General features: G+C 39.9%; 3 protein-coding genes and 1 long non-coding RNA gene across 5 annotated transcripts; 3 read left to right on the top strand and 1 right to left on the bottom strand.

The window, feature by feature from the left end:
- The first annotated feature begins 1318 nt into the window (after nucleotides 1–1318).
- LOC120443483 lies at nucleotides 1319–6945 on the top strand. The gene is made up of 3 exons (XR_005615448.1): nucleotides 1319–1391; nucleotides 1585–1894; nucleotides 6793–6945. It is a non-coding gene; the product is annotated as an uncharacterized LOC120443483 (long non-coding RNA).
- Nucleotides 6946–39946: 33001 nt separating this feature from the next.
- Nucleotides 39947–112452, top strand: gria4a (glutamate receptor, ionotropic, AMPA 4a). The gene is made up of 17 exons (XM_039622383.1): nucleotides 39947–40004; nucleotides 46870–47109; nucleotides 51282–51334; nucleotides 51599–51730; nucleotides 53877–53930; nucleotides 55067–55225; nucleotides 60239–60406; nucleotides 61705–61809; nucleotides 62755–62865; nucleotides 72317–72523; nucleotides 73766–73981; nucleotides 76781–76941; nucleotides 90737–90935; nucleotides 95520–95767; nucleotides 101592–101706; nucleotides 103270–103407; nucleotides 109048–112452. Exons 1-17 carry the CDS (start codon nucleotides 39947–39949, stop codon nucleotides 109210–109212), a joined length of 2529 nt encoding a protein of 842 aa, XP_039478317.1. The 3' UTR covers nucleotides 109213–112452.
- Nucleotides 112453–119014: 6562 nt separating this feature from the next.
- msantd4 (Myb/SANT-like DNA-binding domain containing 4 with coiled-coils) lies at nucleotides 119015–127327 on the bottom strand. 2 transcript variants are annotated; one of them, XM_039622471.1, is made up of 5 exons: nucleotides 127260–127327; nucleotides 125098–125828; nucleotides 124375–124470; nucleotides 124002–124283; nucleotides 119015–121993 (listed from the first exon to the last, which is right to left on the bottom strand). In XM_039622471.1, exons 2-5 carry the CDS (start codon nucleotides 125203–125205, stop codon nucleotides 121265–121267), a joined length of 1215 nt encoding a protein of 404 aa, XP_039478405.1. In that variant the 5' UTR covers nucleotides 125206–125828; nucleotides 127260–127327; the 3' UTR covers nucleotides 119015–121264. The 2 variants fall into 2 exon arrangements, with proteins under 2 accessions (XP_039478405.1, XP_039478406.1); XM_039622472.1 differs by lacking the exon at nucleotides 127260–127327 and having other exon boundaries at nucleotides 125098–126240.
- A 240-nt stretch (nucleotides 127328–127567) lies between these two features.
- On the top strand, nucleotides 127568–133864 carry aasdhppt (aminoadipate-semialdehyde dehydrogenase-phosphopantetheinyl transferase). Its single transcript, XM_031743346.2, has 7 exons — nucleotides 127568–127985; nucleotides 129141–129254; nucleotides 129505–129625; nucleotides 129978–130099; nucleotides 130817–130975; nucleotides 133041–133109; nucleotides 133269–133864. Exons 1-7 carry the CDS (start codon nucleotides 127842–127844, stop codon nucleotides 133434–133436), a joined length of 897 nt encoding a protein of 298 aa, XP_031599206.1. The 5' UTR covers nucleotides 127568–127841; the 3' UTR covers nucleotides 133437–133864.
- The last annotated feature ends 10315 nt before the right edge of the window (nucleotides 133865–144179 follow it).

The raw sequence follows: 144179 nt of genomic DNA, 5'->3' as shown, positions 1-144179 counted from the left end.
CTCAGCGGCACATGGTGTGAGAGCAGTGACGAGTCAGCCTGCCTGTAGCGCAGTTTGACTTCAGCACCATGGACAGATTTCGTCAGTGCGGTGGAGGAACTTGAGGCTTCAAACTGCTGGACACTGGTTTAGAGGACTCTGAATATACATGAACCCTCAGCGTGTAGCTTTTGAATATAAAACGCTTACACATGATACTGCCCCATGGGGGTAAACAACCAGCCAAGATCACCGATGCCACCCTGTTCATCCAAGCACTCTAATAAGGCCAGGTTATAATAAGATGCAGAGTGTTTGCTTCTATGGAAAAACTCTAGCTTTAAATCAAATGAAATTACATGCTGCTACATCGCGGAAAGAGAGTCTTAATTTTAGGTGAATTAACATTCTCGGAGGGTAGAGATGTGTAGTGGAAATGTAAGAAATGTTGAACTCGCATTTTTCCAGGCTGTTTGATTTACTCGCATGTTCTTGCAACCGACCGGGGAAACCCTTCAAAGACGGGCAGAGTACATCTTTCACTGGGACAAGCCGTGAAGCAACCCTTTCGTTTTGCCATCTGGAAAAATGAAACTGTGCTCTCCACCGTGTAACTACGCGATCCCAGACCGTCTGTCAGTTTTACCGACCTGCTACCGGCAGGCTAGATTAAACGACTCTGAATGGGATACGGCATTAACATAACGCACTCTAACACGGTGTACTCCGGGCTATGATTCCCTTTCCGCCGTTTTATTCCCTTATTCTAAGCTATTCAGACTATCTCATTATTTCAGACTTTTATGAGCCTGTGTCAAGGAATGGTCGCACTGTCTCTCTTGTATTTGCAGTTTTTCCCTCACCGGGCAGATTTTTGCGCTCACGGGGTCGTGACGTTGAAATAACGATGATTTTAGCTGGCACTCGGGGCGCGAACGGCGTCCGGCAGTCAAAGAGAGCTTGAGGTTTCCCTCTGTCAGCTGGCCTGAACGCTGCTGCACAGGTTGGACACACATATTACGCTCTGACAGCGGAGTGGAGCGCTGCGTGAGGATGGATTGAGTTCGTAATGCAATTAGTTATTCACAAGCGCGCGCTTTCTGTCACTCTTTCTCGCTTTGGACTTAAACCCCACCAACAACAACACCACCCAAAAAACCCCAACAGTATTTATGTTAAACCTCTCATTTTCAAATGAATCACTTTGATTTTCTCACTTTATGCCCCGCGCACTCGTTTTGTGAATCATTCATTCAGAGATTAAACACGAGTTCTGTTGTTATGTTTTTCTCTCCACTTTAACCCGTCCAGAATTTACCATTTGGGTTCAAGCAAACCTAACGACGTCGGAGAAGGAGGGTGGAGGGTGGAAGATGTAGAAGGAGATGGAGAAACAGTCCGTCTAACCCTGGGTGAGTGAGTGAGTGAGTGAGAGACAGAGCAGGGGCGGACGAGCTGGAGAGAGAGAGAGAGAGAGAGAGAGAGAGACTGGGCGCGCATGTCCAGTTCTTCCATGCAGGCTGTTCTCCCTGCTCGCCAATCATTCTACGAGTTTCCCCTCACTCTTTCTCTCTCCCTGTCTTCACATGTGCACCGGACCCACAGCTTTCTCCTGAGCGGACACTGCAGGGAAAGAACCGACCGAAACCACCATGGAATAGGAATACGACCCGGGAAACGGGGGAAAATAAAACCTCTCTTATCTTCTTCTCTCTTTTTTCCCCGTCTCTTTTTTTCTAGCGCCTTTTTCTGTCTTTTCGCATCTTCCCCATCTCCCTCGATGTCTCTCAACAGTTTCTGAAGGGATTGAATTAAAGAAAAATGAGGATTATAATTTTTTCTTGGCACTTTCTCGGGGTGTATTCCGCCCTTTGGGGGCTGGCGACAGGGGCTTTCCCCAGCTCAGTGCAGATAGGTGAGTTGGAGGATTACTGATTTTACGCACGGACACTCAGATCTGACACACTACGCGGAATTTTGGTGGATTTTTAGCGGACAGCAGTCACCATGAAAAAAAAGGTGCACCAGGACCCTGCAAACCATAAGATTCTGTAAAACACGGGAAATTTACTTAAGAATGAAGGAACAGAACAACATATAACTATAGGAACATTTCCTCTGTGGTGCATCTTTTCTTACTTTTATTATTATTTTTCTAATCCAAGATATTTTAGTTGTGACTCATATGGTTTATAAATGCACACAAACGCTTTCACTCTGTCTGTCCTTCTACTGTATTTGCGTGTATTTTAAAAGCTGTTCAGGGCTCATGAATGTTTCAGCGAGCTTTGTTCCCTTCTAGTCTTCTTCAGTGTTTAGACACTGCAGTATTCTCTCTCTCTCCCTCTCTCTCTCTCTCTCACACACACACACACACACTCTCTCTCTCTCTCTGTCTGCCCTTTTCCAGTTACCCCGTGTCAGTGCGGGATGAGCCTGTATTTCAATCCATCTAATAGATCTGAGAAGAAGTTAACTGAATCTGAATCATGGGTTTACTCATATGAACCACCACACATGCTCGGAATCTCTTCCTCCCCTTCTTTCCTTCACGCACAAACATACACACATCCAGCCAGGCATGTGTGTGATAATGAATGCACTGCATCACTCCTTGTGGGGGGCAGCTGGGAGGTCCTATAATGAGATTCGCCTCCTTGACTCTGTCTCTCTACAGCTGCCAATAAACTTAATGCGCTAAATATTTTCTGTTTTTTATGCACACAGGTTCACACAAACACACATACACACATTTTCACTGATGCATGGATGTGCACACATACACTGTCCACATACAGTTAGAATAATGCACACTCGGTGTATTCTGCGCATTTCAGTAGTTACAAATGTCAAGCACGCCTCTAAACATTCAACAACACATGCTCACAGTGAACATGTTTGCACACATCTACATGCTGTACAAAGCATGCACGATCATGCTAAAGCACACACATGCAGTCTTTCCTTCCCTCCCTCTGGCCAGCCTCCTTAAAACACTCCAATATACATACATGATCATCCACTTGGCTCTCGGGCTTACTTGAGAAGTCATTTGCATATCTCTGCATTGCACACAAGTGTAATGCCAGTGGATGCACAGACGATTTCTTTTCACATATGTGTGTGTGAAAAAGAGAGTGTGAGACAAAGAAGGATAAAGATGAGAATATGTAGAAAAAATTATTTGACAAACTACTGCAATGACGTCCTCATCTAGTTTCAGTACGTGTTAAATGTGTGTGTGTGTGTGTGTCTGTCCTCTCAGATGATATTTTACCCTAAAACTAAAATATATTTTAATTTTTGAACAAGACACATGGAATTTTTAATCATCATCAGTTTTTGATGAAATTGTAATGTTTGCGCAAAATAATTTCTTCTGAAATTTGCGCAGTTCCCACACATGCTCCAGCTGTGTATGTGTACAGACGTGTGTCTTGATATTTGGAGATGGTTACTGATTATTTGTCTGGGCTTTGTAGAAGAAACGCAAGAAATCAGAGTGAACCTGATGTATTAAAGGGACACATGAAGCCACATGGATAAGTGACATGTTATGTAGTGATAATTGCTTCGTTCAATATGCTCTGCCTCCCAACTCCTCCCCTGTCATCCCTCTCTCAACCCCTCTTCTCCTCTCTCTCTCGCAAAGCAATGTCAAGGCTTCACAGTCTGCTCGTGTAATCCAATTCAGTTTACTTGAGCCTGACTCAGTTCAAACTAATTCACATTGGTTTTCCTCAAGTCGTAATGTTAGGCAGAATTAATTTATGTAATTATCTTAACGTCAATGTCAATCTTTATTTCAATAGAACATTTAAAAGCAACAAGGATGACCTAGTGCTTTACGAAACAAACAAAAAAAAATCTTAGCTCAGTAAAATAAGCACAATAAAACAAAACATAAAACAAATAAATACAATTAAATGTGACTAAAACCAAACCAAAAAAGACACCACAACATAAAAAAGACACTAATGGGACTCAAGAGTAACAGGAAGTCTCGCTGAAATGGAATTAAAAGCCAAAATAGAAAAAGGGAGTTTTAACACGGGATTTAAAGGACTGTATAGACTGCAGTACAAATATCAAGTGGCAGGTTATTCCACTAGAGGCTGCAACTGCAAAAGCCCGATCCCCTCTATGCTTAAATTAAGACCTCGGCTGCACTAAGAGCATCAGGATAGATGATCTCAGTGCTCTTTTGGGGGTTATAAGTTGAGCAGCTTGGTTAAACAGCTGTGTGCTATACCATTTAAAATTTGAGGAAATTAAAAAAAAAAAATGTTCAAATCAATCCAAAAAACGGACAGGTAGCCATGTGTTAAAACTCCAATGATGCGCTCATGCCTTCTAATATCTGTTAAATTGCAAGATTTGCAAGATAAATTGCAAGATCCTGATCCTGAGCACTTATAGCTAAACAACAAGCCGTCTGGACTTATAGATGCCCTACAAGGGACAACTTGCCAGTAAGCGCTGCAGGTGTGTTTTTTGGTTATGACACTAAATAAATGATTTATCCAATTACTTGCTAAGTATTTTACAGATATAAGATATATACGTACAATTTTCATACGTATCTAATAAAAGACACGACTGTTAACAGCACTGATTGCTCGAAAGCTCTCAAAGCTCCTTTAGGTTGTGGCTTATTTTATTGTCTTCTGACTGCCGAGTACATTTGTGATTGATATTTAAAACAGTTTACAACACAACATCCCATATAGTTCAGTCAAACAAACCACTTCACTCACTGGTTTTCTCTGTTCTTTGGTGGTTGGAGGTTCATTGTTGCCATCCATCCGTTGGAGTGAATCAGGTGCAAAAATCCAGTGTAATTAAAAAAAATTAGGAGTTTTAGCTGATATAATTTCGCTATGTTATGTTATCTTAACATAGCTTAGGCTGCTGCCCCCGCGACCCGGCCATGGATGTTATCTTAAACTCGTATTAGAAAGCTCTGTTATGCAGATTTCCAGGTTCCCAAGTTCAGTTCCATTTAATGGTGAAACTGGTGTATAGTTTACAAGCGGTTATTCTTTGCATATGAGGTGATGTGAAAAAAACCCTAAACATTTTCACATCACTCTTTGCAGTCCTGTGAAAAACTAAGTACACCCTTAATGTTTCCACAGGAATTCGGAAGGTAATTAGATGCCAGATGCTGCCAGATATTTGATCACCTCGTCATTAGCAAGTTTGAGCACCTCTATAAAAGGAGACTTTTTGTTTACAATTTTGAAGCATTTGGGTATGTGTTGGCAAAATATGACAAAGAATGGACCTCCCAGTGAATTTGTACGATGGTTCGACTGCGTAATGGTCAGACCACTTGAAAAAAAGGCCTCAGTAAATATGTTAAATGTTAAAGTTCATGAAAAGATTGAATAAGTATGTCCTGGAAGGGTTTTCTGGAGAAAGCCTCTTCAAAATACATGACAGCATGGCTTAGGTTTGCAAAGCTGAACCTGAACAAATGACAAGACTTGTTGAACAATGTCCTCTGAAAGACAAGATGAAAGTGGAGCCGTTTGGTCATAATGCACAGCATCACGTTTGGAGAAAACATAATGCAGCATATCAGCGCAAACACCTCGTACCAACTGTCAAGCACGGTGGTGGAGGGGTGATGATTTGAGCTTGTTTTTTAGCCACAGTGGTCCTTAAATTCTTCTGTACACTAAAGTGTTCTAGAGTCAAATGGGAGGTCATCTGTTTGACAGCTAAACCTTAGCTAATATTGAGTCATGCAACAGGACAATGACTATGCCAAGCATAGCAATAAATCTACAACAGAACGGCTGAAAAAGAAAAGACTCAAGCTGTTACAATGACACAGACAAAGTTCAGTGCTCAAACTGACTGAAATGCTGAGATGAACCTTAACAGAACTGTGCATGAACAAACCTCAAACCTCAATGAATGACAGTGACGCAAAGAAGAGTTGGCCAAAATATCTCTACAGTGAAGTGAGACATTGATGAAGTCATATTAAAGTTATTTTTGAAGTGAAGCTTTTGCTTCTAAAGGTGCTGAATCATGGGGTGTACTTAGTTTTTCACTAGACTGCAGTGAAAGTCTTTTCATGTCTCCCTACACTCCTCTTTTTAGTGGGTGGGTCACTCTCTGAGCTTTTCAAACATCGTCTCACCCAGTTATTTAATTCATATTTTGTTCCTTTTAAGTCTCACTGAAGGCAAATACCTAGCTTTTCTGTTTCTTCCTACCTCGTCTTCATTCTCTTTCACTGAACTGCATGAGGGGAAGCTTTCATTTTTTTAAAAAACAATGACTTTTAACACTTGCTCTCTGTTACTCTGTGTTTTTTCATGGCATATCCTCCTCCTTTATTTGCCTGACCCTTTTTGATCTGTTTTCTTTTAAGTCCTCTCAGACTCATTATCTCTTTGATGGCTTTCCCGACAGCTTAGTCGTTTCTCTTTTCTTCTCCTTTCCTCTCCATCGCTCTGTCTTTCTCAGATTTCATTGCAGTGTGAGCCTCCACAAATGTGTTGGTATTCATGTTTGTGCGTGAGACAGAGAGCGAGGATGTGCTAAAAGACAAATTACCTTTTATAACAAAGCTAATGAAGATCTTGGCTATCTCCTCACTTCTCCCCTCCTCTGTTTTTCTCTGCCCTCCCCATTTATCTTTCGTTCCCCTCATTACTCTTCTACCTGTCACTCTCCGTCTTTCGCGACTTTTTCCACCCGACCCCTCTCCGCCTTACAATAACTCACTTCCTTTCTTTTGAATCATGTTTCTTACCTTCGTGGCCTCTCTTCTTCTCTCTTTGTCCCTCTTTCTAGGTGGATTGTTCATTAGGAATACTGATCAGGAGTATACAGCTTTTCGACTAGCTATCTTTCTTCACAACACCAGCCCTAATGCTACGGAAGCTCCTTTTAACCTGGTTCCACATGTGGACAACATAGAGACTGCCAACAGCTTTGCAGTCACCAATGCATGTAAGTACTTAAATATGTGGCTGGTTAAACAACAAATGCGTACAGTATGCCTCTCTCTCCATCCCTATTGCTCCCTTTAGCTAATCTGTCATTACCCTTTTAGATAAATATTTGTTTTATTTTCTACCTGGAGTTGTTCAAAGGATCAAACTGTAACCATATTTTAAAATGCACAGTATCATATTTTGCTTCGAGCGGTCTTTTTATTCAAATTGATGTTTTAAAGTGCTGATTTTAGACACTGTACAAGACAGTGAAACAGTGATAAATGCTAAAGTCGTTGCTGTGTGGCATTTTGAAGCACTGTCAAGTGGTTAATTCTGTTGGCAGTTGTTACCCAGACTGATTTATTTCATTCTCTTCTATTCACATTATCACTCCCATCTGTAAAAGGATAACATAACCCATCACAAAATATTGCAGTCTGTTACAAGTATAAAATTAGTCTGGGAACTGTTGCAGACAGTGTTTAATATGGGTCCTTTGTGTTCAGAACAGAGGAGAACAGTTGGTGCTTGTGTCCTCTCTGATCTTTTGAAAGATGACAGCTAATCTTTCACCATCCCTGTCTGTTCATGGGGGGATGACATCTAATCCTTCAAACTCTCTGTCGACCTGGAAGCCTATGAGAGAGATTTTACGATGTTTGCGCTCGCAAGTTAGTGTTAACAAGGCTATATGGGCAGCTGGTTGGCGACAGGTCAGAACTGCTGCACATGCTGCAGGTTTCTCTGGGTTTTTCATGGGAGCCCCAACTGTGGAATACCGATTTTTGCCACGTGCAGTTTTCTTTCCAAGAATTGTAAGTGACAGCATATGGACACAAAAATCAAATTCTACTCAGTGCAATATAATATTTGCATAATGAAATCATTTAGGTTACAGTATAAATAAAGTGCTCTGCTATTGGAAAGAGATACCAAAAATGAGCTTTTGAGTTTACCTGACCAATCTTACCTTACCAAACAAAATCAGATGGAACAGATTTATGTAAAAAATCACATGTCAGGTACTTACATCATTTTACAGCATGTTTAAAACTTCACTAGATTACAGGACATCCACCCTTTTCTCTTGTTCACTCAGCTCCATTATTTTTTTCATAACTGCTTTGATCCTTTGCTCATACCGAGGCTGCTGGCTTGAGGCTCTAAGCTCTGGATAGCGTTAGCTTTAACACATTTTTCTTTGTTGGCTATTTTTATTTATTTATTATTTTACATATTTGCACATCTACATGTGTAAGATCATCAAACACATTTTAATATTACACAAAATTAAACGAAATAAAAACAAAATCCAGTTTTTAGATGATGATGTCATTAGCATGGGGAAAAAGTTATTCAAACCTACCTTGCCCAATAGGAAAAAATAATGGCCCCCTAAACCTGATAACTGGTTGCGCCACCCTTGGCAACAATAACTGCAATCAAGTGTTTATGATAAATGGCACATCGCTGTGGAGGAAATCTTTACAGAGGAATTCAGCCACTGATGATAAACTCTGTATGAGGTTTGGATTTAAGAAACTGGATTTAAGTCTGGACTTTGACTAGGCTACTTCAAAACCTTCATTTTCTTTGTGAGTCATTCAGAGGAGGACTTTCCGGTCCCTTTCAGATCATCGTTGTACTGCGTAACCTAAGTCTGCTTGAGGTGGTTCCATTCATGGTTCAATCAATTACAACAAGTCGTCCACTTCCTGAAGCAGCAAAGCAGCCTCAGACCATCACACTACCACCATCATGCTTGGCTTTTGTTATGATGCTCTTTTCATAAAATGCTGTTATTTTTTTGCCAGTAGCAGGATGCAAATCTTCCAGAAAGTTCAAGTTTTGTTACATCAGGTCAAAAGTCAGTATTAAAGTGTGGTCATCTTTGAAATCGCCAAGCAAAGGATGGTAAACTGATATTTCAGTAATGGCCGTTTACCACTTTAGATTGTTTTTTCACCCATTCTTGATTGCTACGAAATGTGTTAGATTTTTCCACTTAAAACCCTTAACACATTTGAGTAGCAATCAAGAATGGGTGAAAAAATACGAATAACACTTTAGGTTGAATTTATACTAATCAGCTAATGTTGTTTCCCACAAAGTTCAGAACTGTTTGTTATAACTGTTTCTTTAGTCTGATTTGTGTCACATCGCCAGTTCAACCAACTGTTGAAAGCAGACCAGTTTAGGGAATGTTAGATCAATGTGATCCTTGTTGTTGTTTTCACCTCATATGACTGAGAGATGCCCTTGTGATGTCTTTGTGTATTTTGTATGATAGTCATTTAGTTATTTGTTTTCTAGAAGCCCCAGTTTCAGTCAGTTGTGTGCCTGCGCTTGTGTACAAGTCTTTGTGATTGCATGTTTGAGTGCTGTGTTTAAGATGGGGACAAGCTGCTCTTGTTAATTTACTCAACAGTGTCTTTTATGCCAATGTTTGAGAGGGGATAAAGCTTCATTGATACTCTCGGTGAGCTGAATCTAGACATTGGGGGAGTTTGATAAAGCAGAAAAGTGAAAGCTTTAAGTAGAAAGAATTTATTTATCATTTATCCAATTGTTCGCAAAATATGTGTTTTTCCTCTCAAGGGCATCATCATATCATGTTCCCTCGTTAACACAGTTCTAAAGTCCATCCATCCTATTTTAGGGAAATTCTCAAGAGACTGTGTTGCAGCGTTTTACCTCCTTATCTCATTAAGCTTTAACAAATCGACCACCAGGGTTATTAACTAGGTGCTGTGTACGAAATCAATACAGTATTTTACAACAATGCACCGCTTGTCTTCACAATATTATATCAATTTGTTTTCCAGGAACAAATATATGCTTCAGAATCTGAAATGTTTAGAGCATCACCTGACAATAGTTTTATGTTTGTTACACGAGTAAAATGAATTTCGAGATTCCATACCCTCCCCCCAACGATTTAACTGGAGTCAAATTCTAGTTATATTTAATCATAAATCAAAAGTGTAATTTCCAAGTTTGTTTCTACACACTGCACCACAGAGCCACATAAATGAATAGATTAGTTAATACAGCGTACAGTCACTGGAAAATTGATAGTCTACAACCTCCCACCCTTAGATTCCTTCACACACTGCATCTGTTCCAGTCCATTGTTAAGCTGAGTGAGTGAGTGGGATGGTGCACAATGAATAAACATCAGCTTGCTTTCTTATAAAGTAAGGGGAGGAGTATGAAGGTGCAATCAATCAGCCTGACTGACTTAGAAATGTGACCATCAGAAACCCTGTTGTGCCATAAAAAAGTGGAGATTTGGGACTAAATATTTCAGTGTAAGCACTACATTTTTTCCCAATGAAGAGATATAGAGATATAGGTAGTTAATGTATGTTAAATGATATTCTCAGAGAGGGTGGATAATTTTTTTCTCAGATATCTTACAGAGTGTCTAGCACTTTTGCCTTTCTGTGTTTGCATGTTCTCCCTGTGCCTACATTGGTTCTCTCTGAGTACTCGTCAAACCTCTGCTATCCAAAGGCAAAAGAAGCATTCACTCTCAATCGAAAATATCAAATTCCTTGTGATAACTGAAAATTCAGGGAATCTCCAAAATCATTCAGTTTCACTCTTTGGATTCTGTTGAGGCAGTTCAGGGGAATTCACATTCATGAACCATCATCAAGAAGCCACACTTTTGTGCTGACTGACCCGTTTCTTCCTTGCTCTTAACACAACCGCTGAAGTTTATTTTCAGTGAATCATATGTGTACCTTTCTCTTACAAGTGTGCAAACAAACACACACAAACACGCACAGGTGTTGGCAAGAGGAGGCTCTTCTATGCGAACCATCGGCTCTTCCCCTCTCTCTTCCTCTCTCCACAGGCTACGCATAACAAGCAGAGCCACTTCTTTCTCTCTGCACCTTTTTTCTCTCTCTCGCTTTCTTGCCCACTCTTTTCACTTTTGTTCCTTCCCTCCCTCTCACCTTCGCCGGTTTCCACTTCTCCCTCTCTTCCCTCCTTGTCTTTCCATCTCCTCAGACTCTTCCTCTTCATTGCGTTTTACTGTGCCTATCCTCTGCACAGGCGTGGCGAATGGATCTCTAAATTAATCCTTGACTCTTGCTCCGGGTGGTGAGCAACACTCCGAATTTGAATAGGGAATACTGCCTCTGACCTTGGCTAGTTCCTCTCTATTCTAGCATTCAGAAAGTGTGAATGGATCGTGAAAAGCCTTGGTCCCCATCGCTTCTCCTGGTCACCCAGGAGTACAAACCATTTTCTCATAGCAGTATCGCACATCCGTATATCCTCGTATATCCTCGTCTACCATCAATCTTGGTATTTCTGTCTATATCAGCACATATATCTTTGTAGGATGTGACTCTGTGTCTTACTTTGTTAAAGCTGTGAGTATTGATGTTTGTATTAATGTGTCCCACTAGAGCACCACACTACTCCACTGGGCGATGAGCTCCATCTCTTTTCAAGGGTTTGATCATGCTAATCCATGTGCTTGATTTCATTAAAGTCTGCAGTTAATGCATGTGTACGTGTGCGTCTACAAACCTGTGCATCACTAAGGTGCGCGATAGCGTGTGTGCTGTGAAAAACAAAACAATCCACTGAGAGTGCGATGAAGATAGTCAGAAAGTGATAAGGTGCATTAGAGGCAGAGACGGAAGAAATTGAGAGGAAGTGATTTGTAACAATAGGTGGTTATGCTTTGTTTGTGGTGTCAAAGCTTAAAAACATAATGATGAGTGTTTGGGTGTAAGTGAGATTCTATTGCTTTCTATTGCTTTCTATTCTATTTATTACTGCACAGCTGTAAAGATGATTAGGCGGGATGTGCGGTTCTGTGTGGCGTGGTTGGTTGATTCTCGCTGCGACGCATGACCTCATTTGCCACCTAAAGTTAATATAGACTGTCCCTATAGTCAATTATTCACAAATCAATAATTGACTGCCACAGATTGCGTTTACATGCTGGCTGCACCTGATTATCTCTGCAGCCTGCCTGAGTCAAACTGTTGGAGTCAGACTCTCCTTGATGTGTCCGTCTTGCTTTGTTCCTAAATTAATCAGCTCAGAGATGTGGTGGCAATTAGTCTTCTCAATTAAGGGTTTTCCACCTACGCAACACACAAAAAAACAGCCTTCACATTATGATTTATTACATTTGGACCTAATAACTATATGGACACAGACTCATATATACATAATGATGAAAATATCATAAAATGCTTACACTTCACATTTGTTCAATCTTAGCTCTACTGCTAGTTGTGCTTCCCACTTTTAGAATAAATGACACAGTGTAACAAAACATTGCTGATACACTGAACTAAGTGGGTGTTTGCATCACCGTGGATATGGATAACCAGCAGTGAGCAGTAAAAAGCAAAACAGTAGACCTACAGATGGGTAACAAATTAAAGTAAAAACCCAACATGAAGGGCCTCAGTCAGATGGAAGCTTCAAAGTGCCGTGACATTGGTTCACTGAGCTTCTGGACCTTTGATGGAGTGATGAAACACCAATTTTCCAAAGTATGTTGTCTTATTTTGAATTTTGATGATGTGGTGGAGTGGGCTGTCTAAAAAGTCAATAGAAAACCCTCAGCTTTTCAGATGGTTCGACATTGGCTGACTGTGAAAGCTGTAGCACATGATTTACATCATTTTTATACTCATCAAACTGTTCAGTGACCCTTTGTACCTCATCAGTTTGGGCATTCCTGGTCTAGAATAGACAACTCCCATCGAATGTGTCGAATGTGACCCATCCCCATAGGGGTGTGAGTGGATCTAGATTTGGCTGGTGTGGGCAGCATGGTCTGGATTTTTACTGCTTGTTTGGTACAAGATGTTCTTTTCTGATTGTCAAAGATTTCCCCTGGAAAAAAAAAAACAGTGTTGAAAAGAGAGTTGTCGCCTTTTCAGTACTAGATTTCTTGCAAAACCTTCTCTGTTGCAAACCTTCTGCTCGGCACAATTCCTGCTCTGTATGAATAAATAAACAGAAATACCGCAGTTGTAGATTACAGAAGTCTCCCACTAAAAAAAAACACGATGTTGCTTGCATGTAACTTTTTTGCAGGGGGAATATTTCATGTCAAAGTAAATGAAAGAATATGATGTTATGAATGCAAATCTGTCATAGAAATGTACAGGTGAACAGGCAACAGCAAGTGACGGGTAGCTTTAAAATGATTGCGAGTGTGCCAGGGTTCCAGTTAGCTCAGGTTGGTTGATATCATTTCTGTCAACAGCTCTTAGCGCTGCTGTTTTTCAGGGGCTTGTTTCCAACGTGTTTCTTTAAAGATGCCAAGTGGAAACAAGCCCGATCCTTTCTTATTGACAAGAAAATGACTGATACGCTGCACCGATTTAGGTAGTGATTGAAATGGTGTTGATGCACGGACAACAATGAGCTCTGTGTGTGCACACATGTAGCCACGCACTTCAAAAGAGTTCATTGGTGTTTAAATTTTCTCTGCATATCCAGGCTTGGAGCTTTGATTAAATAGATTCCTGGAACAGATGGCTACAACTCAACACCACCCACTCTCACACACACATAAATACAAATTTTTACACAGTCTTCTTGACACGCATTGATTTTGCCAACCTTTCCACTCATATACAGCATTGCTCTGTCCCTTTACCTCACTCACTTCCTTCATTAAAAGGCTCTGTCATCTTGTAGATGATTTGAGTGGCTCAATAATGGCACTGTACCATCATTTTTATTTGTGATGTTTTGCATGGTCATATGTCTTCATAATGACCACACTGGAGGAAGTAGACTGAAATTATATCTAAAACGCCCTGGCAAAGCAAGGAGATTGATTTTGCAGCAAATCTACATTTATTCATGTTACTTCTCTTGAATTATTCTGATTGTGCTGATATTCCATATCCCCAAAATACCAGGAAAAAGCATTTTTCCTGGTATCCAGACACATTGCCTAGTTTATTGCTAATATTGTGGTAACATTAATTTTATTTAAACATCACAGGAAGCTTCCCTAAAATATTATTTTGTTCGCTTCCAGGTAGTAATAAATGTGCACTGTTAAAAAAAAATCAAAGGAACTTTAAACATATCAGATCCCAATAGTGGGGTGGAGGTGGGTAGGGGGGTCATCCTGGATATCTTTAGTGATATAGACTAGGTAATATATTTGGGAAAAAAAGGATGCCACATTATTGATAGAAATCAAAATTATCAACCTACATGGGGCTGAATTCAAAGACAAAAATCATAGTGAAAATATTATGCGGGAAGTTCAAATTTCATTGCAGCGACTCATTTTATTACAAACAAAATCATACCAAACGGCCACCACATGCTTGTATGTATGCCTGGCAATTTAAGGACATACTCCTAACGAGAAGACAAATGGTGATCTCCCAAATCTGGACCAGGGCAGCACTGAGCTCCTGGACAGTCTGAGGTGAAACCTGGTAGCATCAGATGACACCTACAGTAATGGCAGTCAGGATGACATTGCCTAGCCTGTAGAGGTCTGTGTGTCCCTCCATTAACTGACCCACCACCAAACAAGGCATACCATTCTCCACAGTTTCCCAGACCCTTTATTGTCTCTCACATGTGCTCAGGATGAACAGGGTCACCAGTGGTGGATGTGCCAATTCTGCAAATGCCAGTTGGGCTCTATGGTGATAGACAGTGAGCACAGAGCTCACTAAAGGACTAGACCCTTAGGCCATCCTCATGAAGTCTGTTTCTGATTTTTTGTAAGACACATTCACATCAGCTGCCTATCGGAGGTAATCTTTTAGTGCTCTGGGAGTGCGCATCCTGTTCCTCCTCACACAAAGGAGCAGATAACGGTTCTGCTGATGGGTTAAGGACCTTCTACGGCCCTGGCCAGCTCTCCTAGAGTAACTGCCTGTTTCCTGGAATTTCCTCCATGTATTGATGTGCCATCCTGGAGGAGTTGGGTTAGGGTTAGTTAGGGTTAACAACCCCCTCTGTTATTTAACCAACCAGATCAATATCCCAGACGTTTAACTGGCTTGATACTACTCTCTGTTTAAAAGTGTCCCTTTTTTATGTGTTCCTATTTTGTCCTGAGTTAATATTAGTTTTTGTTCCTAGAATTGTGATGATACATTAATGAAGAGCATCACAGTACAAGTCATGCATTGCTGTAATTGGTAAAGTGCTTTAAGTCCTGAGGCTACAGCATGTGATCACACAATTTTGCAAATAAGTCTGTAATGATTTAAAAAACTCTTACCAGGTGTTTGGTTCATCTTCCAGCTTTCAAGATCATGTTCTTATGAACCGCTGTACCAGTTTCACATACCACACAGTTCAGGTTGTTTCCTTTGAATGTTCTCTCTGAGACAACAAACATTAGAATCACATTGGCTGTCTCAAACCTGGCGGAGGAATGCATAGCCTGGTGTCATTTCAAATCTAACAAAATGCCTTTAGACACTGAAATGAAGTCTTCTGCTTCCAAAAGGTTGAGTTTTAGCTGAAGATCCTAATCCTTCACACACAGTTTGAGTCCATTTGAAAGAGATACTAGTGTTTGCACACAAGTTTGATGCTGAGGTGAAATTGTAGAGTGCAAAGTGCAAACTTCTCTGAGTACACCTGACTTGGACCAACCAATGTAATTACATACAGCAGCTGATTGAAAAACACTGGTTTTCAATTATTATGCTTACACAAATCCTCTTAAATTTTGCTCAACATCGATGAGTTTACTAAAAGCTGCTGTGAATCAGAAAGAAAAAAATGAAATGAACGGATTTTTGATATAAATCACGGCTGTAACACAGTGTGTTATAATCACTATATCTATCAGTGATGATGCGATCTGAACAGACTGTTTCACTCAGTTGACCTGTGAGCAGTCAGCTGTGCACAGAGCACAGTGAGGTCAAAACATTTTGGCGCTCACTTGTGTGAGCAGCTGTGGTGTTCACTGTTGCAAGTTGATGTGCCCGATACACTGACATAAAACAGGAGGAGTTCAGTGAGCATTCAGTGTGTTTTAAGTCAAATTATAAATGAATTTCAGTAAGAAGAGATTGTTTGTAAGGGAGAAAAAAAAGTGAAAGTAAAAAAGCATTTTTGGTGGATAGACTCCAATGAATCATTAAGGTAAATCTCAGATGAAGAGAGTTTGACTGCGCCCCAGGGTGCCTAGAGACTGGACATAAGCGGGAGGCTGAGGGAGACTTTGAGTGCAACACCCTGGAAAACCGAGATGAGGTGGAGGGAGGCACGATGGACAGCTTTAATGGGAAGAGTGACAGGTCAGAACGATTTTAAAGAACAACGGCTAAGGGCTTGGAGAATGTGGATACATAGATCACTGGACAAGAGCGGTGACGCTGAAAGGTTGAATGTGATAAAATTGATGGTTTGGGAAAACCTAAGTAATGAATAAAACTACAGGGAATCCAAACTGAACATGAACATGAGAGTCAGCTCTCCCTCACTGTGCATTAAAAACAGTTTTGTAGCATGGAGACTGCATGTCATACCTGTGTATTAGTGAATCCCACTTACTTTAAAGCTATTCATTGATGTATTTTAGTGCATTTAGGCTTCACATGAGCAACAAATTAAAATTAAATTAAAATTAAAATTAAAAAACTTAAAAAATAAAAGTTACTACCCATGTTAACATTTGTGATTCAGTGCTTTCAGTCATTGAAAATCCGCCCACGGTACAGTGTGGATATATATCTCATTTATTTCATTTTGACTTCTCTTGACCGCTAGGTTCACATGCACATGACCATCTGTGGTTGGCTATCTTACCACAGTATTGACTTTCATATTTTCCCCCCATTTCATTTTTGTAAAATAACCACTGATGGTCAACTGCTGAACAGCCGCCTACGTGCAGGGTGCGGGGCTCATGTGGATCACTGTAAGTGCTCCCTGAAGAATTGCTCGGTTGCTTTGTTTTACTACAGCCTCTTCAGTGATTACCAAAATGTAAGCAATAATATTAAATTACGCAGTATGTTGCAATGATTCAGCACACTGCCTCAGATAATCTGATTTTATTTTGTGGTACAATAAAACATTCAGTCTCTCAGTGTATTTCAATTCTTTCATTAAAAAGTCCACTGTTAGGAAGACCTGGCATCTTCCTAGTGAGGGGATTTCGAATGGCAGTAGATTCTGTCTCAGCTCAGAGATAGTTAAGGCTGTGGTGGACGGGATGTTTGGAATGGTTTTTTTGTTTCAAATATTTCAAAAAAGAATCAGGAGTGGCATAGTTGTGTGGTGGTTAGCGGCATGCGTGCTTTAGGCTAAATGGATTATCCTAAACTAGCTTCAGGTTTCGGTATAAATGATTGTCAGTCTCTTTCTGTTAGCCCTGTGATAGATTGTGTACCTCACCTCTTTTAAGCTAACATTCACACACTCATACACCAGTGTATGCATCAACAACAGGGGTGCCAGGTGTCCCACCACCGTTCTGTTAATTGACGATGGATGGATGGAAATCTTAATCTTTGTACATATCACTGTTGTCTAAAAATGCCTCTCAGGAAATTCCAAAATGGTGATAATTGCTTGTGTATCTGTATAAGAAAGAGAGAGGTGGTTTGGATAATATATAGAAACAATATATTCTGACATATAAAAACATTTTGGTATAAAAGTGAAAAAGGGACAATGGATCCACATTTAAGGAGTCAGACTGACGCTAAAGCTGAACTGAAACCCATATTAATGAAATTCTTTTTTGTGGGTCTGCTGTACCTTGAGGCGAGATGAGACACTGTGCCACATTCGTGTTGCAGGTTTTGCAGACTACCAACACTGAACCGTTAAGTTAAATCCTCCCACAACATACTGCAGTGTGTTTTTTTTGTTTTGTTTTTGTCTTGTTCAGACAAGTGATGTGAAAGCAACAATGAGAAAAAATATTTCAATTAACTGTGGTTAGGCAGAGAACATCAATCAGGTGGATGGAGGTTTTTTCTTTTTTTTCTGTTTTTTTTTGGTGGATGTGATTTGCGGGTCAGCACTGTATTCTCTTGCCGTTTTGTTCAAGCCCCGGTAGTAATGAAGAGTGAATAATATTATTAGACCATGCAGTATGTCTCAGTGAATAGCAATGTTCCCTCCAGGTAATCTGACTTCTCCCGGATGAAAGGCCGACTCTGTCTCTTAAACACACACACTGACCCACACCTACACACTCGTATGCACTCACACAGTGCCTCAACTGCCTCTATCTATCTAATGTGTTTCATTAAGATCTCTATTTTCCCAGTAGGCATGATAGCTGTGCTGTAAACAGAAAAAAAAAATGTCTGTTTCCTCTGTGTTTGTTTTTCACGCTCTGGCGTTTGGAAGATGAAAAGCTGGAGAAGAGATGACAGAGGATTTTAAGTGTTACGCGTCGCCTTAGCAAAACACAGGGGTGTTTATACTGAATGGAGACGTGTTCGCAGTAATTGTCTGTGACGTCTTTCTGTTGTTCTTCACTTTCTCGGCTTTACTGCTGTTGTTTTCGTGTTCTGATCAAAGGATTTCCATTTGTCGACTTTCTGCTCTTCCTTAAATTCCCCTCGCTTTGCTTTACCTCCATCACGAGAGTCCGTGTACACACTCGGACGTAATTACAAACATAAACACAATGCGTGTCTGTTGCCTTTTTAATGTTTTTCCTCATCTTTCATTTTCCCTTTTTCCCATTTTCAGTAAGACATGGTTTCACCTCGCATTTACAATTGCTATTTTTTTCCTCTCCCACTTTCTATATCTCTCTCGCGCCATCCTCTGTCTGTCGTTACTCTCCCTCATTACTCATTAGCTGTTAAAAGGCTTTTGGTGTCGGACAAAAGCTGTGATGTGTCTGTAGTGTGTTTATCTAAACTCAAGCTGACACCTTCGCTGCTAAAGCCCACACTGAACCTACACCTACATTTTCACGTCATCTGTCACCTGCCACAAAGTGGAACCTGGGAACTCAGTAAACCTGCAATAGCTCGTCAAACGGTTTATTTTGTATAGCACTGTTTTACTGTAAATACAGTGATATGTAAAGTATTTATTTTATATATCGCGCACACGCACATACAAACAGCAAGACCTTCCTGAGGCCCACGTGTGTGTGTGTTTGTTTCCATGGATTTATGTTGTGGATGAAAGGAAGGGCATTAGTTAATATTGATGAGTGCTGCCACTCAGCTCTTCTCACTGAAGCTCACTTAGAGATGAGAGACATGACCTTTACACACGCGTGCACAGACACACACTCTCGCACATACACACCGAGGTGTTATCTGCACGCATGCACTAACATTCACAGATGCACACAAAAACACACAAAAAAGTGCATTTGCCGTTGTGTTATTTAAGCCGAACTATTTGTACTCCTAAATTATTCCCACTCTCACTGTAAATGGCGAAACCTAATGCGTGTGTGTAGCTGAGTGTGCTTGTGCATGTGCGAAAAAAAGGAAGAAAAAAAACCGTGTTGCTCTCTGTGTTAGTTAAAACCACATTTCCTCCTGTAGGATACGCCAACCTTAAGGCCAGTGTCGGCCTTGAACCAATTCATCTCTAATGGCTCTTTGGTATTCACATTCCTAGGTAACCAGCAGGTAATTCATCACACTTACAAATAGGAAGAGACAAAATAGGATGTGAAAAAAGCTATTAAACTGATCAGAGCAGTAGTTGGACTGATATGAGGAGAGAAAAAGCCTCTCATGGAAATACAGAAAAAACAATGAATTATGCGCTTTCTGCTGATTATCACAGGGGCAGGTACTCTTATGCACACATATACAGACACACACACACACACACACTTTGCAATTGGGTAAAAGCAAGTCATCTAACCTTTAGATGACTTGAAAGACAACTACTGTGTATGCTTGGACTTATTCTTGTTTGTGTGTTTACCGACATTAGAGGTCAATTTTTTTTTTCCTGACAGCATTGGTATTTATCTCCTTACCTGTGTGTGTGTGTGTGTGTGTGTGTGTGTGTGTGTGTGTGTGTGAGAGAGAGAGACCAGGCAAGATGTGTGCCTGTTTCAAAAGTCACATCACAGTTTGCCCACTCACATTCTGGCTCTTCTGTCTGAGGTAGTGGAGTGCATCAAATAACATGCAGACACACACGCGCAATCGATCTGGCCCTTCAGACAGTCACAGTGATGGATGGACACTCCCCTGCTTCTATTTTTACGCCGGAGCACTCTGTGTGTCTGCCTTCTTCTTTTCACAATTACACAAACATAAAGAAAACCCCTGTGTCATCAATACAAACTCGTCTGTATGTGTGTACTGCGCGTCTTCGATACTGGTGTTTTTTTCACCCTGGTTGGAGCCCAGCAGGATTTTCCTGGCTGAACCAAAGGCAGGCTTCTGACACTTTTACTCATAAAGCAGAAGTTAGGCACAGCACCACATGGCAAAACTCACAGCCTCATACGGTGGTTCCTTTGGAGTTTTTCTTTTCTAATCATAAAGAAACATGTCAAAGCAAAACCAAGTGAAACACAGTTGTAGGCTCTTGTGGTGCTTGTATTTGTGGATATGTCACATTGTGCATGTGTGCCAGCTTGTGAGCATATTAGAAAAAGAGTGGGACATCTAAACCACTAGAATTTAATGCCTTGGAAATGTCCAAACACATTACATCAGCATATTGACCAGCTGAGAATTGAAAAGCACCTTATCAATAAATAAGGATGGATAAGGTAGCACCAGTATAGGAAAATCAATGTAAAACTCAAGGCAAATGAATGTATTTGTAATTACTGTTTTGAAGGCTCTTCACCACACACAGCTATAGTTAGTTGTTACTTTGCAGACCGAAGTACTTTAACTTTGGTGTAATTCTTCTGGATATTTCAACATCTAGTCACCTTTGGTGGGGCTATTTGTACATGATGCGTTATGTAATATGTTAACTACAGGAGTGTGTTTTTTCCCCCAAGTTTCAATCCCATATTTATTTAAATCTTATCACTCTGGACCACAAGCCTAACTTAGCAATTTATAGGAACCCAGACAGTCCTGATAAAATGTCTAATTATATCAAAGCTTCAAAGCTTCTTTTGAGATTGTAGTTGCATTTGTTTTAATTGGTGTTGCAGTTTGTGGCACTGTGGTATTACTATCTTGTGCAATAGCAGAACATCTTTACCAGCACAGTGGTGTATAAACAATGTTCATTTGGTATTATGGTGCCTAAAGTTTGCCAAGAAAATAGTCCTCAAACCATCTTCAAGAACTGACAAGTGTACTCAGACATGCTCTTCTGCATGCATTAGTTGTAACAAGTGGTTATTTCAGTTGCTGTTGCCTTAGTGCAGTCTCGCCTAACAAGCGGTTGTTAGATAGATTGTACCTAAAAAAAAGTGACTTTAACTGTCTGTTTGAAAATGTTTATGCAGAATTAGACGTATATAAGAAGTAGTGGCCTCCACATTTCCCCCACTGAGCCTCATTAAAATACTAATAATAGAAATATGAACCATGTAGCACTGACATTTTTTTTATTTTCTCAAAAATCTACTGTGTTTATTTTCATTGTAAAGCTAATGACTAGAACAATAAAGCATGATTGGATGCTAATTCAAATGACTAGTATATGTAGAGTGGGCTCCAGCCTACTTACCTGTAGTCAAATATAATAGAATATATATTAGATTAATATATATAGAAATGAAATTTTCAAACTCTGTGTGTGACATGTTCAGTCTGTGTTATGATAGCAGTGACACATTCTCAGTCCTAACTCCATTTAGAGAGCAACTGACTTGGGAAATGAAAACTAGATGAGCGTGCACATTACCTTTTGGCAGTGCCGAAAAAGTTCAAAAAAGGTCAAAGCCTTCCCATCTGGGTCTCTTTTAGTTGGACGAGTCACCAGAGGGTACTTACTAAACACGATCACAAACTGCCTTGATGATCCGCGGCTGTTGCTCCTTTCTGAAGGGGACCTTTTGCTGTGTGTTCCACATTTATTGAGCCGTGTAAAGGCTGTGCCTGTGAATACCTAGAATATAAATAAGATGTGTTTCCCCCCTAATCCATCCGTGTTCATCCATCCATCCATCCATCCATCCATCCATCTCCAGTTATAGCAATCCGTACAAGTGCATACATATGCATTAAACATGCTTAACAGAGAGAAACATTAAATTCTGATGCCCCTGACTGGGAGAACAAAGTGCAGTTTGCAATTCTACCATTAAAACTGTATGAGAGCATGGCGTGTCAAAGCTGAGCTGGTTACTCTTCTTCAAAACAACAACAGAAAAATATATCAGAAAGTTTTAAGTTGGGAATGTGTTTATTTCTTCCTAAAGATCAAAAATATAATGCATTACTTTTAAAGGTGTTACATTAATTATAGTACTTTTTAAAAATGCAATAATGTAACTTATTACTGAACTAAATTTGGTAAATTCATTGCAGTTAGTTACTTGCTTCGCAAATTATCTCAACATAACAAAAAAAACAACAACAAAAAAACACATCAACTTGCCTTTTTCTTCCCAGCACTTGCACTAAAATCAGGCAATTCTAGATCGTGCAGGAAAGAGGAATACCAGTTGAGGCCTACAGTTTCTGAGTGGTGGAGAAATAAAGATTGGTTGTATTCCTATTGCAAGGAAAGACAAGAGCCCAAGGCTAAAGTGCATACTGCAACCTGGGAAAGAAACAACGTCATTGAACAACACAAAATTGGCTCTGTGCAAACATCTGCACAAACTTTTCTGCTAACACAAAGTTTGCATAAGCTAGCAAGAACCCAGAGTGATGTTGAAGCTGAGTGTGTGCTGACCCGAGTCCAGCAGCCAGAGCCTGATCTTTAACAAGTACAACCGGAGTGATCAGCAGTCAGGCTTGTACCTTTATTTCTACTATCCATATTTCTGCAGTATAATTTCATTAGCGACCCCTCTGAAGGATCTTATTACTGGTTTGATATGTTTACACTTAAATTGTCTTTATGTTGTCATTAGGATGGGGATTTCGGTATGTGGGATTGAGGTTAATGTAATGTAAAGAGTAGTTAAACAAATTACTTTCTACAGGGAGAACAGTGTGGTGTGTAGTACCTCACTTTTGTTGAGTTACAACCCCAACGCTGCTGATGAGTGGAGAGGAGATGATAGAGAGGCTACACAGGCTGAAAGAGGATTCCTGATCAGTCATCTTGTATGCATTAATTAACAATGATGACAGCATGTGAGAACAGTGAAAGAATCGTGACAGCATCTACACAGAAAAAGAACAACTACCATAATAATCAGCTCTATGTGGGAATTGCTATACTGTGTCATCACAATCCTGTTCAAGGAAGAAATAAACAGAGTGCAAAGAATCTTAACCCTAAAAACCCTAAAAAGTTTAAACCAATTTAAAAGAGACATTTGTTATTATTTTTAATCAGTTTGTACAGATACAAAATTGTCATGTTGTGTGTATAATTTTAATCAACTGTAAATTAATTGTATTTTATTCTTATGTGTATTTAAACAGTGTCTAAACTTTCTGAAAACAGGTTGTACACAGATGCATTATTGGCACAACCAAATGGGCACTTAAATTCCCTCTCCATCATGCTCATTCACACGACTATAAACATGCACATGCATGCTACTCTTTTTGCTCATTTTCCCACAGGCTCTAATCCTCACACAAACACACACTCAGTCACACACTCAAGGGGATGATAGGATGATAGCATAGTACAGATGGCATACTAGAGTAATATTCTCCATATGGGAAGGTAATAATCAGTGCAGTCATGTAGGGAGAAGAAGAAGAGGAAAGGGAGATTAGATTTTCAGAGGGTGAGAAAGGCTGGGCTTGTGTTGTACATGGTCGAGGGATCATGCAAGACTGCATTTTGGCAATGTGGAATAGCTTCTGTTTAGCTCAAATACTAGAAAATATAGATATTAGATTAGGCCCATAAGTATTTGGACAATGACACAGTTTTGCTTTTTCTTTTTCAATTTTCCTCCAAACATAAGAGCAGTAGATTTTAAATCGGTCAGAGGCACTATCTGAGACTTACATGCAGTGTTGCAGAGACTTGTCAACCAGGCAACCCAAACAACATGCAGAGCCTTGCTTTGAGGAACTATCCCAGGGAGCCTTGTCGACATCAGTCAGTATCCCCATGGAACGGAATCTTCAGCCAGACTTTTACAACCTTAAAGTTAAAACTAGAGATTGTATATAACACAAATGAATTGGAGAAGTGACTTAAAACTAGATTCTTTCGGTTCACCAGCAGGGTACCACCTCTAATTGCAAAATGTTAATTATTATTAGTGATACTGACTTATCACTTCATTTCTGACCTCACTAACACTTTCCTGATGAGTTTGTTTAAGGCCCATCCCACTATCTTGGGGGCAGTTCTGGGCTACTCTTGGCTGAAAAGGGAGGGTAATCACCTGGGTCTTCCATGACATGAATGTAGTCCAGATGATCTTTAATCCATGCTATTAGGTATCAGTCCGCTCTGATGAAGTAAACATCTTGTGTTGACTCACTCCGGGTCACATACAGTCATGGTAAAAAGAACGTTTATCAGAAATAACTTGAAGTAATCATTTTCTATGTGGTTATCAGTCTCTGTGATCTTTATGGAGGATTTTTGCCTCATACTCTGAGAGCAGGCAGGACTCAAACGCACACTCAGAATCCAGTTCAGCAAGTTTATTGACAGTGACTTTCAAAAAAAGGGACAACATGCCAATTCTCTATGCATTCAAGCCGATGGTCCGATAGGTTCCACTCCCTCTTTAAACTCGATAGCGACTTCTCTCTCAACTCCCATGCACAAATCCTCCTCGAGGAAAACAGGGCAGACTCCTGGACAGAAAAGAGAATGGTGAGAGGTGCACACACATGGAAACAGGTGAACAGACTTATGGAATGCAGGTTAATTTCTACCGTGATGGGTTTAATGCTCAAGCGCTGACTGAAGGAATCTCCTCAGTATTTAAAGGGGGCCGACTGATCTCCAGATGAGGAACAGGTGAGTTGATTACCGCAGGTGTGCCAGGCCGGAGGGCTGGGACCAAACGGATCCCGCCTCTGGAAGGTAAGATGCGGTTACCGCACAAAAACAGATAGAGAGAGAGGAGGGAGAGAAAAACTGGCAGAGGTACCAGGAGGACTGAAGGACTATGACAACTTTTTACAGCATGCAGTTTAACGAGGTTTGTGGGCATTGATTTATGCCCAGCTTTCTTACGGTCCTGCCACAGCATTTCATTCAGGTTGAGGTCTGTAATTTGACTGGACCATTGCAACACATTGATTCTTTTCTTTTTCAGCCATTCTATTGTAGATTTGCTTGGGATTGCTGTGTAATTTGACATTTAATGCTGCTGATCTGAGGTTGTATATACTCAACTGGGTAAATACAGCTATTTTAAATAAGGCCAAACTGTAGATGTCATACAGATGACCTCACAGACTCAGAGACTCACACAGAGTCCGTGTGAGGAATCCTTTGGTCTGCAGGGGTGTTCGGTTGATTCAACAACTGGAGGATACCCAGGTGCTGTGGCTGCAAAATAAGCCCAAATTATTACCGCTCTAACACCGTGCTTGACAATTGGCATGAGTTTTTTGGTTTTTTTAGTGTTTGCCAAATGTGGTGCCATGCCTTTTGCTTGAACATCTCCAGCCCTATAGAGTCTAAGATGTAACCTTTTGGCTTTCTGCAGTTTCTCTGAGCACTGCAGTGTCTGACCTTGGTGTGAATGTGTTAGAACATCCACTCCTAGAATGATTAGCAACTGTCTTGAATATTTTCAGATTACTTTAGAAATATCCTTATTAGGGCTGCCACGATTAGTCGACTAGTCACGATTACGTCGACTATCACAATTGTCTACGACTAATTTAATAGTCAACGTGTCGTTTGAAGCTTTGTGAAATCCTGAAAGACGCAGGAATAAGTAGTAGGATTTAAGAGTGTAATAACGGACTGAAACAGAAGATGGCAACACTGCATGTAGAAGGATGCCAGCTGCCGTTAAACCCCGAAGAATAAGAAGAAGTCTCCGGTATCGTAGCTGTGTCCAAATTCAGGGGCCACATCCTTCGGAGGCCGCATTTGTAGGCCAATTACGTTACAGCGAGCCGACGAAGGCTGTCCAAATTCAAAGATTTCTCCAGATGCGGCTGACAAATGCGTCCTCCTTTTCACCAGATTTGAAGGATGGGTTGGGTGTATCCTTCATGGCTCAACCTATCCCAGAATTCATAGCGCTGCCCAGCCAATTCCAGTTTCCAACAATGGCAGCAGCTACTTAGTTTTAATATTACTCTTATTACTCTTTCTGGGTCACAAAATAAACTTTTAAGATATTTTCAGGCGAGAATGTAGCTGTGTAAACTTCAAATATCTGCTCGGTTTATCAAGACATCACATATTTGTAAAGGTTCTCCGACGTTTTCGGAGACGTCTGTTACCCACCAGCTCGATAGCTAGCCGGGGGTTCAAGGCTCACTGGAGCCGGCGAAAAACACCGGACTCCAGGCAAATCATTGTCAGATCCCCCGCCGGCTTTCGCTACTCAGGTTAAACATGATATATAAGTCACTTAGATAACTCAAAAATGTTATTGTTTGGCTTTTTTCAGTGTTTTATTTGTTCCTGAGTTAATCTGTTTGGCTGACATTAAAGTTATAGTTTTCACAGAAAACTGATTAAACAGAAGTGTGAGATGGTCGAGAATTTACTCCAGTGTCCTGTTATATTTTAGATAGCAAAGAGCAGACACCTGAGTTTATTAAACTCCACCGAGACAATCTGCAAATTTCATTAAAAGTTTAATAAACTATCATCTTCTCTTTATTTTTACTTAGCACATACCTTAAAGACTTCAAGCTGTAAGCTAATGATAGTTATATAAGAGCAGACACATGCTGGTGCAATAAGCTCTACATTTTACGTCCAATGTACGCATGATCTAATTAGTCGACTAATCACAAAAATCTGTGACTAGTCGACTATCAAAATAATCATTTGTGGCAGCCCTAATCCTTATAAGTTAATGGGCAGCAACAATTGTTTCTCCTAGATCACTGGTGATGTCTCTCCTACCCAGCACTGTGTTGAAACAACTGCCCAAACCTCTGCTTTTATAGAGGTGCTCACACTTGCACACACATTAGCAGCACCTGGATGCTAGTTAGCCTTTTAATTCCTATGGGAGCAGTAAGGATGTACTTACTTTTTCATGCACTACTTCTGCACTTTGGCTTAACACAACACAGTGTAATATGTAATGTTTTGTTCATCTGAGGTTGCAGTTACCTTGTTAACTTGCTAAGAACCAGATCTCTTATTTGGTCCTGAGACCTGGTACTTTCTTTTTGCCATGACTGTAACTTATGCTGATTTTTGATAGGTCTTCATTCCACGTTTCAAGGCTTCACCAAATTTTATGTTTGTTTTGTAAATTTATAGCTTTATTCAGGGTAGAGTCAGTGAATCAGATGTCTTGATTGTTATTTCTGGCTTCAAAGAGCATGGATTGAGACAGCCAAAATACCACAAATGAACCGATGTTGTATCAGTAATCATCTTCTATTTACAGGTTATGGTCAAATCTAAGTATCTTCACACAATTTTATTTGTTTAACTTTTTGCAAAGCCAAAAGATGTTGTTCACAGTTTCCTTTTCAGTACCCCCCCCCCAAATAAATTTGAACAGTCGTCGTAACAACTCACAGAGACTGGAGGATATAGATCGTAGATTCTTTTTATAGAGCAAATCTATTTTTCATGAGTAGACACTGCATTTTGAGCTGCCTGGACTTTTGAGTGTTTGCCTGCTTTGGATGCTACATATGATGCTGCCAAAAGAGATGAAAGACCCATATGACATTAACAACACATTCAGCTTTGGAAATATTTCTTTTTATTAGTAAAAGAAAAAAGTAGAAAAAAGGGGGCGGGGGTTATTTTCTCTCCACTGAATTTATGCTTCTTCCTTTGTGCTCATGCATCATCTCAGCAGTTGTTCACATAATGCACATGTCTTTACATATTTTTCTTATTCATATATATACATATATTTTGTATATGAGAAGTTTGTTTGTAGTAATCTGCATGCAAATGGCTTTGCCTCAAGAAAAACAAACTGAGTCACAATCAAAAACAGCTCCTGAAAGCTTGATGTACAAAAAGGGATTTCAGTGTGCATCTGCATATGTGTGATGGTGTGTGTATAACAAACCAACTGGCATACGCTTAATGCTTTGAGGACATTGTTGTGGCTGACCTGGGCCAGTCCAAGAATGCTTATTGCATTAGATAAAAACGGCATTTATCCAGGCACCATAGTGCACAGTGGTTAGCACTGTCACCTGACAGCAAGGAGGCCCTGGGCTTAAATCCACCCACTTGCTGGCTGGGACCACTTTGTGTGAGGTTTGCATGTTCTTCTCGTGTCTATGTGGCTTCTTTATGGGTACTCTGGCCTCCTTCCACAGTCCAAAGAGATGCATGGATTAGATTAACTGATGGCTGTAAACTGGCCTTAGGTGTGAATGTGAGCATGAATGGTTGTCTCTCTGTGCTGGCCCTGTGATAGAGTGGGGACCTATCCAGGGTGGAACTGGTCTCTTGGCCTATGACAGCTGGCACAGGTTCCACCCCCAGCAGAAAATGGATGAATGGGCATTGTTTATCCAGTGTGAATAAGTAAGATGCCAAAAATAATTCTGTGTATCAAAACACAAAACAGCCTTTAAAGCCAGTTTCAGGAGGATTTGTTATGTATAAATAACAAATAATCCATAACTGAGCATAATAACAAAGTCCTTGTTCAGCAGTGACAAGCACTGTATTGACATAAAGCCTTCTTCTGCTATATCATTAATTTGGTCCAAGTATCCAAGCAGTTACTTCTAAATTCATTATTATTACTGAACTTGCAGGCAAAACTATTACCAATTATGTCTTTTATTGGATGTTTATGCATGTTCTGTCAGTTGCGTGTGCTTGCTGCAGCTGTACTGCTAATTAAAAATTTCTCTGTCAAGGACAACTGTGCTTCAGACAGCGCTGGAACGAGGACATTCTGCTGCTGCTGCTGTGCATTTCTGATAAAATTAATTCATTGTCTTCTTTGCACAAATGCTCAACATTTGATTTCCTACTCTAACTTAACAAATGTCCTAATAAATGTCTGAAAAACACAATGTGAAGGAATTTTGAAAGAGAAAGCTCTGTCCACCGATGCACAGTGTTACTCATACTGTAATCAGAAAACCTGCAAAATACAAATGCACTGCGTCACAATTATGCTTATTGCCACCCTAATCTAAGGATTTGATTCCTCAACAACACTGAGGTTGTCATGACTACTGCCAAAACAGCAAAAATCAAAACTTCAGTCCATTATGTATCCATTCTTGCCCCAACTTTGAGTTCATGAGCACTAGGTCAGCTGCTTCCACAGTCTGTGCTGTATGCATCATTGAGTATCATTGTGTTCCATGTACAGTATATGTGTTCTGCAAACATCTCAAAGAGTATTTATTTATTCTTACTATAAATGATAGCTGACTTTGCCCTAAGAGAATAAAATCTACATATGTTAATGAGAGATGTTTTGTGAGTCTCTTCCGAGCTTCTTATTCTTTAACACTAGCTGTCTGTGAGATCAAACCAACTATGGGCATACTGAGCATGCAAATAAAAAACATGACTGGCTGTAAACAAGAGGAAACAACAGTCCCCTTGCTCTTGGGGGTCACGCATTGACAACCCAAAGACTGCACTAATGCCCCTCTTTGATCCCACGGAGAAGTCTTGTATGCTCATAGTTATTAGATGTGCATACATAACAGTTCAGCTGGGCCCACTGTTTAGTGCTCACTTTTCGGTCAGTGAATTGTAAAGCCTGCTGTTATCTGTCTTTTTCATAGCTAACTTCCCCTGAACTCAGTTAGAAACTGTCCTTGGCAGTACATCAAGAAGAGCCCTCAGCAGTGTTACAGTAATCTTATCTAATTAACTTGGTGGATAAATGATAGGTTCTGCACAATTCTACACAATGATTAACATGATTTCATTATACCGCACATTTTTATAGTACTTTTTCCATGATGGGTCTCTCTCTTTCTTTTTTTTCTACTCTTGTTGAAAAGGTTTTTCCATCCAATTATGCTTTTACTGCACTGGGAGTGTGTTTGGCCATTGCCATACTGAAAATGAAGCCATTGCAAATCAGACACTTTTATATGGTTTATATTAGTATTATATGGTGGACCAAATTCTGATGGCTCATAATTCCTTCAGTATTGACAATATCCCGACACCACCTGAAAGGCAGCCCCAAACCACGGAGCCTCCATTGTGCTTTACAGATGGCTGTAGACCTCTCTCCGGACCTCTTCCATGCATACCGATGAGGATTTGAACCAATGATTTCAGATAGGGCTTCATCGCTCCATAAGACTTGTTACCCCTGATTTTCAATCCATTCTTGGGTAATTTGGCATACCTCAGCCTTTTCTCCCTGTTTCTATTTCATAAGGGTGGCTGCTTGACAGCCACCCTTCAACTGAGACCATTTCTGATGAGGCTTCAGTCAACAGCAGATGAGTCAACTGAAGTGCCAGATGTATCTCTCATGTTCTTCAGTTGATTCATCTGCTGTTCACTAAACTAAAGAGAATATATGAAATAGTTTAAATGATTTCAAAGTCCCTCACAAACTTGAACTGACTAAGCAGAAGAGGATGGATGGATGGATATCTTAAGTGAAGATATTAGCAAAGCAAACTCTCACTCATGTATGATTTCATCTGGTCAGCCTTAGATGCGTTAGTTATTTTAACCATTACTCTGGTCAACTATCATTGTTTAAAGATTAATTTTTGTGTGTGTTTGCATTTAACACACATGCAACACTGATAATGTGAAATTTTCCTATGTTTAGCTTAGGTTAGAAATGTATGACCATGCAGTGGGTGCTTTTCATTATGCTCACTTGCGCTCTCTTCCCACAACCCAAAAACGATTCCTCCATCTACCATCCTGAAGGATCTTTCAATTCCTTAAATGCAGTTTGAGGAGATCAAACTGAGCAAGGACGCTTCTGGAGAATGTTAGAGTGACAAATCGAAGGTGTCCTTCTTCATATCTCTCTCTCACACATCCTAGCGTTAAGGAGCTACGGCATAAGGAAAAGATGTGAGTGAAGGAAACGGAGAGACACGAATAATGAAAAGCACCCAGTGGTAGTGAATAAGACAGGAGTGTGTGCGCTTAGCTTTCATCTGCAGAGGCTGGCTTTTTGCTTGAGGACAGGGACTGTTCACTGTGCTGCTACCCTGCAGAGTGTCTGTGTGTGAAGTCTCCCAGGGGGACAGAAAGTGTAGTTACATTCTTGCCAGAACTCGGGACGCTCACAGTTTATACACCTTCTATCCTGTTCGGCTCTCTTTTATCCAGGTGTGTTTGACAAATGGTTTGAAAAACTTATGTGGTAAATGCAGCGTCTCATCTGGCAGCATTGCTGGTGACAGTTTGAATTGGAGATCTTGTTGATTACATCACATGAGGTATTACTTGCATGTTATTGGTACACATCAGTAAAAGCTAAAAGCTAACATTTGATAAAGACTAGACTTTAGATTACAATGTTTAGACCAAACAATGATCCCTGCTGCTCTAAATCTGAGTTTTTGAAGTAAATTAAAGGCTCTAAAAACTGAGTTATCAGATATATTTGTAGAGCAAACATCAAAAGCATGTATTATAAAACAATGCAAGGGGTTGTCCGCGAATACCAACTTTTACCTTGCTCAGTACATAGTACTATCAACACTGTAACACTGTAACAATTTAAAACTCTATTCACATTCAGGTGTGAAGCACAGTATAAAACACAAGAAATGTGTTCTTAGCTACTAACCATACAGTACAACTTATGTACTTACTTGTAAGTTCTGAACTCTTCTTCTTTCACCAAAGATTAGTTAGTCTGACAAGAGGCACTAAAATCAATAAGTGCCTAATTCAATAATCTTCTGTGAAAATCTGGACTATTGCTTGACCTGCTGAAACAAGAGGTCTGAAAGGTTCCTAGAGATTCTAACAGTAGAATGGAAGGCAGAGCTTTCAGCTGTCATGCTGCTGTCCCATGGAGCCAGCTCTCAGTTTCAGGAGGATTCAGGAAGCATACACCCTTTTTACTTTCAGGGTTGAGTTAGGGTCACTCTCATCAGGTGTATCAGGTGACTCTGAACACTCCCTTAGTCTTGCTGCAAAAAGCTTGGGTTGCTGGGAGGCTTTCAATGATGCACTTAGCATTTCCTTTCCATTTCTTTTCACTCTCCATGAGGTTAAACACCAGTATTGCATTTAATTATTAGTGATTATTAAACTCTGACTCTCTGCTATAGTGTGTTTTCCCCTAGTCTCTCTCTGCTCTTTTCTCTTTCCTATCACCACCAATCTGTGACAGCAGATGACTCCCACTACCTGATCCTGGTTCTTCCTGGTTTCTTCCTGTTAAAAGGGGTTTTTTGTTTCCACTGTCACCAAGTGCTTGGGTTGTCAGGGTTGTCTGATTGGGTTTGTCCTTTTAATATGATAGAGTTTTTCCCTTGAGGTGAGTGTTTTTGTAAATTGGGACAATTACAATTATATTACAATTGCTTTTAAATGAGTTGAACTGAACTGGAGTTTCTTTTGATTAATGCACTCGAATGATCAAACATAAATATGACAAGAAGGGAGTTTACTAGCTATCATGTAGCAGTTCCCATAATTAAACAGACTGTCGAAAAGCTAATCAGTGTTTTTTTTAAACCAACTTCCCAGAATGACTCCCTTTTGCCTGGGGTTCATTTTATTCCTTAACAGCTACAATAGTTTCTAAAGGAGCATATCTTTACCAAACAAGATTTTTTGCATGTTTTCTTTAATGATTAATGTGTGGGTTCTAGATTCCCAAACCTTCTGTCTCACACAGTCTGTTTACTCATGCTGGGTGTTCGACAGACACACAAACAGTAGCCACAGTGTAATGGCTGCTTTTTGTGAGAAATTATATTCATTCTCAATTTTTGACATTCAGTAACATAAAATCATCAGCCTGCTGGTATAGTACGCTATATTCGTAACTCACATCATCTCATGTCATATTGCATAGTAAGGTAGTTTTATAGTACCTCAGAGGGAAGGTAACAAAAATCACATGAAAGTCTGGTTGGAGTTGACCAAAAAAAACATTCTGTTAGAAACTAGATTCTCTGATTCAGTCAAAACCATAGTTGTCTTGTCTTGAAATAAGAAATAAGAGATCATCCATCACCTGTCCAATACCATCTCAGTGGTGAAGCATTGTGGTGGCAAAATTATGTTATGGTGTGCTTTTTAGCAGAAGGGCCAGTAAGACTGGCATGGGTAAAAGGAAAGCTGAACGAGCTGTTAAGTACTAAATGAATCCTGCTACAGAGCACCCAGGAACTCCGAAGGGATACCTTCCAACAGTACAATGACCCCAAAGCTGTGGCCATACTGGAAGCGATTTATTTGTTGCACATCGTTCTGAAGCTGACGGCTGGTCACTTACAGGTGTTACAGTCTCCAGTTGCCTTGGTGACCTTTTAACATATTTGCTACCAGGTCATGTGTCAATCAGCGATATTTGTCACGCTCCTTTGTAGTCGCTCTAGTCGGTTGCCAGGAAACTGATAAATGTTTATTTTGGGTCTCACCAACTTCCCAGCACCTGTTCTTATTTTACCCGTAATCACTTGAAGTCATGGGATATCATTCACTTTCTATGGTAACTGCAAAAATTATGTCATATGCTCATTTAAAAATTCTGCTTTGTTGATTTTCATTATAGCGTCATAAATGTAGATTTGATCAGGGAAGCTGATAGAAAGCTCCAACATATTTTGAATACTTTCTGAATGGTCTGTACTTGTTCTTTGTTTTTGTACTATTGATTAGGTGGTGAGCAAGATTTGTTGTACTTGCACTGCATGAAGCTAATGTCTATATTTGATACTGTATATGTATTTTTCCCTTTATGACTAGTTATATAAGGGGTTTAAATGTATCACAGAAATTATGCCAGACGATTTGTAATAACTGATCCATCTTCACAAAAATTCTTTGATACTTCTGAGAGTGCTGAAATGCTCTCTTTACCTCTATGAGCAGATCAGTGGCTGCAGATTCATCTGTGGTACAAGGCTCCAGGGATTCTAGTGTCTGTATCACTGAACTGGAAAAAATACAAACAAATAAAATTTGGTTCTCTTAATTAAATAGCCGTCTTTGCTCATTCTAAGAGCGATATGAGGCGCTTAAGCCTTGTGTCGATCAAGCACCTCTTTTTTTAGCTAGCAGCAGCACTTAGCAGATGCTTGGGGAAAGTGCTAGTCATGGTTTCGACTGTTGCTATGAGACGATATGAGACAACTCAAAGCTCAAAGCTCTTTGGGTATTTTGTTTTTACTTGAATCACACTGGCACATTGAGTAAAAATATGCTCAGCTCTTAGCACTTGCAAACAAGGAGACAAATTGGCCAGTGAAGAATGTTACAGTGGACCAAGTGATGCAGGAAATTACTGCTCAAAGTCGCTGCAGGTTTCAAACATCTGAGAATACAGCTTCAAAAACACTATTAAACAATTCCCAAACATGTTTTAATTCACTAGGTTAGATAAGTCATACTAACATCTCTTCTCCGCATCTATTTCATGCAGCACATGGAGTTAATAGGGCTGTAGCCAACATATACAGAAATAACAGAGCAGGTGTTGTTTGTGTTGACTGTATGTGTAAGAAGTGGACCGTGGCTAATGAGGGGAGATACACTAGAATGCATCTGTCCAAAATGAATGCTTTCAATCATTTTAAAAAAGTGACATAAGTGCTGGCATCCTTTAGGAATTAAACACTTTGGAGAATATTTTTTCTCTGCTTTTGTTCTGCCAAATTATGCACTGTCAGGATCTCCAGACTTTCCATGTAAAATTGACTTGTAATAACGTCCATGTCAAGCACAAAGCCAGCTCATTTTAGCTCACATTAACCACACTATAGGTATTTTGTATGTATTGTAACATGTTACTACTAATTAATGCACTATGACCCAAATCTCTTTTTATATAACAGACCTGTGATTAATTCTTGAATAATGTTAATGGAGTCTAAAAGCTACTGACATCTTAAAGGTAATGTACAAAGTGTAAATGAGGAGGGGAAAAAAATGCTTTTTTGTGTTAATTTTCTTCTCATTCATTCACCAGTAGCAGCTGTGTAATGGCTGTGCATAAGCAGACGTTTGAAGTTCATCTTTATCCTAAAGGACATATGGACATTAAGAGCCGGGGATTAAACCAATCATTCATTCAGCAGACATCTGCTTTCCTGTTTCTCCTGCCACTGCCAACTTGTACTGTAAGATGAGGCAGATGAAATTACCGTGACTTAGTTTGTTTAGACTTGACTCGATTTGACTCGATTCAATTCAAACTGAAAGTTTTAAATGTAATTGAATTTACATGAATTCATCTAAAGGATAGAGTCACACTAACTGGAGGTGAGAGCTCGGCGGATGGAAAGAGATGAAGAAGAAGACAGAGATCAGCAAGAGAGCAAGATAGATGGGCTGAAGAAAGGATGAGGAATAGTGAGAGGGAGCACTGAGACAGCAGGAAAAATGGATGATGGGACGCCATTACCTCCCTTACATTACTGCTCTGTTTATCTTGTGAGCACACTCAATCACTGTGGACCTGTGCTCAGCTGGAAGGACATACACACACACACACACACACACATAAACAGTGGCATCCGGACATATTTGTGTTACTATTTCAAACAAGCCATTAAGTAACATTCCTCCATTTGTTGTAGTTATATTGACAGGAGAAGATAGATGTGCAGCACACACACATATGCAATTTTTGGGTGATTGTGCATCTGCATGATGTCCATAGTCCACATTTCAATTCTCGTGCTCATTTCTATTCATTTCTACTCTTAAATGTTATCATCAGAAAGGAAGAGACGAGGTCAGAGATAAACTTGAAATAGAAACACAGACACATTTTGCAATCTTTTATTTTTTAACAGGAAAATCAGGCAACAGTAGTTGAACTTTGAGAGATGGTTATCCCTGACAGCTATTCAAACAGTTGCATTGTCTGGCTCATTATGCATCAGTCAGTAGTCCGAGCTTTGCTGACGGCCCTGCAAGAAAAAAGACCTGAGATAAAATCAACTGCTTTGTGTTCCTCTCCCAATTTTACAGTCAATATCGGAAATCAGACCGGCAGCCTTTTCTTGTCATGTGTTATTCAGTTATTTCTGTGACATGCTGTGTGTTAAACAGAGTAACACAGAGCAATTTTTGGAACGTTAATAAGACTCAGAATTGTCATTGGACACTAATTCAGATCCTCATCGATTCCTTGGAAGTTGAAATAGAAATAAGTAGAAACAGCTGCCTTTCTCACATCCTCTGAAAGGACAGCATCAGCCATTTCAGCAAGTCGCACAAAAAATATTCAAATGACAAAGCAGCTAGTTTCAGCTGTAGGAATCACAATGCGTGTCCCTTGGGAGCTCTGAATGTGATCAGGTGATATTATTATAGAGGTCGAAAGTCCACAGGGAGAAGTTCGAATAGATGGTCAGCTTAACAAAGTGGGGTCTTTTTACACGGGAGATTGCATATTGGCAGTTGAAATGGGTTCCTTTCAACCATGGCAAAAAAGTTATTATGACCATGACAACAGAGGTCCTGTAACCCTGAGAAAGTAGCAGTTTGACCCATAACAAAACTCCTTATTCTCATCCAAACTGTGATCGTTTTCCAAAGCCGCAGGCAAATGAAAGGTTTTACATATCAGAACATGATAAAAAAAATCATCCTCATACGGTTTTAAAGTTTGTTAAGCACAACACCTCCTGATAAGTAAAATCCTAGACTTTAAAGAGGCTGTACTTTCATCTTACCATGACTATACCTAAACCTATCCAAACCACAATCACAGTTTTGAGTTTTGTCACATTAACTTTTTCTTTCATCACTGATGATGAAGACTAAGGATACTATTTGACGATAGTAATTAGCTACTGCAGTAGTGGTAACTAGTCACCGTGATGCACTTGTGCACATATGACCTAGTTAGCGCTCCGTGTGATTGCTACTTATCATGTTTTTGCAGGCGCTCCTAAGAAGCAATCACACAGAGCGTACAGCAGAAGAAGCATCCACTTCAAAAACACCTAAAGTTGTCCAGCAAAACGGCTTTACGCACCTTGGGCTGTTGAATCAGAGTGTGAAATTAACAAGCGGAGAATATTAAATTGGCTTTTGGATGGTTGCAAAACTGCAAGGATAACACAAGGCACATCACAAGAGAAAAGTACACATCAAGTGTGCTATACCATTGGAAAGGAGTGGGCTTTTTTTTTTTGCAGATTTTTCTGTGTGATCACTCCTCGGGGGAGCTAAAAGTACTTACATACAATATGAGGCTGGCATAGAGAGTTTCTTTCTCTCCTCCTTACTTTCTTCTCCTGCCCTCCATCCTCCCTTGTCTACTGTGATGAATGGTTTTGATATTGGCTGTGTGTGTGTGTGTGTGTGTGTGTGTGTGTGTGTGTGTGTGTGTGTGTGTGTGTGTGTGTGTGTGTGTGTGTGTGTGTGTGTGTGTGTGTTGGGGTTGGGGGGATGAGATGCCTGTGTTCATACTGGACAGCCCCAGGGGGTTTTAGCTATCGTTAGTAGTCCTTAAAGATGACTGAAGTGAAAAAAAAAACACTGTCACCTTCCTCTTTCTTACTCACTCACACACACACACACACACACACACACACACACACACACACACGTACACATGCATGCACACACTATAGATTGTCCCTATTTAAAAAACTGCATCCCATATGGTAGCAAAACCCTGTGACAGGTGATGTGTAGTCTCCTTCGTTCTTTCCCTCTTATCATTTCCCTCCCACTTCCTTACTCTCTCCATCTTTTATCTCGGCAGTTGCAGACCTCACTGTTGAGACAAAGTTTTTTGTAGCGCATTGTCAGCGTTGTATATGCCGCTCCAACTGTGCGTGCAGATGTGTGAGTCTGTGTGTGCATGCATGTTTTACTGGTGTATCAAGCTGTGAGCAGATCTGCTTTGGGCTGGAGCTTTGCTTTGAGACTTTTTGTCAGGTTCTCCATTACAAGATTGATAACACGCCTCGGTAAAGACAATCCTGGGGACATTCAAGCAGTGTTTTGTTTCATAAAGGGTAAGATATTTAGGAAGGTGGACTATTTATTGCAATTGCCACTTACAAAAATGATCACTCTAAAGCAGGGGTGTCGAACTCCAGGCCTCGAGGGCCGGTGTCCTGCAGGTTTTAGATATCACCCTGGGTCAACACACCTGAATCAAGTGATCAGTTCACTACCAGGCCTATGGAGAACTTCAAGACATATTGAGGAGTTAATTTAGCCATTTAAATCAGCTGTGTTTGATCAAGGACACGTCTAAAACCTGCAGGACACCGGCCCTCGAGGCCTGGAGTTCGACACCTGTGCTCTAAAGGGTGGCACATCAGTCGTGTGGATGTGTGTTGGTGTTTGAGGCTCATTCTTAACCTAGTTATGTTAGTTTTCAATACAGTAAATCTCTTTGACGTGAGGGCAGCACAATCTTTTCTAGAAGAGCCTCATGTTCCAAAGTAATGTGCTGAGCTAAGAGATATGAACTTGAGACACTAATGAGATGTTACCAAAATGCGATCGCTTCCTCACGACTACACAGAAAACAGAACTGCTGATCGGTCGTGTCCATGGCTCATTGGACTGAGATAATACCAGTTACAACTCACATCGGTGTTCAATCACTTGTACATGTAATTCCCTTGCTCCCCATTTTATTAGAACCCTCCATTTTCAGAGTTGACTAATGCAGGAAAATGCCACAAACTTAATATTAAGAAGCAATTTTTGAAGCCCATTATAGCCCTGATGTGCAGGCTTCACACCACATTAAGACAGGTTATTAAAAATTTTCGAAACCCAGAAGTGACTCTTTACGAAATGTCAATTTCATGTTTGTGCAATTCAAAAAATGAGGAAGAAGTCTATTTTTTTTAATATGCTTTCCACTTAAATTGTCAAAGAGGGTACTGGTCTGCATCATTTTTGTACGGTGGATGATGTTAAAGAGCTCATTTAACTTAAAACATGATCTGGTTCCACATCTGACAAACTAGCTTTGGTACCGAATCCCAACAAAGCAGTGAGTAAAAACAGCTCTGAGCAGTGTAACAAACTTGGAGAATACTGATGCCAAAAGACACCTTAGGGGTATTTGACACCCTGGCATGAGAACACATTTTGCAGACAAATTTGTGTTACCAAATGTGTTCTGCAATTACATTTGGAGCTTCGGATACGATTTATTCCCTAAGTTAAGCATGTGGGTTGGTTAGTCTGCGTGATGGAACTATAAACCACATGATAGTAAGACCAGAGATTAATGTTTACATACGTACGTTTCAAATTTGCAGAAATTAAAGTGAATATCATAACCTCTGCTTCAAGAAACATTTATGGCAGGTTCATGGGCACCGCACTGATTGTTTGTTGTTGCACTCCTTCTGTGATGTCACCACAGACCATCGCTGTTTGCATTGGCTCTTAGCTCACTGCAGTCTTTTCCGGAACAATAAGTGTCGCCAAACAAAAAAAATCTTGTGGGACTAGAAAAAGTCAAAAAAGTTAGCAAAACTATGGCAAATTTTTTTTTTGCTTAGTTTTCTCCAGAATGTCTTTTCAGGCTGTTGCAACATCTCCCACAGCAATGTGAGAATCCCTGAGAAGCTCCTGTGCTGATATAAGTCTGTACGATCCTGTCGGTAAAAATCGATCTCATCGGTTTTTACCAACAAGACTGTATACTCACACAAGGACAGAAAAATTGAGAGCTGCTGAAATAACACCAAAGCATGACTCGCCTCAAAAGTTGCGTCATCACTTTCAACATCGCTTGCGAGGGCAACAGCGGTGAGGATCAACCAGGCTTTAGTCAGGTTTCACGAGTACCTGCACACAATTCATTCATGCTTTTCTTTCTGCAAGTGGAAATTTCACTGCAAAAGAAAAACCTGTGGGTTTGCAAATGAAATGCACTGTAAGACAATGATTTGCTGATATATTTACTGTATATGAACATATTCTCCAGGTGACTGAGATGGACAGACAATAACCTCAACTCATTGTGAACTACAGAAAATCAGTAACATTTAACTCACCTCAGTCACAGGATAAATGATCCCAAAGTAAGAACTAAAGTGTCCAAGTATTTATTTTTACATGTATTTGATAGCAGGGAGGGAGCCATAGTGTCACCCACTATTAGTATTCCCTAAATGTGATAACACTAAAGGCCACACAAGTACTGTAGCTGCCTCTCTCTTGGGTACCTGTCCTCATTTTCCCCAGTCATTACTGTTATTCTTAGAAGCTTTATTCATGAAGCCTCAGGGACAGGCCCTGGGGGAGGAGCTGGGGAGGAGTGAGGAGGATGAACAGGTGCAGAGAAGCAGAAAGATGCAATCAAAGAGAATAAAGAAGTAAGTGTGGTAGTTCTACCCAGGAGCATTTTCTCCTGATGTCCCTCACCCCTGACCCGACATTCAACCCTGTATTCAGACACGGGTCCTAAAAAAAGACATATTATGAATGCTCTTTGAAGCAGCTCTGCATGTGTGTGTGTCGGTGTGTGTGTGTCAGTGTGTTAGTGTAAACTCAGTGTGTGCTCATGTGAAGACCTGACTCCCAACACATCCAAATGGCTATGAGTGCATTTAAGGACTAATTTCCAAGCCTTTTCTATTCCTTCACTGCCCTCCACAGCAGTATTTCCTCACTTTCTCTTTCTGCCTGTTTGTAAATATCTTTCTCTACCTCTTCTTTTCCTCTGCACTGTCTGCTTGGCAGACTTTACACTCTCTTGTTGCTGTCAGAGCCCCTCATGGGTTTTGGAACTACTCTCTTCCTCTCTTGCTTTTCTCTCTCTCTGCATTTCTTCTTTCCTTCCCTCACTGAGAACAACCGAAGCCTCCGTTTTCTCTCTGCTTGAGGCAGTTTTGTGAAAGAGGGAAGAAAAAAGGGAAGACAGAGCGAGATAGACAGGAGAAGCAGGCAGACAGAGAAATGAATGGCCTTATTCACAAGCACAGCAAAACCAGACACACACACACACACAGTAGGGCACATAGCAATCTATCATTCTCAATAATCACTGCCCCTGTTTATGAAGCTGTTGTGGCTCAGTTATCCTATTAGCTATGTTCTACTGGAGAGGATTCGATATGAAATCCATAAGGTGGCCGAATGTTCTTCCCAGACTATTGATTTTCAAGGTTTATCTTTTATCTTGTCTTTATAATGCTACTAATTAGCCCACTTGAGGCATGATGTCCCTAAAAATGTCTGATCAATTGTTCTCTGCATGTTTGCAGATTTTTGCATTATAAATGTGTTTTATTAAACTGGATAAACGTATCCCCTGAGATTCAAAAAGCTCTTTAGGTAGCTCTTCTAGGGAGAAGAATGCGTTATAATAATGTCTCCGGGAAGGAAACCACAAAAATATTTAATTCTTCATAACTCGTTTATGCCTCTTGCTTATATTGCTTATACTGCTGTGCATACCTCTTTATTTTGGTGCTGAACAATTGGCCATTGCTTAAAAAGCTCTCGGGATGCCTCCTAATTTTGATCTATTTTATAAAGTAGTGAGCGTTTTCTCTCAAAGAATATTGATCTTTAGGCTTTTAGCCTGACTTCATATACCTTTTTTTTGCTCATAAATAGAGTGGATAAAAAGCTGCTTTCTTGATTTAAAAATAAATGTGTGTAAAAAGTGTGCATGATTGTCTATTACAGAAGCATCTGTTAGCCTGTTTGCTTTTTACGAAGAGCTGCGGGAAAAGGTGATTTATGTGTTTTACTGTTGCATGATTTTATTGAAAACACTAAAACAATTTTACAGGCATATTATGAAATTTCTTTTCTAACCTTTGTGGTGCCGGCAGCTTTTTGCAAGAAGTTGCTCCATTGTGTCATAATCTCCAGGATGGTGTATTATATGGGAACTAATCTGAAATCCATACAGTGACTTTGCTCTCTGCCAGATTTTATTGATCTCCAAACTTTGTCTTCTATCTTGTCTTTATAATGGTCCTCTTTAACAGAGCTATTGATGCCCATACAAATGTAGTGCTTCACTGTGTAATAAAAGAAACTTCTAGAATGATGGAGTGGTTAGCACTGTCACCCCATAACAACAAGCCCCTGTGTTAGAACCCACTGGTGGCTTCCCTTCTGTGGGGAGTTTGCATATTCTCCATGTGCTTGTGTGGGTTCTTTCTGCATTCCTCCCAAAGTGCATGGGTTAGGTTAATTGGTGATTTAAAACTGGCCATAGGTGCGAATGTAAACAGGAATTGTTTTATGTCACATGGCTAGCAAACCTAACAATTCCCCCCAAACTGCAGTAAGTTAGAGGAGTAAGTTCTGCAGTAAGCTTTCTCACTGAAACAACTGAAAATAAAGTGCTCTGCTGCTAGAAAGAGGTGCAAAGAGTTCACTGAAAATAATCTGCTGTACACCCGACTTTACCTAGCATATTTTACCTTACCTTATCCTAATCTGACCTACCTGAGGTTGACTAGCTGGTGACCAATCAGGGCCAAGCAAATCTGGCTTGCCAGTCGGTGCATCTCTAATTAATTTAGTTGTTTTTCTATTTCATACCCTACCGGTCAGATACATTTAATGAATGTGACTAGTCTCAAAAATATAACAAAGTGCAATCAAAGAATAAAGGTAATCCAACAGTTCACAACAGAGACCACAATAAACCAGGAGTTCCACAAACAGACAATGCTGGATCAGATAACTCAAGAAAGACCTTGTGGCCACACACACACACACACACACACACACGTATAATCAGCAGGAATGGATACAGCTGGGTAACAAGAGACAGGTGATGACAATCAGGAACATGAGCCGGGGAGGAAGTGCAAGTCAGAGCAAGACATGAGAAATTACCAGAGCAAAAAATGAACACTAACCCTAACTGGCACAATATGTTTTTTTGAATAGGATAACTAACCTTTACATACAGTAGGAGTCTCAGTCACTGTGGACATTTTACTGTTCAAAGGATCATCCTCGAGCAGTAAAATATTTTTTCTTTGAAAATCTGGACTGAACACTTTTGCTGTGCTGGAACAAAAAAGCACAGGAGCTTGCTTCTCCAGAGCTTACCTCTGGGTAAATGAGTTAAACGTGAACTTTCAGTGTAAGCCATTGTGCAGTTTATTTGTCTATAATTATATTGCACATAAAGTTGATTATTGGTATTCACCACGTCCCCACTCCCCACCCCCCTTTCTCGGGTACTACTGCTCTGCCCTGTAGGCAGCCCCAGGCAATGTCAGGGAATATGCACCTTATGGCTTTTAAACAAGCTTGTACTCCTCATTTGCTCATGTGCGTGCTTTATTTTGGCCTTTGCCTCAAGGTAATGTGAGATCACAGACTGAGAATTGCATGTGTGCTTTGGAGGATGGAGGGATGCTTGTGTGTGAAGGTGACTACAGCATCTACAGTATGGGGTGTATGTGCGTATAAGTTTTGATGCTGTGCTGTTACAGAAGGTATCTATTCTCTCTGCTATTTTAACAAAAGAAAAGCAAGAAGCTTTTGTAAAGACATCAGCATCATGGTGAGGGATTTGAGAGGGAAAATGGTTAAAGAGCGAACAACACCAGAGAAGCAAAGAGAGCGACTCTATTAGACTGTGAATTATTGTACTGTTTCAGCAACATTCTTTCTTCCCTGTTATGCAAATTGGACAAATTTGAATGTGAAAACAAGAAATAAAGTGATTTTGCAGAGTATGCAGATGATTGAGAGGGCTTTCTATATAAACACAGAGATACAAATCAGAGAATAACATGGACAGCCGCGGAGCAGGATGTAGAGGCTTGAGTAATGCAGACAAAGGAAGGACATCAGATTTATGGAGGGGTATGCGCAGAGAAACAGAGATGTTTGACAGACAGAGCGAGTAATTAAGAATCAAAAAACAGACTGTACATTAACAAAAAAGGAGATGCTCGTGAACAAGTGAAGGGGAAGCAACTAGATGTAAATGTAGGAGATGTCCCTGGAGACCTATTGTGTCCAGTGCTTTAACTGTGGTGATGATGTACCATGGCGCTGGTCCCCTCCTCTCATTAAAGCTTTACGAAGCAAGCTTAGCACACATTTTATTACAATGACGCCACTGTCTGGCACATTCCAGCCTTGCGGCAGGGTGGTGTTGGTGGAGGGGGTTTTAGGAAAAAAAAACAAGCCAATAGAGGCATAGATCAGAAAGGGAATCAAGAGAGAAACGAAGACACGTGAGTGTAAGAAAGGCAAAACCAACATCAGGAAGCACGAACAGAAAAAAGAGAAGAAGCGATAGATGGAGAACAGAAGCTAAGAATGAAGGCTCAGATGAATGAAAAGTGGGATTTCAGTTATGTGCTCTGGGCCTGTGTGTATAGTTGCAGCTGTCTTGGTATTGTATAAAAATAGACTGGTTTGGGATTAAGGCTATCAATATTTCTTTAGGTTTTGATGGAGGCCTATGAGGTAGATGGAAAGTCAAATTTGAAGACAAGTGATGTCATAAGCTGCATCTAAGCCAGAAGTTTCAGTCAAATTTCAAAAGAAGTCATCAGCTGGCACAGGAGCTCGGCTCCAATCTGCTACCCAGGATGTCAGCTCACATGCTCACTGCTTCAGTTCTATTATTTCTCATTCTGCTGGGTTTTTTTCCTTAACTCAAAATAGTTGATCCTTGTACCACAAATTCATCCAAAATTAAGCCAGTTGTACTGTAATACATACAAATGGATTTTCTTTAGCATTTATCAAAGATGAAACTCCAAGTACTGCACTTTCCTGGCACTTCACTAAAAAAGTACAATCTTTTTTTATTATCTTATAACACAACCTCATTTCAGCATCGCTTATGTTACGCTCATGTGCACTGAAATATCAACCGAAATCTAGGAAAAAGTTGTAAAACTCATTTGGGAAGACACTAAGAACATTGACTTTAAGAACACCATGACTCAGCTACTGCTGAATGACGCATGCTAAGTACGTCTAGTATGCTAGTTCTCTGAATTGAAGACATTTAGCTCCTGTCATAATCAGAGACTAAATCCCTGCCTTATCGCCTCCTGGGTGTAGGGGCCTCAGCTTTGTTTAATTGCCACAAGCCCAAGCGTCAAAGCTGCATCTCCCTCAGTGTTTACCCCCACTGAGGCTTATAGCTGATAATGGAATTACTCTGAGTCCCAGGGGGAGGGAGAGCAGGAGGAACAGGAAGAGGAGGCAGCTATAGATGAAGGAAAGTGGATGATGCTGGAAGCTGAAAGAGAGAGGATGGATGGAGCGTCTGCCTGAAAAACTAAAGAAAGGGGCAAAGGTATGAGGTGGTGTGATGCGCAAGAAGATAAATAGAGGGAGAAAGACAGGAAAGAATTTAGAGTAATGCCTGACTGTTGCCAAAAGCAAACCCTGCAGTCTTCCTGCCTTACTGTTTACTCCAGTGTGACGTACGATGGGGCGGAGAGTGAATTATGATGCAGGCTGGAGATGAAGTCCAAAAACATGACTGTTTGAAAGAAAGAAAGAATGGGACTTAGGAAAGAAAGAGGAGGAGGGAATAAGAGGATAAAAGAGAAAGTGGGCAGCCGAAGTGAAACATTAAATCCTATAAAAAGAAATAAATGATGACACAGTTTTCTTAGATTTCACTCGCTTAATTTCTGTCCTCTTCTTTTTTTTTTCTTTTTTTTTTGAGAATATGGAGGATTCCTCTGTTCACATACCAAGTGCTTTTTTCTTGGTTGAGCTACAAAGATGAATGACAAAACAAAGCAGAGGGTAGAATTTTGCAGAAGCGACATAGCGGAAGATGTCAGAGCTTTTTACTCTTCTCTCTGTCATGTTTGAAAGCTTCCGGATGTTTGGAGACTGAGCTGCAGTGCTGTAGCAGAAAATGACTATATTTGAAGTGAACTCGTTTTTTTTATTTTTTTGGCTCTGCATGTCTGTATGTGTGCAAAGATGGATCTCAAGGATCTAAAAGCTGTTGGGAGTTTGGATTTCATTTTAATTTTCTCAAAAAATGCATAAGAAGCAACATGAATTTTGGCAACTGGGGACGATTTTGTGTGAGCAGTTGAAAATGTCTTGTCGGGTGGCTTAGGTTGGCGTCTGATTTTCCACCCATGCCCCTGCAAATGTTTGTGCTTGTAATTTATAACTACATGTGTAAGTACATAAGAAGCGGCAGAGAGGGATATTGTGTTGGGGCCTGTTTTGGATGAAATAAAAGTCATTTTGCAGAGGCAGTCTAATGTGAAAATGACTGATGTATTTTCAAGATCTGTTCTGTTTCATTAGGCATTTGCAAAATTAGTCACACACACAACTCAAAAAAAATAAATAAAGAAAAAATGTAGTTTGTGGGTCTAATTAGGAGTGTAAAGTTAGTGCATAGCTGACACAAGTTGAAGCCGTCTCTCATTAAAATTGGTTCACATGTGAAACCAGATTCCACAGTGTGAATTTAATTAAGGGCCATGTGTTCTTCTCCATCCTCCCCTCTTGCTGTTTTTGGACCGTTTCTCTAGCAGCTTTCAAAACCTGAGTCACTGAGTATTACATAGTGTCATATAGTATTTTTGTCAACTTACCCACTTTTTTTCTTCTTCTACCTGGATCCCTTTTGTGTCCGACACTCTATCCCCCGACCCCTCCCCATCTTCCACCTTTTCTCTGTCCACAGTCTGTTCTCAGTATTCAAGGGGGGTCTTCGCTATCTTCGGCCTTTACGACAAGCGTTCAGTAAACACGCTGACATCGTTTTGCGGCGCCCTGCACATCAGCCTAGTGACACCCAGCTTCCCCACTGAAGGCGAGGGCCAGTTCACACTGCAGCTTCGGCCGTCCATCAGAGGAGCTTTGCTGTCCCTGTTGGACCACTATGACTGGAGCCGATTCGTCTTCCTCTACGACACAGACAGAGGTAAATGCCCAGCAATGAATGCGCTAATGATGCATGTAATAACAGCTCGAATTTATAGTGGTCGTATGAAAAAACAAAATCTGACCACTTCTCATTTTCTTCTACTTAACTTTGTTCCTTCAGAGTTTTAAAGAGCAAAGTCAGAGAAGATTTTGTGGAAGGTTTTAAAAAAGGGGCTGTAATATAGTAAAATGGTCAGTTTCAACTAGAAAAGCCTAAAAGACTGGAACGTAACTGGGCAAGCATTATGTACTTATAGAATTACATGGGTTGCCATGATGCACAGAAAAAAAAATCCAAGCACTAATGGGCAGGTGTGTCATTGTTTTCATAGGACTCAATGTCATTCTGTTAATACTATGTACACCACATGATCCAGTAGCTTCTGGATCCATTCTTAGTGTTAAAAAATTTTTAAAATTAAAGTAATAATTTTCTTTTTGATTCTTAGTATTTCACATTTAATTCAATTCAATTCAGTTCAGTTTTATTTTATAGCACAAAATCACAAAAAGAGTTGCCTCATGGCACTTTACATTACAAAGGTAAAGACCTTACAATTATACAAAGAAAACAGACAAACCCCCAACAGTCATATGACCCAAACACTTTGGCAAAAGTGGGAAGGAAAAACTCCCTTTTAACAGGACGAAACCTCCAGCAGAACCAGGCTCAGGGAGGGGCGGCCATCTGCCGCGACCAATTGGGGGGTGAGACAGGATAAAGACCTGCTGTGGTTAGCTCGCTCTGCGTTATAATGTTGTAATTTGAGGTTTGCGTGCATTTCCTTAAGGTCCCGCACAACATCTCACAGCATTGAGGTCTAGACTTCAACTGGGTCTTTGCAGCACCTGGATTCTTTTCTTTTACAGCCTGTCTGTTGTAGATTTGCTGCTGTGCTTGGGATCATTGTCTTGTTGGATGGCTCAAGTCCTGTGGCTTCAAAACAAGCCCAAATGATCAACCCTCCATGCTCGTGCTTAACAGTTGGCATGAGGTGTTTGTGCTGTGTTTGGTTTTCACCAATCGTGGCACTTTGCTGGGCATCTCCACTTTGGTCATGTCTTTCCAATGCAAACCCTAAAGTCTTGTGATTTGTTCAAAAGCATCTTTGCAAACCTAAGTCATACAGCCCTGTTTCGTTTTGTTTTACGATAGGGGAGGCTTTCTCCTGGCAGCCTTTCCAAACAAGCTGTACGTGTTTACCAGTCAATCTTCATCTAATTGTGCTGTCACAAACTTTAACATTTAACACACTTACTGAGGCCTGCAGACCCTGAGACATATTGCTTGGAGGTGTTTTGCATTTCTAAGGCCGAGCATTGCATTGTTTGACTATATGGTGGATTTCCTGGGACATCAGCTCCTTGAGCTAACACGTTCCTGAATCCGCCAGAACATCAAACTGTCAAAACTTTTGCTTTCAAAGAGATGCTCAGACTTGCAGATTATCAGTTAATCAAGGGCATTTGATTAGCAGCACCCAGCTGCTACTGACTCTCTTAATTCCTATAAAAGCAGTAAGGGCGTACCCCTCTTACCCTTTAGCCCTTTCTTTCCTTTTTTTCTTTCTTTTTTCATAAAGTAACTCCCATATTTAGCCCTGTGTTCTCATGGAAACACAAAGGTTTTATTACTGGCAATGAGCAGACTTTATAAGGATAGCAGCTGAAACAGTGGTGATTTGGCACTTTTCAGCCAGAGACAAAGATTTGGCCTCAGCTCTCGCGGCGTTCACCTGCTTTTGATTCGACCATGCCATCATGCAGTGCACGCAAGTTATAGTGGAGCAGGCACAGCTGATGCCCTCAGTCCCTAACCACTGTCATGGGGATGCTTGGCACGTTATTTCTCTCACACACACCTATATGTGCGCACAAATAGACACACACTTACACTCCCACGCAGACTAATCCCCAGCCACAGGGAGTGAAACACAGGTCAAACATGACGTAAAGTCCCCAGACCATACTATAGTGGGTGTGTGTGTGCATGTGTGTAGGTGCCTCAGCCAGCATCCTGTGGCCTTCGTTGTTGTAAGTTATTACCCGGGGGAGCAAAAGGGGAAAAAAAAGAGGAAGGAAAAGGGGGAACAGGAAACACAGGTTAGGTCAGTCGTGCTGGTGGCGAAGTCAAAAAGACAAAAAATTAGCTGTGAGTCATGAGAGGAGGAGACAAACAAGGTGACGGGGGAAGGGCTAGGAAGAGGAGAAAGTGGAGGTAGATGGGGGGCAGTGAAGGATGGCAGAGGGAACATTACAGAAAGGAGGAATAAGTAGACAGACAAAATCACAAGCCTCTGGGGATGTACAGTAGCATATAGCAGAGGAAGGAGGGGGAATGTTTGAGAGAAAGGGGGATAGGAGGGAGAAATGGAGCAAAAGATGGATGCGTAAGAATTTGGGCTGTACTCACCCATGACTTGGCCAAGGCAGGGCCCTTCATTATAGGCTCCCATCAAGACCTGCTGCCTGTAATGTGCTGGAAAATGGGCAGTAACACTGTGATCTGTTTTATGCTCCCTGCTCTGCTCTGGAGACAGCTGCTAACACACACTCACAGAGGCACGAACTGTGGACGTCCACAGAACTGCACATGTGCATGCAAAGGCAAATGCCTACACAGACAAATTCAAATAGATTATATTACTGCATGCCCATTTCTGAAAGCATTAGATAATATGTGTAAACACAGTACATAGGAAGGCACACATACAGCAAAATACCCGAGTAACTTCAGCTTATTTTACAATAATCATTTTGTATTCTGCAATTAGTTTTAATTCTGATTTTATTTTGATTTTTTGTGTTCAATAAAGTGTAGTTTCTGAAGCAGATAAGCTCATTTGAGTTTAGTTTTTATACACTCTTTATTTTCTTCTGCCTCACCAGTTCAGGGTTGCAGGTGTGCTAAAGCCCATCCCAACGGTTACAGGGCAAAAGGCAGGGTGCAGTGAAAAATGATGATTTTTAGTTTAGTTTTTATTAGCTAGTCTTAAACTGGTTATTGCAGTAAAAACACAGCACTTTGCGAAGGTGGTTGACTCGAGGTCACGCAGACCTTCTAATTCTTAATAAACAAAATCAGCAAAGTCTCATCCAGGCAGGTTGTGATGACACATGTGAACAAAATATCAAAAACATATTTTCTTTTAGTTTAGTGAATTTTGTAAGTTTACAAAATCTTTTTTTTTTTTCAGTTTATTTTTCACACCAAGTTTTAGCTTTTTAGAGTTTTAGGTTAAGTTTTAGGCACAGACATATTTTCATTTAGACACATGTATGATTCTATATAGCATCAATCGAGAAGTTAAAAAGGTCAAACTAGAGAGTGCGCTTTCTCGTCTTGTGTTTTAGGAGACTCCTGCTGTGCTCGTGTTTCTCTGCCTTTGTGTCCATGTGACTTTCAGTGAATTGTGATATCATTTTATTTTGATCGAATCTGCTTTGCTCAGAGAGTTAGCATCGAGGTTTGATTCAGCGCTCATCCTGATAGAAACATGGCCGCATGCCAATATTAAAAAAGAATATTGCTGTTGCATTGTGTTATTACTTATTATTACATGCTTCCCATTTGTCTTGACCCAACATGACAGTTGTTCGGTGTAATATTATATTCATTGTCACTCATGTTGACACCTGCTGCTTGTTTGATCGAGTCAGATTCATTAGAAACGCATTAAGCCTGTTCAAAGATGTGTTGCCTCATATTGTCGAAGCAGAAGTCCATTTTATGGGTTTGATTCCAGACTATAAATACTAAGTATTTACATATGAATTACTTTTTAATCCTACTTTACTACTAAGGGGGAAAAAGGATTGAGAGAATTTAATTTCAATGAAATGTCAACACTGATTGTCAGAATTCGACAGACAATTCAGATGTTAAAAAATTAAGTTGAAGATGCAATAAGTGCTAAGCATTTTGCCCCTAGTTTTGAAGGATGAAGCGTAATGCACACCGGGAAACAGTTTGCCAATTCTGGTATAGTGTGCAAAAGTTTTACCCCAACTATGATTAAGACAACAGATTTTGAAAACACGAGCGCTTTTATTTATTTAGTTTTTTTTCTGGAAAAACAGCAAAGCATAATTTATCCATTTTTCAACTGCATCATATACCTAGTGCAGCATTAATTCTCTTTTTTGCTTCCCTTACTCTCTGTTGTTTAGGTTATGCAATACTGCAGGCAATTATGGAGCGAGCGGGGCAGAACGGATGGCAGGTCAGGACACACACAAACGCACAGATTCTTGGAAACCTGCTAAAACACACACACATGCACAAGAATTGTCATGCTCTCTCAGAGCACACAACTAGTATATTAATTTAAACAGCCACATGCACACACTGTGCTCCCATGCTGTGTATTCACATTTCTGTCATCAGTTCTTCAAATAGCTTTTTCATTTGCTTGAGGTTTACATGCATGACTCTATCCATGATGTCTGCTCTTGTGTTCCTGCGCACATTTGACATGTAAAAACAGGTGAGTGCAATCTGTGTGGAGAGTTTCAATGAGGCAGCGTATCGGAGACTCTTAGAGGACCTGGATCGACGGCAGGAGAGAAAGTATGTCATTGACCTGGAACCTGAGAGACTACAGAGCATCCTGGAACAGGTACTGTTATTGGGAAATTTAACCAACAAGACTGTGAATACTTTAATGTAAAATCCAAAATAGTGCTTAAGCCAGCAAACCATGTAAACTCGTGTTAATTGAGTATGGAGGTTGAATATGGAGGGATTTGTGGTGCAGATAACTCAGCAGGATGGAAAAACATGGAATAATTAACAGGTCTATTAAATGTTAAATAATTCTGTTTTAGAGTAAGTTTGAGGTTGTTATTGCCGTTTATTAATGGCTACATTACATTTACAGCATTTATAAATACTCTACAGTCCCTGGTTACAAGTAATAAAAAGAATTTTAAAAATTAAAAAAAAAAAAATATCCAACTGCTGGTGCATGGAGGTCTGACACTGATCTGGATGCTAAACAAGACAACATTACTGACCTGCACTTAACACTTAATGAGATAGAGCCAGCCCACAATGATGCGTTTTTAGATCCTTTTAACCACATAATAGGTTGTGTTAAGTAATGAGATGAGACCCTGTGAGAAACAGTGAAAACAATTAGAATCAATGTTAAGTTACTAACAACTGTAGTACCACATAATGCAGATTTTTCACTGGACCACTGGTGTCTGCCGACTGTCTGCTCCACTCAGCTGGTTGCAGCAGCTCGCCTGATGCTTTCTGACATCTGGAAAGAAAACAAGATTTGAGTTTTTCCCTGGAGTTCGTAAATGTGGAATGAAAAACTGTGACTTCCCCAACAGCTACATCAGCGTGTGATTGCAGTAATGACAGTAAAGAGTCCTATCGCACACAGATTTCAAGCATGTATCCACAAACGTCAAGGCATGCGCTCGGACACCTTATGGTTGTCTGAGTTCATTAGATTGTCTGTCTTGTTTGATGGTTAAGTCTTGAGCTCTGACAGGTGGCAGGAGTGTGTGTGAGAAAGAGAGAGTGTGTGACTCAGGACTGTAACATCCCATTGGTCCTGCCACCTGTCATTACATGTGATCCTCACTTTGCATATGTGATAAACTCACTAACACAAACATACACACAAGCACATTCACTAATGCACATACCTCTCAGAAACTCCTACAATTACTGATAACACACAGAAATTTAATATATGTAATTAGGAAAAAAAGCTAAAATTACAGCATTACAATGCACATAGTCATACAGCTACACAGACACAAACCCACACTAGTAGCGGCATCTCAGACACACAGACTGTTTCTTAATTGGCTTCTGTGCTGAGTGAACAGACAGACGGAGGCGCACGCACAAACGCACACTCGCACACATGTGTACTGAGACGGGCATACAGACACAAACACACACACTAGTCAGCTCTGCAGAGCTGGCACTGGCTTGCATCCCTGCTCTGAGACAGAGACTGCTCTGTTTGTCTGCCCCTGCCAGCTGCGATCTTTGTGTGTGCACGCGTGTGTGTGTACGTACATCTGTCTGCGTCAGTACAAAGCCGCTGATATGTGTGGGTGAGAGAGAGACAAAGAAAAATGTGAACAGTTTATTAATTAGGTTTATGCCACTTGTTAACCTGAATATGCATTCGACTACTTTGTCAGAATTCCCACAGTCTGCTGTATTTTCGCTCCATTTCCCTATATGGATAATATCAATGACCAAAAACTCACGGGTTTTAGTTTTGAGCAGAAATATTTTTACCTTATAGGTCACGTTTGAAACCAAATAGCAAAAAAAAAAAGAAAGAAAAAAGTGAAATCATCTGAAGGTTTTATTGTGTTTGGGTCAGACTTGACCTGTTTTCAAGTTTAGGTATGTAAAAAGTATTATATACTTTCTTTAGTGGAACTAAGCTTCTCAAAAGCAGCTTTTTCAACAGAACAAAAGAAATTTTATAATTTCAATTTGAAGGTCTCGAAAACACAAAACACTGGCTGTTTTCTGCATCACTTAAATGTTTAAAGAATCTGCAGAGTTTTTAGCCAGCATGGTACCAAAGTCTTCATCATTTTATCCTCCTTTAATCAGCATAATAAAGTAACCACAGCACCACTGTTAAGGAAGGTAATGGAGCAAGAGACGGAGGAAATCACCTTTTTTGTCCTTGTCACCCCTGTCGTGCTCCCTAATGCGTCTTTTCCCCTGGCTTGCCAAATTAAATCCAAGCTTTCTCTCCCTCTCTCTCTTTTCAGGCCGTCAGTGTGGGGAAACATGTCAAAGGTTACCATTACATCATAGCAAACCTGGTAAGGATGCTGGCGTTGCTTTCAACTGTTGTCTTGCTGTTTTCTGAAACATGTTTCCAACAGTGTTTGTGTAATGTTTTATTTCGAAAGCCTACTTAAGAATCCACAGTAGACACGCAATACTAGACAAAACAAGATGGAGCTTTGAAGAATTCCTCTTCAAGTCTTTGTTGTTGCAGAGTTGGAGATTTTCTGCAATGATTAAAAAACTTAACTTAATTATTTTCTATTTATTTCTACCAGATCCTATGATGTATTTTACTAAATTATTATTTTATCATGTGTCTCTCCTTGACAAAGTCACACCTTTGGGCAGCTGCTGAAATCAAGCTCAATAAAATCAGCATTGTTTCAACCTTAATTCCTGAAATCTTTTGAACAGTAGTTCTCTCCAGGACAGTGTAAAAGGGTCCGGCTCAGGTCAGGTTAGAGCTTTTAGTGATTACTATATCACCAGTTGGTAATATAGTAATCTACTCACCATCTACTCAGTTTTCCTGATCATTAATGTCATTCGTCAGTGTTGCAAAGTTTCCACTGTGAAGATGTAATCTGGAGAGTATATCGAGCTTAGTGTGTGGGAGGAGTTTGAACCTTAGACCAGGGGTCTCAAATGTAAGGCCAGGGGGTCAGAATCGCGCCGACAAGGTCTCCAATCTGGCTCACTGGACAGTTTTGGAAACTGTGAAGGAAGGCATAAACTTTGGACTTTTAACTGAAGTTTTATGTTTTACAGATTTTCCTGCTGATAAAGACCTCCCCCCCATGGCCATTCATACGATACCGAAGTACTTAAGTAGCAGTTAATCAATTAAATGATCTACTGTAGAAAGTTCTGGGTGTTGTTTGACTTTTACAATGCTTCCACAGTTAGAATAAATACACAAACAAAATAAAACACATTTCTGTATCAGAAAAAGTGAGACCTTTTTTCTTATATTAAGATATCTCAGGCAATAAATGTGTAGTTAGTGAAGTGTACCTTCTTTACACTGATTAAATGGTTGTTTCATTGGTTGTTTCATAAGATCAAAATGGGCTGCATTACATTGTCTGGTCTGAAGGTTTTTGTGGTTTATGTGTTACATTGTTCCAAACACATTTCTTTATTTCTGTTGTGCTTTTGGTCTACCCAGGGTTTTAAGGACATATCTTTGGAAAGGTTCATGCACGGCGGGGCCAATGTGACCGGGTTCCAGTTAGTGGACTTCAGCAAGCCTATTGTCATAAAACTTATGCAGCGCTGGAACAAACTCGATCAGCGTGAATACCCTGGATCTGAAAGCCCACCAAAGGTAATAAAAACATGTTGCTCTATCATTGAATATGCATTTTGGTAATCTGTGTCAGACAGAGGTCTCGGTACCTGAAACATAGTCTTGTGTGGTAGCTGAAGTGCTGAAATAAATTCTACAGCTAAATGTGGAATGAAGAAAATGCAGGACTTCCATTCATACTTACTTCAAAAATGCATGGTATTGAGATAAACAATTACTTGAAGTGCACACACACACATTACTGCCATTGATGTGCAAATTGCTCTTTGTACCTGAAATTCAACGCAAAAGCTGCACGGAAGGTTTTCAATCAGGTATCCAGCCACAGGGGGATAACGCAGTATTTGAACCATTCAGATTGTGATGTGGTGCATGTGTTACAGCTTCTTAGCCAATCAGAGCATGACCTCAGAATATGGCAGAAGTGAAAAGGCTTATCTGTGATTAAGTCTCAAGGTTAACGTGATGCATACAGATTATGTAGACTAAAGACTTTTGTGTTCTATGTCTGTTTAGAACAAAATTCTGCTGTCATGTGTCGGCCCCCTCACCTATTTGCTCACTTTTCTGAGATATCTTTCTTTAACCTTTATAGTTCCAGCTCCCTATAGACATTCACAATTAATCCCCTGATAGAGCACTGGCCTGTGGGTATATTTATAGAAAAAATGTCCACCTACCCATTAAAAATACATCAGCTGTCAGCCCTCTGCCCGCTTGCTGAAGTTGTTTGTATTCAATAATCCTAAAACACACACACACACACACACACACACACACACACACACACACACACACACACACACACACACACACACACACACAGGACTACAAAAAGATGGCACTGTGAATGTGTCTTTCAGTGATGCAAATATATATTTATGGTTTTACAATTTCTAATTGGCACGCTATTTTTCACCCGGCCCCGGTGTTAATTAGCTAATCATCAGTTTTAGATTCACCTAATGAATTCTCATTAGTAGATGTCAGCTTCATCAATCGTCCCTTAACATTTACACAACATTTAGTGTGTTAATTGAGGTAAGCCTATTATGCATGATTGTGACAGATAAACACAGCGAACATATTTTGATGCACAAAACAGAAGCAAACACACCTGTAAGTGCTCAAATCTCAAAATCTGAAGTGCATTCAGAGAATGTATTTACTTTTGCTGCCATGTACATATACTGTGTTACAAACCTGGAAACAATGATTTGAATGATTTAATGCTAACAGAAATCCAGTTACCTCTCGTGACAATAGATGCCTCCAAATTGCTCCTGGCTAATTTGTGCTCTGTAAAAAAAGAAAAAAAAAATGAGCTCAGTTAACCTTGGGGCAACTAGTAGCCTTAGGCCAAATAAAAATGTGGTCTAATAATGGGCAGGGTGGGAAATACTACTGGGAATTGTCCCTTCTACACTTGAGGCTGGAATACGAACTGCCCATCAATCAAAATCTCTTAACTGCTGGTGTCTCTTTGTTTTGCCTGGAGATTTTGTTGAAAAGTAATTGTCAAAGAAATATATTAAGCTCATTAAAATGTTGTATATAATAATTAGGATCACTTCAAGAGATACAAACAATTTATCCAAATTTCTTTCACGTATTTCTTTCAAACACTTGATCTGATTTTATGAATGTTTACCACATCTGTGTTAACAGATTTAATCAAAAATGATTAATAAGAAGGATTTAAAAATCGTCATCGTGATAATGATCTTAGTAAACATTAGATTTACTGACTTAAATTCTACTCTTAGTTATTATCGCTGGTATGAAATTAAATGTTCATACTTTATTTCCATCTCAGGAGCTCATTTAATAGTTTTCTTTCAGTGTAGAGTTGAAATTTTTTTTCTTTTTGTTTGTTTTTCAACTTCTTGCAAAATCCCGACGTTTTCCATCTTTCTTGTTATTGCTTATATTTAAATTTAGTTTATCCGTATTTTATTGTGAGTTATTGTCACAATTCCGGAAAAACACCCAAATTCAGGACTTACAGGCGAAAAAGATTAAAAAAAATAAAATAAAATAAAAATTCATATTGGGTAGAAGGCAGCAGCCCTAATTTTTGAAAAGAATCCCAAATCCTCAAAGATCCAAGAAACAAATTTTAAAAACAAGGAGAAAACAGAGGTACTCTGACAAAGACCAAAGTGACACTGGACTGTATACAGAGGGGTGATGAGAGGAGACACATTGGGAACTAGACACAGGTGAGATTAAGCAAGACAATGACAAGAAAGTAAAACTAAAAGCAAGGCAAAAAGAGACCAAGAATTCACAAAATAAAACAGGAAGTAACAAACAGCTAACAGACAAAGTCTCAAAAACAAGGACATGCTGGAGAGACTAGACAAAATTAGAACATAACAATAAAAGCCTTCACTCACAGACCTTACCTTTCTACCTCTGCACGAAGACGAGCTCACGCTCAGCCAGTGTTATTCATGATGCCACGTTATGTTTTGAAGAAATCAGACTCGACAGACAAAATTTCCAAGATTGTCAGCCTGTTTTGTTCAAATAAGCTTGGGTAGACTGAGACTGCAGAAAAAAGCCTGCAGTTCACGCAAAACAAGAGCTTTTTATAATGTCCAAAAAATCCTTTCTATATCTAGAAATTCTTGGAATCGTGCTTTTAAATGTTGTCATACAAGGACTCATCTATAGCAGACTCAACAACCTGGAGATCTGGAAAACATACCAAAAACCCTTCTCAAAACAGGAAATTACAACTATACATGGAATTAAGAGAGGTAGCCTTTGGCTACAACACAGCAAACAAACAGAAGCTTTCAGTGAAACAGCCTGCAGCATCCATACCCAGAGAATAATCAGGAGCATGTATTTTCAGTCATCATATTGTCACATTCATGGGAATTGTGGACAAGGAATTTGACCTGATGATCAGACTGTGAATGTCAGGTTCAAATACCAAGTCCAAAATAATTTAGTATCACATTCTGGCATTCAGAGGAATGTCAACAAAGAAGCTCACAGAGACATTGCAGTTCAACCCCAAACTGGTAGGGGGAGCCCTTTTCTGTACCACACTGTGCTTCAGAGGGTCAATAACCACAAGCCTGAACTCACTCATGGTACTACATTCTTTCATCAAATAACTGTCATTGAAATCACTACAGCATAAACACAACATTCAATGCAACAGCCAAAAGCAACGCAAACATAAACAACAAAAAAAGAACACGAAAACAGCAGCACATGTCCCAAGGCATGATGGGAGAGAACCAGCCGCTCCCCCAACACGCCACAATATTTTAGCTGTAACATCTACCTGCCCTAACAGCAGAATTTTGCTCTGTTTGAAGAAGATTACTTGTGTGACAGTAAAAGAGGTGAAGATTCAGATGTGGAAGTCATCAGAACACTTCCAGGAGTGATCTGAAAACAGCAGGGGAGCCATAAGAGAGCTGCACAGAGACATTCAAATTTAGGTCAGATATGGTTTTGGCCTGAAATGGATGGAGTCGTTCACATCACAAACTTAGTTAGTTAGCAAAATGGCATTTTTATTAGCTTTAAAGATAAATTACAGCTGATGCCACTAGAAATAATTTTAGTTTTGCTTGCATTTGATTATACTGGACAATGTTCAAGTCCTTCCACTTGCAAAAGGAGGGATTTGATTTCACTTTTTGCAAAGCTTCATAGCTGCATAGATTTTTATAAATATGTGTGAAAAGTGAAAACTACTTGGTGCATCTTTATATATTAATCATAAAGCCGGTCCCTGATATTTTTCTCTAAAGGTTTTATCATGTTTGACAAGCCACATTTAAAAACTTAAAGATTGAATCTGATCCTGGAAACATTTTCTGAAAGTTTGCGTTTTTAAAAGGTAATTCTGTTTCTTTGTGTCCCCAAAACATTTGTACTCTGCTCCTGACAAAAACTGAAAGTTAGAAAACTACTTGGCTCACTTCTGTTGTTTTCTCTGTGATTCTTCATCTGTCAGTCACATGCCTAAAGGCTTTCCTTAGTTTCAAAGGGTACAGATGAAAGAAGGATGACACGGTTGCGTAGCCTTGCAAAACACACCTTGTGGGATACAAATCAAGTGATGTCAATAAGAGAGAAACTACCTGCAGAGGCGTGGAAAGCATTGGCAAGAGAATCTCAGCTGACTTGCCTCCATCCTTCCATTTTCATCTCTCCACTTCTTTCTGTCGCGATGTGAAGGCAGCCTGCTGTGTGTTTGACTGCCTCCATCTGCGTGGAGCTGCGTGTCTGTGTGTGTCCTGGGTGGGGGTGTTGCTGCTGAGTGTGTGGTATTCTTCCCTGCAGCGCTGTGTCTTACCTATAATGAATTTGTCAAGCAATCTGTCAAGACCACCATCACTTTGCAGAGTTTCATCAGAGCACAGACACTGATAGTGTCTTACATTTAATTAAAATTAATAGCAAGTCATTTCAAAGGTATTAAGTCTGTTTTATAATACAACCCAGTGAAACACTAATAAGCATTTGTAAACCTTGGCAATCAGCATGACAAAGAATTACGGCATATTTGAAAAACATGTTTATGATATAATTTAACTCATTTAAATGGCTTCAATAGCACGTACAGTGACTTTATTTAAAAACTGTAACTCTCTCTAACCCTGGCACATTTACAGTGATGTTACATTTATAGTGGTGTTGATTGATATTTACTGTAGAAATAAAATAAAAGTCAGAGCAGTGAGATAGACCGTGGCACTGGTCACAGTGTACATAATGACCGTGTTCCCTTATGTAGAGTTATGATGGTCTAAGCCTGGTCAAAAGATGTGAGTGGGTAGTAATATTGTTGGAGAAAAAATTCTTGGAAAGCAACAAATATACTGAAATATAAAGACTTCACACTAAACATTTTGATGCAATAGGATAATAAAACAGTTTTCAGGCAATTTATGTTATCAGTTATATAAGATATAACATGAACTAAGATATACATACAGTTCTATACAAAGTTTAGGCTTGTCAAAGAGGTAACCTTTGTCCCCTCTCTCTTTTTCACAGTATACCTCATCTCTGACTTATGATGGTGTCCTTGTAATGGCTGAAGCCTTCCGCACCCTTCGCCGTCAAAAAATCGATATCAGTCGCCGTGGCAATGCAGGTGACTGTCTGGCCAATCCAGCTGCTCCCTGGAACCAAGGAATAGATATGGAGCGTGCGCTCAAACAGGTTGGCTCAATTTCACTGATAGTATACAAATTTTATAATAGAGAGAATGCTAAATTAATTATCCATTATCACGTCTAAACACACAAAAAAACAAATACATACACAAATGAAATGAACAAAACAAAAAACTAAGACTAGGATTGTTGCTGATGTAGAATTTTTTGTTGCTTTCTCCTTAAAAGCTGGAGGTAAATAGGTTGTGTAAATAATCTGAAACGAAAGGGTAGCAGAAAATTTTACTGAAAAGGTTTTAAACACTAATTAAACTAATTAAACCAATTAGATAAACTCTTAGCTTTGTGCTTTTATCTTGAAAATCTCACAGGAATAAAGAGTCTTGACATCATTTAATAAATAATTAAATTAAAAGCATTCCGTTAAATTCCTATGACTATCCAGGTGCTTTTATTTTGAAAATAAGGCATAGAGTACATGGATGCTCTGTTAGGGACTGCAGCTGTTGTCTGTTGTGAATCAGTAGAATTTTTGTGGTCATAATGTTAAAGTTGTGGAGGTACCAACCATTTGATGATAAAAACAGCATGACAGAACAAAATATTATGGAAATAAATACTTTGGTCCAATTGTTTTAAAATACTGTCTCAACAGGACTTTGATTCACTCTATGTTTATACTTGTACCGCCTTATTTTTTTATCTTATCAATTTATATTAATTTCTCACGTACTTACCCATTAGCGGTATTTGCCTCAGACTTTCAGTGTAATGTTTAAAGTGAAAACGAGACAATATTAACTTTAATTAGAGTTGGCCTGTAAAAGCAAAGAAAAACTAAAGCTTAAGGACAACAAATGAGGAGCAACCTAAGAATCAACAGAGAACATTAAACAATAAACTCAAAAACACTGGGTCAAAAACCCAGCACCGTTAAAGTATTTGCATTAATTAATCCCCTTTCCTTCTGTTTATAGTATCTTAGTGGTAGCAGCTAACATTCCCACACTCAATTCAGATTTTCAGCTTGGGCACAAAGTGTTCATAGGAAACAATGCAAGTGTTTCATTTGGCATAATTGAAATAAATAATGGGTATCAGTCTTAATGTTAACTGTGCATCAAATTATTGCTAATGGAAACTCAATTTTGTCTCTGCTGCAGCATCCCGTTGCGGTTATTGAACTATTTGTTTAAGCACTGCTTGCTTGGCTTCACCATGAAGACAAAAAAAAGAAGCCCAAGCACTCCTATTGCACTCCTGACTGTTCACTGAGTGTCTGCGATCTTAAACATCTGTATGAACTATTTCAGTTTTATGTTTCTACTGTTACAATTCATCCAGGTGCGCATTCAGGGCCTGACTGGGAATATTCAGTTTGATCACTACGGTCGGAGGGTGAATTACACGATGGACGTGTTTGAACTCAAGAGCAATGGCCCGCGCAAGGTAAACGTTCCTCATGCATTAAAAAAAGACAAGGACTATAAATTTGTGAGTCCAGATACTCACAGCAATACCACGAGCAAAGTATTTTAGACCGTGTTTCTAAAAAGCCATGTTAAAAGACAGGAAAATGCAAAGAAAAGCAGTTTATCTTAATTTGAGCAAATGCGATGCCTCAGCAGGATATATATATAAATCACAATTAATATATACACTTCCTGTTAATTTGTATAGTGCTTCATTCTTCTTGTTTTATCCTCATTCATAAAAAATTAATTTACACAATAATTATTTTCATAATTCTTAATTAATAACTTCTGTTTGCAATTATGAATACCATTAGATGCCTGCAATCAAACCAGCCATCACAGCTTGTGTATATTAATGGCTTTTTGGAGTACACACTGGAGATCAGCTCCCAGGCAACCTGGGGGTACATAAAAATCTGCAGTGACATAAATAAGTAAAGTTTGAACATAATCTGTCTCCATAAGAGAAGAAAGTAAGAGGATGAGATGCAGTTTGGAAGTACTTATAAATTCTCTATACTGGAAAAACACATACATGTAGCCCCGATAATAAAGATATAACACCATGTTCCAGCATCGCAATTGTTCCTTCGACAGCAATGTGTGTTTATTGAAGGTTCTTGGCTCACACTCAATATCTCGTACAGTTCCAATGGGAAATTTCCTGGAGTTTGCTCAATCTGATTTATCTTTCTCTCAGTCTCATTTTCTCCTATTTCGCCTTCTCATTTCTTTTAATGCTTCCGTTTTACATTTTCTATCTCGATTGTATTGCACGCATGTTGAATTACATTTTGCATGAATTGTGCGAGGGTAAAACTGATTGAAAGGACATTAAACTATATTTTCATGGATGTTTTTTCTCTTATCGCCCTCATTCATCTTCTCCTACTCCCGTATATCCCTCTGTTTACCTCAGATTGGTTACTGGAACGACATAGACAAACTTGTGTTGGTCCAGAATGAAAATGCTCTGTCCAATGACAGCTCGGCCATGGAGAACCGGACTGTTGTCGTGACAACTATCATGGTAATGTACCATCTGACTGTTTTCATTTCTCCATTGTTTGGGTGCTGTTCGAGATTTGGGTGAAGCTCTCCTTCAGCACGGACACTCGGTCGTTCCAAAATATATAGCCTAATGTCACCAGAATCTTGATTTGACTTGAGCAAGTATGCAGAGACTTGAAGTTTATGTTGAAAAAAATTACACACCAGAAAAAATATGATAACCATATGAAATAAGTTTTTATTTTATTTTTTCCCAAGCAAGATTAGTAAATGGAAAGTGATGGAATAGGAAAACTATCGGCAGAGAATTTATCCAGAACACCCACTTAGAATATTTCACAGGGGACAGGATACACACTAACCAGCCACTTTATTCGGCACACCTGATCGAGTGGTCAATAATGCAAATACCTAATGAGCCAGTCACATGGAATCGACTCAATACATTCAGGCATACTCAAGATGACCTGCTGAAGTTTAAAGTGAGCATCAGAATGGAGATAAAAGGGGATTTAAGTGACTTTGAATTAGGCATGCGTGTTGGCACCAGCTTGCTGATGTTTCAGAAACTGATGACCTCCTGGGATTTCCCCACATGGGCCAACAAAGAATGGCCTGGAAAGGAGAAAATATCGAATGAGTGGCGGTTCTCTGGGTGAAAATCCCTTGATGCCAGAGGTCAGAGGGGAAAATTGCCTGACTTCTAGCTGATTGCAAGGCAACAGTAACACCAGTAACCACTCATTGAAGCCAAGGTAGCAGCACATCAATTCGATTCACTTTAATTGTATAGCCCAATATCACTTGTAATGGTTCGAAAGGATTCACAGGCATAAAAACATTAATGCACAGCATGTCCAACCTTAAAGCAGATGAGCTACAGCAGCAGACGAGCACACTGGATGTAGCAACTGAAGCTACAATTCCCAAGGATTCATCAAAATTGAGCAATCGAAGGTCTAATGATCCTTGATTTCTGCTGAAACAAGATGAAAAGCATGGAGCCATCTGCATGTGGTTCAACCTACTAGAAGTGACCTAATGGTGCACTGGCACCATGTCCGAAAGCTCACATCATCTCAAGCTGGTTTCTTGAATATTCAAAAATACTCAAATTAGCCTCCACTTTTTGCATTTTATTTTCTAATAGCAAGTGAGAATCTTGTTTTTTTAGCTGCATCACTCCTTTTCATTGAAGGGTGTCTTGAAAATACCCTCTAGGTGAACTGTGGCTATTTTCAGTACAATGAAATAAAGAAGTGGGCATGTGTCATCCCTTAGTGCTAATAGAGTCTGCCATGAATATTGCAGTCTGTACTGTGGGGAAACAATGGCCACAACATTAATGTGATAATACGAGGCTAAAGTGCCCCTTTTAAGTGTTGTTAGACTCGTCTGATGGTTCACAGGACGATTGAACCCTTATGTCTGGACAATCTGGCTGAGCTTTACAGTCAGGCTCTGGCACACTCTCACCTCAGTCATTGTTTCAGCGTCCATAGGAAGCATTTGGAAACTTCCACTTATCAAGTGTTTTCAGCTTGGACATTCTTTGTTTTCTTTTTTTTGGTGGGGGCCGTACATTATTCAAATGAAAATGGTAATGCGTCCACTGATTACTGATTACACACGATCGTAACCAGCACATGCAATCACTTTTCGTAGAGAGGGAAGTTACCACAGTTACTTTGTGGATACTGTAGAACTGATAGTGCTTCAAGTCCAGCTCTGTGGTGAGGTTTACCTGTCTTTGTGGTCTTTTTGAATACATTTAGCATCAGAAAGTTGGAGGATTAAGTCCAACAAGGGCACGGCATGGCACCGTTTTAACACTGAAAACAAAATCAGCCTGGAAGTGGACGAGCTGGATGAGTTCAATAGAGCCCTCACAGTAAAGCCAGGAGGGAGTGGCACTTGTCCAGCTGGAAGATTTCACTAATGTCTCATTAGTAAGCAAATCCAAAAGTGACCTCAGATCACCATTTAGAAGTGACCTCAGTCCAATCTCTTCTAATAGCTTTCACATAGACACTGCTCTGCAGCCCAGTTTAATTATTCCTCTTTCTTCTACAAACAAGGATAAAGGAGGGCTAATCGGTGGATGTGTGCACATCCTCCGCTTACATTTGATTTCACTTCACCCATCTGCAGCGTTTTTATGGTGGCCATCCCCTTCCTGTAAATGCAATCAGTCTAATTCAATTTGGCATGCAAAGTGATGCAAGTGAAAGCAACTCAAAAGACTAATTTCAGCCCAGAGATAAAACAAGCCACAGATGCTCAGGCTTTAATTCTGTGTTTTGTTTTAAGGCACATTGCATCGCTTCATCCAGAAAACTCAAATGTGACCAAAATATCTGCAGTTGTACTTCGCCATTGCCCTCCCCTCATGCAAATACTTATAAACAGACAACGGCTCAAAGATGCTGATTTGACAGTGCAGTGAGTCTACAGTGCCTCCGGTGGCCAGATCCAGTAATCACTCCGGCTGGCGCAGAGGAAAACAGCCGCACATGCTGCTGTAAAGAGTTCAGAAACACTAAATCAGCTGGATTAGGTGTTCCCAGTTTGAGCTTCACCTTCAGCCGTGCACATTTCAGCTGGCAATATATCAAACTACACTGCAGTGTTTGGTTTGGTGACTCGAGTCAGGTGCAAGAGAAACATACAAACACATCAAGAAGATCAGATACTTAAAAGGGCAATTTAGTAATCTGTGACAGTGCAGTGCTGTTTTCTGTTTATTCTGTACTGTGTCAATACATTAATCTCATTTTGGTTGAAGAGCTGGTGTTATGAATATATTAGTATGGTGAACAGTGTATACATGCTTCCGATGTTTATTTCCCTCTGTCATTCTATAATATGTCTGTCATTCATCTGACATTCCAGCACATCTGTCCTCGTACTCCCCTCATCTCTCCTTCGTCTTCTCAATTCTCTGTAACTGTACTCACCTCTTCAACCTCCCACACCCTTTGTTTTTACCTCCATGCCTGCAGTCTTTGCATATTTCTCTGTGGATGGTGACCTCAGCAGGGCTTGACTAATGTTAGCTCAGCCACCTCCTCCTCTTTGCAGCCTCTGGTGATGAGGAAACCTCTGCAGCGACACTGATGCCGAGTCTGCAGACAAACCAACAGACAGAAAACACAGACCCTCGAAAATGACTGAGAACAGACAGCCTGATAGAGTTTCTCTAAAGCTCTTAAAGGACTTATCTTTCTTTTCTTTTTTTTTTCTGTATAACATTTTTTTTTAATTATTTGGTTCTGACATCATTTATTTGCTTAGATGAAGATGGCTAAGAAATAATGGCACAGAGAAGAGACGAGAAGGAGGATCATGGCCCTGTGAGCTTTTGGGCCGACTTGCTCATTGTGCTCCTGTCTTCCTCTCATAACAAAGCTACCACCAGATGAAAGCTCTGCAATGGATTCTGCAGCGTCTGTCAAGGTTTGACATTTGGTCGCACAAAGTCACCGGACTGTGGAACAGCACTGTTAATTTAGATTCTTCTCTTTTTGAGGACAACACAGCTACCACCGTCCTCTCTGTTACACTGCCTGCAGAAGAATTTGCCTTAATCAGATTTCGATTTTATTTTTTACTTGTGTTTTTTTTTTTTTAAAGAGAAGATGTAGGTGGAGAGTGACAGGTCTTCACTGTCAGTCCCGTTTTTCAGCACTCACCTTTCTCTCCTCTGTCTTCATTTTTCTGCTGTGTCACTCTGTAAATCTATTCAGTCATGCCTACTCAGTCAACTATCCTTATTATATATGTATTTGAGCTCTTCTGATAGGTTGTTTTTTATCTCGTCATCAAAATAAAAGGGTAAAGTAAACCTGTTCTCATAGTTTTAGGTGTACGCTACATGTAAAAGAATAGCATTTTTTAAAAACTATCCCAGAAAATACTCCAAAGCTGACCGTATATGAAAATGGAAATATTGCAGACATCCTCAAGACCCAAATGCTAAAGTAAACATTAATTATAAACCCAATTACACAACATCTACAAAGCCTTCACAGATCTCAGAACAAAGATGAGGGCAGATTGTTAGATGTGTTGCCTACGGTCATTATTAAAGTGTCCTTAACTCTATTCCAGATACACCCATGAGGACATGACTGTGTCTTGTTTATGCCCCTGCTTTATAATCATAGTAGTGCAGTATATCTGACTTTATATTAGTTATATTTTAACTTAAACAATTCTAATCTTAAAAGAAAGAAAAGAAAAAAGCTAAAAAATATTGTTAATGAAAAAATAAAACCAAATCTTTAATGAACCAAAAGGATTGCACACGGCTGGTTGGTTAGACTTAGTCTGCCTCGATGTCTAATTAGTTGTCTGACTGATTCATACGTTGACAGACAAACTGACTGACTGTTACTGAAGAACTGTTTAGAGGACTGGCAGTCTTTGTCTTCTGGTCATTGGTTGACCAATGACATTGACATTGGTTGGCTGCTCAAACGACCGTCTTATTAACTTCTGAACTGCCCTGCTTTCTTTATGGCTAAATAGCTGGGAGTTAATCGCGCTGACCAACTGGCTAAATATGTGACCGGATAGATGATTATGTACTGTGATTGCAATAATTGCTTAATAAATGGACTGCCTGACCAACTAACTGACAAAGGCTGTGACTCACTGCCTGCCCTGCTTCTCTGGCCATGTGAACGGATAGCTCGCAGGCTGGTGAGATGTCTCTTGATATGTAAAAATCTGGCTTTTAAAATGCTGTAATCCAGTTGGGGGGTTGAGGGGGAGTGAATGAATGACTGGACAGTTAGGTTGACTGTCCATTGCATTGGGGTTCGTGTTCTCACCAGGCTAGCTAGCTGGCTTACATAGCAAGTCATTTCTGCCTTTTTGGCACCAGTGTGAAGTGTTTCATGTCTTATCAGCCCCAACCATTTGCTTCTACAAAGCTGTTCTCCCTCTCTCACACACCCCTTTCCCTTCTTTGCTTGCTCCTTCGCTTCTTCTCCATTTTTCTTTTTTGTCACATTCTCTCTTTCTCTTAATCTCTCCTTCACACTTTCCCTCTTGCCGTTTCTATCGTCTATTCTCCTTGTAGCGATCGCTGTTTGTATTCTGATCTCCTCCCTCATCTTTCTTCTGTAGTTTCTTACAGCCAAAACGCCCTGCGTCCCTCTCATCCTGCTAGTCTCGTTCCCATTACCATCCTTCTTTCCTTTCAACCTCCTGATTCTTATTTCTTCCTCTCTTCTCCCCTCCCATTCCTTGCACTAACTCATGATGCCACATTAGGCAACACCCAAACATGATGCTTTCTTCCCAGCAGTAAATACATGCGCTAACATCTTGTACACACACAAACTCACTCACTCACAGCAAGACAAAAGTGTCTGGAGCAAACTGATAACAAACCTTAAGGAGGCATTAAAGTGATACACTGCCACTTTTTCCAGAGCTCCAGCTAAAATGTGTGTGTCCGTACGTATAGTATATCCTTTCGTGTGTATCGGCTTACATAAAACTAAATTAACTCAGCAAAGCAGACTTGTCAGATTTCAAGCATTTGACCTTGTAATTGAGATGGCTGCATTCTCCTTAACACAAGCTGACTAAATGATTCCCGCTGAGAATCAGTGATTAAAGATGAAGCAAACAAGCGCTCAAGGTTATTTTTTAAGGGAAGGACCCGATAAGGCGTTTCCATTTCAGGGTCAGCAAAGAAAGATGTTTGGACGTGACAGGATTGGATTCACAGAATTCACTATAAAGCTGACATTAAAAAATAAATAAAATAAATGAATATGCATTATAGGATATGTTCATTTGCCAACTGCCAAGAGTTTGATTTGGACAATAATGCTGCTCTTCATTTGACACTACAGCATGTGCACAAATACTTGTGGATATGATTTTAAGTTGATTATTACATAAACCTTAAACCAATTATATCAGAAACAATCTCAAATTCAAATTAAGCTCCCAAAATAGGAATAGAGTGGTTTATTCAAAATGAAAATGGGAAATAGGTGTAGCAGTTTATTGAAACATGTGCAAAGATACATGGAAATAGAGATACCTTAACACCTTAAACGTTCAACACAGTCTGAACTCTCTTAGCTGAACTTTCTTTAAGTTCAACTAAGAGTATAGTTCTCCAATCTTCTTGAATAACATTCAAAGCTCCTCTTTGAATGTTGGCTGCCTTTTTGTTCTGTTCTCGTTCAAGATTATCCCGCACTGCTTCAATAATGTTGAGGTCCAGGCTCTGGGGAGGCTAAATCCTGACTGATAGTGTTCCACTGTGTGTGTGTTTTTTATCAAGGTATACCTTCACTGCATTGGCAGTATAGTTGGGATCACTGTCATGTTGAAACATGAAATCGTTGCCAATCAGATGTTTACCAGATAGTACCTTTTTGTGTTCATAATTCATTTTGAAAAGATCCCCAACCCCACTAGCTGAAAAGCTGCTCTAAACCACGACAGTACCTCCACCGTGTTTTACGGATGGATGTAGAGAGCCACAGGAGAACTATTGCTCAAGACCGCTTTAAAAAATGACTAGAAATTTGGCTCCTTGGAAACAAAACATATCCTAATGAAATGAGATGTGGCTCAGGACTTTTTGCACTGTAGTACTGTTATTTGGTAACTGTTTGGAAACCAAATGTAAAATGTGTGTGTGTGCGTGTGTGTGTGTGTGTGTGTGGGGGGGCTGGAGTCAGCTGTTTTAAAGTAACATTTAGAAACATGGGACACCTAATTTGTTTTTTCTGTTTGTTTGTTATTTACATGTAAAGATTAAAAATGAGGAGAAGTATGTTGTATTTTTCAGCTAATCCCTTGGTTGCATTCATTCCAATGGACAGTTGTGCTAAGCTAACGGTCTCATGGCTGCAGCTTCATAATTAACTTATTAGAGTGGTATCAGTCTACCTCTGAGCACATATATGTTAATGGAAGTTATTAAGGTTATGGGCTAATGTAGGTAGTGCTTTAACCATGCAACCACATCAATCAGATTATAATATTGCATACATTTGAGTTTCTTTATTTTTTGTGTTTATTTTATAGATATATATATATATATTTGTACAAGCTGTCTGCATTACAACTGGTTTCAGCGTTCAAAGCACTTGTACAGATGATTTCCTCACACACTCTCTTTCCTCCTACTTTTTATCCCTGGTACGCAATTGTGATGGCTCTGTGCATCTGTTTAATTTACATGAAACTGCTTTGCTTTTCACATGATTCATGTAGAGTCTGTGGAATTTGTGCCCCGGAAGCTGCTAATGTATCTGATAATGATATTTTTGGGAGAAATGTTTTGGGTTTTTTGTGTGTGTGGTTTTTTTCTTTGTATGTTATGAAACTGAGCACCAAAGGGCAAATGTTTGTATTTAATGATGATGATGATGACGATGATTGTCTTGGTAGTGCAAATGTTCAGCATTAATATTCAACATAAATTAAGAACTGATTTGAATGCTTGGCTTCAAAAGAAACAGATTTTCTTAATAGCGTTTTACTGAAAAGTGGAGAAAAATTTTTTTTTGCAAATAGAACCTCTAAAATGTGTGTTTGTTTTTGAATTGTCTAAATGTTGTCTAATGTTATTTTCTATGTTTTTTTTTTTTTACCTTGTTTATGTGGAAGAACAAAAAGGTGTGCACGTCCTAAACAAACTAAAAAAAATGATGATGAACTCATTTTAAAAAACTATTTTAGAAAAAGAAGTGTTTACAGCTACCCTAGCAGCTTGTTCAGGTTGTGAACATGCTTAAAATAACAATGATAATACTTTATCTTGATGGTGGTGGCCAAAATCCCAGACTCGAGTCTTCAGAATGGTAATCCTCAATCCAGTGAGCAGTGTCAGGATGTCCAGCAGAGGCGGTGGGGAATGCTTTTAATTTTCAAGATATCTACTCATAAACCAAATTAGGACTCAGATAATATAAGATAGAAATTCTTCTGCAGTATAAATCATCTTTACATTTAGATAAATGCAAACTCATTAAATACCCCCACTGAGAAGAATTTCTCATTTTACGCCTCAGTCGTACACAAGTGCACAAGTAAATGGTTTCATTTCAAGCTCTTTGTTTGCTGAAGAGAATAAGGATCAATATATAAATCCAACTTCCCTTTGAAGGATTTGTTTGTATTGCTCAGCTCCTGTTGTGAGATTGTTTTAATCTCTCTGCATGCCTGCCTTTGAGCTAGACTTTTTCTTAATGTAATTCAATTTCCCGGATTGAAGATTCTCCCATTGATTCCACCCAGATCTTTGTTCTTTATTGCTCGCTTGACCCCTTTGATTCATGTCAGCATAAAAATTCTCCTTGATTATACTGTACTTGATTTTGGTGTGAATCAATTTTGTGAATGAAGAATTCAAATGTTATCGTTTTGTATGTGTTTTATCGTCCGCATTTACTGTTTCATAGCTTGGGAACGTTGGGTATTATACCGGGCCTGTTTGATTAAACAGATGAGATTAGTCTTTGATTAAAACGGGTTTGATAACATTTTAATAGGCTTTGTTTCATGTGGATTACAGGGTAAGCTGCCTCAGGCATAATACCATTACTCACTGCTTCTGATAGATGCACTGTCACTCAAAAGTCTCTCTGCGTCTGTGTGCGTTTCTTTTCTCTGTGGATATCCTACGTGCAGCGATGTATTTGTGCTATACCTAATACACACACCACCTCACATTAAACTCGCTCTTTTCGCTTTCATCTTTGATAACTGCATGCACAGAATTCATTTCGCCTAAAAGCACCAGTCTCCTCTGCTTTTTCTTCTCCTTCTTTGTATTTTTCTTCCCTCTCATACATTTCTCTCTTCTCAGCATTAGTGTTGCACTAAGTCAGGTGAAGGTCCCTGTGGAGTCATGTAGACGAAGGCATAAAACACAGTGCTACAAGTCAGAAAAACAAGATATAAAACATCACCTTGTAAAAAACATCTGTAATATATAGATATCTTCCCATTTTATAATTTTTTTTATCAAGTTCTGGCTTCTGTGTTTTACTAACAAGGTGGTTTGTGTGTGAGATTTTATGTTACTACACAGTTACTAACACATGAATCTGAATATGTGATGGTGGGTTATATGGCCATGGTCTTGTATGTACACTAAGATATCTTAGGGTGAAGTGTATGTAGTTTATAAAATTCAGCTTTCAAAGGTTCTGATTTGCTGTTTGGTCTTTTGTTCTATCCTGTAGCTTTGCATTGTTTTCATATCTTGTAGAGTTTCGTTACTCGAAGATTGTTTTTAGAAAAAGAAGTTCAATATAAGCTTATCCTTAAAATGTATATACATGTCTGTTTTTCACAAGAATATCATCACTTTTCTTTGTACGTGTTTCATACATGGTGCATTGTTCGTAAGCAGACTGGTTCCTCTTAATTCCTGCCATCATGTTCGTCCAAACAGCTGTCCTTCTTCCTTTATGCTGGTTTTGTAGGAGGGTCCTTACGTGATGCTGAAGAAGAACTGGGAGCTTTATGAGGGCAACGACCAGTATGAGGGATACTGTGTGGACCTTGCCTCTGAGATCGCCAAACACATCGGAATTAAATACAAGATCTCCATTGTACCAGATGGGAAATATGGAGCGAGGGATCCAGAGACAAAGATATGGAATGGCATGGTTGGCGAGCTTGTGTACGGGGTAAGGATGGAAAAATTGCAGCATGCAAGGAATGCTTTGAATTTTGTTCTGGACTTTCTGTTAAGTATCAGAGTATGGTATTTAAATGAAATCACAATGACATTACAACAGCATCACAAATCACATCCTGTTATGGTGCACTTCTGTGCCTTTTGGCAAAAACTTCTATAATCTTTGCAGAGGTCGTGTGAGCTGCAGAGCCATTACATCATGCAATGACCGAGAAATTCTCAAAATGACTCCCTGCAGTATAGCAACTCTCACAAGCTCTGCATCTCCGTAGTTGCCAAGTTAGTTTCCCACTGAGATGTAATGTCATGGCAGGTTCACTTATTTCTTGAGATTTTTGCCAAGCTGGTTAATTATGCCATATACTCCCAGGCACAGTCTGAGATCTCACAATGCTGTCTGAATACAAACTTTATTAGCACACACAAGACAATGTCAGTCGTCGCTTTGACAAAGAGTGAAAGGGGAGACGTTGCAGCAGAACACCGACAGAATTAATTACCCTCCAGAATCTGGAAGGTGACACAGCAGAACATTGACTAATCGGGTTTGATTTGCATCAAACACTCACAGTCCGTTCTGATAACTCTTCTTCCACACACAGAAAATGCTGTACTGCACTTGTAGTCTTTGTCTTTTCTTTGTTGTACTTCAACCCCCCTGCATCTTTCCTGTAGTTTATTTTATCCGTCTCTCTATTGTGCATTAGGTTGAGTGGGTATTTGATATCCACATGGCCTGTGCTCTCTGTTTTCTTTTCATATCACTTCTGTCCTCCTTCTTTTATATTTGCTGTTTACTTTTCTTGTGTTGCAACATCTTTACTCCTTGTAGCAATGCACTGCTATTGTAGGTTGTTTCACTTACCACTGTAGCTATCATTTAGAATCATGCAATCATTCAGCAGTCTGTGTCCTGAATTAATGGTATTTCTGACTTTTCCTCGGATTTTGTAAATGTGTGTAAGTCTATATGCACACTGCCTTTCATGTCTACTGTATGAAATACTCCTCTGTCATTCTGGTTTTCCATCACCCGCCTGCATTTCTTTCAACCCTCTGCTTTCCCACTTCTTCTCTCACCTTTGAGTCCAGTTCCCCTTTGCTTTGCTCATTGACAGTTTCTATTCATTATAGGTTTTTTTATATATATATATATGCAGTTGCTTCAAATTAACTGCAGTAAAAACATCAGAGTAAAGTGAAATCTCAGCACCACCTCTCTCCTTTGCAGAAAGCAGAAATTGCTGTGGCCCCACTGACCATCACCCTGGTGAGAGAGGAGGTGATCGACTTCTCTAAGCCTTTCATGTCTCTGGGAATTTCAATCATGATCAAGAAGCCTCAGAAGTCTAAACCAGGTGTTTTCTCTTTCCTGGACCCACTGGCCTACGAGATCTGGATGTGCATAGTGTTCGCTTACATTGGAGTCAGTGTTGTGCTGTTTTTGGTGAGTTATTGTTACATACTAGGTGTTAGAATTTGAGCTGGATCCCAGGACTGGACTAGAGAAGTTACTGAAGCCTTGGGTTAAGGGATGAAAGCACATACAGCAGCTACAGGGTAATGATATGTCTGAACCAGTTAGCTACATTGAATTTTCAGGCTTGTCTGCTTAGACTCTTAGAGGGCACATTTACTGTTGATCAGAAGTCAGTTTTTATTGTAAGGTGCTTTTTTTCCTGACAAGTCATCATGAATCTTGATGTCTCTGAGAGTATATATTGTTTTACATTTTACAGATTAGCCCTCAATAGCTAATGCATTTAAAAATTTAAGAAGTCTGACAGTACTCCCTTTACACTCTCAGCTGAAATGGCATTTACAGTGTTGAAGACAGCTTCTAGGCAGGAAACCATTGGATACTTAAAGGCATCCTCTATGAACAGAAATATCATAATAGTGATGTATGCGAGACATTTAAATGCTCAATGTCAGATATTTAAGACAGCCCACTTTAGCATGCACAAGATCAGCATAAGCCCTGTGATACCAGATTGTCTGAATATTCAAAGAAACAGTTTTTCCTCTTTTATATAAATCAGAAATTCACTCTCCAAGGTTTTCCTTTTATCTGTTCTGAGATGTTAAACAGATGTCTCTTGCCGCTTGGTAGCTCAGTTTGCCTCTGAAAACACATTTGTTATCATTTTGTATTAACTTCTGTGTGTATAGATTATAGCACAACTTAAAAAATGTAACCCTGCCCAACGAACTCTGTGACCTATGGACTGATCTTAAACAAAAAAAGAAAACAACTCTGGTCAAACTTGAAAATTTAAAGGTGCCAAAGTTGATGAAGACTAGGCAAAGCTACTTGCTAGGAAATGGAGTCCACTAATAGCTGATAACCATTTTCCAAAATACACTTCAACAAAAACTTCTGCTGTTTAGTTGATAGAGGCTACCATGCTTTGCTGTAATGTTGCAAGCCCATAACCAGTGTTCATTCTCAGCCTCTGTATCTTTTTATTAGCACTACTTGTGCACTATATTATTAAGCTATATTTTTAAGAATTCACGGAGTACACTTCAGCCCATGGGCTCATGGTGTCCTGGTCAGCAAACATTTGAAAATTTCAGAAAAGAATCGCTCTCAGGCAAGAGCGAGTCACCACACAGCAACATATTACTGACTAAACTCATGCTGTGGATCAACCATCATGTTTCTGCCTAAGGTTTCCCATATGATGGCTCTAAATACGAGCTTTCATTGACAGCAATTTAACCTTCATGCTCTGTCTTCCTTGTGCTAATGTGTTTATATTAGCCTAACCATAGCTCTGTAGCTATCAACCAGGTAAGACAATATTATTTGTCAACTAGCCCAATGGCTCTGGTTTTCCATATTTGTCCATATCCCATATCTTATAGCAGTAGAGCTACTAGTGCTACGAGTATGTTTTCATTATTTAGAAATACTACAGTCAGAACATGTAATGTCATCTTTAGGTGGAAACTAGCTTGCTAACTTCTAACGCAGCTAATCCTTGTAAAGTCTCATATTCATGAATAGCTGGATATCAAGCTTTACTGTAACATCTTTCTGAACACCCACACTGATCATTTTATTGGAGGTGAAAGTATTTGGACCATTTTTATCTCTAAATGGTTTGATTTTGGGAACTCAAGCAGCATTTGCCCCTGGAAATAGTTAATGGCATCAGATTTAAAAAGTGGATCAAGGTTTTTGTTTTTATTTATTCATTTTGTTTTGTTTTTTGTTTATTATTACTATTATTGTTATTAAAGAAGTTACAAAAAAATATCTGGATTCAAATATGGCAGTAATGACAGTGTTAGTGAGACGGTAAGCTAAGGCTAGCCAACTTGTAAAACTTTAGCAAAACATAGTTAAGACTCTGTTAAGTCCAGCTCCTATACATACACCCAGGGGTCGTCTTACTCATGAAGTAATTTGAAAATAACAGCTAACTAATCAGCTAATGTTATCAAATGACTATAACCAAGGTCATGCAACAAAGTTACAGGTTACAGTTAACCTTAGCTTGCTAAAGTTCTGGAGTTAACATTATTTGTGTACATATTAACTGACTAGCTGGTCAAATTACTTCACCAGCTATAGAGGAACATGATCCATCATATCACACAGTACTGTGTATTTGCCAAAGTTTGATTTAAGGCCAAAAAAATATTCCTTGCCTCTATATAAATGAAAAGCCTAACACATTTTGGTACTTTACAGTCACATGTGATAAAGTAGAAAAGTGGAAACAAGAAAATGTTGCCTGATATAGACTGTAGTCAACAATTGCGAATGTAGCTTGCAACCACAAATGTTCTTTTCTGATGACCAATAGCCCAAAAAGCTATTTTTTCTTATTTTGCTGCTTTCCTTTCCAGTGTTTCTGTTGTTTTTCTGCCACACAAAAATACTGCCACACAACTGTGTTACCTCAAATGGGTCTGTAACTTTGTCTACACTATTATTATTACTGAGCAATGCAGGGAAATGACGCCAAGCCAGCTACCTGTACTGTAATTTAGCTGCACACCATGTCTACTGTTTTTAGCTTTGTCAAGTCCAAGTTTACTCTGTTGCTATTATATTTATAAGCAATTTTTAGTATAGATTATATACACTGGTATCGCTGACTTACATCTCTGGTGTTTCCTTTAGTGTTCTAATGTTGTGGAAGAGCATAATAACATTTTTAATTTTAATGTACCTATTCAGCTCTTCTTTTTCTTTAACGTTTTCTAATCACTTTTCCATATACTATCTTAGGTGAGTCGCTTCAGTCCGTATGAGTGGCATGCAGAGGAACCAGAGGAGGGTGCCACGGAGCAGGGCCCCACTGACCAACCTCCAAATGAGTTTGGCATCTTTAACTCCCTGTGGTTCTCACTGGGAGCCTTCATGCAACAAGGCTGCGACATCTCACCACGGTGAGGGAGGGAAATGATCTGTGAGAGACAAACAGAGTGCATTTGTGTATGCATGTGCGTCAGACTGAGCCAGATCATATTTAAGGCTGTGTACAGGGTGAGTGTGTGGGCTGGGGAGAGCGTGTGTGCCTGTCTAACTGTCTGTAATGCTTGAGTGCTGTAGTATTAGACAGTGGTGATTCAGACTGTTGACAAAGTGAATCACCTCTTTCAGCACTTTCCTAGGTTTAACTGAGCTGGGCTGATACACCGAGGCACACACATGCAAACACAAAAACGTAGAAGTGTGAAGAAAACACCTGCATACAGTCCAGTGGTGATGTACATGTGGGTCTGTTATGGTGGAAGATTTAGCAGTTTGCTAGGTGTGTATGAATCTTTAATGCACCACAGAAGAGGCAGAGTCCAGCTATATTTTTAGAATATTTATAAGAATATGCCATTTTATTATTGATAACCTGAGAATGCAGTTTAGTGAAATATTCATTGCCAGCATCCTCAAGACCTTTAGGGAGCAAGTCTAAGGAGAGAAGGAGCAGCAGGGAGCACTTCACACTAAAACAAATGAAAGCAAAGCCTGATGAGTGATGAACGCAAGAAAAACATAGTGTGATCAGTTGAGTTTGGGAGAACAATAAAAAAACTGTTATGCAAGCATTCACACATATATGGAAATGGAAGCTTCACAGTTTAGCAAGATAAAGTTGTTGCTCAACTGAACATTATTCCACCTGCAACATGACATTGCAACCCTTTGCGTGTTTCCTGAAATCGTTAAAACATGAAGTTTATCTGCCTTTGGGAGAGTTACACTCTCCTTACATTTGTGGAGATTATCTTTATAGCTGTAATGAGTCCTAATGGATTTAGTCTTCCAAGCACAAGACATCGAAGAGAATCCAGTCAGTAAGATCAACACAAATGAAAAGATCCTTCATGCTGCAGCACAAGCAACGATCCATTACCCATACTGGGATCCAGTGAGTGGATCCCGTCCTGGAGTGCTGTGTATATGTATTGATTTGGTACTAAGAGGTCAGGGATGCAACAATGACCTTAAATGTCACAATATGCACTGCAAGTGAAATTTACAGGCAGTCTTTTGCTGTTTTCTAACAAGCCGGGTGACTTCTGGATTTCGTGTCAGCTCTTTGCAGATGATATAGTTCTGTTGACTTCATCAGTTGTTGGCCTCCAGCTCAAAGTGGGAATGAGAATTAGCTTCTCCAAATCCAAGCCTATGGTTCTCGACAGGAAAGGACTTAAAGTATCTGGGGTTTTGTTCCAAAGTGAGGAAGCAGAAGGTCGATGTTGGGTCTAAACTCAGACCCCGCTGTATCCAGGACTTATTCCCATGAAAGAAAAACAAGGCAACAGCGATCGATCATTTTTACTTGCGCAAGGGAGGCCTTTGGTCAAGAACCAGCTCTTGGAGCTCACGCTCCTAACCTGCAGCTATTTATTGACAAACTGTTACAGTTCACACAATAGTTTACAACACGTACCTCCCCTCTTAACCCCCCTTGGTTACAAAGACGAGGCACTGTATGTATGTGTGTGTGTGTGTGTGTGTGTGTGTGTGTGTGTGTGTGTGTGTGTGTGTGTGTGTGTGTGTGTGTGTGTGTGTGTGTGTGTGTGTGTGAGAGAGAGACCTCCTGCTGGGCAGGAAGCTTACATCAAACAGACCTTCCAGATAGGATGTGTCTGTAATCCAACCTACAGTCCCTCACCCAAAAACTCAAGAATCTGGGGAGGGGGACTGTGGAATTGCTTTCATCCCACAGTTAAACAATGTAGAAATGGATGGTAAGCATAAAAATGACAAACATTTAACAATTCACTCTAACAGTCGACAAACAGATTTGTGCAGCATCTGCATTGATGCAGATGCTGCACAAATCCATTGTGGTGAAGTGAGCTGAGCGTAAAATCAAAGTGTAAAAATACATTGCTACACTTACCTATAGTCACAAGCTCTGAATAATGACTAAAAGAGATCATGGTTACATGGGGCAGAAATTGGTTTTCTCTGAAGCATGGCTGGGCTCAGCCTTAGAGAAAGGGTGAGAAATCTAGTCATTCTAGAGCCGCTGCCACACCGAAAGGAGCCAGTTGAGATGGTTAGGGCATCTGATTAGGATGCCTCCTGGGTGCCTTTTAAGCAAGGTGTTCTGGGCATATTCAACTCGGTGGAGGGCATACGCACAGGACACTCTGGAGAAACTATGCGTCTCAGCTGGCTTGGGGACAGTTCCTCTGGATGAGATGAAGAAGGTGGTTGGGATAAACGAGGGGTGGGATGGATGGATGGATGGATGGATGGATGGATGGATGGATGGATGGATGGATGGATGGATGGATGGATGGATGGATGGATGGATGGAAAAAAATTAAATTAAGGAGTCACTTTTACATTGCTTGTTTTATTTTGCTCAGTAGTCATTTTACTTTGCTGTTCCTGCAAAGGACTTCATATCACAGATCTTGAAAAGTGGCATATGCTAAACTTTATCATTATTCATTATTTTCTTCTTCTCAAGGACTATTCTGCTGTTTCTGAAATGAATTGACACCAAGAATCGCTCAGACATTTGTGCTGCATCTCCATTTGCATTTCTCTTTCAAAAAAAGAACAAAAGTTTCTTTTCATCCCCCCAAACTTCACTTTCGTCCTCCTCCTCTTTTGCTCCTCTGCCCTTCTCTTGTGCTCTTGCATCCATCTCTTTCATACCCTCTCCTTCTCTCTCTCCACTTCCCGACACATGTCGTCTCCTTCTTCTCCCCACTTTACTGTGACTGACAGGCCAATTCTAGCCTTAGCACACAAAATGGAAAACACTCACATCAGCTGCGCGCACACCCACTCAGAGGCGCACGGTCATACAAGTTGTGCACACGAATAAACAGACACTTTACAGACTTTGCTTTCCTTATACACACACATGTAAAAGAACAAAACAGCCAGCGTACAGTTTCACAACAGTCCAACACACACACGTGAACCTTTCTGTCACTTGCAGGTCCTGCGCATAAGCTACAGCTGTCATATCAATAATGTGATACTTAACATGAAGCCAGTGTTCGTCACATAAATCACTACAGCCTGTCACTTCCAATACAGCACAACGTCTCCATAGGCCAGGATTACAGCGGCCGCAAATGCCATATTATATTCTTACAGTAAGAAATTTGTGTAGTTTATCTTATGGATTTTTCAAACAAGACTGGGCAATTTAGGCTTAAGAGTTTTCCTCATAGTAGCACCTCCTACAGTTATAATTGATGAAGTAAATGCACTTTGATGTACGTTGTATCAACATTTTAGTCTCACAAGATAAACCGTAATGCAAGGACGAGTTAGATACATTTGCTGCATTTAGCTTTGATTCTTTACTCTGATGGCATTTGGTTTTCAACCCCGTTTTTTACACAGAAATGAGCTTTGGAGATGCGTATCTCTTAATTGTAATATTGACAATATGGGGACATACCTGGTGCTTTCTAATAAGAAAGAAGAGGCCAAGGGGAGGTGAAAGCATTCAGTGAACAGGAGCGAGGTTAATGATGGAAGCACAAATGAAAACACCAGTATATTAACTCTTGACCACACGTGTTTAAATAGATAACACTCAATGTTACAGAGATAAATTTGTGTCTAATGCTTTTTCCCAATGGCTTTGTCCATATATGTGGTGCTTTATACGGGCTCTTGCTGAAGACAGCATGCTATATATAATGACTTGAGATAATGTATTGGTGCATGCTTACAAATAAGAGTACTGGTGTCTGTAAAAGACTTCTCTGAATCATGAGGCTTTGTGGTTTGGCAAATGTCATTCAGATTGGACCAATGTCATTCAAAATACAGCAGCAGAATTTTCAGTGGGCTCATATTTTGGCCAGTGGGTGTTAAGGGCTTAAAGTGACTGTTAGCATTATGGGTGCGATCATTTATAATCAAAAACCTGTTACAGTCTGCCCAATCTTTTGCCCAACCTATGCATCTCCTGCTAAACCATGCATCCCTGCACCGTGATTAGCATCACACCCCTTTCTTACAGCATTAAGCGCTCAAACATTAAGGCTGCTGATTGTAGCAAAGGAGTCTCAGTAAGGGGAGGAGAAATTTGTTATTGTCCCTCTTAATCTCTCTTCATGTGGCCCTAACGTGCTCTCCCTTATCTTTCTCCCAGTATTTCTTTTGTCATTGGGAGCCACGGCTGAAAAAGCCAAATTTTACTGTTTTCAATGTGCCACTCTCGCTAGATAGCGGTGTCTGTGACTATAAAGCTTTTAAATTTAGCTTGTGTTCACGTAGTGGCATTATTCCACATGAAATCACGGTCAAAGAGTTTATTAGTCATCAGACTCATTGATGAAAAAATGAAATAAGCCCGGCGACCAGGCTTTTTGCCATAAATTCATGTGATGGATGAGCCTCTTTGACACTGTGCTCGGCAGAAATACTAGATCATGTCCTTAGAAAAGGAGACGTGTCCTGCATATCATAATGTCATATCACTTTTCTTTCTCCTCAGTTCATTTCCTTTAATCTCACATTCCCTTGTTCACCTTTGCAAGCAGGCAGAATCATAATACTAACTCAAGTCACACCTGACAGCAGAAATGTGCTACAGCTACAGTGAAGACAAGGTATTTATGTATTATCATAACACAGAATGTACCCCCCCCCCCCTTTTTCTTGCCGAGATGCCTTCAAGTTTCCTTGTATTGAAAATATCCAATAATCTTTTACTTTTATTACAAATTTAAGGATTTCTTATGCGTATGTTACCGTGATATCTATCTGCAGTGTCACATTCTTTCTATTAGCGGTTCAACCATATCGAAGAACAACAAAATGAACTAAATGATTATAAAGGCAGACATGTAACAGAATTTCTTGCTGTGTTTGTATAAGAGATCAAATCCAAAGAGACTGTGTATAAAACTCTTTTGTATGTGGTGTTAATTTAGGCCAACAAATAAAATTGAATAACAAAATTTGAAAAAGTATACAGTGGCTTGCAAAAGTATTCGGCCCCCTTGAACTTTTCCACATTTTGTCACATTGCAGCCACAAACATGAATCAATTTTATTGGAATTCCACGTGAAAGACCAATACAAAGTGGTGTACACGTGAGAAGTGGAACGAAAATCATACATGATTCCAAACATTTTTTACAAATAAATAACTGAAAAGTGGGGTGTGCGTAATTATTCAGCCCCCTGAGTCAATACTTTGTAGAAACACCTTTTGCTGCAATTCCAGCTGCCAGTCTTTTAGGGTATGTCTCTACCAGCTTTGCACATCTACAGACTGAAATTCTTACCCATTCTTCTTTGCAAAACAGCTCCACAACTGCCCTGTGACGGCCTCAGAGGTTGTCTAAGAGAATATTGGGAGCAACAACACCATGAAGTCCAAAGAACACACCAGACAGGTCAGGGATAAAGTTATTGAGAAATTTAAAGCAGGCTTAGGCTACAAAAAGATGTCCCAAGCCTTGAACATCCCACGGAGCACTGTTCAAGCGATCATTCAGAAATGGAAGGAGTATGGCACAACTGTAAACCTACCAAGACAAGGCCGTCCACCTAAACTCACAGGCCGAACAAGGAGAGCGCTGATCAGAAATGCAGCCAAGAGGCCCATGGTGACTCTGGACGAGCTGCAGAGATCTACAGCTCAGGTGGGGAATCTGTCCATAGGACAACTGTTAGTCGTGCACTGCACAAAGTTGGCCTTTATGGAAGAGTGGCAAGAAGAAAGCCATTGTTAACAGAAAACCATAAGAAGTCCCGTTTGCAGTTTGCCACAAGCCATGTGGGGACACAGCAAACATGTGGAAGAAGGTGCTCTGGTCAGATGAGACCAAATGGATGGAACTTTTGGCCAAAATGCAAAACGCTATGTGTGGCGGAAAACTAACACTGCACATCACTCTGAACACACCATCCCCACTGTCAAATATGGTGGTGGCAGCATCATGCTCTGGGGTGCTTCTCTTCAGCAGGGACAGGGAAGCTGGTCAGAGTTGATGGGAAGATGGATGGAGCCAAATACAGGGCAATCTTGGAAGAAAACCTCTTGGAGTCTGCAAAAGACTTGAGGCTGGGGCGGAGGTTCACCGTCCAGCAGGACAACAACCCTAAACATAAAGCCAGGGCAACAATGGAATGGTTTAAAACAAAACATATCCATGTGTTAGAATGGCCCAGTCAAAGTCCAGATCTAAATCCAATCGAGAATCTGTGGCAAGATCTGAAAACTGCTGTTCACAAACGCTGTCCATCTAATCTGACTGAGCTGGAGCTGTTTTGCAAAGAAGAATGGGCAAGAATTTCAGTCTGTAGATGTGCAAAGCTGGTAGAGACATACCCTAAAAGACTGGCAGCTGTAACTGCAGCAAAAGGTGGTTCTACAAAGTATTGACTCAGGGGGCTGAATAATTACGCACACCCCACTTTTCAGTTATTTATTTGTAAAAAATGTTTGGAATCATGTATGATTTTCGTTCCACTTCTCACGTGTACACCACTTTGTATTGGTCTTTCACGTGGAATTCCAATAAAATTGATTCATGTTTGTGGCTGTAATGTGACAAAATGTGGAAAAGTTCAAGGGGGCCGAATACTTTTGCAAGCCACTGTATATATGTGCATTATTTTTTAAGCGTCATGACTTCTTTGGGGAAGTAGCCCTCTCTGTGACACAGTGGCTCCAGATAAATATGATATGTAAAAATGAAAAACAGCAGAAAAGTTAAATTTTGAGTATTGTCCACTATAGATAAAAACACTATAGTATCATCACCAGCCTTTGTCGTTAGTGAGTGCTGAGTGCTGGAGCTACGTCTCCTTTCAAACTTTACATGCTGTACTTCATTCTGTTATGTCTACAGTTACTTTATTTTCTCTGCTCATTATTTTGCTGAAGTCTTTAAAGAATCTAATTTTTCATCGTTTTTCATCACTTTTCATCGTCCATATGTCTACCCTGACGACGGGACGCCTATTTTTTTGCTCAGGCTTTATCCTCACTTTCCTCCATCCTTCCAGTTGTATTGTCCCTGGCCAGTCAGCGGGGATCGGAATATCGAGGCTGACATTTACTGTGGAGTTGGGAATAAAGGAAAAGAGGCAGCCTCTGCAGGAAGAGATATTCTTTCTGACTGGTTGAATGCTTTCCTGTTTCTTGTATATGTTCATTTCAGGCTGTGTTCATCTGCTTTGCAGTCTGCCTCGTTGGTTATTACAAGTGCACGGTTTCTTTTTTTTTGCTTGGTGAACTATGCATCTCTCCTCCCCAGCATTATGTTTTGTCTTATTACATTTATGAACATCTGTCGGTCAACTACCCATGTGTCGATACTGGTTATTTGACTCCATATACTCTGTGTATTGGCTGTGTATGTTGTAGTGAGCTGCCATAGTAAGTCCATTGGTATTCAGCGTGGGTCCCTCTCTCTGTGCTGCAGTCATCTCTGCAGTCTAGGAGACACAGTGTAACAAACACTCATATTCAGCTCTCTTCTTTCTTTCTTTCTCTCTATCTGTCTATCTATGGCCTCCCTACCTCGTTTTTTTCTTTGATGCTCACTTTTGTAGTTGGCATTTATATAATGGAAACTGCTGTGCACGTGTGTGGTGGCGTGTCTACATGTTTATGACACTACTGACTACTTTATCTGAGCATCCCACGCAACTGACACACCGACTTGTGTTTCTTTCACCTTTCCAGTCAAGCACAAGGTAATGGCTGCCATGAACATATTTATACACCCTCAAACACATTGTCAGAGTGACCTTGATAGGGCATTAGCCCCACCCGCCTGTCATCTTTTAGCCCGGGCTTTTGGGTTTCTAATGATGGCGACTGGCTTGGTCATAACATAAAGGGTGGCAACAAAGTGATGGATGGTTAGGTGATAGTGCGGGATTTAAAAAAAATGAAAGAAAGAGATTAAATCATGGTGGAAATGTCTGTTCTCAGAATAAGAAAGACCAAGAGGGACTGCAGGGAAGCAAGAAAGAGGTAAAGTGATCGCCAGTGAACATCTCACAGGGATTAGATCTGTCTCTGTCAATAAGCATATGAAATTACAGCTTCCGTCTCTTGTGTGTACGTGTGTTGAGGGGGGCTGTGCGAGTGTGTCTGCTGCTGTCTGGGCAGTTGTGCGCTTGAGTGTGTGTGGCTGCGTATAAATGTGTGTTTGTGAGTGTCATGTGCATTGAGCAAATGGCTGTGGGTGTGTTGAATAGTTAATGGTAGCAACAGATCCAGCTAATGGCATGACTAACTAACTGCACTGGGACACCGAAGCTTACTGAGTAATTAATGATTAGTCTCAAGGTCACTGATTAGAACCCAGTCACGCTGACAGACGCCGTGTTTATGAATTTCACAAGTAATCCTTTTTATTTTATGAACAGTCTTTTCAAGCAGCTCAGATCTTTTGTGCTTCACTTTTATAGTTCCTCTTATTTTCTCCTATTATGCCGTTCATTACCTGCCTGCAGCACCTACTGTTTAATCGATTAATTTGATTTTTTTTTTCATGTTCGCCTTGATGCCCTTTATTCTGCCTTCATCTGCTGTGGCGTCTTTGAGCCAGTTTCAATCATTTTGCCAATTTACTTTGTGTCACACCTGTAGTCGTTCCCATAAAAAGATGAAAGCGAGAAGAGACAAAGAAGAGAAAGGTTGTATTATATTATGCCTCCCACCTGCATTATTCAGCCTTTCTGTCTTTTATTGTGCCAAAAGCAAACATTTAAGCTTCACTTTCTTAAAACATCAGTCACACTGCCAGCAGACTTGATATTTGATGAAACTGGTCTCGCTTCCTCCCGTAACTTGAAGACAGCTTTGCTGTAGATGGTTTGGAGGTGTTTAAAGGAATCTTTGATGTCGACTGATCAAAGTGAAGTCAAGTGAGGTGACTCGTTGTATTTGTTGCTGAAATAACATTTAATGAGTACTTGATTATAGTTTTCAACTGATCTGCCTGACACCGATCTTCAATTGGTCTTATGGGAGTAAAAATAAAAACACATTCGAGATATTATGGGCCCACCTGAAGCTCGAAATTGCAGTCTCTTCTGTCAGGCGATAAAATCCAGATGTATTGGATGCTAAACAAATTGCATAGCTCAGAAGGATTCGAGTGTTTGCGGGTGACAGTGTGAGTCCGCGTGAGAGGGAGTGAGAGAAAGACGAACAGCATGCCATTAATCTTTCACACACTGGATTGGGGAGGCAATCTGTTGGCTATCATAGATGATACATGACCAGCTATAGAATGACTCGCCTGTTGCATACCAACACTGTGAAACCGCACACACAGGCGGCACACTCACACAGACGCATCACGAAAAGAATCAAAGACACTGCTGCCAAAGATCAGCCGAGTGTACCGGCATGCACTCTGAGAACAGCTGAATTCATCGACATGTCCACATGAAAACACTTTTGTACACATGCCTGCTTGCACATGTTGTCACACATGATTCCATCTAAATCAAGCGGCAGAGGGCAAACGTGTTCTCCAGTAGGATGGTTTTCTATCGAGCTGCCTGAGATACAGAACCATTTTTAGTTGATTTTCAGAATAAAAGCAGTGACCTCGCCCCCAACATAGCATAAAAGAATGTGTCAAATCCATGTGCAGACTCAGTGAGCCTCTTTAACTTTTACAGTGTTTCTGTCATTGTCACATCTGTATTAACAGCCCATTCAGCAAGACGAAAACTGTGCATGGGAGTAGCTATAATTGTAAATCAGCCTTAAACACACTGAAAGTCTGCACAATCTGTGTCTCTTCCCAGTGTATTGTAATTAGTGTGAGAAGCTTTACTGTGAGGTTTAACGACTTTGCTTTATGTCACAGATTTGTAGGACTTCATTAAACGTTGAGCCTTATTTAAATGGGGAAACTCATCTTTCCCTGGCTCTTCACTGTATTGCCGTGTTTTATCATTTAAAAAAAAGAAAATCCTCGCTGAGATCACGTTTAGTCTAAATGTAAACAGAGCAAAGTTAAGGTATTAAAGTGAAAAAAATAATAAATTAGACCCTACTGTAATGTCAGATTAACTTTGTCCTACACTGTGGTCCAACATCCTGTTTTTCCCCCTCTGAAACCTTTAACCTAGAAATAAAATGACATCATAGAATCAGATGTGATTATTTTAGATTCATGAACACTGAGGATGATTTATTCAAAGAACCTCACGGGTTTAATTTAAATAAAATTAATTATAAAAATGCAGCACTCGAATTCAGCATTCTGCTGATAAATTAATGGACCTCGGAAATTCATCTGTCAACAACTACAGCTGGAAATGCTGCTCGGCGTTGATGGATGCAGTGTTTAGTTTAAGATGACAATTCTAATGCAAAGAAGAAGAAGAAATTTTAAAAAGTATTACAATTAGCTAATGAATAACTGTAAAGATGCAATATAGAAAAAAATGGTATTATTCAGAGAGTTGATTCTGGAGAATTTCTGAAAAGGAGACATAGCATCCTGCTTCCTTCTTTCCTTCAAATGTGCACTTGGCATATGTCCTCATCGTAACTTATTCCTCTCCCATCTAATGACACATGCATTTTAGGTACTAGTACATGTCCGTACTGTAGTACCGTTTAGACTATGGTTTTAGACCACTGTTAGGTGATTGCTAGATCACACGATGATGTCATAACATGTGATATTGATAAGAACCTTCAGTGGGCTGTGATGAACCGGTGTGCCCGATTGTCTGATTCCTCAACTCCTGATTGTGTAGGAGGAGTTGGTGGACAATAAAAGAGATTTTGTTTTTGGACAATAAGATTGCATGTTATTAGGAATGCTACTAACATCTGCTTTTAAAAAAAAGCAAGAGTGCTTGCTTACATGCTGGTCTAGTGCCTCTACAGGTCAGAAGCAGCAAGAGAAATTACACTTCCAGAAAACAAGTCAGTTTAAGCGGTATAAAGTCCATTTTCAGTGAAGGAGGTAGTGGTTTACACACATATCAAACAGACGATTTTCAGTTTGTATCCTGTGTTTGGCAATTACTATTTTAATTCTTCTCTTTTGCATCTGTGGCTGTTTGCACTACTTTAGGGCAAGAACGTGGCTTAGGTCAGCGGTCCCCGGGCCTCGGACCGGTACCGGTCCGTGAGTCGTTTGGTACCGGGCCGCGAGAGTTGAGGCTCGGTTGTGAAATGTATTGTTTTCAGGGTTTTTTATCGGTTTTCAGCGTTATTTTGTTATCGTTTTTATCGTTAACTCGGTTTTCCTGGGTCTTTTCACATGTGTTATGAATAAATCTTCTTTTTTTCGGTACCGGTACTAGTTTTATTTTGTTGTATTTATCCGCAACACCTTAAAGGCCGGTCCGTGAAAATATTGTCGGGCATAAACCGGTCCGTGAGGCAAAAAAGGTTGGGGACCGCTGGCTTAGGTTATAGTAAATCTGAAAATTGTTGGAAAACAACAATACTTATATTTTAGCTTAAAATTTCTATTAAAGAGCCTGCATATACGTTGCAAAAATGATTTTGGTAATTACCAACACTGTTAATTTATGACAGCTATAGGCCGGAGCCTTTAATTTGATGTAATAAATTTGAGGAACCTGTATATTTTATATTAGAGATGTGTTTTGCTGCAGTGTATTGTCATTCAGTATCTGCTCATACCAGCACCTGCAGTTGCCCCAAGAGGAGCTGTCAAATGAATTAATAAAAGCTCCTTAAAAATACATTAGAGCGTATATTGGTTATTAAAAGTTTATGTAATGCTTATGAATACAAGATATGCAGAACTGCAGTAAAGTTTTACGTCACTTCTCTTGTCACCGGTCCTGCCTGAAGCACTAGCCAAGGAAATAAGCAGTGCACTCTGCCAAATGCCACTCAGTGATTATAATGGGTCAGATACAGAGGACAAAATTTCCTCAGTGATCAATAAGGTTCAACTTAAACTTCAACAGATTCCGTACACGGTCATTTTTTCTTTTATACCACTGTCTTTTTCCTCTCATCCAAAATCACTCCACAAGGTTGAATTAATAAGTTATTGTTTACCAGCTAACCCGTCAGATCACCTCTGCGTTTCTGGCCGCTAACAGAAATCCTGTGAAATCTATGAAACTTCTGAACATGCCATCCTCTTCATCCTCCTAATCCAGCTGTCACCAGCGTATTTCCTTTTCTGGACTCGAAGACAAACATTACATCAAAGTGTCACATGGTTAAAAAAACAGAAAGTTTCTGTTGTATCCTAATAAGTATAAAAATACATCTAACAACAGTTTCCTCTGAGAATCCATCACAGTGTACGCCAGGTTCATTATTTCAAGCAAACAGATCAAGGCCTCAAGGACAAACACTATCAAGTCTGTGTGTGTTTGCGTGTGTGTGGATTAAGAGGTGCGATGGATTTTGAAGAGCAGCATAATGCAGAGTTGCTCCAAAAGGTGACAATTTATGCCGAGTCAGGCGTCGATGCATCTCTCCACTTTCTCGCTCCTCGTTTTCTCTTCCGCTCACACTTCTTACAAATAAACCCTGACTAAAAATAATTTGTCTGCCACCGCTCTCACATCAGAGTGTTGGTATCACCAAGCTACTGTCTGTCCGGTAAATATTGGAACACATTGTCTGATTGTATGCAAGAGGATCTGATTATCGCCCGAGGTTTAAGTGGCTGTAATCAGTGTTTTTATGATAACAGCGGATCAAATGATTATTTGTAATGTGGTAGGAGTTGTTCACAGATCATTTTCACCTGAATCAGGAGTTCATCATAGCAACTTTCAGTTGTTTTATTTCTTTTTGGTGTAATTTTACCTTAAAAAACAGAAAAAATAAAGTGTTTCTTAAAAGCAAAAGCCATGAATTATAATTTAAACACTTTAAATTTAATGATTTGGTTTCATGCTCAAGTTATTTATCGGGTCTTTTATCAGTCATTTTCTGCATTTTTCTGCATTTTTTCTTTCTTTCTGAATGTCTTGTAGTGTATGCCCAGTAATATTTTCACTTTGTTTCTCACTCCTCTGAAGTGAAGTTGTTTTTTTGATTTTTTTCTGTATTATTATTTTCCTTGTTGCTGTTTCTGCCCATTAGAATTTCAAGGTCTTTTACTGACTGCGATACTTAAAAGGAAACATCGTGTGGCCTTCGTGTATTTTTCTCTGACTTTCTCTAATAGGTTCACTCTCACTTGCTTTCCTTCCTTTTACTCAGTGAAAACAAGTTCATGCAAAAAAAAAAAATGAAATGCCACTTACTTTGATGCTCCTGCTCACAACTGGGAGATAAACAGCGTAAGCATGGAGAAAAGGAAAAGAAGGAAAGAGGATGAGAGAGTTGCTGGCTTGCCCCGATTGCAATCTGTTTCATGTAGCCTCGGTTGCTGTTAGTGCTGAATTGGTTTTCAGGTTGAAAGACAATTACTTTAGCGGTACTGTCAGTTTTGTCATGCACACAGTGGAGTCCAAAACGCTTTGTGAAGCTACAGTTTCTGTGCATATCTCTGCAACGGTAATTGTGTTTCTTTCTCTCTCTCGTTTTTTAATCCCTTCACTGTCATCTTTACCTTCACCATCTCCGTGTCATCCATCTGCTGATTTCTCGTCTGTGTTTGCTTTCTTTCATCTCCTTAATCGTGCCATCTTGGCCACTTTGTAAAAAAATAAAAATAAAAATTTGACTTTATCTTTCCCTTTCTTACACCTCACTCTGCTTTGCCTGTTTTTTTCTCCCTACCTCACTCCCGACTCTCTTCTCTGCAGGTCTCTATCTGGACGTATTGTTGGAGGTGTGTGGTGGTTCTTTACTCTTATCATCATCTCCTCTTACACAGCCAACTTGGCTGCATTCCTCACTGTGGAGAGGATGGTTTCACCGATAGAGAGTGCAGAGGACTTGGCCAAACAGACAGAGATAGCCTATGGAACGCTGGACTCAGGCTCCACTAAAGAATTCTTCAGGGTATGAACTCAACGCACACTGTTCATTTTATTTGATTGCTTGAGCCTTTTCAGGTTTTTTTACTATGTTAAGTCAAGTTAATTTGCAGCTTTGAGGAAGACTATCTTTAATCCTATTGGTATCATTAGTATAGTATTACTTATACCATTACTGGTACTGAAAACCAGCCAGTTGTTAATGCAACCTCCTTTATTTTTAGCATCTGAAACACTGACATTTTCAAGGTTACCACTTTATTAGGTACACCTGCTAAATTTCTTGTTAATGGAAATATGCAATCAGCCAATCACATGGCAACATCTCAGTGCATTTAGATATGTAGAGATGGTCAGGACAGACTGCTGAAGTCCACACAGACCATCATAATGGGGGAAAAAGGTGATTTAAGTGATTTTAAATATGCCGTTGCTGTTTGTACCAGACAAGCTGTGCAGTGCACAACATATCCAGACTTGAAGCTACTGCAATATAAGGCTGTTCCTGTCAGCTAAGAACAGGAGGAACTGAGGCTACAGTTCACATGGACTCACCAAATAGGGCAATAGAAATTCAAAAATGGTCTGACCCATCCTGGAATCAACAGTTCATGCTGGTGGTGGTGGTTTAATAGTGAGGGAGATATTTTTTCAGATCATCTCAAACTGGTTTCTTGAAAATAACCTCCACAATCATCAGATCTCAATCTAACGCCTTTGGGATTGATTGGTGTGCACCCAACAAAGCAGCAACTGTGTGATGCTATCACGTCAGTATAGATCAAAGTTTTCAGCACCTTGTTGAATCGATGCCACAAAGAATTAAAGCATTTTTGAAGGCGAAAGAGGGTCCAACCTGGTACTAGTAAGATATAGCTAATAAACTGACAACTGAGTGAAGATTCAAATTTACAGAGATGACTATTTAAAATATTACATTGATCAGAAAAATATCTTGGTTAGTGGCAGAATTTTAATCACTTGTATGCTAGTAGGGAATAATGAGTGTGGCTCTCTTAGCTAGGCTAATTCAAGCAGCACATACTTGAAAACCAATCTACAAAATTCTAGAGAATAGAAATGAATGGATCTTTGTGTACTGATCTTGACTTGAGAGAGACTTGAAACGTGATGTTAAGCTGAGTTGACTTTCTGTTTCCAGGTAGTTTGTGTGTAAAACCTGATCAAAGCCCACAGTAAGATTTAAAAAGATTATACTGGACATGAGAAAACAAAAGATCTGTGCTGGATTTTCTCAAACGCAATGTTGATTACAGTGAAAAGATGTTTTTTACCACAGTCCTTAGCAGTTAATCAAAATAAAGGAATAAAACCATAATAATTATAAAAGTAGGTAGTAAGGTAAGTAAAGTCAAGGATAACCGGTGGGATAGGATATGCTGCTATGAAGAGAAAGTGGAAACAAGCCCCAGTTACACCTTCACCCTTTGACCTCTTCACCTATGTGGCTTCCAGTCAATGTTAATAGTTGACACACATGCACATGCACACAATCCTATTTTTTTTCTTCCCCTTTTGTTTCACACAATTATTAAGATTTGTTTTTGTTCCTGTGCATGTTATGTGTATATAAACAGTTCTGCTCTGTAGGAATGTGTGCGCTAGTATTTGTGTCTGGAGACAGAGGAGGAAAGGGGGGAGAATGTAGCAGGCAGTTTGTGCTTCTGTTAGTCGCTCTGGCATCATCAACATAACGAGCAGGCTGAAATCTGTGGAGGGTGAAAAAGCAATTTACTCTCCCACAGCTGAGGGGGATTCGCCACCACCATTAATTATCTTTGTGTGTGCATGCGGGTGTGTTTGTGTGACCGTGGATGTGTACGTACAATATCGTGTGCACATAAAGCAACATATGCATGTGTCTTATATGTGTAAGCAAGTTTGAGTGGCGTTTTGTAACGCGCAGAAACACAGTATGTGCGTCCATGTATGTTTAAAAGCGTTTCCATATTGTGCATGCCTGAAGGTGACTTGCAGCATCCATTTTCCTCTTTCACAGCTACGCTCATTGTTAAAGAATCTGGAAAGAGTCACACCTTATTGTCACACATCCATCCCTCCAAGGCTAGACGGCGCTTTGTACATGCGCGTTTATTATCGGCGTCTCTCGGTCTCACTTTCTTTGATAGGTGGGGGCTTGGATAGATGGGCTGGAGGTATACAGGAGGGGGTGGTGAGAAACTGTGATAGACTTTGGCAGACAGAGGAAGAAATGGAAGGAGAAAAATGAAGAGAAAGAGAGGGTAGAATGAAGAGAGGCGGAGCCTTTTGATGTGTGTGACATTATTATGGGATAGGTGTCCGTCACGCACTAGCAGCACACTGATACACACACATACCATTCCCCGGGTGCTGGTTTCAGTGGCTGAGGCCCTGGCTTGTTGCTCGAAGAGCGACAGAATAACACTTTATCACCAGGAGTGAAAGAGAAGAAAGAAGCAGTGCGCTTGTGGAGGATGACAGTTTGACTCCTCTGCTTGTTATTTTCACTCTTGAGTACACACAGTTCACACACACAAGCAAACAAATCATTTCACATATATACACACAGACTGATGTGCAGAATTACAAGACCACAGACATATGTAGGATGTATACAGTACACATTAGAAAAAAGTATAATAGAGTTTATATAGAATGCCGTGCAAAAGTCTTAAGCCACCCTTCATTTTTTGTATCTTGCTAAGAAACTGGTGAATTTATTTACTGAAATATGTGCAACAGAGTTTGTACAAATATAATAAGCTCAAAAGCCACACAAGACGAACCCACACTGCTGCATGGATGTTGAGGTTGAGACCAATCCATGACCGATATCCAGGTGTGCTTGTACTCCATTGACAGTGTGTTTGGGATCATTGTGATGCTGAAAAAAATAAGCTGATGTCAATCAGATGCTTTCCAGCTACTATAGCACAGTGGATCAAGATCTGAAAATACATTAATGCATTCATAATTCCATCAGTTCTGACAAGATCCCCAGCACCACTGTCTGAAATGTTTTACAGATGGCTGTAGACACTCACTGTTGTAGCTCTCGCCTGACCTCCTCTGTCTTCAAATCGATTGAACCCCAGAATTTCCATTTGGATTCATCACCCCACATGACCTGATATTCAGTCTGTTTCTTCTGTGATTTGACAGACCGCTGCTTTTTGTCCCTGGTTCGTCTTGTAGTTTTTTAGGCCTGCCACTTCTGTCTTTGTCCTCTACTTATCCAGTTCCCTTATATGTCTTTAAGGAAACACTGTATAGCATGTAGAGATATGCCAGGTTTTTGGCTCTTTGGGTATCACCATATTGGTACAAACATACAGTTTTTATGCTTGAAAAACTGTGTTATTTTTGGCATTTTTCATAGATTGAGTGAAGTAATTGCAAATAATTATCATTTTTTAATAGGCTAAGCTAATAGTAACAAAGTGCCTAAAGATACATTTTGTTATATATATAGCTATAACACTGGTTCGCCCATTAGGTTCACCATATTCTGTATGCTTGAATGATTCAACCACAATAAGTGGTTTAAAATTCCTCTGAAAATAGCCAGGTACAAGGAGTGGACTGAAAATGAGTGAAAAAGCAGCCTAAGTCCAAAAAAGTCTGGTTTGTTCAAGACAAAATATAAAGAAATAAGTGGTGGCTGAAGACTTTTGTACTGTACTCACTCCTAAATTCATAACCACACATCAGCTTAGTGTACAAGTATTCCAGTAAAAAGTAAGATTGATGCTTGACTTGTCAGCATCTACACCGTGTCATATTTTAAATGTGGTTATACAGTAAATGAGATAAAAATTGAAGATAGAAGACACAGCACACCATCAACAGCATCATTTTATTCAAGGACTAAAAGAGGAAAAGTCAGCTTCACGTCATATGAAGCTGTAGCATCTGTAGCAACAAATATAATCCAGTGAAAACATGGATTGTTAACTTGGATTAACAGCCTCCGTTTTGCCTCAGTAAAGTCAGCACTAAGGTCAGCATGTTGATTTGAATAATTAATTAGATAATGTCCACACACTGTTCAAAGTAATATTTGTAAAAGAAAAAGACTGGCAGGCATTGTTCTGTATTTTCTTGCAGCTGAAAACCAATTCATTTCTACTCATTCCTGAAGCATAAATCCATTTTAAATAGGTCACAAAAATGGAATTTTGTTTTTTCTTTTTTGTTAACATTCCCAAATCAAGTGTAAGAGCAATGTGTTTGGCATCCTTTTATCAGTGGCAAATTCAAATATATCCACCTCTTGAGTTTTTGAGGTGGAATTGACTCAAAACCTGTGTTAAAGGTAATGAAGAACATAACCAGGGCAATGATGCAGCTCACTAATGTGTTTTTAATATCTTTTGGAGAACACCAATCCAATAACTTGGCAACAAACAGGCAGTATTTGTTAGTGGGACTCATTTATTTTTGTTAAATGGCTGAAATATATACAGTGAACATCTACAGCGTAGTTTCCCTGACAGCTGGCTTCCACATCATCTCAGGGAAAATTTGCTCCTATAACTGTAAATTTATACCCATTAATTCCCTGTTAACCTTTTTCTTTCTCCCCTTTGCCCCTCTTCCATGCTAGAGATCCAAAATAGCTGTATACGAGAAGATGTGGTCATATATGAAATCCGCTGAGCCAACTGTCTTCACCAAAACCACAGCAGAAGGCGTGGCAAGGGTCCGAAAGTCCAAGGGGAAGTACGCCTTCCTCCTCGAGTCCACCATGAACGAATACACGGAGCAGCGAAAGCCTTGTGATACCATGAAAGTCGGGGGAAACCTGGATTCCAAAGGATACGGCATTGCAACACCGAAAGGCTCACAGTTAAGGTGGGTGGAATAGTGTAACAATAGGAAACAGTAACGACGCTGATACTGGACTATTGCTGCGATATTCCACCTACCCTGCTGTGCCTTTTATACTTGACCTAAATCAACCTCTCACTGCTGTCTGGTGAAAATTTCTCAACCAAAGAATTGTAAAAATTGACCGAAGTGGATATTGATTGATTCTCGCAAGCGTAAAGTCCCAAATTAACACTAAATGTTATTGATTTAACGCAGTTTATGGATTTATGGAATTGGCAGTTGGCAGTTATATGTTTTCACCGAGCAGCAGTGACTTCGATAAATGTGTTAAACGTGCAAATCATTTGTTTAGTCATGGTTTCTTTTGTTAATACCTTAATTTCTTTTTTTCCCCACTTTCTGCCTTCCTTTTTGTATTGTTTGTAATTCTGTTCGACTCTCTTTGCTCTCACTTCTGCCATCTGTTAAATCAAAGCATGTCACCTCCACGTCTTTGTCCCGTGTCGCTGTCATCCAAACGTCGCTTTGTGCTCGTGTCCTTCCTTTCTTTTCTGTTGCTATTTTCAACCACCTTTTCTCCACAGGGCCACCTTCCAGGTAACTCTGTTCATTTGTCTGCTATCATCTCATTGTTCCATGATACTGATGATGACGATGATTAAAAGAGAGATTTATTGCCAGAGAATGACCACGAGGAGAGGCAGAACCTCAGACTGCTGCCACTCCATCCAGAGCCACGGGGGGAATTTATAGACAACCAGGAAAGGAAAAAAAGTGAGGAACAGGAAGCAGAGGGGCCTGTCCAATGGGGGGATTTCAAAGTAAATGTAATACAGGAAAAATACTGAGCCACAAACAAAAGAAAGACACAGTTTCAATCTTTAAACTAGTTAAATTAATAGATAATTGAACAATCTCAAATTAAAGCCCAACAAACAGAAAAATTAGTAGTAGGTTTTTTTTAAAAGGAAAAAGTGCATCAATATGAAAGAGAAACCATAAGATGGAGGAAACAAATGACAAAGTGAAGTTGGTCATTTTATCTTGTTTTTCCCTCAGTAGACACTTGTTTCTCTGGCTTGTTAACTTGAGCTTACAGTAACAGTCTCAATAGGTTTCACTGCGATATCCTCAGCAATGCAGATAATTCATTTTCCAGGTGACTGTGACAGCAGTAAAGAAACTTTGTCTTCTCAATGTGACAAGTGCCTCCTGAGGAAAAAAATAATTGACTAAATTCAGCAAAGCTGGACCACTTGCTTACTCCTCTCTCCTCCATCTGTCTCTGTCAGCATTTCAGATTTGCCACATAAAAGGCAAAGCACAAACAGCACATCAGCCTCACACCATGTCCTATAACTTTCCCCTGTGCATGGTGCAAAGTTCCTCAAGACCCCTGTCGCCCTGTAGTTTACCTCTTATTTTCTTAAACAAGAAAAAAAAAAGTTTTCCCATTTATTTGAGGGAAAATTGTGACAGACAGCAAGTGGATAGGCTCCTTTGGAAGATCCCCCGTAACACATACCTGGGACTATCCACGGTTGTCTCTGGCTGCTCTCAGTCTGCAGAAACACAGACTTGCACAAGGCTGCGAGTGTGCACGCCGGTTGAGCCTGCCTCTCCTCCTGGTGCAGTAATCATTTGATCTGATGATGATGATGACGATGATGTTGATGAAGAGCATGAATACTCTGATGACTGAGCCGAACATTAATAGTATTGTATACTTTCTGCTATATGACTCCTTTTGAAGTGACTTTTAATATGTGACTGTCATTATCATGCTTTACAGATCTTTTTGAACTGTTTTCATCCATTCCTGTTATGTTGATGAGATTAGTCATGGCCGGCAGATTAGATCACCCCAGAGAACGCTGTCTCTTCTCGAATCTCTCGAATATTGTTTCTAAGCTCTTAACACCAGTGTACCATCAGACCGTCAGAGATGAGATAGTGCTTCCAGATAGGCAAGTGCACAGACAAAGGGCCAGACAAATAAACAAGTACGCAGCGACTGCTGTGACCTTTGTGCAGAGATTAGTATGGCCGATCAGCATCACACAAACAAAAGCAGAGCACGGTCGCACAAGAAGAGGATGACAGGAAAGAGTTCATGGGCAGCTGTAAAAATCAGAGATGTGCCAGAGAAAGCAGAAAATGACACAGTCATACCATAACTCTTGGCCCTTGTAAACATGAAGAAATAATCTTGAGTAAAATGAAACTGAAATATATTCAATAATTGTTTTTCAAATAAGTAATAATTAAGGAGACTATGTTAAGGCAGCACGGTGGCACGGTGGTTAGCACTGTTGCTGCACAGCAAGGAGGTCCTGAGTTCAATTCCACTATCAGGCTGGGGTCTTTCTGTGTGGAGTTGCGTGGGTCCCCTCCGGGTACTCCGGCTTCCTCCCACCGTCCAAAGACATGCAGTTTGTGGGGGATAGGTTAATTGATTAATCCGAATTGCCCATAGGTGTGAATGTGTGCGCGAATGGTTTTCTGTCTCCGTGTAGCCCTGCGACAGACTGGCGACCTGTCCAGGGTGTACCCCGCCTCTCACCCTATGACAGCTGGGATAGGCTCCAGCGCCCCCCGCGACCCTGAAAAGGATAAGCGGAAGCAAATGGATGGATGGATGTTTGCTATAAACCCAGGATGTCAAACTGATTTTACATTATGGGCCACATACGTCTCACTTTCATCATAAACAGGCCAAACCAGCGAAACTCCCTTTTCTGTCAGTGTAAAGATGTTTAACTACACGATTTAACTTCGATTTTAAGTCTCAGTTGTTCTACATGATAAAAAATTGCTGCTGTAGTAAATGAAAGAAATCTGTTAGCATAAATAAATAAATGTGTAAAATTACAGAAAAACGTTCATGTGGCTCGCTACCCGGACTCTACTGCAGTTACAATTACTGGAGAGTAATTCATAATGAATAAATCATCATTAAGAAATATTTCTAATATAGAAATGTCTTTGTGTTGTTACTTTGGTGTAGTATGGCCATGGGGGGCAGAATCTGGCCCTTATGTTTGACACCCCTGCTAAAAACTGATGGTGTATTGATTGATTCAAACAGATTCAATTAATTTTAGTTCTTCTGTAACAAAAACAAAATTGCTTGGAAAATTTACATGTAATTAAATTACTTAAACATAAGCATTTTAGACACTCGAGGCCACACACTGCATGCACTTCTACAAAGAAGTATTGGCAAGTAATGATTTTGTATTTCATTAAAATCATGCTAGATATACAGAGGTTAGATGATTTGCACACACACACACACACAAACACACACACTGTACGGATGCCGGATAGTTAGCCCTGTGTCCCTGAATGTTGTTTAGAGGTCAGTCCCTTTAACAGAGTAAGCAGGGCCTTAGGAAACTGAAGCCACACAAACACAAAGTGCACACACAGAGCAATAGGACGGCAGGGGAGCAGCAGGAGGGGACAAGCAACTCATCAGTACGCTGCAGAGACCTGGTTAACACACTTTATACCAGTAATCTGACACTCACTGTGGTAGCATCTGATGTTAGTGCAGCCAGATACAGAAGAGTAATGCAAGACGGGTTTTTTTGTAAAACCACAAAACAAATTTGGAAAAAATTCCAGAAGTAAGTCAAGGAGTGATAGCAAGGGAGAGCGTTGTCCGGGGTGCGGTTTTCCCCTCTAACTCACCTGTATGTGTGAATTCAGCCCATCCTAATTTCTGCTCCCTCTCGTCCTCCTTTTCCCTTTCCTTCTCCTGACTACGGTCCCCCGTCCATCTTGTCTGTTTGTCCCTCCATCCTCTGCTCTGACCAAACTATCTTATCTGTTCCTCCTTTTTTACTTAAAGAAACGCGGTCAACCTGGCCGTGCTAAAACTCAACGAGCAGGGCCTGTTGGACAAATTGAAAAACAAGTGGTGGTATGACAAAGGAGAATGTGGCAGCGGGGGAGGGGATTCCAAGGTTAGCCCTCTCTGTCTGCCCCCCCCACCTCCAGGTGACAGGGGCTGCTCACCAGCTGAGCGGCTCGCGACAGCCCCCGTCCTGGGAGCGTAACACATGCATCTGCCCTGGCAAAGAGTCAAGCAGCGTACAGGGAGGATAGAAGAGATAGCTTAAATCTCTTGAGACAACCTGCAGTTGCAAAAATAGGCACAAGGTTGCACTGATGTCCACGGTCTGTGACTTTATATATAAGTTCAGACACAATGACAAATGCACTTTGAAGCTTGTTTATACACATAAAAAGAAAACCCCTGGAATAACATCTTTTTAAATGAATCAGCTGGCTGGACCTGGTAGAGACCCAAAACCCGATTGCTGGAAAATGTAAATATATCCTACTTTCATTTTGAATCATCAGGGGAAAAATGCTCATTTTCTTTATAATGCATGGAAAAATATCCCTATTCTGAGTGGCTGCCAAAATAAATCAAGCACATCTCATGAAGATAACCATTTTAAAGGTGCTTTGCACTGAACTGGTAATGTCCCTCTGACAGGACACAGTGCAAAGTAATGGAAAGAGGTTTCCCTGATGGATAGCTGGAATAATAAAGAGAGCAATTACTGTCAAGGCGGGAATATTTGCCCCCTAGTGGCAGCTCTGGGAAGAGTAGAGAGAAAACAAACAGTCTAGTTAGAGTCAAATGGAGACACCCCCTGAGAGTCTCAGTTTGACTAAAGGCAGAAGGAGAGATGAATAATTAATAAAAGCAAAGAACACAATCACAGGATATGTGTGATTTCAGCAATTTGGAACATTTTTCAGCAAAAAAAGTTCTATATTGTGTTAAAGAGTCAAACATTTTAATTTCTAAAAGTATTCATCTGGATCTTCAACAAAAGTTTCATTCCTTTAGTCAGTTTGAAAACTGAGAAATTTTAACTGCAGTCTATCAAGTTCATTTGAACAGGAATAAATTCTACATGCTTGTTAGTGGCTGTAATTAGATACAGGCTTTGAGCTAAATGCATGCTAATTAGTTGTTATTTGTCATGTAATTAATATTAATTATTGTTAGCATGCACAACTATATACACTACTAATGAAACCATCATTAGTAGTGTATATATTTCGATTTTGTCACAAATCAAAACACTGAATAAATAAAACTTTGACTCTGTGATAAATTATTTCAATTCATCTTTAGGAACACAAGAATTTCATTACCTAGTTTCATCCAACTATCATAGCAGTCCATCGATTTCAGTCACAGCCCAAAGTGGTGGACTGGCAGTAACCTTCCTGTTAGTGTATTTCTATGTGTATTCAAATAAACGTGGTTTTGGAAGGTTTTCGGTGATGATTGATTGTTGATGACTGCCAAGGGATTAACCCTTTGATGCTTACCCCAAATTTCATATCTAAAAGTGTCAAAACAGTCAACCAACCAACAGACCGAACTGCACATTGGTTTTCTCTGATGATATGCATTAGGGAGAGTCCAAAAAAAGGTCATTTCTGCTTCAACGCATGAAAAGTAAGTTCTCACTCTCCCAGTCGTGACACAGAGCTAGCCTGACGCCAATAGTCCCGGTTTAATAGTAATTGCCTCTGGATTATTGTAGGATGAGCTGGGGCAGCATGGGTGTGTTACCTGAAGTGACAAAGGTGGGTCCCACTCATATGTCTGTAGCTCGCCTTAGCTCCTCGCTCCCCCCAGCCCCTCCTCAACGAGCATACACACATGTATTCAGTGGGATCCATGCTAGGTCACTCAATCTAAGCAAAAGTTTTTCTTTGTTACTGAGATGTTCAATGCAAATGAGAAATACTCTAATAACATAAAATAACATGACCTATGATGTTATTTATGTTATTTTTACACGCGAAGAACCCCGGTAAACCTTGCAGTTTTGAAACTGAGCGAAGCAGGCGTCTTAGACAAACTGAAAAACAAATGGTGGTATGACAAGGGAGAGTGTGGACCCAAGGACTCTGGAAGTAAGGTCAGTCTCACGCTGCTGTGGCCCGCAGAACGCTAGCCTGAAACTCTCATCATGAATACGCTCCAGATTACTGCAACTACTGTCTTAGAAATAGCATTTTAAACACTCTTTATATATTTCTTGAACGTGCTCCACATTAAAATTAGTCTTTTTGGATGGTGGACCACATTTACCTAATTTTTAATACAAGTGAAGACAACAGTCTTCTTCAGTCTCTGTAGCAATCTGTGGCAATTCCATCTTCACATCAGTGTTAGAAATATATTAAAAATGTGTAAAATCATCAATCTTCACTTCCATGTTTCTGTTTTAATCTCGTATGCCGGTCCATTCCACGTGAGAATGGCACTGATTCTTATGCATCAGCAATATTAACTTGTTGCAATTACTGGCTCTCCCTTTTATATTTAAGAGTTAATCAGGGATCAGCTCCCTTGTTTTCTATTAATTTAAGAATTTTCCGATAATGTCTAGATTGTTATTATTTCCTCAAAACTTTCATTGACAGAAGTCAGTCAAAATAAAATGCAATGATCAGCTGTTACACTCATTTGACTGGTTAAATTAACATGCTGGAAAATCAGTTCTGGAGTGTGGACACAAGCCCGGCTACACAAATATATATACATTTTTAATAAGGTAAAAACAGAATGTAGCATTTATCATTAATAGAGTTTAAATCACTAATAAATAATGTAATGAGCTATAAGCTAAGCTAAAAACAAAACACAACAAAAACTGTGTTCTATAATTACGCTTTAGTATTTGTATAAATGGATCTAAATTACCAATGAATTAAAGCAACTGGGAAATAACAGACCAGGGAGTTCATACTGCATACCTCCCCAGTTAACAACATTAATCAAAATTATATTCAAATTATTTCAAAATTAAACCTAAAAATTGTTGCTAAACATTTTTTTAGAATTTTTGCCCTGCTATAAATATTTGACATGGGAGTTGCTTTAAATTTTAACTAAACTACTGGAGCTTTTCCAAAATGTAATCCCCGCTCAGATTAAAAACTTGCTCTACAAATAATTCACTCTTGCTGCACTATTTTGCACACTGTAACATTTCTAGAAGTGTTGAATGTTTTGTAGTTGTAGTGATAGATTTGTAGTATACAGTATTTGTGGAGTAGCAGATGTGGTGGCTGTAGAGATTAAAGTTTTATATGAGTAGTATGTCAGTTTATATAAGTAGAATGTAATACTGTGATCATTTATGATAATACTATAACTTCAGTACCATATCAATTTATCTGGTATGATCTCCATTTCTGTGTCTAACTTACTGTATCTACTTTTCTTTGTCTGCTTTTTCCCTCATTTTCCTTTTCCCTCTGATCATTCCCTATTCTGTCTCCACCTTCCTCATTGCACCATTCTCCTCTTACTGTTCTCACCTTGAGCCTACTCATCGTCTCCCCTCACTTTTCCCCCTCTTCTCTGCTCTTCCTTCCTGTCTACCCACCACTTCTCCTTACCCATCCTACTACTACTACCCTTTCATCTTTTAAACACATGCTCCTTGAATCCTCCCTCCCTCCCATCTCTTCAGGACAAGTCATCCCAGGCTCTGAGCCTGTCCAACGTGGCTGGGGTCTTCTACATCCTTGTGGGCGGCCTGGGCCTGGCAATGCTGGTGGCCCTGGTCGAGTTCTGCTACAAGTCACGGGCCGAAGCCAAGCGCATGAAGGTGGACCTTAGCCCCCCCCACTGCCCCAGCCCCTCCCCCAGCACCCAGAATCTAGCCACTTATAGGGAGGGGTACAACGTGTACGGCTCCGAGGGGGTCAAGATATAGGGGTAGGATTTAGAGGCTCCCGTATAGGTGGGGTAATGGTGGTGTTGAACATGGTGGTGGTGCTGTAGATTTTGTACCGACGAGGCTGTCGCAGCAGCCCCACGCAACCGTGTTGTTCTTCATGTGGTGATGAGTATGTGGTCAAGCATTGTGGAACCAATGTACTTTTAATTTTTTTTATGTTTTCTGCTTAATTTTGGCTGTTTTGGTTATTTATTTATTTATTTATTTATTTATTTATTGGCAGAATATTTTCTTAGACTTTTGGGTTTAAATTTGGTTTGCGTTTTGTCACGGTTACGTCACCCTGGGCTAGACTGGGGTTAGATTTATGTGACCGCAGATTTGGTTCCATCGTCTTTGGCTGCAGATGATCATGATGGTGATGATGATGATGATGACAGTGGTGGTGATGCTCTTGGTTAATGACTAGGCACCTGCATTGTAATTTTCAGATGACATATTGAAGCAGTGATGCACAACTCCAGCATTAAATACATTTTGATTTTTTAGAACCTTTTTATTTTGAATGAATAAATTAATTCATATATAATTTATGAATTATGCATATATTAATTACTGTAATTAATGGTGTTGGTTTATTATCTTATTTCACATGTGACATCCTTCCTGAGTCCCTTCTTTAAAAGTTTCAAGTTTATTAATGCTAAAAACGTCTTCGTTATCCTCATCTGCTGATGTGTTTTCTTGGTTAAACTTTTACAAGGTTTTAGGGATTATCTATTTTCAGTTTTTCACCATCCTGAGAGCAAAAGTTTGTTAATTTGGTAGCCCTCATTAAAATCTGTGACCGCTTGCAGCTACAAATTAATTAGCTAGTGTGTGGACACCAATTATCGTGGATTTGGGTCTGACTTAAAATATTTTTACCCGAAATGTGATAGACATCTTATGAAGAAAAGCATTATTAAGATATTTTTATAACTGTAGATGTCCGTTCTTTCAGCATAACTAGACATCTCATTACTCCCTCTAGCACCACGGCAATACCAGACAAATGGGTAGAGTGGGTTGTTAATAGCACATGAACACAGATAGAAATTTGTGTTTGGTCCCTCTTAAGACCAGTTAGTGTTGAGCCAATTCAAACTAATTTAGAGCACGTCTGGTCTTCTGAAAGCTTCAGCAAAGTTGCTGCTGCGCCACATTCCCCCTGAAAAATTACCTTAATCAGTAGAAGTACAAATTCTTGAGGGAAATATAAAATGGCAAGGTGATTTTTTTTAAGCCAACAGCAGTTTTTAATTGCTTTTATTTATTAATTTATCTTTTGTCTGTAAAAACTTTATTTTTCTATTGATCTTAATTTCAAGTGGAAAGATGAATACAGATATTGACGTACATAAAAGCAAAATTTTCCAACTACCACAGTGTTTATTAGGTAAACTTTTTCAGTTATCATTAATGCAATAATCCATTCAGCCAACATGACAGCAACTGAATGCATGTAGGCAGGTGGACATGGCCAAGACACCTCCTGAAATTCAAAAGTGATTTCATTAACTCCTGATCCACTTGGACTTTTCCCACACTATCATCTCTAAAAGTTTTATGAAGAATGGTCCCACTACTTTGAGCTAACAGGAAAGCAACAGTGAATCAAATATGAAGAGTCTCATTTTCTCCTAAACATTTAGATGGTAGCCTGCCTTGTATCACAGTTTCGTGTTGCTGCTGGTGGTGTAACGGTGTGGAGGATATTTTTTGGCACACTTTGGGAAAGTGGGAGTACAGTTTCTGACCATGTCCATCTCTTTTTCTGAGCAGAGTGTACCCATCTTCTGATGGCTGCTTCCACCAGGATAATACACCATGTCACAAGGCTCGAATCATCTCAAACTGGTTTCTTGAATATGAGTATAAGTTCACTGTATTCAAATGGCCTCCACGGTCATCAGATCTCAATCCAATAGAGCATCTTTAGGATGTGCTGGAACAGACACACAAAATCTGCAGCAACCATGTAAAGCTATGAAAATAAGGATTAAAATCTCTAAGGACTGTTTCCAGCACGTTATTGAATCTATGCCACAAAATTGAAAACAGCTCTGAAGGCAAAACTGGATCCAATCCAGTGCTAGCAAGGTTCCTGTACAGGTGAACACAATGGAAATCCTTTGTGCTAAAAAGTATACACAAACACCATGAGTCTAAATGATCTCTTAATTAATTCCTTTTGTTAATTTGTTAATTCCTTTTGAATTTATAATAGACTAGCCCTTTATTGTGATTGTACAATACCAACTGTGCCAGAATAAAATATAAATAGCAGACAGCAGGAATAAATATAGAGAAATTTATAAAAACAATACAAAGGCACACATTGGAGAGCAAGTTCCAAGTTACCAGTCTCATCTCTGCTGGCTTTTAGTTGATACTGTGTATCATCTATACTACGTCTCTATTGTGTCATCCATTACCTGGAGTTGTGCATCCTTACTGCAGACAGACAAAAAAGGCACTTTGGCTTTCCAGCTCTGACAATTTCAAAACAGCCCGGTTACTTACTTAGTTTTAATGCAGACGAATAATTGATGAAGCAAGTACTTCATATGGAACAGCTACTCTGTGATGTGGTTGCAACATGACTCATGTTTATTGTTATATAAAGGAGCAATTAACTAAAGTGAACAGAAAACACTGAACATTTCATTGGCCGGCGTAGGGAACCATTTAGAGGCAGTATGAGGTCATACTTGATGCTCACCTTGAGGAAAGAGCAAAATCGATACAGAGGATGCAAAAATAAGGAGAGCTAAATGCGCACTGAATGTTGGCTCTTGACATAAACTGACAGTTTTGAATACGATGGAGAATTCACCAAAGACAAACCACTTTCAGAGCAGACCATTTTGGACCACACTCAAAAGTAATAACACTGATGTTAACAGCAATTCCCCAAATGATTATGGTCTGCTATCAATCATCCAAGAATATTTCAAAGAGCAGTGGTACCACACAAAAGAAATGAAATGTATTTGTTATTTAAAAATTCCACATCTTCTCTTTAATTCTAAACTTCACAACCTTTAAAATAAGAAAGCCATAAAAAGGAAAGGGCAATTAAATAATACACAACATTATTTTCAGATGTTATCTTGTAATTCAAGTATACAAAAGTTCACACAAGAACACCTGATTCGAAGTTTAAGATTAAGAATGTACTATTTTTCTTTGCTAGCATCGTTTAAACAGACTATTGCCTCTAGATGTTCAGTGTACTCAGTGTGAAAACCTCTAACATGAGTTAGTAGGCGAGAAATTTTAAGAAAACAAAACATCCCAGAGTAGCTCATCTGTGTGAAGTGTCACCCGACTCTGAGCAGTATAGCCAGTCACTCCCTCTCTATGAATTTGAAACCCTGGAAGAAAAATCACTCCTTCCCGTTTTCCCTCTGTCGTTCCAAAGTCCTCACCGTTTCAATCCTATCCTTCCAAATCCACACCCGAGTCTGTCAGGTTACTGAAACCCAGAACCCAAAAACGCATGGTCACCTATGAAATGCAGTTGTCTACAACACAAACCCTTCTTGTCTATAGTGTACATGTTTGTGGATTGTTGCCTGCCTCTGTATGCTACAGTAGCATTTGCACAGCGTGGTAGCCTCTTAATGAGATTTGAATGTGCAGTTTAGGGTGCTTTCACACCTCATCTGTTTAACGTAATTCAAAAAGAGGATTAGAGCTTTTTTTTCTAAAATACAAATGAATACTAACATCATATCGTTCTCTAGATAACCTCTAATTTGGTGTCAAAAACAAACTTAAAGGTTTCCTGTGGAGTTTTTTATCATTAGTACCACAATGTATGATTGCTTGTTTGATTTTATTTTGTTTGCATCATGCACAAGAATGCACAGTACTCTTGCTAGTACTACTTAACACAGCAATTCACAAAAAAGAGAAGAAGTGCTAGCAAGTAAAATGTAAATTAGAGTTCAGTCAGCGCCACTGTGGTGTAAAGATGTTATTTCCATTTGCAGTGGTTTATATTTGGAGGGCATGGCTCTCTTCTGGGACTTCCCAGCCCTTTCTCACGCATATGTGGAAAGCATAAGTCAGGGAGAGCACTCCTCCCCGCCGTTCCATCTGCATATACGAAAGCTGCAGGAAGGCTGAAGACAATCAAGAGCCTTAATATGGATCTGAGCAGGCATTAAGGACAACAGCAAATTACTGATTAAGTCGGACACAACAAGAAAGGAGGAGATGGATTGGAGGTGGGATGCAAAGCTGCTTGCAGATGCGTGCATTACATAGCACACTCAGCCAAGATGTCACATAACAAGAAGCCTACATGGTAGGCTTTTATTAGCAGCTTTCATAACGCTCCCACAGCGTCATAAGTAAAGTTTAAAAAGTAATGAATAAACTTTTTCTTTTTAAATGAAGTTTGTTTACACTAAAACTCTACAGGTCACCTTTAACAAGTGCAATTTCAAACTTTGATATTTTCCAGGCTATTGAACTGAAATCCATGAAACTTTTTTTCCTTTGGTTTGTTTAATAATTTAAAAAAAAAGGAATAAGCTTCATGTCTCATATTTGGTCAGCATTTTACAATAAGAGACTTGTTTAGCTACATACGACTTTACTAACTACTTAAATTTAGGGGACACCTGAAAGGCAGGTTACGGTGAAGCAATCCTGAAGTAATGAGGAACTGCAGAGTTAAGTAGCATCTCCCAGCTGGGTATTTTGTAATTAATTATTTTTATACTATAAAATCCAGCATCAGGCATTATTAGGGTAGAACTGATGAATAACTTATTAACTACTGGGTTGCTCCTTATTCATTCAGTTACTACTATAACTTCTATTCCTACAACCAAACAAGTGTTTGTGTCTCTTATTGTAACGTGTTTTCCTTATATGTTGATCTAATTATCTTTTTAGAGGGATCAAAAAGATGCTGACTAGAATTTTCCACACCACAGGCTAATGTCTTTGTAGTGCTTGTTACTTTTGTTAAACACCCTTGAATACAAAGACATGTACTGAATAATAATAATAATAATCATAATAAGTGTAAATGAGAAATTAAGTACATGATCAGTTTGAGAAACGTCAAATGTTTCAAATTTTTATTTGATCAATTATTTAAAAGAAGAATCCATCATCAGAGTTGCCTCTGATAAGCTTGATAATTAATTAAATCCTTTATTTGGTTGCTGTAGCACTGGTTTGCTTATGTACAAACAACCACAAAAATACAAACCTTCTCAATATAATTTTAACTATTACAAATATTTTATATGTCTACGTGATCGCGCCCTGAGACCTTTTTTTTTTGTATTTGTGAGCCTAATTATGTGTAGTGTGTGTACAGGCACATGCATGTGTAAGTGCTTTTTGTGCATGTGTTTATACAGAAAGTTGTCGTTTCAGTTGTCGTTGCATTTGCTGTGCAGTGTTTCTGTCTGTGAGAGTGTTTTCTTTTTTTCAAACGATATCTCCACTCTGCTATTTCCTCCCCTTCTCCTGTCCTCCCTTTCATCTCTCCTCATACAGCTGTCTTTTTCTGAAGCCATGCGGAACAAGGCTCGTCTGTCCATCACAGGAAGTGTGGGGGAGAATGGCCGCGTCCTGACGCCAGACTGCCCCAAAGCTGTGCATGCTGGCCACGCCTCCCTCCGACACCCCGGCCTTGCAGTGGTCTCCTCTGGACTGCCCTGAAAACCAAAAAACACCTGCCGTGCCTTAACAACACACAAACATACAAGGACTTCGACAAAGACCCAAACACACACTTACATACAAACAGATCTATATATATTCCCACACACCCGCACGTACATGATCATAGCAACAGAAGCTCAAATATTCAGATACAGAGAAACACATTTTTACACGAAACACACACACCGCGCATCATCATTTCACTTTCCTGCTGCCACTGACTCATTTTACAGAAGACTGATGAATACAGCTGTGGAGCGAACGGTGTAGAAACAGAGCAATGGACAACTATGACGTCACACTTGCCTGCAGCATTCTTTTCTTTTAATTTTCTTTCTTTTCTTTTTTTTTTTTGAGAGGATGCCAATATCGCGATATCATCGAACCAACAGGAAAGCCAGCACAGATTTCCATGAACAATGAGCTGTGAACACGACCATAAAACTGATCATGATGATGATAGTGATAAAGATGATGACCACAGCCGACGAGAGGAAAAAAACAAAAAACAGACAACCAAACTACTTAGCTCCCGCTCTCTCTTCATTGGACAATAAGCCACGCCCCCTTAACAGCGCCTTACTAAGACGACAAACATTGTTTTCGTCATAATCATCATCATGGTCGTCATGAAATTAACTTGCCTGCGAAGAGTGCCAGCTAGTATAACCCTTAGAAGACCAGAAAACTGTAAGCTTGAACATTTGGACTACTCAGCCATGGACTGTTCAAAATGAATGAAAATGCTTATAGAATGGTTTCTCGCCCCAAACCAGCGAGTTAATCAATATAGAACAGAAGTAACCTCCAAAACAGACTACACAGGGGTTTGTAAAAGAAAAAAAAACGTGGTGATTCATGGAGCCCTTCATCAACAGCATCAACATGACAGTAGAAATTCTAAATAGCAAAGTGATGAGTACTTTTTTTGCCGAGTGGGTGAGGTTGATAAATAGACAAAAAGAAAAAGAAATTCATGGGCAGATCTCAAATGGCTTCCTAACAAAGTGTTTCTCAGCCTGACAACTGGGATCTTGCAGACGTTTGCAGAAGAAATGAGCGAGACGTTTGAAATACGTGGGGCAAAAATCTTTAAAAATGTGGGAACACATTCATTTTCCACGCGTTTCTTGAATATTTTATCCAAATAGTCTGCTAACGGTAAAATGATATTTGAACTATAAAGGCCAACTTTGACAATTTCCAGTTTGGTTGTTATTTGAGATCCTCCATCTTTTCCAGTTGCTGGGAAAAGGTACCATATCAGAGAGCTTGCTTTTTAAAACTGTTGTAAATAACTGCGTAGCAAAACAGAATTCACCTGTCTTTTTTAATCATCTTAGATAACAATTCATTGCAATAATGAATATAAAAAAACGCCACTACTTGTAATTAAGAAGAATTTTTTTTATAAATCTACATATTATATATAATACAAATAAATAAATATATATATAAATATAATATAAAAGCCTATAGAGAGCTATAGAAAACATTGATCACTGATTGTCAGAGGCCATGGCATACATTCTGTTCAATGGCTGTTTTTTGATAACTTGAAAATATTTAAATACCACCGTTTTCGTGTGTCCGAAACAACACTGAATGTCCATCTGGCACTCACAGAGACACACACATGGAAACATGTGCACATACATAGTTGCATACACGCGGTCGGCTCAAAGTGGTCACTCTAGAACCATTAGCTATTCACTGCTTTTCACTGTCTAATAGTGTCTTTATGCCCCTCAAATCTATGTTTTGTTAGCTGCAAAGCCACTTGAAACAATGTAAAGATGCCACTGTTTATGACTGTATGTAGAGGCGGTGGATCAGTTTGACTGCTGTACTGCTGGGAAATAGTTTGGGGCATTTTCAAGAGTGTAGCATTAATGGTGCTTTTTTTTTTTTTTAATCACATTTTGTCATCGCGTTTCATTCACGTTCATGTTCAAACTGAACAGGTTTGCGCTTCAATAAGTAGACTGTGTTTTTCCCCAAATCTATATGGTACGATACATTTTTTGGGACCTGAAAATAGAAAAATGCATATTGCATTAAAGGACCGGTGTGTAGGTGTTAGTGACATCTGGCTGTCAGATTGGAGACTGCGACCAGCAACCAACTTACAGTGAACGTCATTTCAACAGAAAAACACAAAGGCCCTCTGGCATTTGGTAGGTCCAAACCTGGCAATATCCAATGAAGACGAGCCGCTTCCTGTGTACGTATGAAGGGCTCATTCTAGAGTACTGAAAACACAGTGATTCCCAGGTACAGGTTCTTATATAATGATGAAAACATGCTTAAAGAAGCACTTTAAATCCTGCACACTGATCCTTTAATATCTGAGAAAATCTTGGGAAAAAATAAGGGAAATAAATTAGTGCAGTTATTTTGCTGTAATACAGCTGAAGCATGATGCTTAGGATCTGTGTCATAATGTTTTCTGCCCTTCTCATTTCTCTTTTGTTTCAGTGACCTCTAAGCCCCTCAATTCTGTTATTTTACAGTTTGTCCTTTACCCTACCCTCACCTGCTTAGGTCATCATTGTTCCTCCCCTCCCCGTTTTGTCTTGTCCTCCTTCGGCTTGTGTCTCCCCTAACATACAAAAAGCTCTGTACATAGCACATCTCAAGGATGATTTCTTGAAAATATTTTAATTTCTTGCCCTAATCCAATGCAAAGTAACAGGCTAGAGATTAATCAAGAACCTGAGACACCGGTTGACAATCTGAGTTTCTTCTAGCTCTGCGTTCTCAGCGTTGCTTTCCTTTTGTATCATAACCTTGTCTGTTGAACTCGCACCTCATCTTGTGTTAGTCCTGCATCAGATCTATTCAAGCCAAACAGACAAACACATAAACAGAAAAGAACCTCTTGAATCTACATGTGTTTCAGACAGCAGATTTAAACTATCCATAAATTTTACCAGTAAGGTAGAAATTTTCTACTCACTTCTCAGCCGAGGGGATCAGGAGCCTGCAGAAGTACTGCACCAATCCAGCATGAGAAAAACTGCTCAAATAGTGGGTTTCTTACAGTTATCACTAATCCAGCTCACCAGACCAGAAACACCAGACACTTCAACCTCACATGATACTGTTGCCTTTTCTTTTCTTTTTTTCATTTCTTTTAGTTTTCACCACCAGAGCATAAGATTTCGTGCGAAAACAGCAAAAAGCTGACTGGTGGGTTGTCAGCGCTCTGGCTTTAACAGTTTCTTTCTTCCTTTATTTCTTTCTTTCCATCGGTTTTCTTTTTTCTAGTAAAACATCAATGCTCAATCTCCTGTCTCTGTCTGTGCTTATTTATCCAGTAATCTCAATGCTACACCTCCAACAGCAGAACGGTGGATTAATTTTCAACCAAATGATGAAATTGATATTGATCACTTTTTTTAATGGTTTGTTTCACAGTGCAGGATCCATAGTCAAATATATTTAACTGGACTGAGGTAAGTACTAACTAAGCAGTATGAAACATGATAAAAAAAAACAACATAGAAAGAAGGAAATAAGAAAGCCAAGGAGTTCCACAGTTTATACAGATTTAGATAGACTTTCAACAAAAGTACTGGATTAACTTTGGAATTGCAATCAATTTATAGCCCCAGTTTTCAGGGCTTCAGAAGTAACTGGAAAAAAATGTAATTTTATAGATTTTATTGTTTTTATTTATTTATTTATTTTACATTAAAGTGATTTGAACTCGATCCCTGTAGTCTAGAAACCCCGAGCATCACCAAATGCTGTTTCCCCCTTGTGAGATGCTCTGTCAGACCTTGCTGCTTGTTTGTGGGTCTTTCTCCATTTTTGTATTTAATAACTGAAAAGCATGCTCTACTCAGATCAGGTGACTGACTTCGCCATTGAAATATACTGATTTTTTTTTTTTTTTGCCATGAGAAACGCTTGGTTTTCTTGTGCAGTATGACTTGAGTCATCATCCTTTTCATTGTGAAGTGCTGTCCGATCAATTTTGCAGCACTTGGCTGAATCTGAGCAACGAGTCAACAGTTCCACTGGCACTCATACACGCCCATGCCTTAACATTGCCTTCACTGTGTTTGTTAGGTAATGTGTTATGTTTTGAATCATGAGCTGTTTCTTTCAGTCTTTATACTTTTCTCTTCCCATCATTTTGGTACAAGTTTAATTTGGTTTAATCTGTCTTTTAGACATTTTATGTCAAAGTCTAATCTGAGCTCCTTGTTCTTGAGCATAACCAGTGGTTTGCACCTTGTTGTAAACTCTCAGTATTTATATTCAGGAAGGCATCTGATAGTCAACTTTAACAGTGAAACTCAAACCTTCTTAAAAGTCTTCTTCACTTAGTTTGATGTTGAGGTTTTCTTAACCAAGTAAATAATTTGCGATCATCCGCTTTAGCTGACTTCTGTGGTCTTTTAGGTCTTTTTGCTGTTGCTGAGCTGGACAGTAGATTCAGTCTTTTTAAGACTATAACAGATCACTGATTTTACCACCCCTAAAGGTTTGTCTATCTCTCTGATAGATTTGTTTTTATGGCCTAATGATGGCATTCTTTGTGTAAAGGACATGACCTCATACTGAGAGCTACAGTTAACATCTACTAAATCCAAATTAAACACAACACTTGGAATCATCTACAGATCTTTTATCTGTATAATTACTTTTGAGCCTCAATCACATCTTCAATCACATATTGATTGTTAACTGTGGCCAGTTTTTTTCTACAGCTGCCACTGTTATTTGAAGAGATAAGAAAACACAATTCAGTTGACTGCAATCTGTATGTAATGTACTGACATCTAGTGGTGAGATTATATACACTGTACCTTTAAATTCTACTATAGTTGTGTACAGAGGCAAAAAGGGTTACTGCATTTTTTCCACTCCTAAATCTGTAAATCTACTACATGCACAAAATACTTGGTTGACTTGATATGAATAAATTAGCACTTAATGTTGAGGAAAGTAAATGAAACATTTAATTGCCAAGGTACAACAGGCACAAGTATATAACATCTCCCCAGGGAGCAAGTTTAAGAGCCTAAAGTCATTATGAGACATGACGTACACACAGAGTCAGGGAACTCAAGTCCTGACATAGTCCAAAGTTGCTTTTATCCACATGTACCAGCCAGCAGGTCATAGTCCTCTCTTTACAAATACTCTTTTTCAGGTAAAGGTGCTACCTGGGTAGAGTGTGCAGGAGCCATGACACATGATCCCCACTTATTCACAAACAGCAACATCTGAATATATAATAATTGTAGTATTTTTGATGTAGGCTTATAAATTATCCACAACATAAACAAGTGTTAGGATTTCAAGGTCAGGGTTTACTAATCTTGTATTTAATCACAGATCTACCAACCAAACACACTTTCCCTGAGGGTTTCTAATCTTTGAGTGAGATTCTAATCAGAGTCATTCACACCTCAGCCAGACCATCACGCGGCCCAGTTTACTCAGGATTCGTTAGACTAGTTTCTGGCACAGTCACCTCCAGACTGCAAGGCCTGTAAACAGCCATTAACCGCCATGGAGCAGGGAGGTTTGCAGAAAGATCTAGCTTTTCATGTATTATCACCAGCACTATATGCTCACATCGCTACAGTCACACAGGAACAGAGTAGGGACCTGGCAGCTAGAAGACCATCACTGTCCAACCAAACTGAGAAGGATACAGTTCCACCACGGACTACCGAGAAATGATCCGCACCCCAGAGCAAAAGAGTTTAAAAAATCAATTAATTCAAATGAAAACTTATATTTATTTATAGATTTGTTACATGTAAATACTAAATAAAACACATAGCAAGTAACAATATAAAAGCAGACAACAAAACCATTGATTTTCTCTAATAAGAAAACACTTTTACAGTGGAGAACTTAACACAACACCAAACTGAAATAAATTCATGGATATCATCTAATTGTCTGTAGATTTCATGCAGCTTCAGGGACTATTTTAGTGTTTTGTATCTACATATTTTCTGCTTTTTGCTTTGCACTTAATAAGCAAAAGGATCATAGCAAATGAGGATTACTGTGTCCCTTAAATTAACTTAAAAACGGTTGGGTTTTTGTGTCTGTACTCGTGCCATTACATTTTAAACCAAATGGTAAATGGCCTGTATTTGTATAGCGCTTTACTTAGTTCCTAAGGACCCCAAAGCGCTTTACACATTCAGTCCACCCATTCACACACTGGTGATGGCAAGCTACATTGTAGCCACAGCCACCCTGGGGCGCACTGACAGAGGCGAGGCTGCCGAACACTGGCGCCACCGGGCCCTCTGACCACCACCAGTAGGCAATGGGTGAAGCGTCTTGCCCAAAGACACAACGACCGAGACACATCGAGCCGGGGCTCGAACCGGCAGCCTTCCGATTGCAAGACGCACTGCCAACTCTTGAGCCACGATCGCCCCAAGACTAAATCGCTCAATCAGTGGTTTTGAGAAATCCATTTTTCTCCAGAGACGGATGGAGGTTTGTTTTTTTAAGTTTGACAGGACTTCTTATGTGTCTGCCCTGTGTGATACCAACATGTCTCAGTCTCTGCTGTAGACCTGCCGTTATGGGGTTAAAAATTCCCTGCTGTGAGTTTGTCATTTGGGTTTCTGTTTTTTTCAATCCTCGGGGATCTAACACTCTTAATGCAGAGCTATCACCAACAAGCATTTCCCATTATTTCCCATCTCACTCACGCTCTCGCAGAAACCCACACATGCGCTCGAACACCATGCTGTGTTATTACTGACAAGTATTTCCCATTTACTTGAAGATGAAGCAAAATAACAGTTTTGTGGAGTTCCACCGCCCTTTTAACCTTGCACCTTCGTGTGCAAATGCACACACGTGAACGCTCACACGCCTCCAGTCTGCCTCTTTTATCGTTACTGCAACGTGACAGCAGCCTTTTCACCTTTTTATTTTTACTGACTCGATTTATCTTTCTCAGCCTCTGCCTTACCTTCGCTCAGCTCTGCATTATCCCCCTTCTGCTCGGCCCCTCCTCATTTCTCCTCTCCTCTCACTGCTCATTCTCTTTATCCTCCCCTCCTCTTGTCATATCTTATTTCTCCTGTTTTGCATTCGTCTCTCAGGGGGAATCCCTGTCACACCGTGATTTGTCATCCACAGCTCCTTTCCCGTTATGACCACCTCCCCTGCTCTCTCTTTTTCTTGAGGCATTTCTCACGATCTGATAGAAGATTAAATTCCAACACTCTTAGCGCACACAAGCAGCTCACCGTTGTGCTGGTTTGTTGTTGTTGTTGTTGTTGCCACTGCAGCTGCTAGGGTCTGAATATTTTAAGACTGTTAAGAAGTGGGGTTACTCTAGTACATACTGCCTACCTATATGCGTACAGAGCTGGAGTAGCCGCACACAAAAAATGAGATGACAATAAATAAACTCACAGCTGGGATTCTTCAGGGTTGAATTAGTGCAAATTCAATTTTCTGGCTGAATGGAGAATAAATGAGATTGTTTGTCATTTAATGCCAATGGAAAAAGAATGACAAAAATATTTTCAGTTTGGATTTATGAGTAAATCAAATGGAACTGATTACAAGTTGATTTCAAAAAAACAAAAACACTTTGCTTCTGTGTTTTTGAAGCAAAAACACACTGTGACAAACTAATTGCTGATTCCCTTAAATCTGTGATAAATTTCTCTGACAGTAGTAACACACGCACTGGGAGTCAAGGTCAAATGTCAAATTACATACAAATCCATCATGGCACCAAATTTACTTCACGAGAGTCCAAGGAAGTTATAAAGAAGCTGCTGAAGGGAGATTTCAGATATGCAGTTGACTGCAAAAAGTAACAGCATTCATGCATGTGAGAAGCTCTAAATAAAATATATAAAAAAATATTGCCTCCCTGCAACACTATGGTTTCTGGTCTATATTAGCAGAGCCATAGTAGCCTACCAGATATTTGTTATGAAAATAATAATAATAATAATAATGATGATGATGATGATGATGCTGATAATAATAATAATAATAATAATAATAATAATAATAATAATAATAATAATACTAATAATAATAATACAGGACCTAGCTCAAATAGTTTTTTAGATAATAGAATTTTAAAATGGCCCCTCAAAAAAATCATCTAATACCTTTTTTTAAATTTATTTTTTGGAAACCTAATCACAGTAAAAACGAACAAAAAATAAAGAACTGTGTCTCTAACTCTCATTTTTTTTTTTTTTAGACAAATTTATGCACATCAAGTGGGTTTTTTTTCTTTTTCATTTGATGGATTTAGATGGAATGACCCAAAAAGCCTTGATTTCTCTCACATTAGAGGAACAGCAGACACCAACCAGTTTTAAGTGACTGACAATCAACTGTTGTACAAAGCGGATCTTCCACTCATGCTCTTCTATCCAACTAACATGTTGAAAGCAAATTTATCTTGACAAGACAAGGGTTTTTATTAAATTATGCATCCACTCCAATAGAAATATCAGAATATGCAGTAAAACAGCACATTAGGTTTAATCAGCACCTCATCAGATCAGGGTTATAATTACTTACATGACTCATTGTGTCTCAGAAACAAAACCAAATTTATGTTTTTGCACTTTTTTTGGCTTTCAATGCACAGTCACAAAGCATTTTATCTTTAAAGGAATTTTATAAAACGATGGGTTAGAATGGGTCTAGACGGGCAGAATGTTCACTTTCATTACTAATCAGATTGGCTTGGTAATATCTCTTCTCTCTTTTATAGACTGCCAACGAGAGCTCTTACAGCAAGTCTGAGAAGAAAAATCTGAGATTACCTCTAAAGTCCATCCGCTGTTTTCCAAATCTTGAAACAGCTGATTTTAAGGTATTAGACCCCTGAAATCCTTGGACACAGATCTTTGAGCTGTAGTGAGCTCTGTGACCTCTGGGCAGGCAGCTTTTAGTTTTTATCCTCGCCACCTGTGAAACAGTCTGCCACAGGACCTGCGGGCATCTCAGTCTGTGGACAGCGTTTTACCTTCACAACGCTAACAGCTCTCCCTCACTTTTATGTCTTTTTCTTTTTTCAGAAAGGTTATAAATGTGTAATATCTGTTAACCTGATTTAATGGGCTGCATCACTGAATAAGGTCAAGTAAGGTTAACACGATATCAGGAAGGAAATATTGTATTGCTTTTTGTCCTCACCTCTGGCCATGTTTCTAATACGCTCACACAGTCTAGACAGCAGTCAGTTGACTCAATGTATGACTTCGGTGCTGAGGGACTCTTTGAATCAATACAGTGGATTTTCAGAGCACGTCTAAAGATAAAGCAGAGCCTTCTGAATGAGGCTTTCATCTCTCAAGTAGAGACGAGTATAAACCATGGGACTGAGAAGTAAACTAGCCTTTTGTGATTTGAGCCGTCTGCCTCGACCACCTCGGTTTGAATGCGTGCGTTTTTGTTTGTGTAAGCCCTCGGGTGATAATAAAGGTCTTTCTTATGAACTTAAATGTTTCACTTTCACCTCAAACTGTCTTTTGTTTAGTAAAGATGGGACACAGATAAACATTTGCATGAGTGTCACCAGGTTACATCAGATTTAGTAAAGTCCTCAAAAGTTGCGCGTAAGGGACGTTTCAGCAATTGTCCCTTCTTCTTAAAGAGCATCAGTGCAGAAGAGTCAAAAACTTTTACATTTTTTCTTATTATTCTCTTTTACCGTTATGCATAAAGGCATGAAAGGGCCCTCACAGCTTAATCATCAGAAGCAGCACTTTGGGATCTGGATGTAAAACAGATTTTATTTCATTCTGAGCACCACAATTTTTGAAGTTGAATTTCTCTTTATCAACAAGTATTTTAGCAAAAAGTCACAATTTCTGGAAAATATTTTAAAAAGACGCACTTGTAATGCATTCTCCACTAAGTCCAATACCCAGATTTTGTTATTTTAATTAACCCAGACCTACACCCAGATATTTAACATTTTCTTTGCCCGCGTTCAAAGAAAGTTTCATGAATTTGGGCTCCGTAGACTTTAGTTTTATATAATAATATATTCATACTATGATTGAATGTCAAATATAAATGAACATAACAAAAAATATCTAACATTAGGAAAAACTAACAATATTTATGATGACTATTATTATTAAATGTCAATATAAAAGCTTGTGTTTGGTGTCATTGATGTTACAGATGACACTGCTTTTAGTACAGTCTTCAAAGCCAGTAATACTTTACAGCATGTTTACAGCAAAACTTTCATTACTTCACTTACAGTATTTTTTAGCATGCACATCAAACTTGCTGATCAGGAATTCCTTTACAAATCTTGCAAAGTCCTTCCTGACATGAGCAGGAAGAAGAAAGGTGTGCGGTATATAAAATTAGCAATGGCTGAATTCCATTTAGGTTTCTCAGTTTCAGGGTTGTGGTGTGACTCGTGTTGGCTCAGTGGTAGTGATATTAGTATCTAAAAGTCTGTGAAAAGGTGAGATATCAACTTAAAATATTATTGTCAATCGTGTTTGTCTTCTGTGAACTAAAATTTTTCTGTACAAGAAAAGTTGTGTGTTTTTTGTTACAGTCACACTAGAGAAAACGGTGGTTGGAGACCGCAGAACGCCCCAAATTACTGTGACCGTGTGCAATGAACATGCAATCTTGCTGCCTTTGAAATGACTGACAGGGACCGTGTCTGCACGCAGTCAGGTGCCATCTTTAGAGCAAATTTGGTACGTCAAGACAGCAAAAAGAACAGAGTCAGTCTGCTGTCAATTTATAACTGAATTAACAGAATCTGTGATTAACTGTCAGAAACTGGTGAAAACTGTGAATCTGTGAGCCTCTACATACACAAAAATTCACATTAAACAGAAATTCACAATCACTACTTACATTCACAGTCCAAATATGACATAAAAATTCCTCCACAATTGGTGGTTTAGTTGCTGTAACATGGTGATTTAACTTCAAAATGACAGAAGTAACTGGGGATCAGTCCTCTTGGCTGAGGCTACCCAACGAACACTACATCCAGCCAGGCAAGGTGTTGGCGTCCTGCCGCAAGGATACCTTTGGGCAGACCCAAGACACACTGGAGAGATTATATCTCAGGTGGCCTGGGAACATCTCGGTGTGGTAGGCCTGGGCTTCTCTGCTTAGGCTGCTGTCCCCACGACCCAGCCCCAAATAAGTGGAAGAAGATGGATGGATCAATGGATCTATAGATCAATGGATCGATGACACAAGTGCTCAATAGTGCTGCGTTTATATAGAAATCTAACCAGAATAGACCACTTTTCAAAGGGATACAAAGGGACGCATCAGACTGAGTGAACTTGTTGGCATTCTTTCTGCATCTGTACATTAGTTAATAAACTATTTGCAAACCTTCATCAATCTGTCTGAGACTGACTGCAGTCGGCCCAGGTCCGATAGTATGAAGAAAATCATTTGCCTCCCACTAAGTGACCTGTGCAATCACCTTGCAACCAAAAGTGGCCAACCAGAGGTAGATGGAGTTGAGCGCTTACCTTCTGTGTGAGCAGTTGGTCGCAGCTATTTGCAGTTATTTACCAAATGCAAAATATTCAATGTAATCATAAGGCAACCACCATTTTTCCTAGATGCAAGGAGATAACCATTATATGCTGACTGTAGTGTGACTGAACTATTTGTTTTTCAGTAATAGATGGCAAGAATTAAGGTTTATAGGAGTTATAGTACAATAGCACTATTTCATATATATACTTAAATATTTCTGCACCAATAAAGATTAATTGCACTAACAGCCCAGTATTTATTAAACATCTTCTACTGCACATTTCTGTGAACTAGAGTGCTGAACATCAGCCAACAGTTGTTGCATTTGGAAGCTGATTGTGCCGAACAAATAATACATCCTAAGGCACTGTTCTCGGGCTTCTTCTTGGCCAGTTAGGAAAGATCATTAAAGCGTCTCGCACCAAACGTAGACAGTATGTCTGTGACAAATCTGCTGCTAGTACCAATACTAATCTGGAGACATCTAATTTATTCACCCTTCTCAGCCACCCTCTTTTTCTCACTCTTATCAGATTTTTACTGACAAATGGTCTTTGTGGAGCTGCATTCTCTCTTTCTCCACTTGCAGGCGCTCTCTCTCAATCTGCAGCCTGCCAGCCTCAAACTTGATGAACTGCAGTCTCTCCTTCTCCAGCTGCAGTCTCTCCTTCTCCAGGTTTAACTTCGCTGCCTCCAAGTCCGCCGCCGACACTCCCTTCTCCCTCTGTCCATCATGAGTTGAGGATAAGGACGAACGAGAGGAAAGCACCGGGGCTTGTTGCGGCGGCAGGTTAAAAGAAGAGTCGATGTACTCTGATTGGCCAACACGCATGAGCCTCAGCCTCTCTCTCTCCACCTGTAACCTCTCCTTCTCTATTTGCAGCCGCTCTCTCTCCACCTCTGTCTGACGAAGTCGCTCTTTCTCCACCAATAGCCGCTCTTTCTCCACCGCCAGGCGTTCAGTCTCCACAGCCAGCCTTTGTTTCTCTAGCTCCAGACGATGTTTCTCAACAGCAACCAGAAACCCTGCTCCTATGTTCTCATCACTGCTGAGTTCACCCAGCATTCCCATCAGGCCACCGGGCAGCAGTAGATCTCTGCTGGTGGTGGAAGTCGGATCCTTGGAGGGGCTGGGCATGCCCAAGTCACTGTGGGAATAAACATCAGTATCATGCCCCTCTACACGTGCCTCGATGTCACAAAGGAGAGAGGGAATATCATCATCATCCATTTCTCCATCTCCCACATCCCCGTCCAGCTAGAGGGAAGGAGAAAGAGAGAGACAGTCATCATTTAACAGATTTTCACACATGTGTGGATAACCAGTGGGGAGATCAGCAGCAAGGCTTTCAGCGCAGAACACTGCAGACATCAGTGATCGCAGACATGAAATTGATTAAGTCAGACAGCATGAAAATGAGGAGCTGGGGTGCAAAGTGGCCTGCAGATGTGCATCAACTGTAGCAACACCTTACCTTTTGGATGTGTGTTTGGTATCAGCAGGACGAGGAGCTCCTCTGGGTCGGCATAACTAAAGCGAACGCCACACTTATTTTTAATTCTCACAGGAGAGTCTGAAGCAAGCCTCCACAAATAAACCCAAAGAAAGATGCGCTCGAGGAGCACTGAGGTAAATGGGGGATCCTCATTTCTCCTGAGTTATTTTCTTGTTTTTATATAAATGATACAGCAATAAATACAGTCATGAGCTATTCTGAGTCATCAATCTGGATTTCTGCCTGAGAGTTTATCCCCAAATTATTTTTAAACTAAATCTCTGCGACTACATTTGATGGTTTCATGTGCTGAGCTGATTATTTCATGGTCTGCACATAAACCAACATCACTTCTTTTATTACTGCAGATTCTCTGGCTGATAATATGAACCGCTATACTAGATATGGTGCAGTTTTATATTATAAGGCAGTATTAAATCAACCAAAGACACAAAATACTGGAGAATTTTTGAGATGCATAAATATCTATATTGGCAAAAAATTTTCACTCGCCCATCCAAATCATTGAATTCGGGAGTTCCGATCACTTCCATGGCCACAGGTATATAAAGCACCTAGGCAGACTGATTCTACAAACATGGCTCGCTCTCAGGAGCTCTTTGAATTCCAAGTCGAGTGGTGAAATTTCCTCATTAGTAAATATTCCACAGTCAGCTTTTAGTGGCATTATTACAAAGTGGAAGCGACTGGGAACGACGGTAACTCATTTTACGTAGGCTACGTAAAATGAGGAGAGGAGAGTCAGTGGATGCTGAGGCGCATAGCTGAGGCGCATAGCTGAGGCGCATAGCTTAGGCGCATAGGCGCATAGTACGCAGAGGTCGCCAACTTCCTGCAGAGTAAATCACTACAGATCTCAAAAATTTATGTGGCCTTCAGATTAGCTCAGGAACAGTGTGTAGAGAGCTTCATGGAGCAACTTGCATCACCAAGTGCAATGCAAAGCGCTGGCTGCAGTGGTGTAAAGCACACCAGCACTGGACTCTAGATCAGCAGAGATGTGTTCTTTTTCAGGAGTTGGGCTCGGCCCCTTAATATAGTGAAAAGAACAAGACATTTTGGACAATTTCATGCTCCAAACTTTGTAGGAGCAGTTTGGGGATGGCCCCTTCCTCTTCTAAGATGATACCCGAAAAAGCTGCAAAGGTTGGATGGGCATCATATTAAACCCTATGGATTAAGAATGGGATTTTTCTCAAGTTTATATCTTTTTGAAGGCAGATGAGTGAACACTATATAGTGTATACTGCATATACTAACTTTTTAGCTGCTGTAACACCTGAACTTTGTTTGACAGGACCCAGGAAGCAGTGACCAGTGAGATTTGATCTAAAAGCAGATCTTAATGTAATCACAGAAAAGTAATATTTAAATGTCAGTCTTCAATTATATCCTAATTAATTAACACATGCTTAATTTAATTTAGTCCCTACCTTGTGAACCTGCAGGAGGACAATCAACAGCCTGGATTGACTAGAGACACTTGAGCTGCATAATGTGTATTAAGTAATGGCTGGTGAGGACATTAATTTGACTAATTACACATTAGCAACACTTGAATTTCAACATAGGCTGTTTGTCTTCTCATAATATTAGCAGCTCTGTATTAAAGAGCATATTTTTACAAAATAATCAGTACGCATTTACATGAAAAGTCATTTAACAGACTCTAAGCTTTGATGGCTACTCTACAGAGAGAGAAACACACACACACACACACACACACACTGTTACTCTGTATTCACTGACATCGTCCTCCATCTTTACTCCCGGCAGTGCCCCCGCGGCCTGCCCGCTCGACTCGCTGAGAGCCACCATCTCCGGCCAGTCGCAGTGCCAGTCCTTTGGAAAGCCCGAGAGGTCAAGCAGCTGGTCACAACCAGATCCCAAAGAAGGCGCCTCGTGCTCTGGAGAGGAATTTTCATACTCAGTCTTAATGGCCAAAGTGGGGGGCGAGGAAGAGAGAGAGAGCTCGGTCTGCAGCTGTTTTTTCTTCGTAAGCGCACGCCAGTCGAGGTAACGACGCTTCACCTGCACGGGACATCAGAAAGGGAAGGCTGCTTGAAAAATCACGACTGGGTCCACAGAAGCAACGATACGATCTGAATGGAGACAAACGCACCTCGGCAGCAGTGCGTAGCTCCCCCTCTCCCAGGGCATTCACATCTTGTGCCACTTCCTCCCATGCCTGCCTCTTCAGCTCATTAATGGCTGTGTTCTATTAAAGAAGAAAGACCAGCAGTTAGACTGTTTCATTCAAAGAGTTAAATAATATGACACTAGTTTACTGAATGGAAAAGAAAGTGACAGCACAAATTAAATCCTCCTGTGCCATTGAAAATAATTACCCTCTCTTCACAAGCGAACACTGGGGCAGAGTGTACATGTGACATAGTTAGCACGAAGTTATTAAATGTTTGCTTTTTTTTTCAACTCTACCCTCTTAACCTCTTCTACTGATTTCATTAGGAAGATTAAAATCTGACTGTTATGTATAAGCAGAAATGTGTCCAGGGTGCAACACACAGGACATACTGCAGCTGAAAAACAGACATGTCGGTGCTCTCTAGTGGACAGCAACGATAATGTAACCAGTTCAAACCTTGAAGTCAGCGTTTTGTTCATTATTTACAGCCTCTAGATGTTTTAATTTAGACCAATATAAATTGGAGCTGACTAAACACAGGCGGGTGAGACGGCAGAATTATCTGAATGGTTTGTGCTGCCGTTTTTGTCATTTTCCCCACCTTGGTTCAGGCTTCCGAGGAAAGAGAGTTGTGTATGCATTTGTCTGTGGATAAAATTAAGAAGAAAAGAAAAGAAAAGAAAAGAAAATAATCTCCACCTGCTGTCTGGAGAACAACACGTCTCTCCTCTTGTGGATCTCCCTGATGAGAGTTTGTGTTTCCCTCACACTGTAGTTGCTCTTCCTCTTCCTCTTCAGGTGCTTCATTTGCAGGAAATCCAGTGTGGCAGCAAGGAGTGGGACAGAAGCCCCCAGAAATGTAGAGAGCAAGAAAAACAAGTCAAGAGAGACAACCGGAAAAACAGGAGTGAAGTTACGAGAAAGAGAGGCACAGATATGGAAGAAGGTATCAGAGGAAAAGGACTGAAACAGGGGTGTAAAGAGACAGGTCGCAGTTCAGTGTAAAAGGGAAACTCAGTCCTCAAATAGAGAGAAGTGTGGAAGTTTGCTGTAGTTTAGCTGTCCTTCAGCAGCACAACAGTTTACACCGGGGAGGAATTCCTCCGTGGCTCAGCTACTTTAAAGTTTTCCACCTGGGGGTCTCTAAGTATGGACATTTAAGGCTTGGGGGTTAAAGCAATACCAGCTGGAAAGAAATGCATTGATCTGGTAGACTGGAGGGATAAGTCATCAAATCCTTTCCTGCTTTGCTCAAGTTTGATTGGAGGGTTCGTTTTTTCTTTTAATAAGACACAAGCTATTATTAATATTATAAGAAGGCTTCAGGTTGCAGTCCAACTTCTCCTGGAATGGGCTGCTGCCAGGTAATATCACACGTAGAGAAGCATCACAGGGTGAAAGTGTTCTTTAGCCCTTCTTCTTGTTTAGCCCTGTGTAAAAGACAAAAAAGAAAGCAGATAACACGATTTAGTTTATACAGCCACCTACAGTTGCTTTAGTGGAATCTGAGCAGAGAGTATAGCCATGTACACTTCACAATTCATGCTGCTGCTTATGTCAGCAGTCACATCATCAGTAAACACTAGTCACCTGGCTGCACTGGCAGCCATACATGCCCATGTACACTTCAGATCTCTACCCTCTATTCGGGTATTTTCTGGTCAAATCCAATCTGGCCTTCCTCCTCCTCTTCGGTGTAACCAGTGGTTTGACCCTTACTGTAGAGACCTCTGTATTTCCATTCATGAAGGTGTCTCTTTATTGTAACTGACAATGATACTTTTGCCTCCTCAGGAATGTTCTTGACTTGTTTGGATTTCGTAAAGCAGTTTTTCTTAACTTTAAAAGTAATTCTGTCATCATTCACTTCAGTTGTATTCTATGGTTTTCAGGCTTTTTGGTGTTGCTGGGCTGTTCAGTGTATTTATTCTTCTTTTTTTTTCTTTTGATGTGCCATAGCAGACCCTAAAGTTATGACTGTCTCTTAGCTGGCCATGAAACTTCTTGTCAGTCAATTTACAAATTACGTTTGAGCCACTAAAATTGAAAGACTGTGTATACCTTTAGTTAATGCAGTACTTTTGTTAGATCCCTTGGATTAATGATGAAAGTCTGTAATTCTATCACATTTTGATTGTTTGATTTAAAGTACACCATGATTGCATGGACAGGCAAAATTGCACCGATTGCGTCATCATACAAATACTTATGAAGCGATCTGTATATTAAGTGGAATGAGTTAGTTTGGGGGGGCTTTTTTATAGAAAAAAAAAAACACATGTTGAGTATTTTAATTTACTCTAAGGGTTTTGGGTTTTTTTTTTTTTTTATCAATTGCCCTAATTTTGAATTGGAGCTAGACAATCAGCTACAGGCCACCTTTCAATCTAAAGACAGGCAAATACTGAGATCGCTCGTAACTATGACGAATACTGATGGGCAGGGGCACTGCTCATGCTTCAAGTGTCTCTGAAGCACATCAAACATCACTATACTCTGCGAGTATCACTATTTGTCTATAATCAGCAGACAATAATGTGTTGTAACAAGAATTTTACTATGATAATAGCATATTTGGCATGCGTTACCTTATCGCACAAGGACACAAGAAAGACCTAGTTGTATGTAAACAAAAATAAATATATAAATGAACAAACCTCGAAGGTTAAACATTTTTCCCTCTTTAACCTTCCAAATCGTAGAAATTACGATTTATTTTTTTTTTTCGATGACTACAAGGCATCAGTAACCAGAGAGGCTCAGCACATTTTTGTCAAAACAGTCATAAATTTCATGTTTTACTGCATCTCGTCACCTCCTCCAATAAAACACCACTGGTAATAATAGTAAAAACAACTCACCTTAATCACACAGAAAAACCGCAATCAAAGCAGCACCGTTTAAAATGCAATTTTAATGCTGCTTTCATAGCCCCGTCTGAAACGGGAGACACTAAGGTTTCAAAGCTGTAAAGACGCTTAAGGTTCGAGAGATTTAGACTTGACATTTAGACCTAAATAAAACAAAAGCATTTGGTGTTATCTCATTCGGACATCGTCTCTACTTTTGTCACTGTATTGCACTGAGGTGGGGGGTAATTTATTGAAACTGAATCGCAGTGTTGTCGTATTTCCAATGTTGTTGAAACATTTGAAGGTACCGCCAGTGACGCGCCATTTTAAGCGCTCCTATTGGTTAATCCTCCACCGCGCCCACTTATGACGACATTGAATCTCGCCGGGCTCTTCCGGGCATGTGCACCGCTGTCAACTCCGAAATGTAAACAGGAAAGTCTGTTGGGATACCTCTGTGCGAAAATCCGCACTTCTCTGAACATTACATTCGAAGACTCCGCGCTGACTTTAGCTCGTTAGCAGCTCGTGAGCAGCCCGAAGTTGCGGTGGAGGAGCTCGGATGTCAGAGGTGGAGCAGGGGGCGAGGAGATGGGTTCCGTACGGTGGGCTTTCCGCTGCGGATCGTGGACGCCGAGCAGGTCAGACTGGCTGTTCGCCGCTCGCTGCATCCAGCGGGAGGAGAAAGATCGGATCGGGCAGTTTGTGTTCGCCAAGGATGCAAAGTCAGCTATGGTGAGTCCAAATCTAAACTTTACCGATTTTTGGTATCGATCAGGAACCAAGTAAACAAAGAGCCAGCGTTGCCGATACCTGTAGCGATACTTTAAATCTGTAAAGTTAACTTCTGTTGGGAAGACCAGTGCGTCATGATTATGACCACAAAGTGACTGTGATGCTCCTTTTCTTCGCATTACCTACTTAACACAATAAAACACGTCATAGCTTTCCTTGTATTTTGAATAGACCTGGAATGTAAAATTGCCTGTCTCTAAAGGACTACAAATAAAACTGATGTGGCAGTCAACACAAAAAGGATCAGACATTTTCACAGTGTATGTTTGAGGTGTATTTTTTTAATTTCTAAAAACAAATAATTTAACACAGTTCCGTGGCCTACATCTGAAATTGGAGGACAGAAACCAAGTATTGATCATATGGTGCTTGTATCTATCTGATACTGATACCGGCGTTGGTATCGATACTATAAATATTTGGATTGATCCACTGACCTTTGATTGACTGATTGTTGGGCTTTTCTCTGTATTTGGCACTATTTAAATTAAATTAAATTGAATTGAACTTAGTGCAAAGAGGAACAGAAGCAGAGACCTACAGAATGACGCCCAGCCGGTTTACTCCCACAGGTTTCTGGTGGCATGAGGGCCTAACGGCCTTTAGCGGGACCTACCTCACAGGTTCTTGCCAGAGAACACCAGAACTGGCAGGGCGCCCTGTTCTCTTCACAGATGGTGTTTCAGGCAACGTATCACTTGCCATGGCATCTCCAGATTTTTTCACATCTTGTCACATGTGCTTAGTGCAAACCTGCTGTTATCTGTGAAGATAGACAGTGCCATGACAGCCTGTCTCAAACTACCAGCAGCGATAAGGACACTGGTAAAAAAGCTAAACTGAAGTATAAGAAGAGGGCAACAGTCTGTGGCTACAACCTGAAATGCCATTAATATGTTGCATATTGCATTTCCAGTACACCTGTTGTCACTTTAATTTGCACCAAAGCAATCAAATTAGTTTATGTTTGTTACCTGGTCAGAGTGATGTCCCCAAAGTTTATAAAACTTTGTATTCTGCTGTTATCATCAAGTGTTCCCTTAATTATTCTGAAAAGTTTATACTACTGTCTTTGCGTGTCTGTTGCCTCAACAGGCTGGCCGGTTGTTGCTAAGGAGGTTTGTGTGTGAGAAGATGGGGATCCCATGGTCAGAGATCAGACTGGAGCGATCTCCCAGAGGCAAACCTTACCTGGCAACACCTGTCAAGGTTCACTCCATTTCCTTTTTTCGTAAAATTCAAGGTCTGCATATACTGGAGCGTTTTACTTCACTGCATTGTCATTTCACTAAGCTATAAGTGTTCCAGCACAAGTAACTAAAAATCAGAGTCACCAGAAATATATCTATAACACAGTGCAGGGAGGGGTCAGCATGGCCCAAATACTGGATTTTTGTCAAGCTCAGTGCAGACTTCATGTATTTCGATACATTCAAACATCTAATCTTTCTCCTTACAGGTCAGTTCAGAGTCAGATCTGGCCTGGAGTTTCAATCTCTCCCACCAAGGGGATTACACAGTGCTTGCTGCAGAGCAGGGGAGGCAGGTCGGGGTGGATATCATGAAGACCGCCATGCCAGGTAAACACTGTTGTTCCCAGGTTAGGATAAACCTGTGCCAATATATGAAATGACTACATTTTTAGACTTGTTTAGCTATGAAGTTCCACCACAAGGGGTCGCTGCTGCATCATATGTGTATAGTATTGACTAGGCCAAGGCTGTTTGTGCGTGTAAATTTGAATTTCTGTGTGACCACAGAAATCAAATGTGCGAAACGCTTCCATCAAAAAGAGGCTGTGTTTGAATATAACTGTTTTTCTTTTCCATCACCTCCCTCATTCTCCCATTTATATTTTTCCATCCATTCTTTCTTCCCCTTTTGTTTTGGTTTTGTATTTTTTGGTCCCCGCACCTCTTTCACTCGCTCCAGGTAGCAGCTCTGTGCCGGAGTTTTTCCGCATTATGACTCGTCAGTTTACAGCGCACGAGTGGAGCACCATCCAATCAGCCGGCTCGGAGCACCAGCAACTCGCCGCGTTCTACCGCCACTGGGTAACCATGGCAACCATACTACCTTGTGCGCTGTGTGTGTAACAGAAGAAAGCACAGGGAGAACATAACATTGCCACTGTCCTCTGAGGCGACACACACTTGTATTTTTTTTTACATACATGTGCAAATTTGTTCCTCAAACGCTGCCCTGCTGCATCGCGGCATGCTGTCATCAGAGACGCGCGCTTTCATTTCCTTTTCTTTGGTTTTTGCCTCCTTTCTCTCTCATTTTCTTGCATGCACTCACACTCTCTCTCTCTCTAATACACACACACACACACACAGATGGTCAGCAAAAGCAACAGTGGAGCTAAGTAAAGATTTTGTGCGATTGAGAGGGTGGCACAGAGACGTCAAGCACTGATATCACCGCCACACTGTTGACTAATGGCAGAGCTCAACGGTTGCCATAGCGATTAGCCTTGTAATAGTGTTATTGTGGCTTATTGGCTGTCGAGCAGGGTCGGTTTTGGCTGGATACACACACATACACACACACACACTGACACGCAATGTCCTTTGGTGTGCAGTCTGATAAACATGTGTGCACAAACTCCCATCTGTTGCGGTTTTAAGTGGTGTTTCTTCTTAGCCAAAACACCCTCCACCACCGCCACCACCACACACACACACCATCCCACACATGAAGACACACGCATAGACACGGATCATCATTTTCTGCATGCAGCTGATCGGGTTTCTTCCCTTTCCATCAAGGCCCTGAAGGAGAGCTTCATCAAAGCCATCGGCACCGGTCTGGGCTTCAACCTGCAGAGGGTGGAGTTTCACCCGCCGTCTGAGCCGCTCACACAGGACCAGGTACTGCGCCAGACCAAGATGCATCTAGATGAGGAAGAAGAGGACTGGGTATTTGAAGTGAGTCTGGTGTTGTGAAGAAAAATAAAAGTCCAGAGATGTTGTTAAAACCTAGAGGTTTGCATGTTAGAGGTCACGATCAAATTAAAATGCCAGATTTAAGTCTGGTATGCAGACACACAACACAATGTTTACTGCTTTCCCAAATTTTGTGAGAAGAAGCTCAACAATTCAGTCTATTTTGTGTCTCATCAGCTTCCAAGTAGTCTGTGGTTTTATTCTCAGGTTTAAAATGTTGCTATGCCATTTGATAATTGCTCCATTTTTCTGGATTTTCCACTTGTGTCAGGAATGCATCAGTGCTGTGCTAGTTCACACTTCACAAATGTTTGCGCAGTTCACACACACACACACAGATAAAAATAAGCTATTCTGTGTTTGTTTCTTACATTTTTTGGATATGAGCTGCTCTGAGCTATTATTTATCAGCAGACTCTCTTCCTCCCAGCCACGTAGCCCTCAGCAATCGCTGCTTCCCACACAGAGTGAAATACTGTATGCAGCAATAGAACTGATGACCGATTAGTTTCAAGTGCAAAGATGATAATATGAGCGTGTGTGTGTGTGTGTGTGTGTGTGTGTGTGTGTGTGTGTGTGTGTGTGTGTGTGTGTGTGTGTGTGTGTGTGTGTGTTTTTTTTTCTTTTGTTTTTTGTTTTTAATATTAAGTAATGTTTTACAAACCAGGGCAGCTCAAAGCAAGATGAGCTCCACACGAGCTTCCGAGGGGGTTTCTTCCATATAATTTGGGATCGCATTAAACAAGCTGGAAGCAGCTTTTAGGAAAGTTTAACACAGTGGTTCAAAGGACTTGGATGCTCTGCAGAGGGGTCCTTGATGCACATTTCCACAGTGAATATGCCCTTGAGAGCATCTTCAGAGAGAATCATAGGTGGCCTCGTGCGGAAATACAAGTGGTTGCGATTGGGGGGGCTCTCGAGTGTTTCTTCATCCTGCCTAACATGATAACTGAAGATTAGAGGAGTGCACCTCACAGAGCAAAGAACTCCTCTTTCTGCCATTGCTCTGCTCCCCCCATTAATCTGTACCTTTCTTTGCCCTAGAGCAGGCACTAAGTTACAAATATTTAAAGCAAGAACATATTGGTACACAACACACCACAATGATCTAGGTCATCTCTTTGAAGCCCTTAAAAAATTACAGCTTTTAAAATTGGGAACATCCTGTCACAGAGCATTGCTGATGACTTAGCACATGGATTTTTACCAGGCTCACTCAAAATGTCTCTGATCCAATATGTTCCATTAAAAGCACTAAGAGAAACTATAAAGAGATCATATTTTCTAGATTTAAGGAATTTAAAATCCTTCTCCTCACATACAAACCCTTAACGACCAAGCTTCATCATATCTTAAAGATCTAATAGTACCCAGTAGAGCACTTTGCTCTGTACTTCTGGCTCTTCCAAAAATACCACGGGAGGCCTTTAGCTGTCAGGCTCTGTTCCTACACAACCAGGTCATGACGCAGACTCTCTTCTTTAATGTTAACCTTAAATACTTTATTCTTTGATAAGCTTATCATTAGGCCTGGATCAGGTGACCCTAAATCATCTGTAAATCAGCTACGCTGTGGTGTAATGGTCACTTCACCTCTTCCTTTCTTTCTCAGTGCATTTACAGTTTGCCACTATTGCATGTCAGTAGTTTGTGACATCTCCCCTGCAGTTTGTGAACACGCATGCTTTTCCTCTGTTTCCTTTCCTCTCTAACTTTTCAGTAAGTCTTTGAAACTGCAGCGATGAGCTATCACTGGCCTCATCGCCAACCTGCCGAGTGTTTACTGCTGCATTTTTTTTGTTGTTGGCTGGCTATCCTATTCTTTGCTCTTGCCTCAAGCATCGATGCAGATGGCCCCCCTCACTGAGCCTGTTGGAGGTTTCTGCCTGTTAAAATTTGGTTTTCCTCACCACTCAAATAAATTATTGATTTTCTCTCTATTGACATTACTATGTGCCCTTTTTTGTGCCAAACGTCCTAAAATGATTTGTTAAGGTCCAAAGTCTATGCAGACTGCATATTTTTGGATTTGTGTGTCATTCTGCAGGAGAGTTTACTGGATGCTGATCATCATGTTGCTGTAGCACTCGGACCAGCAGACAACCCATGCCCTGCAGTAAGGAAACATAACTTTTCCATTAAAACAATGTGAACTTGTAATGAATAGATTTAAAAAAACAAAACAACTTATTCCTATAAGACAAATCTACAATAGTAAGAGTAGCTATCATACTGTAGGATAAACAATACAAACTTTCTTCCCGGTTCCTCACAGCCTCGTCCGCCTTCTCTTCTTCCGCCCACCACATTTACCGTGCTGTCGTTCAGCGAGCTCATCGGCTCGGCCTCGCCTCTAACAGACGAAGACCCCGCCTACTGGGATAGCTTCAAGATGAAGGCTGAAGCTCCGCAGAGACAGAAGGATACACACACGTCCACATAGCCGACACTCAGCTGCCATACAAACGCACACCTTTCAGAAGTGCCAAAGAAGAAAAACACTGACACTGAAGTCGCTTTGGTATTCGACTCGAATCCAGTCACGTCCTGTCAAGTTTATTTGCCAAGCCAGAACTTATAGGCTTGTCTCAAAGGACCTAAGAACTTAGACAGCATCTGACACCGTCTATCTTTAGATTCTCAGTTCTGATAAGTATAAAAAAGGAAATTCTACAAAAATCACCAACCCAATACACAGACACACAATATATCCAACATGTCATATTGTTTTCTTTCTACACACTGTATCGGATTTCAGTCTCATGAAACTAGAAACTGATTGGCAACCAGCCAGCAACTTCTGGTCACATGACTGGTTGGTGAAAGGTTGATGTCAGTTGTTGTGAAATTGTGAATAAATCCTAATTCTTACCTCGGCCTCCAGAAACACTGTGAGGAATCTTGGAGTGGTTTTTAGCTAGGATATATATGTCCATGTAAATATCAAACATATGTAGGACTGCTTTAATATGTTTGCACGATATCTCTAGAATTAGAAACATCCTGTCTCAGAGTGATGCTGAAAAACTACTTCCTGCCTTTTTACTTCAAGGCTAGACTGTTGCAATTCATTATCCTGGAAAAGCCTTGAGTTGATCTAAAATGCTGCAGCGTGAGTACTGACAGGGAACCGGAAAGAGAGAGCATATTTCTCCCATTTCACTTCACTGACTTCCTGTTAAATCCAGAAGCAAAATTTTTCCATCCAACTGTTGGATAAAAATAAGAATAAATATGTTTAACAAGGGAATTAGTGATGATCAAAATAAAAAAAATACTTTTTTGTCATTTTCAAATGTTTCAAATGTGTAAAATGTAAATAAAATGAACTTTAATAATTTTGCAGATCAGCTGCTTTTCTTATTCTCTATTTTTTCCATATTCTCTGATGTTAAGAGGAGAAAACTAGAAAACCAGCATCCAAGGTCATACACAGGTGTATATGTGCACATGACATTCTCTTGCACATTTGTGAGGGCACCAGTAATGCTTTACAATATACAAAGTTGTTTTTAATAACACATAGAACACCTAAACCTCAGTGTGCATGCTAACCATGACTGATGACATACACTGACAGCTATAGTCATCCTGCATGGGCTTGGGTTCATATCTCCCAGATCATTTCCTGTCATTCACCCTCACTCTTTCTACACTTTCCTGTTATTCTCTACACATCAGAATAATAATAATAATAATTAAAAAAATGCTCATCACAATTGATCTGAAACATAAAATATAACTTTTCTCAATGTCAACAGTTAAAACTTTGTATATTAACCAGTTTCAACATTGCTACCAAATGCTACAAGTGCATTTTTATGTATATGAGTATCTGTGATGCTCCACAGTTAAGCACGCTCAAGCCTCGTTTTTTTTACTGCTGTCTTTTTTCCTCCCTTGTGTATCTAAATGTAAATGTCTCTCAACCTTGCTTCTCTTTCTTAATTTCACTCTTATCTTGCGTGAATGTTTTCCTCCTTTCTTCCTCCATATTGTCACTGCCATCATATCTCATCTTTCTCTTTTTCCCTCCCTTCTCACCTCTCTGCCTGGTAGCGTCTGTTTTTGTTGAACATATTCAGCTGACCGTCTCCTTCCTTCAATCTCATTCTCCTCCTGCTCTCGAGGGTAACTCATAGATTGCTTGTGTCAGTCTGCCGCATTAACCTTTTTTTTCCTGCATCGCATATTATTTCTTACCTGTGATCGTAAGTCTTTTCGCCTGCACACGTTGGCTATCATCAGTGCTAAGAGGTCGGTTAGCAATCTCCATGAACATCCTACACTTAGCTTTTGCTTTAACCTTTGAATTGAACAGATACACAAACACATCAAGTAAAACCAGCCACAAAGAGTTCTTTCAGTGCCACATCTGCCTTCAAATTGTAATCAAAGGCAAACATTGGTTGTCTGAGACCCACACAATGACACGGATTGGTTGTTTAACCCAACCTGTAGAATCTGCTGCTCATCTTCATCGCTCTCTTTTTTTCCAGCTCTCCTTTGATGCAACCTTAGCCTTCCAAGAGAACAGAGGGGACTTGTGGGTATTGATTAAATGGCAACCTACTCTCCAGGTGGCTTTATGGAGTCCTTTTGTTTACACTTGTATATGAGACAGATAACATAGTGTTGAAATGTCAGAGAAAAAGTGCACTGATTCAAGTGTACGTTGCTGAGCCTGTACAGAGATATGTGTATACAACTTGAAATGACATATGCGCGCCGTCGTTGTCTGCAGCTGGAGTGAATTCATTTGCCTCCTCGTCGTCTTAAATCTTACGTTAGCTGCAGCGATGAAGAGGAGAGAGGAGGCAGCGGGGTCAGACTGGAGGCTCACAGGCTTTCCTCAGAGAGAGACCATTTTTAGTTGCTTCAGGTTTACTGATGTGTCAGAGACAAGACCACGGGAATAGATTTTCTCTCTCTTTTTTTCGTCTTATATGTGGGCTGGAGACAAGACTGCTTTGGGCATGAGGCTGAGTTTAGCTTGAAGTGAGAGATGAAATCCACCTGCCTGCTGTTGAGGATAAGAGTAATGTTTCTTCTGATGGAGGAAGAGCAGGAGAACAGTTTCTGCTGCGTTTAGACTTTCGCTGGTATGTTTTTAAAATTAGACTCGATTTCAAAATAACATTTTTAACCGTTGCCTTGCAAACAACGTGTAAAACAAAACATAAAATCCTGTTGTAACTTATGAACCTAACAAGTCCACTGAAGACTTTGCGCTTGAGTGATTAGGAAGCCAAACCCACATAGGAAGGAAAGCTCATGTAATGAGTGCACTTGTTTGCTGAGCTGGTAAGTAATAACTTTTCAGCCGCGCCTGACATTTCATTAATTTTATTTCATCCTTTAATGTGTCCATTACTTTGTTTAATGATTCAATATGATGACATTCTCATCTGCTCGAGGTGATTTATGCCAGCTGCCGATGTGACATATAATAGGGTGCTTTGCTTTGCATTTACTTCAAAAATGCATCAAGAATTCTGGAAAATACACTTATTTATTTCCCAGCAGTGTAGTTGGAAGCATATTAGCTTAGCTTAAACAGAGGCGAGCAGCTAGCCTTTCTCTGTCCAACGTTTATATACGTTTATAAAATCTCCGTATCAGCACTTTTGTGTTTTTATGCACAGAAGCTTTTTAGGCACACCTGTTCAACTACTTGTTAAAGCAAATATCTAATCAGCCAATCACAAAGCAGGAACTCAGTGCATCTGGGCACGTAGACATAACCAAGACAACATGCTGAAGTTCAAACGCAGCATCAGAATAAGGAAGAAAGTTGATTTAATGGACTCTGAATGTTGTTGGTGCCAAGCGGGCTGCTCAGAGTATTTCAGAAACTGCTGATCTTCTGGGATTTTCCAGCACAACCATCTCTGGGGTTTACACAGAATGGTCCGAAAAAGAGAGAAATATCCAGTGAGCAGCAGTTCTTATGATGGAAATGCCTTATTGATATCTGAAGGAGAATGGCCAGACTGCTTCGAGCTGGTAAAAGGCGACAGTAATTCAAATACAACCAAATTCTGCTGTGATATACAGATATCAGGGTCAAATTTTGGCATAAACAGCATGAAAGCATGGAGTTTTGCCATTATGCCTCGTATTAATGGTCAGGCTGGTGCTGGTGGTGTAATTATGCAGACGATATTTTCTAGGCACACTTTGGGCCTCTTAGATTTAACCATGCCTTTATTATAATGACTTTCGCATGCAGATGATGCATTACAGGGGTGAACAAACTAGAAAATGGTATAAAGACCTTTTCAAAAGACCATCTGGATGATCCGCCAACCTGTGAAACAAAACTTGACAATTTTTGACTGCAAACCAGTTTGTTTGGAAGGGGAAAAAAGGCATTGCACAACAACACAAAAACCTTCAGCCTGACTGTGAATGATGGTGGAGTGCATCAGTCTGGAGCTGCTTTGCTACCTCGGGGTTTGGACTTGCAATCATCATCAGGGAACAATGAACTGAAAATTGCATGAAGAAATTTTACAGGGGAATTTCAGGGCAGCAGTCCATGGCTTGAAGTTTAGAAGGGGCGTACTCATGAGCCAAGACAATAAGCCTAAGGTTACATGTGTATCCACAACAGAATGACTGAAAGGAAAGAATTTGATATTTTCATATTCATGCTTTTTTGAATTGCCAAGCCACCACTTCAGTGAGAACAGATTGTGAGCTGAAGCCTAAAGTGATTTACTGTAGTGTCATAGACTGACTTTGTTATGTCTGTCTGGTCGGCTGGAAAATATATTCAGAGGGGATTTTTTTTCTCTTCTCCTGCATTTTTTTTCTTGTGGATACTTAAAACTTTGCTACTTCTGAGGGACTGTGGTGCTACTTTGATGTAGGAGCTCGGAGTCGGCGAAGATATGGCGTACACGGCCCCGAGTCAAGTTTTTTTTCTCAATCCGAGCTTTGAGCTTCATGTTTGCTCAGATATGAAGCAGTGTTTCAGCAACGGATAAGAGGACTGACTTCTATGTGCCACTGGAATTCGTTATAATCCTCTATCGCTCAGGCTGGTTCCCCTTCAGAGTCATACATTATTCAGTGGCATACAATGTTTCATTCTGAAGCCACAATCAACCAAACTCAGTGGTTTGCAGGAGAAATCATAAACAGCCACAGGCATTAATGGTCATACTTATAGAAAACTGTCAAAATGAGATCACAGGCTATGATTGCTGAGCAGTTTTTCTTAAATATAAGTCTTTTTTTTTTTTTTTTTTTAGTTCGTGCATCCTTGCGTTCGTAAGTCATGACTGTGGTTTGATTTTTCACATCTTTGGAACACGATCTGTGATTAGAAAGTCACGCCACATTTGACACAATCAAAACGCACAAACACACACATACAAATACCACATACAACATACCAGTCCCCACACAGGGCAGACATGTAATACCCAGCGATCAGAAAATTAGCGCGTTTACACTTGTTGGTTTGCTCTGATTGCAGAGTGATCCACTGTGACTGTCGAGTGCTTACTTAAATATTTGTGTCCGTGTGTACTTCTGTCTCCTGTGTGTTCACAGGAAAAGTTACTCACTCGTACGTGCTCTTCTAGTCAAGCCTGGATGAAACATTTAAACGAAGGCATTCAGACGAAACATTGACAAAAAATACTTCAAAGATATAACCGATTTGTTTTCCTTATCTTTAATTTGGCACCTTTGTTATCAGGTTACTGATTGATTTTGTTTTGTTATCTCATGACATCGTCGATGCTGAGGCCACATTGATGCCTAACTGTAATAACTTTTCAGAAGTGGCTACGTGCACCAAAATGTGTGTGTTTATTCCGCTGGATGGAGTCATTTGAAAACAATCCAATAAATTGCAAATTGTGAAACAGCTACAGTATTTTACCACGGGATTCCTGACATTTCATTCTTTTATTATGTGAAAGTGGAATTTTGAAAACCTTAAAAACGTCAGAGTTTTTTAAGTTTCATGTCACATTGGTTGTGTGAGATGAGCTTCAGTAGTGCCCAAGGACTGTCCAACCACCGCCCTTCCAATTAGTTGATGACTGGTTAGCTATAGGCCGCCTGGCTGTTTAACCAGATGTGACAGATGCGTGAGGACTCCATCAGGTGATGTGATTTCTATGGTCAAATGTATGATTGAATACTAAGATCATGCAAAAAAAAAAAAAAAAGGCAATGCATGCTTTTATTTTCTTTTTGTTTGTTTTTTGCTAGATTTGAAACAGTACTGCATTAATCTCGCCTAAGATGCATGTATACAGTATGTACAATATGACATTGGAGGCATTGGTGTGTGTTTTCCATTTTCCAGCTAATCCTCCTGATGCACCTGACTGAGATTAGTCAGTGAGTTAATGTGATAGCTTTTGTACAGCATGGAATTACACTGACACTCAGTAACCCTCAGTATTAGTGCAAATGCCATGTAATTAGTGCACGTGCTCTTAAATGGGATGACTACAATACTAAATCCACACTGATGCCTATTGTGTCTGATTTCATATGTTTTCATATATTTATTTTCATTTAATACAATGTTAAAGGTAAAGTGCCTCATTCTCAGATTTCTGCTGAGTTTTGTCCCTTTTCCAAATCCTGGAAATGGTGACATATCTAGTCTGGCTTTACCTAAACAGCACATCCTTCTAGAGTTTTATTTTCTGGATGTATTTGAAAAGGTGCTTGATTTTATACACCTGTGGCAGTGGGACTGAAAACACCCTAATTTAAAGGTTAAGAGTTGAGGTGAGCTCAGCAGATTGAGATATGAATTTTCCATTCACAACTAGTCATTTATTGTTAACATAAATACTCCAATACAGCAAAGGGAAATAACATTTCAAGACCCTTGACATTTCTACAAGATGGCTAACAGAGGACAAAACAGTACGTTTAATACCACGCTCAATAAGTTAAACAAGGTGTGTGCTTCTTACAGCGAGATTCTACTGCAAAGCTAACATGAACCAGCACACCTATCCTAAAATTTGAAGGCTCAAATCTGCAAAATGATTAAGGTGATCACCACCCATTAGCTAGTCAGACTAGGAAGAGACAACAAAAACAAGCATACACACACAGAGCATCTTCTGTAGCATGACATTTGCTCACCCATTTCTTATGTGTGCAGGAAAAAGTGCCCTAAAGACACACATTCACAGGACTTGCAACCACAGTCACTGTCCTATTTTCCATAAGTAACTGGGGCACCTACATCTGAGTGTGTGAGGGCCAAATAAGGAAGTTAAGTGGGAGAGGGCAGAAATAGTAGAGTTAAGGACTTTACTAATCGAATGTCGCACACTGTGTTGCTAGCTAAAGGTCCAGCTGCTGTATTTCACAGGGAGAGAGAAGAGTGCGAGCTAACTTCACTCAGAGATGAAGAAAGATGTAGAAAAACAGGACAGGTTAGATTAAAAGGTAAAGACTGCTCAGTGACACTCAATAAACTCACTTATTTGATTTGTATATGATGGGTTTTGATAAATTATGTATTTTCATTTTGTGAAACATCCTGCAAAACAAACTAAGCAATGCTAACTTTGTTATTCAAATGTTGCATAAAAATACTGGGTAGGTTTGTCCAGGATGAATTTACAGTAAAGCTCTGTGTTGGACCGATGCACAGTGGCTGTAGTGTTCATGGTCAGATTTAGGTTACACCAAGTGTAGCAGAGATGAATTTGCATTTAAGCTGATGTTGCTTAGATTCATTCACTGAATTCCAGCTTTATATTGTCTAGTGTAAAGACAGTATAAACAGTATAAAAGTATAGCATCAGTGTAGGGGATGGACATCAGCCAGGATAGCTGTGAATGAATACTCTTTGACTGCAGATGTCCTACATAACAGATTTAAGCTACATACATTAATTAGAATTAGAATTTATACTTTAATAATTTTTCTATTCTCATGTTTTCTCAGAGCCTGTACTTTTTCACTTTTACTTGAGTAAAAAAGTTGCTACAGGTATCTGTACTTCTACTTTTTCAATTTTTCAAATGCAAATAAACAGACTGCATTTGGCAAAAAGGATGCTCCTAGCTCAAAATGTGCACCAGTACTGAATAACCAATGATATGGAAATAGTATTTTACCTCAGACACACAGCTGGATGCTGCTCTGGGTCAATCAACTCTCTGAAATTGTTTCTCTGCCTCCTCAGATGTGTTCCCAACTCTGCCAACAAGAGCTCAAACTGCCCGCTGACACCCTGAAATATGTATGAAAGCGGTCGTGATACACTTTCCACTCCTGGATCAACTCCTGGGGTAGTCTGCATGAAAGATGGACATAGCTTTTGAGTCTGCAAGGTTCCTCAAATCTGCATTCTTTTTAGTGGCCACCAGGCGGTGATACCTATGGTTCCAAAACTAGTTCAGGTCCCACAGAAATCAATGGGCTATTATATATTAAGATTTTGAAAACGCATGACCGCAAATGTTGTCTGCCAATTTTGCATGTGTAACAGTCATGGTGGCAGAGTGGGATCAAGGGGTCCCAGCCTACAAAGGCCTACAAACTATTTCATGACTATCTACCTACCACTAGATCTATCTGGCACTATTTCAAGTTTTATTACAACTTGGCAAGTACTTGTAAGCAAACATGATAAACTACAGGCAACCATGGCAATCTGCTAGCAATCAAAGCAATCACTCTAAGGTATTCAGTACAACACTTTCTTTGCAGCTGATTTTGCCCAGCAACAGCCAGCAACCTCCAGGAACCGCTACCAACTAGTCAGGGAAAAACACATTTTTCCCTAGCAACATGTAGTTGTGTCACACCCAATATGTGGACAATTCTTAAGCAATGTGCACATGATCTCCAGTCAGAAACCCCAGTATATAGAATATATATTTTATAGACCATTCTGCAGTATTTTTCCTTAACATGAATGAGAATTTTAATTTAAATGTGTAGGAAAAAATATGTCCAATGATTTTTTTTCACCTACCATTTCAAGTAAGAACATACTTGTTTGAGTGGTAACTTTAAAACAATTTAATATAAGAGTGAATTTGATTTAGTAACACATTACAGAACTAATAAGTCTCAAATTATAATTCTGTGGTTTAACATCAAATGACATTAGACCTCAATGGCCACATTTGTTTCTATGAATTCTGTTAATATTACAGCACTGAGTGATGCCACCTGTGACAGTCAGCTTACCACACTCATTCACTCGGTCAAGAAGGAAAACTGTTTTTGAAATATTTTAATTTTAGAGCCATATTTTCTTTCCTTAAGTGGGAACTTTTACTTTTGGTATGGAGCTTCCAGTCATGCAGGTAAAAGGTCTGAAAATGGGAGATGAAGATAAAATAAAGTCAGCTGACAGGAAAAAAGAGTGCTGCAGAATTTAAGAGTTTTTGGACAAAATACAACGATAATTGAAAGTAAACGCGTGAAGGGCTGATTAGAAAGTCTCCTACCATCTGTTGCCAGTAACAACAGCAATCAGCTGGGTTAATAAAATAGATTGATAACTGTGTTTTGGAATGGCTCATTAACACACACACATAGACATGTAAATCCATGAAGATGGTCAACTTTTGCAAGTGCTCGGGGAATAGCCATGGATGCACAAAATCAATTCCCCTTCAGGCACTGACACACATGCGCACGTCAGAGCAACGTCACAGCTGCCACAGTGGATTTAGACCTCAGATTTGATCTGGTGCCCTGCACCTGCCCCCCACAAATTCACTGTAACGCTGTGTTGTAAGGCATTGCACTGTGATTGAAACTGTTGTGAGAGATCAATCAATATCGACCCTGAAAAAGGATTTGCTCATAACCTTACAGACTTTTTGGTTCATTTACTTTTACACAAAATACATAAGTCACAAAAACATAACACATAACTTGAAAACCAGCATGGAAAACATCATTTTCAGGCTCATGTGACCTATTATAGATTTATTATGTGAAAAGTGGGGCTGCACAAGGCTTTAAATATACAGCAGGTAAAATAAGTATTGAACACATCAACAAGTAAATATCTTTCTAAAGGTACTATTGACATGAAATTCTCACCAGATGTCGATAAGAACCCAACCAATCCAATCATGCACAGAAATCAAACCATAGATGTCCATGAATTATGTGTAATAATGAGAAAGGACACAGGGAAACAGTATTGAATGCATGAAGAAAGGGAGGAAAGTCGTGACACCAAATGAAAACTATCAGTATTTAGAAAGCAATCCTGCCACTTAGAGTTACGGACCACCTGTGGAGAGCTTCAGAAGACCTCCAACTGGCAGGTACCATTGTTTCAAAGAAAACACTAAGTGATGCACTAAACCACCTTGTCTGGTCAGATGACTAAACCAAAACTCAACTCCTTGGATGCCATAATAGACACCATGTTCTGAGGTCAAAAGGCACTGCATATCACCCCAAAAACACCATGACAACATCATGACGTGGGGCTTTTGTGGTGAAGAATGAATGAAAAAATGTGCCATCATCTACCAGGATGATAAAGATGAAATGAGGGTGGATGTTTCAGCAAGACAATGATCCCAAACACACAGCCAAGGAAACTCTCGGCTGGTTTCAGAGAAAGAAAATAAAGCTTATCTAATCAAATTTCAGAGGAGGAGGGCTGCCACCCCATGCCCCCCTTCTGGATACGCTCCTGGTCTAAAAATAGCAAGGTGTACATAATAAGGTGGCCGATGATTGCACAAGGAGACTGTTTCTATTATCAGTGCTAGATCAGAGTATGGTTATTCTTCAGTGGTTCTTTTGAAGGCCAGTTTTGATTAGTGATGCTGGTGATAAACATATGAAAAACATATAAACACACCACACATTTATATATAAAGTAAACCTACTGTATGAGACATTGTAGCTATAGCTGCTGCCTGAATTTTTTTTTGTTGAAAATATATACACAGTTACAGCTGGAATTTTTCGCTTTAAGTCTGCATGCACACATGCAAAGTGATCTATCCATAGCCACATACATGCACTGTAAGCATTAATAGGGGCAGATGCATAAAAGAAATAAACCAGCCACGTGGAGACTCAAATAAACAGACACACACACACACCGAGTGATTTGTTTTGACAGCACGAGTGTCCTGTGGGAGCAAACCATCATGCATCACCTCAAAAATAAACCTCACTCCAGGGTAGGAGACAAAGTGC

This window comes from Oreochromis aureus, linkage group 14 (genome assembly GCF_013358895.1).
Source record: "Oreochromis aureus strain Israel breed Guangdong linkage group 14, ZZ_aureus, whole genome shotgun sequence".
Lineage (NCBI taxonomy): Eukaryota > Metazoa > Chordata > Actinopteri > Cichliformes > Cichlidae > Oreochromis > Oreochromis aureus.
Note: the sequence above shows the minus strand (reverse complement) of the source record. Positions and strands in the feature narration are given on the sequence as shown.

Coding starts and splice junctions, on each gene's coding strand:
- gria4a (XM_039622383.1), top strand. CDS start 39,947: ATGACTCGCCTCAAAAGTTGCGTCATCACTTTCAACATCGCTTGCGAG. Junction 51,731..53,876: donor TACAGAGCATCCTGGAACAG/GTACTGTTATTG, acceptor CTCTCTTTTCAG/GCCGTCAGTGTGGGGAAACA. Junction 101,707..103,269: donor CCAAGGACTCTGGAAGTAAG/GTCAGTCTCACG, acceptor CCATCTCTTCAG/GACAAGTCATCCCAGGCTCT.
- aasdhppt (XM_031743346.2), top strand. CDS start 127,842: ATGGGTTCCGTACGGTGGGCTTTCCGCTGCGGATCGTGGACGCCGAGC. Junction 129,626..129,977: donor CATGAAGACCGCCATGCCAG/GTAAACACTGTT, acceptor CACTCGCTCCAG/GTAGCAGCTCTGTGCCGGAG. Junction 133,110..133,268: donor CAGACAACCCATGCCCTGCA/GTAAGGAAACAT, acceptor GGTTCCTCACAG/CCTCGTCCGCCTTCTCTTCT.
- msantd4 (XM_039622471.1), bottom strand. CDS start 125,205: ATGAAGCACCTGAAGAGGAAGAGGAAGAGCAACTACAGTGTGAGGGAA. Junction 124,471..125,097: donor TGTTGTTCTCCAGACAGCAG/GTGGAGATTATT, acceptor CTTCTTTAATAG/AACACAGCCATTAATGAGCT. Junction 124,284..124,374: donor AGCTACGCACTGCTGCCGAG/GTGCGTTTGTCT, acceptor TGTCCCGTGCAG/GTGAAGCGTCGTTACCTCGA.